The following is a 144,179-nucleotide window of genomic DNA, read 5'->3' as shown; positions in this document are numbered from 1 at the left end:
CACATAATTCATGTTAGGAAACAATTCCTGCAAGTTTAGACAAAGTTCCTGGTGAAGATAGATAGAATGTCATTAGACAAAAAAAAATTAAGTAATTTTTTCTGAACTTTTGACACATCCAAATGCAATTTTGAATATTAATTTTAGACTAGCTTGTCATAGGGTTTTTTGGCTTCCTAAGTATTGACACTAAGCTAAATAAAATATGATATGCAACATCTTGTCTATGAAACCTTGTGCTCAACACCTCTCTTAAATTGACTATGACTTGTAAATCAGAATTTATTGGAAAGGAAAATTATTCCAATGCATATGATGAAAAAAAAGCACAGCAAGTTACTTCCCACAGGTAAACAAAATAATTTAAAATGTTTCTAAAATTTAAGGGAAAAGAGACAATTTTTTACAGTCATATAGGAAAAGTATTCATTCTCACAGCAATGATGGACACAGAACAACCTCCTGTCCTTACCTGAGGTTCCCCTGCCAAGTTCTAGCACATGCTAATTAGCAATTAATCACTTGGATTGTGCAAGAGCAATTTGCAGACAGTCAGAAGTATTGATTCTTATCCATTGTTTTTAAAAATGGCTTCTGTGCTCTGATGTTTTATAGTCAAGGCTTTGTAGCCATGAACATTTGTCATTCCACTGCCTCTCTGCACATACTCATCACTCTAATTGCCAAAAGACTAATCAATCTGAACGGCAAAACAACCTCTTCCATTTCTATTAGAAAATCCATCCTATGAACTGAAGTTTCAGAAATGGCCAGTTATCTTATTCTACACCGAGTTTTGACTAATGTTTATATGGAAAATGGCATTGAGTCATAATGCTGAAAATTCAGTGAAAGTTTTATCCAAGGCAATTTCTGCCTTATCCAACTCAAAAATCAGAAAATTATTGTAGAGACTGAGAGAAATTAAATTCAAAATTGGGTTTTGGGTAACAATGGTATAGAGCAGGAAAGCATCTTTCTGAGGACAGAGGAACATCAGCTCCAAGAACACTTCCAACACCTTTGACATCCATCTCCTGGAACTAACCCAGTGCAGGGATTACCAAACCTTTTCCTGTGGTGCTTGGCAATGAATCATGGCCCTGCCCGGGCAGCAGTGAAGCTCAGCCATGAAGAGACTGGCAGGCACTACCTGATGAGCCTCAACACAAATGTCACATATTCACTCCCTTTTCAGGAGAAGTTTAGTTCAGGTATTTGCAGCCCCCCAGGGAGTGCCAAGTGCCCAATTCCAGCACCAGGAATGTCCCACTGCCGAACACCTTTCAGAATTTCTTGGAAGGGTGTTAGGAAGCATTCAAAAACACTTGTGCCTTACTTCTCCACACATTGCCAGAAATAACTCAGGTTTCTTTAACAGCATGAGAGTGATAGTTCACTCAAGATCTTCAGAAAAATTGCTATCAGCAGAAACTGCAGTCACAAAGTCACAACAATTTAGAAATAATTTCAATTATATTTCTCAAGGCTATAGGGTTTATTTTGTGATGTTATCCTAATAACCTTTAAAGAAATGACACATTTGAAAAAAATAAAAAGAAATGGCTTGAGGAGAGGAACAGTGGCCACAGATTTATGTAATATTTATGGATCTAGTTCTCAAAATAGAAGAACTGGAAAAATTAATACATTCACTGCCTGAGGTTTTTCATCAGTAATAAGACAGGTTTAATAATACAGTAATAATACAGGTTTAATAATACTAGCCCAACACGACACTAAAAATCAATTCCTGTTTGCAACAATTTTTTTGGCAGCTTTGGATGAATATCTCCTTTAAACGCAAAAGTATTCTACAGCTTTAAACTCCTGGCAAAGCTTGGCAGGGACAAGAGCAGTATCTTTGGAAACATTTCCTGTGATCCTCAGTTTAAGCAGAGTTAGGTCTGAATACCAGCTGTCTGTTCCATACACAGACACAAAAAAGGAGGTAAAGCCACGTTCCACAATTCCATTTTGGCCTCAAATTCTCCTTGAATTACTGACTGCAATCCATTACCTGAACACATTTGTGGTCTAGCTCTAAGTGTTCACGTTGCTACCAGCAGGATGCCCAGAGCCATCATTCAAAACAGCAGAGCACTGTTTACAAATAAAAGCTGAGGATGCTGCAATTACATTTGCCTCAAAAGGGTCTGAGGGAGGAAAAATCACTTAACAAGGATACAGAACTCAGCAATGAGGAATGCTGACAAAATTGACAATATTACTTTGGGCAACAAAAAGAGGTTCATCATCTTTCAGCATGTCTAAGGCTTGAAGCACATGGAGAGAAAGGCAGAAATATTTCATAACTGTTTTAAACATGCATTTACCTTCAGCTGGAAATGGCGAGAGGAACTGAAACAGCCACTCCTTCCAGTAACGGATATTTTTGCTATCTAATGTACATCAGTGTAAATGATAGCTATAGTCAATAAAATGCTGAAGCATAAAAGAATTCAGGCATGGAAATGGAAAGTTTTGCCTCTATCAAAGACATTGGGGAGTCTCACCTGAAAATAAATGTGTATCTACATAGAGGGGGATGTCCTGCCAAAATATGACTTATATTTCTTGAGCATCATTTCAAGTCTAACCTTAAACAATAACAGAATAATAATATAACAGAATAATAATAATATAACAGAAATTCAAAAGTCTTCAGTTCCAGGGTCTTCTCATTTCCTTAATACTTGACTTAATACTGTGACTATCAGACCACGGTCTTATATTCATTTGTCTAGAGAAAAATGCATCGTTTGTTTCAATACTGTCAGCATGGTGCTTTAACAGTTTGGACATCTGTCTTCCCTGGGTATCTTATGCATTCTGTAATTTTTTTTAAAAAGTTGGATTATTTCACTGTTCTTAATGATCCTCTAAAGGAGTTAAAGTGCAGTAGTATTATTATTGTCCTCATATCCCTTAAAACCACAAATCTGTAGCATTGGGGTTTTTTGAAAGCATTGTTTTTACTACCTAATAGCAAAAAGAAACTTTGTCCTTTCTTGTAGAGGGAGAAGAGCTGTGTTACTTTTGTAATTCAGGAAATTAAGTGAATTCTTCTTTCTTCATCATTTGTAGAGGCTACAGAAGTGTCAAAAATTAACTTCAAGGTCACAGCCTGCAGCGACACTGTTAGCTCAGCTGACATGAGGAGATGTTCCCATTCAGAGGAACAGCAATTTCACCTCTGGATTGTCTCTCTCATATCAGCATCAGATGTCTTAACCTCTCTTTGCCTCAATTTTCTCACTTATAAAGCTGTGGCAAATGACACTGATGGCTGCCAATTCTTAACTGTTCAGAACACCTTGTCAATTGTGCAGAGCAAAAGTATATTTTTAGATCACAGGCATCACAGAAGTCCCAGCACATCCAAAGGCACCAGGGGTAAAATCCTTTTGATTTCAATGGGAATTGTTCATGCTTGATGAAATAAGGATGATGCACAAAAGCTTCTGGTCTGTTGGAGCTGACGGTGACTCTGTATCTGCTCAAATTTCACCTAGAGATGAAATAACTTCTATTTTGGTGAAGTATTTTAACCTTGATAAGAATGTGCTGGGTCTAATATTAAGTGGAAACCATTTCACAAATAGAACTATTAACAGAGTTCATACTTAAAACCATTCTCCAATGTTGAAATTCTCTTAAACTGCAGTAGGAAAAACCCAAATATTTTGTGTTAACATAAAGTTAATTTAGTGTTGACTGATATGCAAAAATTGTTCCACATGCTTGATTTTTATTTATTGTTCCCTAAACATCTGCTGTTGTCTTCAGCTATGAGGTCCACCTTTGGCCCCTGTGCGTGTGCAAGTCACCTGGCATAAATAAAGAGGTCACTGCTTGGATTCTCCAGGGGTGTTTGATTTTAAATTTCTTTGGCTAAACTCTTATGATTATAGTGGTTGTCACAGTAATTCTGTGACTGAATAGAAACAGAATGGTTTGTGTGGGAAGGGACCTTAAAGCCCTTCTCATTACAACCCCCCTGCCATGGTCGGGGATGCCTTCCACTAGACCAGATTGCTCAAAGCCTGAAAAATTATTAAGTCTTGTTTTCCTGACTTTAAACAGCTCAAATCCAAGGACTTCCATGGCTACTGTTAATTTTACATGTAATTTACCACAATGTGTATTTAGATTTCAGCATATTAAGTAGCCTTTCTGAATGCAAATGTTCCAACCTCAAGGTCTTGTAGGTAGAAGCCAAGAAAATATGACCTTTAAGGCAAACAAAAGAACCTAAGTTCCTCAACAGCTAAACAAACTCTTAAACAGAAAGCTTCGTGGAAGCTGAAAGTGAATATAAAGTTTCTTTTAAATTAAAGTCAACACCAAGAACTCGCTCAGAAGTGAAAATAAAATTCAGCAAGTGCAACAATTTCCTATAGATTCCTAACTTGGCAAGGAGTTTAACGTTAAAAAGGAAAAAGAATGAAGGGAACATATCTTTGTGCCTAAATTTCCACTGAGTAAATAAGCAAATGATTTATTGAGCTCTGCCTTCTTCTTAGATCCTGGAGTATCTATGAGCAATGTTTGATCTCTGTGAAGAAATCCATTTGAAATAGCCGAAAATATGGAGAAAGGGAGAAATGGTGATTGTAGGACAACCAGAATGCTGGAAGAAATATGGTCATACTGTTGGCACTGCGTGTGTCATTTATGTGATGAGTATGAATAACTGGGAAAGAGATTTTGAAATTAAAGAGTTAGGTAAGCTCAGAGGAACAAGGCTTAATTCCCAGACCATTCCAGCACTTCAGCTTCTCTGTTGCCAACAGTTGCCATCATGTTTTTCTGAGCCTTTCACAAAATGCATGAATACAACCTCGTGAAATAGAGTTATGGTTTGTGACATATAAGTGCAGCACTACAAGCCAGTAAAGAATGACAATTTGATTTATGGTAGCTAACTTCAGAAATATTGATTTTCGTATTGGGAAACACATATCAAATCTTATGCACTTCATTTTTTATGATTCATATGTACCCCAAAATGCCCAAATTAATCTTAGACATTGTTATTCCAACATCCCGTAAGAAGAATGCATCCTGCACAAGATTGGTTATTGCATAGCAAGCATTGCAAAGAACTTGCTGTATCTCCCTAAGAAAAGGAGGGGAAGAGAAGTGGCTTTGGTTAACATAGACTAAACCAAATTAAACATATTTAAGAAATTTGGTATTAATCTAAGATTTAAAACTATTATGATTGCTCCAATTGCAGTCAAATAGGTGTAGGTGAAAGCAGAGATATTTTAGTTTATGAAAAATAAAGCATTATGTATTTGTGATGATACAAAACAGTCCTCTACACACTGCACATTCTCCCTGTTTCTCCTGAGCAGTGTCAGTCAGACCCTGTTTGAACATGCTGGGCTCCTGCAGAGCTGATCTCATCAGGAGTGAGCGATCTGCAGAAAGCCTCTCCTGGGCAAGGCTCCTGCTCTGCTGCCTCCGAGGGGCTCAGCCTGGCTCCCCCATCCCTGTCTGAGCTGGCAGTGCTGTCCCTGCCCCGAAAGGAGGAGTTCTGCAAAGTGGCTGAGAATGAAGCAGAACAGGAACCTGACCCTATTTCCCCAATTCCCTTGGGGTGCGCTGGGACCTTATTAGAGACGGGGAGAACGTGCTGTGTTCTCCTTGGCCCTGGACCTACCGATTAGCATTTCTATTCTACTCTTAACAGGCTCCTGCAAAATCTTTTCTGTTTCAGCAAAACAGCATATCCATCATAAAACCCTATCAGGTGTTATTTTAATTAACTCTCTTCTTGAGACTACAATTTCACCAAACACAGACATGCATTTCTCCCAGTCCTAGCAAAATTAGTAAATAAGGTGAATATATATAACAATAAGGAGTGCAAGACCCCAGTCCCATTTAATCCAAAAGAACTCCAATTTATATGCCTCCAACAATTACATCTCCTTATAAAGCTGTTATATTTGCAATGCTGAAACAAAGCAAAATATAGTTTATATTTCAATAATTAATCTTCTGAGTAGTATATTTTTTTAAATGGTCAACTTACACCAGGATAATCTTCATATTAGATCAAACAGGTTATTTAGTTAGAGTGGGGTTTTAAGCAATCCTGATCTGTTCCTCATATACATTTTTATGCAGTATTCTTAAAATATATTTTTTGCATCATACACATTTCTGAAGCATTCTCTATAAGTCACCTTCTTTCTAGAAAAATAATTTTGGAGAGGTAACTTTTGGAGAGGTCAGCAAATTAGGATTTGCAATAATTCTTAGCACAAATTTCAAGACTAACTAACTAAAACCATGATTATTCATGTAGTCTGAAAGGGGTTGCTAAGATGCATATTTTTACTTCTGTGTAGCACTGCAGACTTTTACAGAAATCAATTTAAACACCACCAAAGCTGTGCTGCATCTCTGGCTGAATCAGGAGATCAGGAAAATACTAATACTCTACTAAACTGCCTTCCACTCCTTAAAAGGTCGAGGTTAATAGTGCTTCCCACAGCTGCTTGTGCAGTGCCACCACTCACTTCAGCTCCTCTGCGAGACAGGGATCACTCAGTCTGTCAGAATCTTGTGCAAAACTGAAATTCATCATCTTCCTGATACCTCAATTTGCACATTCAGCTGAGTAACAAGTTGTGTTGTACTGAAAATACATTTTATACACAACTTTAATATCAAAAGATGCTGTGGAGATAATGCTGACAGCAATGTCCTGTTGTTACTTTATTAAGCAAAACAGGAGGTGGAAACATGGTTCCTTATGGCACGATCAGCATTTGGATAATTCTGTAATTATCCCAAGACTCATTTTTTTTTTCTTTGCCCTGCAAAGAAAAAACATGCAGCTCCCAGACAGGGAAGATGAAGTAGAGCTGCAAATTGCAGTGCACAGTTCTGGAAGTACACGTCTTACTGTCCTTATGTTGCTTTTACAAAAAATAAAAGAATCAAAAAGTAAAAGCATTAGTGGCATGAATGAGGAAGGGTTGTCAGTACTGCCCAAAGTATTTCTATCACACAAAATTTGTGTGGTCTTATATCTACATTTCCTCAGATGTACTGTGCTAGGAAAGTGGATAGTTCCCTCCTAAGGAAACAATTATCCCCTAACACGCTTAAATAAAGTTAGCTTTCTAAAGTTATTCTCTGAAATAGCTGATATTATCCTGTCAGCATCAAGATAAATGGGTCTAATCTTATCCAATACACTGATTCTTTTGTTCCTATTAATTTCCATCTAGCCAAGCTACAAGGTTACAGAAAATCTATATTTGGATACTTTTCAATATTGATTGGGAATTATTCTGAAATGTATAATAGAATGGGAAATCAGTAGCGAAATCGTAAGCTTATCTTTATCTTGGGACATCACTATTAAGGTAGGTGATTTTCAAGTTCTTGTCTGCTGTATTTTCCAAGACCTGATGCATATGGTAATTGAATTAATTATTCTGGATTCCTGGTGTTACCAGCAGGTACATGGTAATGCCTGCTCAGCCAGTGATCAGATTATAAACCCAGAACTGTTATTACATTTAGACAAGAAACATCCAACTTTTTCTGACTTTATCAGATCAGCCTCTAGTATCACAAATAGAAGAATAACTTGGCTCAGAGAGAGATCAGCATGGAGTTGTGACAGGGGAGGTTTAGGCTGGATATTGGGAAAACGTTCTTTCCCCAGAGGGGGATTACCTGTTCAATTGTCTAGTGAATTACCTCTGGACACTGCCTAATATCTTACACTTTTTTTTTAGTGTGATACCCCAAACTGCACACAGGACTTGAGGTGAGGCTGTATGTCCTGGAACACACCACAGATTTTTAATGACTGTCCTCTGGTCAGCTGCCGCATCTCTAGAAGATATGTTGTTTATATGAAGAACTTACTAACAAAGAGAGGAAACATCTGGCCTTTATTTAGCTACTACAAAGGCAGCATTCCATATGAAAAGTACAATCAAGCTGCTTTATTTATTTCAGATTACGAAGAGAAACAATTGCATAATGCAGCAATCCAGGGGAGGCAAAGCCATCCCACTGCTGCGGGGACAAACATGCCTCTGCCTGGGCTCAGTGGAGCAGAGCCACCTGAGCTGGTTGTGGCAAGTTATCTCCAGGGCCAGGAGCACCAGGGCTGCCTCAGCGTGCTGCTCTGAATAATTACACTTCCAGGGAAGCAGCACTAATTGCCTTGGCTCGAGCCCGGGTGGATTTTTGTTCCAGGGCTCAGGGTACGAGCTCCTCGTGGCACTGCAGGGTGCTGGGCAGGCTTTGTACTTGCTTGATTATCTGTACCATGGCATTCCTAGATAAGCACATCCTACCTGAGGACTTCTAGAAATACCACAGAGCTAAGGGTGCTGAGAATGTCTGCATACTACTTGTGGAGTAGGAAAATATGTATTTACTATAGGTGTAGGTTTGAGTCTGTCAGCAGGTATAGTCAGCAGTATATCTTCTCTATCACTGACTATAATTCATATGAAATATAAACTATAACTTTCATTATAGAACTTATCAAAACTAAAATAAATCACTTCAAAACATTTTTGCCTTCCAGCATGGTTTTGATGAACACACTTTGTCCTGGAAGGCAAATAAAATGACATAAAAATCTATACACCAGAGAATTTCTATATAAGGTTAATTTTTTTTTTTTCCACACTGAGACATTAAGTCTAGGTTTTCAATTGATTTCATCCTGTTATTGAACATAAAAGTATTTCAGCTTTGGAGACTAATCTAAAAATTTTAAGTATTTAGAGCCGTGCTTTACATTTTGATTGGCAGAACACCCTACATTTAGCAAATACTGACAAGAAGCACTTTGGCTCAGGAAGTCAAACAGTAACTGAATATCAGTTTTAAAGAGCACCCCTCAAACACATTTACCCCAGCTCTGTAACATGACTGGAATTATCTCTGAAATTTCAGTGTCTTAAAGAAATCTGCATTACAAATACAGAAATGGGAGGACTACATTCTCTGACACCTGTGCTGATCTTTGTGTGGAAAATGCCATTACTGACTTGAGGAATGAAGCAGATCTTTTGAATTTTGTTAGAGGTTAAAGCCATTCAACAAGTCCACTGATGGTCTTGCTTTGGGAAGCATCAGATTGAGAATGCAATAACACAAAGTCAACAATGGCAAAGCTACCCATAACAGAGAAAAAATAAACTTCTCATGGGAAAGCAGGTTAGCCTTTCACAAAGTTTTAGACTTTCAGAGACTGAACACTAATCAATCTGATTTAAGAAAAAAAAGTTTTTTAAAAGAGAAAAGAGAACTCCATTTCTTTCCCTGCCTTTTTTTTTTGCACCTCTCATACTTCTCTGCTCTCCTATCTTCTCTTTTTGCAGACTTCAACTTTTGCTCAGCAGTTACACCTACACAGTGTTATTATAAAATACTTAAAACCATCATAGTTTCTGTCGCCCACAGTAAATAGTTTCTGACACTATTTAATGAAGGATAACAATAGGGAACAAGAATCTTAAAAATTAAGCATTTACTTTAAACATTAATCAATTAAGTTCTCCTCTGAATTTTTAACACTTACACCAACTTTATAAAAACTGAAAATTAACAAGGAAAAACTTTTAGTTTGAAAAATATATATCCCTTAAGCAGGAGAAAGAAACTGGGAGCAGGACATTAGGGACACCCCACATTACAAATATTTCAGATCACATATATAGAAGAAAAAAACACCAAGTGATTTTTCCTATCATCAGGTAAACATGATCTCTGATACCAATCTTGGTAAAGAATTAGAAGTTTCAGCTCATTTGAGAAAAATGCCTCAGTGACACTGAAAATTGTAGCACCAAGTATTTCTGTCCATCTGTGAGCCCATCCCTGTTTCCATGAGGCAGCAGGAGCCCAAACTGGGCCATTTCTGGCCTGAGTCAGAGCCCAGCAGCTGAAGAAGTGACAGTCACCATTACTTACAGCCACATGGGAGTAGGAGACTTCTTCATTGCTAGTTTCACTTGTCTGAACCATAAAAACCTCATTATCCTGAAAGCTGCACTTTTATGTTATCCTGTAGGCAAAGTCAATACCAGGAGAATTCTCACACACACACTATACTGATTAATATTTGATCTATCATAATTGTAATCAGCAAAAATTCTTTTCTTCTGTGAATCGTAAACCCTCATTTGCATTGCTTTTCACCACCTTCTCAGTAAGAGAGAAATGACATTTTAATAGAATTTTATACTCACTGAATTAAAATGTCGAAGGTAATATTTAATGAGGCATAATCCTGCTAGTCACACTCCCTTGATCTTAATTATAATCTCAGATTTTTTTTTTTTAATGACTATCACTTTATTAGATACTTTTCTGAAGGCTGGGGTATACCAGGACCAGAAAGTAAACAAACAAGCAAAGAAACCCATACATGTCCTGCTCCTAGGCTTGGGGACTGCAAGTCTAGAAATGAGTAAGCAGCTTTCACCAATTTTAATGTACTGAGAGAAGTACTACTGTCATCCTATTTGGGAATAAATCTGAAAGTTTTGACACCAGCAGTCAAGTCACCAAACTTCCCTTCTTTCTTAATACTTATTAAATTTTTTGGCCACTGGGATAGTCTTCAGAGACAGATACCTCATTTTTATGAGAGTAGCTCTACATGCAGCTGGAAGATGAAAACCCTGGGATGTACTTCGCAGTTCACTTCACCCCAGCTGCTGAATTTTTCATTTCAAGCAATTAAGAAAAAAGATGATAAGTGGAATGTTGTTTAAGATTTAAAAAATCAGAAGACAACTTACAAATTGCTTCACACATGTAACACAAGTCTTGGAATTAGAAGTGAAGTATAATGTTCAAATAGATTTCTCAAACATTTGGAATTTATTTCAGCTCAGAAATCAAGCCACATTACTAAGGACCATTCAAGGCAGTTAGACAGAAATGTGTAGTTCTAACAAATCATAGAATTTTTTAAAAAATTAAATATCCTATTTTTCTACTATATAGACATACTCCAAGAGTCTTTCAAAGCAATATATGCAATACTGAAATGGTTTTACACTGCATGTCACTTCAGCTTAAAAGGATAAAAATTTATTTCCTTAATCTCTTAATGCAGGCTTGTGTATTTCTTTTTTTTTAACCCAAATTAATTTCAGCAAATTATGTGATTATAGCTATTTCCAAATCCTTTTCTGAACCAACAGATGTTCTTAAAACACGGAAAACAACAAGAGACAGCAGGTGAAAGAAAAAGAATGGTATTCTGAAGAAGGTAGGGATTCTGAAAGAACCATTTTCAGAAGCCCAAGCCTGCAGACCAGACAACACAAGAGGCAATTCAGAGCATCTGTCAAATTACAAAAAGAAATGAGATAGCTGACAGTTAAAAAAAAAAAAAAAAAGACAAACATAAACCGAAAAATCACCAGTGTTTTAAATTTAAAAATAGCTGAGGAAGACTCTTTAAAAATGCCAAAAATCTTACTTGCAATATAATTTTGAGAAGACAATGGCTCTGTCAAAGAACAATAGAAAAAAAACACAGAGATTTTCAGTCTGGCAACCAACTGAAAGCCTAAGAAACAATATTCACTTTCTGAAAAATACTAACAGGAGGCTGGGGGAGAGCCAGAGGAGCATGACACTCTTGTCTCTGGTTTTCCCTCTGCCTGAATGACATGTTCATTGCTGCTATTGCATGGGCTACGGACTGGATTGAAGCCTTAATCCCCACAGCCATTCACATTTTATGGGCTTTGCCCGTGGACTGCTGCTTTTCCCATGTATCCCAAGGCTTTTGTGCTCTCTGGTACATCTTCACCAGGATACCAACTGAACAGCAGCAGCAGCTCTGTCACATCAATTAGAAAGAGCTCCCCTGCCCCAGAGTGCAGCTTCCAGCATTCAGGGCTTTGAAAAGTTTTCAATAGATAATTTTCCTCTTTCTTTGCCTCAGAAGAAGTAAGGAAATGATGGAGAAGTTGATATGCAATAATCATTTGCCTATTGAACCCACGCTTTTCCCCTTTGAGAATGAGAACTGTGTTATGTTTAAATCAGTACACTGAGATTACTGTTAGATATACATGCGTGATTCAAAAACCATTGAAAAATACTAATATGCCCTGGTTATTATGAAAATACTCTATAATTATGCACACATTTAGTTACATTGGTTCAGATGGAGAACTGAAACTTGTTCTCAGATCTCTCTGAAGTTCATTTTCTGCAGCTTGTACGTGATGAACGTTTATCCATTTTTAACCAAGCATCAACTAGTGCAATTATTTTTGCATGCTTATTAATCATATAGAATAATGAAATAATTTATTCCTAAGCAGATCATGAAAAATGAGGTGTTTATACTGATGTTCTCTGTTAAAGAGCAGCAGCTGTCACAGTATTTGAAGTTGTTATTAGTGCTGACCCTTATGCAATATATACATATTGCCTGTCACAGGCTCAATTATGGTATTTGGGGGATTTATCTGTTCAGGAGAGATGGGACAGTAAATAACATTTTTTTTTCCCCAGGTCTATATATTTAGCAGCTAGAGTATTACGGCACCAATGATTGCTACCTCAGGACTATGCACTATGGAATATCGAGATTTTCACCTATTTAAAAAAAGAAGGAAGCATTAATATGTAATGGGCAATCAATTGAGGTAGTTAAGAACAAAAAGTGACTTCTAAACAGTAGCCATGTCTATTATCTGCACTGGTTTAGTGTCACTGCCTTTGCTTTTCAATGCTCTTGTCATCCAGAGTAAATGGAGCTTGATGGCAACTATTAGTCTATTTGTTCACACTTTCTGTGGTTTGGTACCTTTCTGCTTGAAAATGTTGTTGTGTAAAAAGGTGACATTCATCAGCTACAAGGTTAATTGGTTCAAATCATATGTTGATGAAAGTATCAGTGTAGTGCTACTGACTTAAAATATAACAGCATAAGAGGTGTCTGGGTCATCCACCTCTGCAATCACAGTCCTTAATGTAAATGACATTGCACCCAGGCAGTGCTTGACCATACATCACACACTAAGGACCAAAACCCTCAAAATATGTTATGTGCTTCAGAAATGGGGAAAGGAAGAGATATTGCCAGTGTCTTGTTTTTCTTAAAGCTGAGTATCTCAAAAGGAGTTTGTACGTTCACATTGTAATCCTCTATCCACTGTCTCTAACCAGAAAGCAAAGTTAGTACCAAATTATGAACTACCTAAATAGAAAAGACAATTATTAAGTGAAATATTTGGCCTCTCCAAAGAGGATTTACAAACATTACAGAGTTTCTATCCCATGTAGTGATCTAATGGATGCCCAAATGCTGAGAAGTCAATGATATAATTTAGTAGAATATGTAAAATTTGAGTCTTTAAGAGCCACAGGGATGTGTAGGACTCAGGGAAGTTTTACATTAAATAAGGTAAAACAGATCATTATAAATAGCCAAATTCCTGTAGAGCCAGTAACAAAGTGGCAGTAATCAAAGGAAAACTGGGGAAAGCCTTTCTGTCAGCAGTTATGCAGTGTTACCCATGTGCTCTATTTTTAATTAGTTAAAAATACTTACAGCCTGGTTTACATGCACATGAGGATTTAAAATACTGTTAGCAGAGGTTTCCTACTGTCTTTGGTATGTTCCCACATAATTCAATCTAATTTATTTAATAAGTTGGATTTTTAAAGCTCTGCTTACTGAGTTACAAATTGATCATGGCATTTCACATGTTTGTGATAAGTTTGAGATACTGTTCTTCTCTTCCCACACAGCTTTTTAATAAAATGCTGCCAGTTTGATGACCTTCCCTTCTTCAAGGTTAATGGTTTGCTACCCACAAATTACTTTTCATGATACAACTTGGGTTATGAACTCCAAAATAGTCTTCTGTTGGCTCTCCCTTCAATTTGTTTTATGCTCAGAGAAAAGCAGATTTCACAATAGCAAAAAGGGCCACAGAAATGAAAAGAGATAATGCTGGCTTTAGAAACTTGCCTTTTTGTTCTATAAGAAGACACAAAATTACTGCAGCAGGGTGATACTGGGAAACAAGTGCTGTCATGTTATGTAGAAAACCTAAAAGCCTCTGAGATTGCAATTTGCCACTGCCCTGACTCCTTTTTCTTGCATACAGAGCCTCTTGGCTAAAGATATTTCAGAGATAATAATTAGTGACATTGCATAATTGTAAAGGTTTACAAAGATGTTAATAGTCAGACAATTTATAATTTGCAGGCTTTGTTATCTTTATGGAACATCTGTTATTTAAGAGCCAACTGCGTAATAAACCATGTCCTAGCATTTCCTAATCCTGTCACAGTTTAAGAAGCTAAAAAGAGATTAAATTAAATTTGATCTTGGGAGGTAGCAGAAATCTTTGCATCCCATGGAGGGCAGTAAAGCAGAAGGTGTTCAGTACCACCTGGCAGTTTTAAGATCCTTCACTAATATATCACATAATCCTTTACCAGCTGGCCCTTCCCACCCTTTAAACTTTGAGAGGGAATTCTGTAGACACCAATGACAAGATTCCAGTAGCACATAATAACTCAATATCCAGGAAATACACATTTGCTTTCAAGGTCTGGGGGCCATTTGAGTATGTGCACTGTTGAAAAATGTAACTCTGCCACTTCAACTGCAATTTCAGTCATAAAAATAGGTGTAAGAGTCTTTTCTTCTGTCTGTTTTTTTTTTTCTAGAGATCATTTACTTTACATGAAGCCATTTATAAAGGAATATAAAATCATGCAGTAATGAAACAGAGCTTTCTTGGTGTGTTTGTGGTACCCTTGCTCACAGAGTATTGCAAACTGATTAATTTCTTCAATTTTGAATAAAGCATCTATTCAATTTCTTTTATTTTGAAGACTTTTTGAATGAAAACTGGCAGCATCCTGCAGAATTACAACCTGAAATGACTCTTCCACTTTATGAACAAGATAACAGAGGCCAGATTTTTGCTTAAAATTAAGTAATAGCAGTTCTATAATTGCCATTCAGAAGCTACTGAAATTATGTCAACTTATTCTAACAGGCAGTAAGCCCAACCTTTTTTTTTTTTCTTGTTGTTGGAAAAGGGTTGAATTTTTTTTATCTCTTTCACAAATACACTCTCCATACATCTCTCTCACATTTAATTACTTCAGCAGTTCATTAGACTGTGCATCAGAGCACTATGTTAAATTTACTTTTAGTTTCATTCTAAAAAGGGAGCTAGTCAACAGCTATGAAGTACTGCTTCTTTGTCTACAGAAACCATTATTAAAATCTTTACTTACAGCCACTTGTGCAATGCCCTCAAGCTATTTAAGTCCAATGTTATTCAACACTTAGAAATACTTTTAAATTTATACCCTTTTAAAGGAAAAAAACCCCATATTTTATGAGTTTCCAGGGGGTTACTAGTCCTCTCTCTTAACATTCTTTTTCTTATTTACATTTAATTTCCTTTTTTTACTAATGCACTGTGATTGTACCTTTAAAACAACAAAATCACACTCCACCCCACCCCCACACGTTATTTGGAAGAAAATGCTAACTGTAGCATCTTAACTCCAGTAAATAAGAACTCAGCTCCTGTAACATTTTGCTGAAGTATTTGATTTACTTTGTGCAAGTTTTGTTTTCACGATTACTTAAGCTACTTCCAGAACAAAATCCAGGGTTCCTCTAGCACTGGCCTGGAATATTGGTCTGGTTTTCGACTTGGAAAAGTCCAAGACCACTGGGAGCACATCAAGGTTAGAGCAAAACATTGACAAAATCAGCAAAGGTTTGAGTAACAGCACCAGAGCAAACAAATTTCCCCAAAGTGGCACTCAGCTTGCAAAGAAGCAAAGTTAGAAACATCTTTGAGTGACTCTACATCTTGAAAAACTCGCCTTGTTGAGAGGTCTCGGGCTGGGCACTCAGTTCCTAATGCAAAACTGTAAAGCATTCAGGTTTTATAACATGGTTCAGGGCATGATAGTTTCAAGCTATCCTGCTTAAGTAAAACATGCACGGAATTCAGCAAAATTTCCAGAAGTGATAAATCTGATAGTGGTACCCTAAAATATCAGCTTAGAAGCATCAGTGACCTATTATGAAATAAATGGTGTTAAAAGATACAAAGCTTTTAGAACTGGGTGCTGCAGCACTGCCATCAGAGGAAATCAGTCAAACTATCAATCCTTTTAGCACTATGCAAAATTTATTTTAGTTAAAACCCTAAGCCTTTCATTATCTAAATTAAAAGTATACTGTGTTTGTTGAATTTGGAGATTAGCTTGCTGTTACATACTGTAGTCTTACTTTGATGTCTCAGGATTAATATTCATGAGGTTTCAGACTATTAACTACACATGTACAACATCTAACAAGAAATGTATCTCACAGAGTTCAATTATTGTACAATGCTGTTAGTTCTGATTTTATCTTTCATTTTTCTGTGGATTCCCATGGAGTTTTCATAAAACCCATGTTTTAAGGTTTATTGTATCAGTGGATCTAGCTAAAACTTGGACTTTCAAAACCAAAGGACATCGTTCAATTTCTTTCTCATTTTTACTAGTTTTATATGAGTGAAAACTTTCAACTTCAGTTGCCTGAAACATCTGAACTTTGAGCAGAATTGGAAACCAGCAGAAAATGTTCACTCCTCAATCAGTTCAGCCTAGAAAGTGGCAGGGCACTTTGCACACCATTGGTCAGCACTGACTCCTGTCCCTTTCCAAGGTCTCACAGACACAAAACCTTTGTAAGCTCTGGGCCCCACAAGTCAGAAACACAAAAACTCTCAGCTGCTACATTTTTGGAATTCCAGATAAGACTCAAACCCAAAAGCCATGGAACACTTGTGTGGTCATTACCCCACAGGGGCTGCTGTGCAGGAGCACTTCTCACCTAATAACCCTTTGTCAGGAGGCTGCTAAAAAGTTTCCACTTTTCCCTCAGTGCAGGAGAGAAGGCCATAAACTACACAGCAATAGCAACGAAAAGCAATAACAAAAAGAAATGTCAGAATTTGAATTGCAAACTATACATGAGCCTTGACTGCTAAAACTAAATCCAAATTTGAACACTAAAGGTTTGAAGTTGCTCTGCTGGGGATAGAGGTTGCTTCTGCTCATCCCTTTAACAATCTACTGGGCATTCCACGTAGACTATGGCAGCAACTCTCAAAGTTCACAAGATTCAGGTGAAATATTTATTATTTCAATAGAGAATATATATCAAATTGCTGCCTATGTAATAGAGATTTAATTTTCTGATAGGGTTGTTGTACAGTAATACAACTTTCTAAAACATAATTTCTAATTACATTAGACTAATTTCTCCTGAAAACAAAAGATATTTCAAACCCTACTGTAGAAGTCCTAATTCCCACTTAAATATCTGGATTTAGAAAAGTTCAGAATTAATATTTTTACATTATTTACAGCAAGCAAACCTGCAACAATACAGAACAGCTGCAATATGTATTGAGAACACTGAAACCCAGTAGCATCATCTTCAATTAAATAAAATTTAAATCATCAGCCTCTTAGTTTGCAGCTTGCCCCATTAACCATGGGGAGAGTTACAAGTTTCTTCTTGTAACTTCTTCTTACCAGCTGACTTAGGGAAAGTGAATTCTCTGATGCAGTAGATTTATTTGCTTTATAAGGAACTGAAGTCTAAATTCTTGAAGTCAAACACTTAGCAAGAGGCTTTATAAGGGCTTAGACTAATGCATATACCACACTTAAAATGAGATTTTACCTTAATGGTGATTAATGGCTGATTTTCCTGTCTGACAATAGAAAGAGTAGCTGGCATAGTATTTTGGACTTACACACTTGGAATCCTTAAAACTGTTTCAGTTCTATCTTTCATTAAGTTTCAGGGTATACAGGAGCACTACTGAAAAGAACATTGACAAGTGACTGGTCACTGCCATCAGGTACTGAATGTTTTAGAAGGACAAAGTGAGTTTCTTCATAGATTATCCCAGTTGGCTGCTCCGGGGGATGCAGTCTAATTTTCAAGTATTTGCATTTATACAATCAGCAGACTGCTGTGTATTTGGTGTGAGGTGACAAACAGGTTTGTGGTTCAGACATCCCACTCCCTCCTTTTGATGGATGACAACTTGTAGGCCTCTCAAAATATCTCTTCATCAGGAAAATAACAGTTTTGCATTTCTCTCTCTTTTACTCAGTAAATTTCTTAGTACCCTACAACAACTCAAAAGAAATCCAACATGGATATTAACACAGAGAAAAGAATAAACAAAGACAAAATCCAATCAGGTTTGAATTAGTTTATGCAAAGTCCTTTCCTGCATCTTCCTACATTTGCATTTTAGATGAAATATGTTTTCATTTCATTATAAAGACTGCAAAACAAATCTAAATCCCCTGTCCATATTAGAGAATTTGAACAGCATGTTGTAAGAAGCTTAGCTCTATGGACTTAGTTACATTTCTTTTGAAAAGCTGGAGGCAAGTTACCACAAACAAAGGTTTATACCTGAACCAAAAATTGGTCTGTGTGAATAATTTAGCTATCCTTTGTTAAATTCCTAACTAGAGCTCATATTCCTCTTTAACTCTGTACATTTCTAAGAATCACTCAAACCCAGGTGATGTGCAGGTTCTTCCTGCACCTTTGTTCTTCCACCCAGCTGCTTTCTTGGTACCTTCTACCACATAAAGGATATGTTCAGAAAAGCGAGTGCTAATTTTGTTATAGGAAAGCATGCAGTACATGTTTAACATGCCAATCAATGCCCTGTCTGTGGGAAGGGTTCACTGCACTCATACCTGTTCCCTTTAGTAGTTCAGTAATCTTGACAAATTCTCATCAGGCAGAAATCTTATATTTCACAAAGTTACCAGAGTTCTTTGGCTGTGCACCATAAGGAAATCTATGCCCCTAGTCACTGAGCAGCAGTGACACCACCTTGGATAAGCAGCACCTCAATTACACTAGCAAACATCTCCACTGAGAAAAAGATTTCCTATAAAAGATACGTATATTACTTTTTATCTGTTAGAAAACAAATGAAGAAAAATGCATCTCATTAGCAGAAAGCACAGCCGTAGGTAGCTCTCACCCTTAGCTATCTGTTAAGAGCCGAAGCTGTCTGTGAAGTTGGTGTGCATCCTCCTCTGTTCAACGAGCAGCCCCATTGCACATCTCAGTATCCTTAAAACAAACTTAAATCTGTGATGCCTAATATATGTTCAGGAAAAAAGAAATCACGATGAATAGTGGTGGCTGCTGCTATGGCGAAGGTGAGGAAGTGGAAGCTGTTAATTCCAGATTATAACTCAGACACTCTGGGTTGTAGACAAACAGAAGGAAATAATTTTGCTCCTGCAGAGAAGCAGTAAAACCTTCTCAGTGAGCATGAGGCCTGCATGACTTTAAGTCATTTGCAAGGAGGTGCAGAGCTCTGCTTCACTCAAGGGTGTGTAATGGGACAAGGCACCGTGACACTGAGACACCCACACACAAACCAGGGGCCAGGGTCAGTGCTGCAGTGATCATGCACTGTTGTATAACTTGAACATAAAGACAACTGGGACTTGGGAGACATAAAACCCATGCAGAAAAAGCCCATACCAGAAGAACTCAGAGTTCATGGCTAAAACAGCAAAGTGTTCCAGGTCAGAACACAGCTGACCTTCTGATCAAGCCATTTGTCAATTCCTGATCCAGAACTAGAAGTATTGACTTTCTACATGAGCACAAGCAATGTAGAGTTGACCCAAATATATTCCTTCATGTATTATTAACGTTTGACAGCAAATTATAAGCTTCATTTGGTTTCTTATGGACCTGAATGCTCCTCAGTTTTCACCCTCATCTGACCTCTCCTAAATTCACTTTTTAAATCTGAATTTGAAATTACAGTCTCTATTTTGGCAAATGAAAAAGTTACTTTCTAACTTTGGTAGAAGAAGGAAGTAGTTTGTTCATTTCAGTAATAAAACTGAACAAACTTGTCTCCAGTAGGATTCCTATGAGTAATTATATTCCCTACATCTCTAATTTTTCCAAGTCTCTAGTAACCTCACAGTCACTACACCAATTTATAGGTTAAATCATCTCTAAACTTTGTGATTTCCTACTTGGATTTAGGGCACATGATGTGACCTCAGTATTTAATTTATGCCTCTCAGTTGCTGAGCCATCTTTCTACTTCAGCTCTGGCTTTTACTTTTAGCCAATAAATCTGGCTAAATTCAGTTGAAATGTGGGAAGCCAAGCCACGTTACCCTCTGGGACAGCACAGGCCTTTCTGCCCACATTTCCTTGACGCTGTGTTTTTGAAGTGCATAGGAACTGCAGATGCTCAGTGAATAAGCAATAATTTGTTGTTCATTTTCAAAAGAATATAAAATACTGTTCTTTTATGCCCACTTCTAACATAATTTTTAATGACACCAAGTACTAAAGTATTTCAAAGGATGCTCGCTGCAGCAGATATTCCTGTTGCCCACATCGCTATATAATTTTGCAGTAATTTACTACAGAAATCTCCCTTTGTTCAGGCAGTGAGCTATTGCTGAAACACCAAAAGGATACAAACAGAAAATAATGTGCATTCCATTGAAGGCATAAACAGGAAGTTTCCCTCACTTCCAGACTCAGAATTGACAGTAAGAAGCACAAAGATAAAAGAGACATAAAGATAGGCCGTGTGTTTACAAAGTAATTCTTTTACAAGTACTGACAGTTTTGGTGTTTCTCCCAAGCACTAGTGTTCTGTATTTACTGTTGCATTTCATTTTATGGATTTTTCCCCACATTGAGTTCAAACAGAATAAACAGAAGTTTGAGTTATAGCATGTAACATGGTCAGAAAGGGACTTTATAGAATTGGATCAATTCTTGTTTCTTATCCACCTGGATTCATAAAACACTCATATTGACTCTGCTACTTTAATCGTTGTGTTTGGTTGCTCAGGTTTCACAATCTATTAGAAGCTAAAAGAAGGGCTTTTTATGAGAAAAATAGAAGTCACAGGACTTTCACAGTGCTGATCTCTCTTCTTCATGTTTTTTTTTCTAAAGAATTTTTAGGAAGTTTCCAATCTCCTATTTTTCCCTATGTACACACATTAAATAAAACCCTTCACAGTAATTCAAAAAGCCCTATGATTTCACAGTCAGCAAAGTCAATGGAAATGCACGTCTCCATGTAGCGCCATAACAAAATAATCATATTTCCAATCAAAGCATGGAAAAAATGGACAAATCAGATGTGAGACAAGTAAAATGGAAAGGAAGTGAAAAAGTGAAAGGGTGGAAGGAATCCTACTCTAGATAGCTCCAAAGGGTTTCTTGTAAGACTTTCCCCTGAGTGACATAACAAAGGAACTGTTGGTAGAAACTGATGCAGTGTTGTCTTCTAGAGGGAACAGACAGACATGGCAACTGACTATTCTGGAGCAGGAAAGGAATATTTTCAAGATATTTCTAAGGAACTAATTATTCCTTAAATATTAGTATTAGATATTAGGAAATGCCATTAAATATATACCTGTATCCCTTAGATTCTTAGAATAATTTAGTAACTCTCTGCAGTCTCTATTTTTCATAGGAACTTTAAGCAACAGTGGCTTGAAACACAGGTGAAGAGATGTAATTTCTCCCTTCTCTTGTTACTTGCAGGCCAAAACTAAGCTGCTTGGATTACTTCCAGTCTGGCTCTCAATATGTATGAAGGAAGAAACAATGGTGCCTGTGATTTAATAAAAGTGATATTTGTAATGGAAAGCTGTGACCCTTCTGTAATTCATCTAAATTAGATCTGCACAGTAAAAAGGAAAATTTTTTCCTTCTTAGCCCTTCCATCCTGGCTGAGAACATCATGGTTCCAAGTGAGATACTGAGATAAGCCCAATATCTATAGTCTGAGCATCACTGAACACAAAGATGTAACTGGAATTCTGACTTCATTCTCCATGTCACACTCAGCAAACATTCCAATAGAAGTGGGATGAGCTCCTAACTCTGAAGGGAACTTGTATATAATGTGTCTACCAGCAGAATAAATAAACCAGTCAACAAAGCCTCAGGAACTGGGCACATAAATCATGTGGCCTTTTAAGATTACAGAAACTTTGTTGTGATATTTTCATGCCCCCAAAAATATTTAAAATTACAATAGCAATTGCAATGCACATTGAATCAAAGAATAAAAAATCCAGTTTCTGAGAAGCAAAAAAAAGGAAATTTCTCTTATGGGTCAAGAGCAGTGTGACTAACATTTTGAGACTTCTACAGTACTCTTCTATGTGTCAAGTAAACTAAAAATTATATGACCCTATTACTGGATTTTACAATAAAAAGACTATTGATCAAAGGGGATTTAGCTAAGGAAATCTGAGCTTCCCAAGAAAACCCCACCAAAAACAAACAAACAAAAAGCCCCAAAAACCCCCAGAAAGCAGCAGAAGATAATTTCACACCATTAAAAAGTAAAAAAATGAAGTTACAAATACCTTCTGCTCTGGAAATTTTAAATGGTCTTGAGACCAAAACAGGACCCTCACGTGAATAGGATGCATCAGAAAGATGGTATGTGTTACCTGAATATAGCTTTAGTGATGCAAATTGCTGCTTAATAATGCTACTAATAATTTAACTACTAACCTATGCCTTCATTGGCAGCCTGGGAATTGTATTGCCTTTTAATTTCCTGCTGTGCCTTAATTTCTTGTCTCCTAAAATAGTAGGAATTTATATGGCAAAGAATATGTGAATCTGTGCCCTTCCTTGCTCAAGCTGCTGGCACTTCATGGAAAGGTTCCACTGTGAATTGTGGCCTGGGACTGTGTTTAAAACACACAAACAACCTGGGCTGAGTTATAGGATAACAAACCCATTTTCTTCAAGCAAATTATTCTTCTTTCATTCTCATGGGGTGTTGATGTTGACTCAGAAGGATTTTTCAAAAGATATCCAGGTCAATCCAATGATTTATTTAATTCAGTTCATGTGTTATGGCTCTGAAAAGATGACTTTCATAATCGTTTTAAAATTACCACCTTCATATAAAAGTACTAAAAACCTGACTAGAAAACAGCGCAGTTATACTTCATTTGGAACCATTCTATTGAAAATATTGGTAAATTTCATCCCCAGAATACTGAATACAATAAAAAGTATAAACATGGTATTTTAAGTTTTTCCTGCAATTTCTACAGAAATACACTACACCTTCCAAAAGCACTCTGGTTTACACCTCTCAGATTCTCAGGGATTTAAACACTCTAGCCCTTGTCACAGATAGATCTCATTAACTGCTGGTGAAAAAGTGTCTCTTCTTGATTCATCAGCTCCTGAGTATTTCTAGACAAGCAGAATCCCACAATTTTCTAATATATTTAAGAACCTTCTTATTCCTTTATCATCATTTTGTGTTTTGCACAATGTCTCACTAGAGTAGTAAGTATTAAATATTACATTTTCTGTTCAGACCAATATTAAGATTCATAGTTTTTTTTACTCTAATTCTGATTGCCTTCACCTCCAACAAATTAGTAACTTAATAGTAAACTCACACAACCATAGCCATGAAAATTAAAGGAAACATTGTATTATTTTGTGTCCTCGCACAGTTACTTAGGCTGTCACTACATTAAATGAAGGGAACTTTCATCAATTGGCTCAAGAAATGTGTCAATATTTATATTGAAATAACCACAAAATATAAAAAAAGGTTTATGAGTTCTCGCTGAACACAGGAGCCAGAATATTTTGATTTACAACCCATTTCCTTTGATACTTGTAAGATTGAGGAAAGGAAGATATCTAAACCCAAATGGAAATAAGCTGCATGCGCACTCAAGCCTGGAGTTGTATCTATTATTTTCACAGCTAGTTTCAATAAATGGCAACGTGCTCCTCACGCATCTCAACAGCCAGCACCAGCTCCTGCACGTAAAACTGGGGCTCTTGGCCAAGAACCAGAACACTGCTGGATGACAGAAATGTTTTTAATAAAACAGCACCCACAAGCAAATTAACTTCCTCAATATTTGTGTATCAATGAAGCCACACAGACTGAAAAGAAAATTATACTTGCTGTAATTCCACATGCCAACTCAGCACAGGAACTAAGGGAGGAGAGAGGCCAAAGCTAAGGTCACATATTCCTGCTCATAGAAAGCCAATCCTGCCCAAACTGATAATCAGCCCTTCAAGGGGGAAGGTGCCGCTCTCCCGTGGCCCGGGAATGTCTGGTCACTCCCACGGGGCCTCGCCCAGGTGAGGGTGTGTGCTTGCCCAGGTGAGGGTGTGTGTTCGCCCAGGTGAGGGTGTGTGTTCGCCCAGGTGAGGGTGTGTGTGCCCACCCAGGTGAGGGTGTGTGTGCCCACCCAGGTGAGGGTGTGTGTTCACCCAGGTGAGGGTGTGTGTGCCCACCCAGGTGAGGGTGGGTGTGCCCACCCAGGTGAGGGTGTGTGTTCACCAGGTGAGGGTGTGTGTTCACCCAGGTGAGGGTGTGTGCCCACCCAGGTGAGGGTGGGTGTTCACCCAGGTGAGGGTGTGTGTTCGCCCAGGTGAGGGTGGGTGTGCCCACCCAGGTGAGGGTGTGTGCCCACCCAGGTGAGGGTGTGTGCTTGCCCAGGTGAGGGTGTGTGTTCACCCAGGTGAGGGTGTGTGCTTGCCCAGGTGAGGGTGGGTGTGCCCACCCAGGTGAGGGTGTGTGTTCGCCCAGGTGAGGGTGGGTGTGCCCACCCAGGTGAGGGTGTGTGTTCGCCCAGGTGAGGGTGGGTGTGCCCACCCAGGTGAGGTGTTCTCTGCTGCTGCTGGGGGTCTTTGAGAAAGGTGGGGAGAGAAGGAAGCAACGCCTTCCATAGGGCACTCTGGAAAGAACCAGTGCTAAACCTCTCCACTGCCATCCTGCCTAGCACCCTGCTCACCTGACAGCAAACCTGTGCTCTGAGTCCCAGAGAGCCCCCAAAACTGCCAGCAGTACAGACTGCACACCCAGAGCAGTTTTTCCCCACAAAAGCTCCATGGTTATTTGCAAGCACTGTAGGATATTGTGGATCACAGTAAGTGACAAGAGTGATTTCTTGGAATTTGTTCAGGGAAAGGCTGAGGCCATGCATTCTAAAAATCAATAACGTTTGGAGCACCAGTAAGACATAATATGCTGCAATATGTGCAATCCACACATTATTGCACTTGATTAAAAGTGTGACTCCTCTTTTCTGGGAAGTCTTCTTGCTTACATCATTTGTATTATCACACCAGGCATTCAGACACTTCTGATGTTTTGGCTTTTGTTGAGACTTTGTTTTTAAATTGTTTTGGGGTTGTTCTTTTTCTGACAGACTTTCTCTCCCCCAAATAGAAATCCTGAAATGAGTATCAAGCACAAAATGCAGCTTAATCTGCTGAGTCATGACAAAGGAAATTTACTAAATAGATAAAAGCACCCTTCACACAATAATATACTGATGAAGGTGGTAAATAAATACACAGTGCAATTTGCTGGTTTCCTCTGTGTGCAATATATGAGACCATAACTGCTTTGCTAAACTAACTGTGTCCTCCTAGAAAGATTTCCAATATCAATTACAGCACTGACTGCATTGCTACTAAATAGAGTTCCCTGTTGTGTTTCCTTGATTATATGTAAATATTTCTTAAATTTGACATGTTTCAAGCTCCATTTAAAATTTAGTACAATAGGATATTGTGTCAAAATCGTGCAAGGTAGAACATGACTACAAGGGCCAACAGTCTAACATTTATACCTTTTAGTTTGAAATGAAGGGAAAATAATTTATTCTAGATAATGTCATTTAACAAAAATTAAGATATTTTGGGTTTATGCAATAGAAATTATGCTATTCTTCTAAACTATTAAAAAAAATCTGAAGTTTAGCTCATGTGAGTCCCTGAAGCCTCAGAAATTATTCCAACAATAACTTAAGAACTTTAAAGTGTGACGTATAACAAGATGTTTTCTCATTACTCAATAAATTAAGCTGTTCAGTTGACAGGAATTTCATATGTAAACTAATGATACATGGAGGAATATATTAATAATAATACCCTGAAGTTATAAACTGCTTACCTCAAAATTTCTGGATTATTTTAAAGGTGCAAAACTCTCATCTTGATATATTTTATTGCATTAGAATTCTGTCATTATCATCTTTTCTAAGTGCTGAGAGTCTCCAGAGAAATGCTAGGAGAGTACTAGAGAATACTGGAACAATGGTTACCGGCGCACAATTGACATGGTTCTGCTTAACATACTAAAAAAAGAAATAAGCAGCTTCAATTAATGCAATATTTCTTTCATGTCTATGAAAATATGCTTTTAATCTATCTACCTACCTACCTATTTCCTCTAAACTTAATGGTAAATTGCATGATATTTTATTTTCTCTTTATTCAGATTTCTCTGCTAATATGAAAATATCTCACAATTTTATTACTTCCTCAAAATAAGAAAGCTAGAGGGAAAGAAAAAACATTCATTTTCCCCACAACTTCAAGGGTTTGGAAGATAAGGATGCGCTGAACTTAAACTTTAATACATCCTTTAAAATTTTGCACCTTATGCCACAGGAAATATAACTCAGTTTTAATGCAGCATAGTGTCATTGTCAGCCATCTAAAGATGCTAAGTAAGCAGAAAACATCTCAGGCTTCGGGGAAATTCTTGATGTTAATATAAGAAAATCCAAAATGAAATTCACCTTTCATTGAGGTGAATACTACAAAAATGCTAAAAATAGTTTATGGACACTGATGGTCTTCTTAATGAACACTGACATTTTTGTAAATCCTTTTAGATATGTTAAGACCATACTCAAACAAAGGAAATAAAATTGTAACTCTACAATATTTGCCAGTCATCCCACCCATGTTTTCCAGTGTAACATCTAGGTTGTATTTTATACAATTAGCCAACTTATTTTCTAATCCAATGGGAGAAAACTTTTATATAAATGTTGAATGGGGTAACAAAATTCTGAATTAAACTTCATCTTCCTGATTAAATGCTTTCATTTTGAAATGCTCAAGTTTTACTGAGACAGAAATATGATGGGCGATACAGTCCAGGTTTGGGTCTTTTAAGGAGTATTTTTAAATTCTTCAACGGGTCAGAAAATAAATTATAAATACACACATGAGTCTGTCTGTGAACATGTACTTAAGAAAAACCCAGAGAATAATTCTTGTTTAATCCAAAACAGAAAGACGACTGAAAACAATCTCATTGCACTTATTCCTCAGCTGCTGAGCTTCATGACAGAATTGCTAAAAGCCAGGGAATTCAGTCTGCCCACTGACTCAGAGGTTTGGGATTAGGAAACTACAGCATCAGCAGTAGGACAAAAGATCTGCTTGGTGTGGACACAGATCATTCAGGACACAAAGGGCAAGCCAGGACCAGCTGCTGCCAAGGAGCAAAAACCACTCCTTAGTCCTGCAGAGCCTTCAAAGCCTCAGACAGATGCCCAAGTGCCCCAGCAGCAGGCACACAGCTCCGAGCCAGGCACAGGAAGGGCGAGGGCAGCCTGGCTCTGGCAATGCCACATGCACCAAGCAGAGGATTTCTCTTCCCCACTTCCATTTCTAGGGCTAGGGCATTTGCAGGTGTGACGGGGAAGGTACACTACTATCACCTTACCATAATTTGACTCTTCCACTTTCCCCTCAATAAAAATTCCACTTCCCATATAACACTTGGTCATCTTGGTTTATAAACTAGGAAATGTAATAGTCAAAGCAAAAATTAATGAACATTCTCCCATTGAATACTCCCTGTAATCTTTAGATGTTTAAAATTAGCTTAAAAGAATGCCGTAGTCTAACTGTGCCTCAATTCCTCATTACTAAAATAGAGCAATTTGTTTTATATCTCATTCCCAGATCTCACAAAGTTTCTATAAGGACATTTGAGTGCAAACTTTTAAACTATTGGAGAAATGAGCAATAGGCCACATAACGTGATCACAAGTGATCCACCAAAATGGATCAAAGATAAGCTTTTCCTTGTGGTAGAATTTTCAAACAAGCTCTTTGTTGTCATTGTACACTTAACCATCTACTGGGATATTCAAGACTTTAAGCCTTAGAGAAAGTCAGGGTGTGCAAATAGTAACAACAACTAAAGCCAGTCCTGCAGGATCAGGACATAACTGCAATGCCATCAGGTGGTGGCACAGGAGATAAAGGTTGGGTCATGTCAGTGAGTGTATCTGCATAAGTTAATAATGCACTAGGGACAAGTAAATGAGTCTTTGTCACACTCAGTTTTGGAAAATTGCAGTCTCTTTTGGGTAGGAGAAAAGCAGTAGGGAAGGGGCACAAAATACTCTTTCTACTTTTACTATCTGTCAGTTTCATTCAACATTTTAATGAATTAATTCTGTCTTAGACACAGAAGAACTTTATACTAACAATCAATGGCAGAAAATACAGTTTTCTCAAACTCTCCTGTACAAAAAAAAAAACCCAACCCTGACAGGCCAGCAGTGAATCAGAGTTACATTAACCACAGAAACACAAGGTCTCATTACCAGGTTCTTTTTACATTCTACACTCATGCTCCCAAATGGATCCATTGCTCATCGAGCAAGCAGTGGCACAGAACTCGAACATCAGGGCATGTAAATCCCTGACCATGGGCTGTGATAAAGTTATCACTCTTATTTACTAAGAAGGAAGTTAAGGAACTTTGAGGAATAATTTTACCTCAGAATTCTGGTAGTATTAATGACCCAAAAGCAATGCAGTTGGGAAACAGGGCCATTTAGATAATAATGATAATGGCACAACAGCAGATTAAATACTCTGGGACCCAGCCAAACCACCAAAAAAAAAAGGATAATAAATATATTCACATCCCAAACAGCAAGCAGTACCTTTCTCAAACCCATGCATACAAGATCCAGCACTGCCCATCCAAAACCTGATCACTAGCCCCAGCTAGAGCCCTGTTACAAAGAGAAGATTCATTCTCAAAAAAAACCCCCAAACAACCCAAAGACCCAAAAAATCCACAACCAGACCCAAACTAGCAATAAAACCAACCAACCAACAAAAACTAACCCTAAAAAAAGCACACCAAAACAAACAAAAAACCCAAACAAACAAAAACCCACAAAACAAACATCAAACAAACAAAGCCCCACAAACAAACAAAAACCCCAAAAAAACCAAACAAAACCCCAACCAAAACAAACAAAAAAACCCCAACCAAAACAAACAAAAACCTGCTTGAAATCAACCCCTTTTAATACCAAGATCTCTTGGACATCCAAGGATCACTAAGATGAAGCTGAGGACTAGACCACAGCTTTGTTTTACTTGACCCTTTGCTCTCTGAGATTTCTCTTGCTGGCTCTTCTACTCATCTGTACCCTGTAAATTAATCTGATGTTCTGGTTGAATTTTCATTAGCCTTGACAAGAATATTCCTTATTGTTGGCATTTGAGTCAGGCAGTGTTTATCACTCTCTTTATGTCCTTCTGGAATTATTTCTTTCTTTGGACATTCAAAATACATGGTGCCTCCTGTTTGACACACTTAAAGGTTGAAAATCTTCCTTTAGTATTAATCTTGGGTCAGCAAGAAATGAAGGAAATTGCATGTTAAAAGTGATATGCATCTCACTGCTATAAATAGAAGAAACTGAAATAGCAAATAAAGCTAACAAGAAGTGACAGTGTAGGATATTTCTGTGTCTAAACAAACAGATGGCTTCTGTACAGGAGTATCTATTGATGCTTCTCAAAAAATATTGGGAATTTATTAGGCAAAGAAATTAGGGAGATTTCAAAACCAACAGAAAATGACATGTCATTGTTCAAAAGAGCAGAGTTTTCTTGAGTGAAAAGAAGCAGCTGTTTTTTTTTTATGGAAGGGATGGTATGCAGTAGGATTTCCTTATACACTGAATATTGTAGCTGTCTTATCTGGCTTTATGTAGCTTGTACATCTGTTTTCTGGTAGACACATGGACTTGCATCTTGCAGCAGACAGCTAACTGACAGTAGAGCTGTGCTGTTTCCTGATTGTAGATATTCTCACAAAAATGACACTGAGATGAGAGAAGTACATGTTTTTACAGACTAAAATTGTTACCTTGACCACTTTCTTCCATAATTATAATTTATCATTGCTTTCTCACAGCACTCTGGTAAGAAGGATGACAGCAAATGAAAGAAGAAGTCTAAGACACCCACAAAAGTTTCCTTGGTTGTCCTCTATATCTAGCAGTTCCTCTCTGTCTTCTGACATGTACAGTAGAGAAAAAAAACCAAAGAAATGAACTCATCAGAAACAGCATCACACACCTGGAGCCTCAAATGAAGACGCTGTATATTCCATTCCTACAAGTACCAATCTTTAACACATCACTTACGCTACAGCTGCTGCCCAAATATTTCAGCTCTGCCCTCCCTGCACTTCTGCAGGTATCACAAGCACCATGAAGGTATCACTGAGGTGGAAGAGGACGCTTTTCTCAGCCAGGCAGTTGCTGCTCCCAGCCCTGCAGTGCAGATGCTGACAGGTTTTGACAGAAGGGATAAGTAGCAGCCAAAGCCCGGTCAGAGCAGGGAGCTCCAGCACAGGAGAGATATCTCCAAGGCAGTCTTTCCACACCCCCTGCCAGGCAACAATTAGCAAGATAGAATAGAGAATTCAAGATCCAGGTATGGCTAGTAAATTATTCCAAGTCTGGATTAAAACCCCTCACATATACATAAGCACACAAAACTGGGATTTCCAAGCTTTGTTTTAGTTAGCTGTACAGAAATGGTTAGACTTTCAAGATAAGCTAAATGCCTTTATGACAAAACAAAGGCACTGAACAGTCTATCTGGCCTATTGCAATCCTAGATACAGCATCTGCTGGAAAATTTAAAAAAAAAATCTAGAGCCAAATACTTTGCTGCTAAGGAAACTAGTGTTGCTTAATAGATATCACTGGCATACATTAATTCAGACTGTCTGAGAATTAGGTCTCTAATTTTATTATTTCCATCACCTTTATGCTTTCAATTCTCTACCAATTTTAATTAATTTGTCTCCTCTAGGCTCACTGGCTCAAAGTTCTTTGAATAAAAAATGGGAATAGGAACACAAAGAGGAAGCAGATTTTTTTTTCTCCACGCTCAGCCAGCTTTAACAATTTCAGCTAAAGGAGTCTTTCAGGGTACTGAGTATTCTCAATATAGTTATGTGTTTGGGTTTATTATCTGGATTCTGTAGTGTATTATGTTTCATATGGGTGTTCTGATGCCTTATCTCAAACCTTGCATTAACCAAATTTTGTTTTCTCTCAACAAACAGAGTAGGAGGAAAAACCCTCAAAGAATAAGTGCCAATCTGACAGAAACTGTGCAGAAATCTGTCTGAAATCCCATAAAAAAGAAAGGACTGTACAACTGTCCTCTGCAGAACAGAGTGCTCATTCTTTATGGCATCTTACACCATTCATACTGCCTCAACAGTCTTCACTTCAGCTCTGACCTAGGTTCTTACTCAGGAAACCTCTGACTCCTCTGCCCCTCAGGCACAAAAACCTCTTAACTGAACACAGAGTGCATAATCTGAGTGGTCTGGGGATGGAAATGAAAACCTAAGTGCTGCTTTCATTCCAGGGCATAGTTTAGAGGGGTTTTCTCAGTGTAAGTCCTCATCATGTGCCTTCCCTATAATTTGTCACATCTTCAGAGGCCAAACAAATTATCCCATAATCCAGTGGGAAAGGATCAAAGCTGATACTTTCTGCCTTATTGCATTTGCTTCCAGTAGTCAAGGAGGTGATATTTGTCTTATCTGTGATAAGAGTACAGAGCAAATGATCACGCAATAACTCCGTACAGCTTTGAAGCAGGGATAATCACAGCAGAGCTAAGTTAACTGGATGCTGATTTCTTGTCCAAGGAAGATTTTTTGAACAGTGAGTATTAGGAAGCTCTGCTTCCCACATGGACCATCAGAGCAGCAGGACAACACCCTGGAGCAGTGCTGAAAACTCTTTTCTATATTCGTAGTTCTGCTGCTCAAGTTTTAAACTGTGCAGGCTGTGTAAGAAAAGCTCCCTAATTCACCTTTGTGTGGTGAAAATTTGGGAGATTTTGATAAAATTAAATTTTGAGGTATTGCTAATCAGTGGAGCAAAACTTGTGCTGACAATATACATTTGTGTTACCAAGATGATGGCAGAAGAGTTGCTGACACTCAGATTCCCTGGTGTAGCTCAATTGAACTGTTAAAATATAGACATATCAAATTTATTTTATACATTTTAGAATATCACTTGCATGTTGTACCATGTTATAGGCAGAAAGTAGAGCCACAATTCTAAATTCATTCAGCTCCTTTGTTACCTGTGCAGGGGTTTAGTCAGAGAAGCAGAAAACAAGAAGAATAGTGGAAGCACTGTAATGGTCCTGCCTTACAGCTGCGATGCCATTTATGGTAAATCCTAAACAAACAAGATGAAATTACTGTCAGCAGCTCAGATCTCTAGCTGTTAAATTTCTCCCTCTTCACAGATCAGAATTTGGGAAAATTCTGGACCATGAAAGATTTAACAATCAAGGCAGGAGGACCAAAGTAATTCTAAAGCCATTTTTATATGCTTCACTCAGTGATAAAACCAGCTTTCTCTATGTTTCTTTCTAGTTCTATAATATGCATTTTCTTTTCTATCCTTTCAGTATTCAGCTGTGTTAGAAAACAAGAAAACAAGCCCCAGGACATTACAAGGACACGCAACACTACTGTAATGGTGTGCTACAATTTTAATTGCAGGCAGTTCTTATTTGGAGCATTTTCTCCCATTTGGAAAAAAGTACTGCAGTAAGGAACAGGCCTGGGGATCTCATCAATTATAGAGAATTCTTATTCCCAGGGAGCACTGATTGCACAGTCAGGCTTTGCTCCAGGTACCAGGGCAAAGTGGAAATGTAACATTTTCACACTAGGGATGTGTATCAATGTAAACAAAGGCATAACATAAGCATGCACTACTGAAAATCATAGATGTAAGCATTCAGGCCTCTCACCTTTTAATTTGTTAAAAAGGTAATTAGCAAAGACTATTGTGAGATAAAGGCAATTTATTTTATGGATAATTGCATGCATTTCCAGTATAAGTAGATTTAGAATGGTTCGCAAAAGTATTAAAGCCATTCATCTCATTAGCTTGTTTCCTGACTATTCAAGGTTTCTCTTCCCACTCAGTAGTCTCAGCTTTGCCAAATGATATCCAATGGAAATTTGTACCCATACTTTGGGCACCATGGCATAGCAGTTACAAAATATAAATTCTCTAAAACTGCATATCACATTGTCCTGCATGAGATGTTTTTGTAAAGCAGTAGCACAGTGCATTAACTCAGCCATGCGTTGCAATGGCAACGTCCTCTATCACTTAACAGGAAAACATAACATAAAACAAGATGCCTTCTTTAAAGTTTGTGCCATTTCAAAAAGTCTGAACTTATTGCAATACCAAAGCAGTGCTGGTAACACCCTAATGTTCAGCTTTTGCTGAACAGTGCTTGCTCAGCAAGAAGGGCTCCTCTACTTCTCACTCTGCCCCCCACCAAACGGGTTGAGAGGTAGAATAAAATGGGAGGGACACAACCAGGCAGATAACCCAAAATAACTAAAGAAATATTCCATAGCCTGGAACATCCATGGTGCTCAGTAACAGAATGGAAAGCAAGGAATTTTAGAAGGGTTGGCCTGTCTTTTCCTCAGGAACTGGTTGAGCACTGTTCTACCTGTAGGAGGGGGAGAATGATTGCCTTTTCATCATTTATTTCAATGCCTTCTTACCTCTTTTTCCACTTATCCTTCACTTATTAAACAGTTTTTTGGTGGTTTTATCACCCCAAACATTCCTTACTTCTACTTTTCCTTTCCTCCTCTCCTGGACCATAGGCAGGGTAGGGAAGTAAGTGAGGGAGCAGCTCTGTGGTACTTGAGTACCCACCATGGTTAACCCACTACAATAAGCACTGAAAATAAATAATTAATATATGACTGATGCAAAGGGCTGAAACAGGTACATTTGGTATGAACTCCAAGTGTCTAATCACAGAAAAAGACCACAGAAATGGCTTCCAAAAAGCCATAAGTGAAGAAAATACATGGCAAGAGTACAATGAAAATTGAAATGAAAAATGTGCTCTCTGATGTATTTGGGAGGCAGCTTGTCAGCGTGGTGCTATGATAATTAATAAATAATACTACATTACATTTTTGCTGTGCCCTTCAGTGACAGACCAAGGTGTTTTGTCAGGTGAAACACAGCAGAAGCAAAACAGTGCTGGTACATCAATGCTTTTTCAATGCGAATGCAAAAATACCCCAGTAGAACTGACCTAAGTAAAAACTATTTGAAATAAAGGCAAGTCATTATCATGGGAAATAAACAGAATCTGCTCTTCACAACTTCAAGTTAGAATTAAAAAACAGTCAAGGGGAAAAAGGCTTGTAGAAGTCAGTAGCATTAACAGCCAAGATCAGAGGTGATCAAAGTAGGAAGCAAATGAATGTTTATGCAGTTATGCATGTAAAGTTGTAATGAACTAATTTAAAACAGCAGCTTTCATGCTCCAAGTATTTCCTAAGGAATAGATTTAGTCCATATTAAATACAAACACAAGGGCTCAGAGTCAGGCACTAGTGTAGCAGAGAGTGAAAAAAGAGGTTGGAACCATAAAATATAACATGTCCACTCTCATTAGCATTTAACTGTTACAGAATATACCCTGGAGTTGGAGTTTAGAGTCCAAGATCAGCTCAAGGGGTTTACTGATGCTGCCCATGGTTTTCTCTGGAACTCTTGATTTCACTTGAAAAAAAGATTGTATTATTTTAATATATTATATATATTATATTATAATTCACTTAAGGCCTGTACTTGTAACTTGTCAACAAATGCTGAAGGCACAAATGGTATAAACAAAGCCTGAATTTACCAAACTTCATCGAGTGACACACACTACACTTGTTCAGCTTTCAGACACATAAGATGACTTCATCAATACAGCCCATCCATTAATGCAGCTATTAATGCTGCTATTCCAGCAGAATTTTGTAATATAAGGTAGATACAACTCTTCAGGTAATATCAAAATCCTCAGAAATATAAACCAACTGCCAGATGAAAAGAAGTCAAGTTGATTTTTAGAGGGATAACAGTCTGTAATTGGTCATTTGTTGGAGACCTGGAGCTGTGTGCCATGAGTGCATTGTGGACTGACTGCAGAGGGAAGGAACATTCAGTGCAGGGCTCTGGCACTCAAGGCAGGATGGACAAGTCTTTAATTCGGTCTATTTACTCATCTAATATTCATCTATTTTATCTGATCACTTTTGGTTAGTGCTGCAGTTTTCACTTTGTACTTTGACTAGAGAACTCTGATGAATGCAAATGGGATGAAAAATTGAATTATGAAGGTCACAAGAACAAAAAATAAATTTCAATAACTCAAGCCATTTGAGAAGTCATAGCAGTCCAGTAACATTCCCATTAATTGGAAAAGAGGAAATGTAAAAAGGGAAAATTGGAATACCCACAGAACTACAGCTGCACTGCTGGAGAGCTGACACCCATTAGTATAAGAGGGGTAGCTGCTAATCCTTAACCACTGCTGAGATGACAGAGATACTCCTCTGCTGCTGGTGAAACAAACACACTGACAGGTCTTTTATCAACACTTTGAGTTTGTCTTGTTTCCTTGGGATTTGAAAAGTGTAGAATTTGTCATTCTGCCTGTCCTATTACATTATCACATGAGTGTTATCACCCAACAATTACACACAGGGCTGAGCAACTTTGTTTCCTCAGTATTTGATATGTGAAGTACTTCTTCCACTATTTGACATGTAAAATTTGAAAATCAAAGCAGCCTAATGTATTAGTAGTATAAGTACACAAATTAAAATATCCCACACTCAGGTTGGATTCATTCCACCCATCTGAGAAATTAAGGCAGTCACTTCCATCCTCCACAGTCAGAGGACAACTCAGTGCATCAAAGAAAAGGTTTGATATGTGTTTCCAAGTGCAAATGTCACACTACAAACAGTACTACAATGTAATTTTACATCACAATTATGCTCCCTTCAGATCAAATATTCACTGAAAAAAAACCTAAACAAACAAACAAAAAAAAAAACCAAAAAAAAAAACAACAAAAAACATATGCTCCATTAAGTTAATGAAAGAAGTCTGATAAAACATTGATAAAATATCAAGATTGCAATTTGAATTTCAGGAAAATTTGCAGACCTGAGCTTTCAGCTCTTGCTCAAAATGAAACAGGTACGAAAGTTTTGTGGTGCATCCATCAGAGTGCAGGAGTGCAAAGCAAAGGGTCTAAATGCTGCTCCTACCTGAGCTGTCAAGCCGCTGGTTGATCTTAGGAAAGCCACTACTCCTTTCTCTCTCTTCCAGCTATCCAAACTTCAGCTGGAATTATATTTCCTGAAGTTTACCTACAGGGTGTAATGTAAAAAACATTGTAATAACAGTAAAGACTCCTTAGGTACGCTCCTAACTATGTTAATGTGCCTAAATCAACTTTGCATACTGATTACAATTCTAGAAAACATCTGCTGCCTCCACTCACTCCTAACTTTCCTCTTTCAGCATTTCCTGCAGGTTTATGGCTTATCTTTTATGCATATTGATCATGGTTTCAGCAGTTTCAAGTTAGTTATTTTTGACATCAACAAGGTTCTGAAATCAATACACACTGAAATCTGAGCATGAAAGCCAAAGGAAATTAAGCCAATGAAGCATAGAACAGAATGATACTGTTTACTCATTTTAAGTTAGTCATGAATGTCCATTACAGGTGTAAAATATCAGAAAACTTTCAGAACCAAAATTGCTTCCTTAGAGCAACAGGCTTACTGCTTCCATTGTCCTGAGAGATGAAAAAAACCATCCTAACATAATGTAATGGCAAAAAAGCATCTTCATTTTACAGAAATGGAGGCCATGACTGGATAGAAAATGAGTTCTTCTTCTGAACTGCAACTTCTGAAATTTAATTTTTGAAGGAGCTTCAGTTAAAAGAGGAGCCACAGTTTTCAATTCAAGGAAAATATTTGCATTCATTTTTTAATTTTTTAAATTAAGGAGAAATTAAAAAATATATTATTACTAAAGAAATCCTTATAATTTTGTAATAGCTAACTGATACGTTGGCACAGATTTTTTTTTATTTTTAAATGAGTATTTCTCGTTCATGCCAAAGGCACATACAATGGCACTGGAGTGGGAAGGCCAAGGGTGCTGAGGTTTGGGAAATATCCAGCCACACAGCAACTTCACAGACATGAATCAGAACTTTAGGAATCTTTTTACAATTTTCAGTCATGGCATCAGCATCTCTCATCAACAGATTTACCAATTTTCCACTCCTCAGTAGGAATATTTTTTGTCAGTTCTCTCTCTCGTATAAATTATTGCTAATAATTAAAATGAAATTCATCAGATGTGTGAGTTCATTAACTCCGTTAATGAGAAAGAACATTTTGGACCTTATTATTAGACTGTCATCAGTATCTGTTAGACAGCTAAATTAATAAAGTGATTATATTCAAATAACTGAGGCATTTGCATTTTATTTTTAACATTATATGTCTCTCTAGCTTGCTCTGAGACTGGGTAAAATTTGCTGGCCATGCAGGAGTGCAGTCGGGGTGGATTTCAGTGCACTGGATGCCTGGACCTCAGAAGTACTTAGGGGTTGAAATAGCTGTGGTCTAGGTAAGGGTTACTGGAGCCTCAAGGAACGATTCAAGCAAGCAGGAACAGTATAGACATCCCTTGAAAATAAAGATATTGTGGTCCCTTTACTGCTAGAAAGTAAAAAACCTGAAAGAAAACTGTAGAGAAGAGACATTTTTTTATCCTTGAAAGCATCAAGATAAAGCAAGACACAGCAATAATTCTTTCCTGCACTGCACTCTTGGAATACCACCGACATTTTGTGCAAAATATCCACTGGCTAAAAGCAATACACAGAGTGGAACCAGAGCTCCAGATGTCTCCAGTTCTTGTGAAAAGCCATGGGTATTTTGCAATGACCTCATCATCCATCTTTCTCAGAAAGATCCTCCAGCTATGCAGGGGCCCTTCAGTGCTTTGCTAGAACATTGATGCAGTCAAGGCACACAGAAGACACAGCCTCAGCTCAAAGAGAAATGCTGCTATTCTGAAAATCATATGTCAGATGGGGGAAAAATGGTACCAGTTAAAAGTGGTGTATAGATCATATTAGCTCAAAAAATCTACATCTGATTTTTAGTAACGCGCCTGCTTTATACGTATCCCTCAAGCTGAAATTTCAGAACGGAATTTTTTGCTCCCAAATGTTATTCAAGACAATACAAGCACCTTTTTTACTTCCACCTCCTCCTTCCACTAAAGAAAAAAAGGTCATGACTTCTCTTCCTCATGTTTCTTAAGTCACAAGCTTCAAAACAGCAAATAATAATGAAAAATAAAACAGACATATCCAGTGTGGCTCCTGCATGAACCAAAATAGATTTTAAATTTCATAATCTTTAAAGCCAAACAAGGTAAACTGCTGGTTTTTTACAAGACTGTTAGATTTACCAAAGCCACGTGGAAAGAAACTACTAGAGTGAGATCAGTTGCTCAATGGAGAAGTAGATAGAAGGAAAGTGGAGGATTTTTTTTCAATTCAATTAAGCCATGGTTCTGTCTCAGAACTCTGTCTCCATGGTGTCTTCCAGAAAAGTGCAACTGATGAGGAATTTAAAGCACTGCTTCAACTTCTGAGCCTGCTCCAGTTACAGAACTCAGATATTTTCAAAGAGAAATTTAGCTGAAAAAAATAACATAGCACCTGTACAACTGCTTCAATATTTACGCCACAGCTTATTTCTTTCTTCGGGGCTGCACTCAGCTGCACAACTGAACACTGCAGCAGTTACATTCAGATTCATCCCAGCGATAATGAGTGAACTAAGTGATGTATTCAGACCTGTCATTCGGAAGTGGTGTTGGATATTTTGGCTTGAACCAATGCTGTCGATCACTGTAAGGACGCAGAGGCTTCACAAGAGCTCTCTGTTGCTGGAGTGGTGGAGGAACTCCCACTGAGCCCCCCAGTGGTTCCCCTGCCAAGGTCTCTCATGAGAATATCCATCCTATCCTGTGACTATCCATCCCACTTCCTGTTCCACTGTTCATTTAATCACAGTAACAAAACTACAGCTGATGCATGTGGCAAGCTCAGAGCCCAAACAGCCTTTTACTGGTGGAGCTGAGAGAGGAGGGATGGTGCAAGCAGTGTTATAAATCCAAAAAATCCAATGCGTGTCCCTGCAGCAAACACTACCAAAACAACTTTGAATCCAGTTTGATGGCAGCTAAACAAAGTCCAAACCAAAGAGCAGCTCCTCAAGGATTCCAAATGTGGTACCAATGCAGAGCTGGGAATCACACACCACAGGCAGGCAAGGAAGTTCTTGAGCAGAACATTGCAATTTGCCATTCTGGAATACTCTAACATAATGTTAGCCACAAGACAAGTTCACTTTAAACATTATCTGGCTCCTCACAGAACAGTCACATAGCTAGCCAATAATCCAATTCAAATATCTACTAGCAATCCATACAACACATTCTTCTCTACTCACTGCAGCAAATCTCATCAGTGACCGACCCACTTATACACAGTAGAAAAGGAAAGGAATGTGTGTGTTGCTCTATTTATTTTTCCTCTCACCAGGAGATGCTATTTAAATCATTCATCCAATTACACGTGGTAATCAGAACTAACACAAAATTGTATGTACAGCATTACATCTTTAGTTTTCTGTGGGAAGAACACCAATAGTACAAGAGACTCAAATTTCCAAACACAAACATAATACTGTAACTGATATAATTAAGTGGAACAATTCTTTTTTCCATAGAAGTGTGGCAGACATTTCTGGACAAAGAGGTGATATCTTCCATAACAGCTTTTTTGAAGTAGGAACTGCATTTGCATTTAATATCAAACCAGGGTTTTATGAATGACTGTAATTCGAAGTGAGAAGTCATTCAGATTCTGTACATACAATTAACTACCTTTTATTGAAAAGCTGTTAACGCTAATGATATATCTATCTTTAATAACTCAGTGAGGAATATTAAGGATAGGCTGAGATCCTCCAACCTAACTAAAATTATGGCATAAGAAACCTGTTCTGATTTAAAGTAATATTATATTTCACAAAGCTTTTAATGGGAATGTTTAATTTATGGCTTAAAATAACTACAGTTCTTCAGTTTAAAATGCTACTTTTTGTTATAGCTGTGATATACTACATGTTCATATCTCCCTCTGCACATCAGCTGGTTTCATTTTAGAGTTCTAGCAAGCCTTACACAGGGCTGGTTACTGAGTTACATGCCTACCTCCCAGCTTGATGCTGCCATTCCTCTTCAGCAGGTGAGAATGATCTAAATTTTTACCAGAGCTTCTAAAGCATCAGAGACAGTTACTTCAATCCCCTGCCCTCAATATCCTTGGTCAGGATATTTTATGAACACATAAGTGAGGTGCTACTGGTTCAAGTCCAACTATGAAAATAGTGAATGTGACTCCCTTTGAAAATACAAGGTATCTCCAGACCTTTTATTTCTAAAAGGTAGCTTTTCCTATTAGAAATATTCAATATAATAAAGAAAACACGGCAAACTAAAAATTAGCAGAGAATTTGGGCTAAGTTCTATACATTGTGCTAGAAAAAAAAGAGGTGGTAATATGAAAATGTGAAAACACTTCATTTTCAGGTTTTTGGGTTTTTTGATATTTCATTTCAAACCCGTCAAAAACTCTACAGTCTTTTCCTGAGAAGGGAATATCCATGCATGCACCTCCTCTGCAGGTTCTGCAGGATAGTACACTTCCAAATGCAAGACACAAAGGGAAAAGTTCTCAGTGGGGGAAACGAGGGCAGCTATTGGATCTTTTTGCCTTCAAACCCCACAGTTCCATTCATTAGAGGTTAAATTCCAGTTCGTATAAACAGCAAATTACAAAGACCACCAGGAGTGGCTTTCCACTCCTGATGTTCTGTACTAGCAAATCCAGGGGCTATACTGCTTCATGTGGAGCTATCTCTGCAGGCATGTGATTTTAATTCCTGAAGCTCTTCCTGACAGAGAAGCTCCCCTGACAGAGGGAAGTTCAAGGGACAGAGTTACAGAGAAGAGCAAAGTCAGGCAGGAGTGAACTGAACTGTGTCTGCACTGGACTCCAGCTTCTTTGAGGACTGCCGTATTTCCTCTTCCAAAGTGATTGAGATGATTCCGTTTCTAAAGAACTGCTACAATGCTTTTTAAACACAATTTTTCTAGGCAAAAATAATGATGTCTTTGGCCTACATTCTAACAGGAAATAACAGAGTAACTTGCATTGGAAATTTCACAGATAATAAAAACCTCAGAGACAGTATGCTTTGTGTTTCTTTGTTGTGTGAAACCATTTGACACAAGAACTCTTGAGGATTTTGCTGTCTCTAGTCTTTTGACACTTTCCTTCAATATCAGTCATCAATATAGGGAAAAAATAGTATATCCTAATTTTTACACTGATTTAAAATAGAAGGAAATTTTGACCAACTGAACATCAGCAGAAATTAAGATACAGTAAAAAACAACCATAATATTTCAGACAGATCAAAAACAATTACCTCTAAAAAAGCTTAGATGGATTATAAATACCCATTACAGCAGGCAGGAGATTTAACACTGAATAAAGGGAAAATGCTGAACCCTCCTTTTTGGGCTCTGAACAGTATTCCAGAAGTGCAAAATAAAGAATTAAATAATCTTCAAAAAAGCATAGGGATTGCATTGCTTTACAGGAAATAGTCAACAATTATCTATTTGCATTATGAGCCATTAACTGGGCAGCAGACTTGTAGGTTCAGAAATGCGTTAATGGAACAGCTGTCAGATAAAAGGGTGGCTGCAGAAATATGTATTCTGCCATTTGTAACACTGATGTCTCTGTGAGCATCTGTCTGCAGATCAGTCTGATCCAAAGGCCACCGAAGAGCACAGTAATCTTCTCAGTGACTTATGTGGTGCTGCCACAGGCTGTAGACAAATTTAAATCAAGACTGGGAACCTCTAGATAGATGCTGCCAAATCCTGTTAAAATAGATTTAATTAGGCTTAATAACCTGCATTTGTCCTTAATTTGTTAGATGAGTTGTGCTGCCCCAGAGATCACCATGGTGGGCTAATACTGTGGTCTTAAAGTAGCTTTCTCCTCTGCTTAATGATATGCCATAATCCTTCACTAAGATCATTGTCATACCTGTACATCAAGGACATAATGGTTACATATTATTAGACAAAGTCTTCTTTAATGCTAGATTTGGCAAAAGGGGCTTTTGTGCTTAAGTAAAGAGTTTCAGACAAATATTCCATCAATGGATTCTTGACATTGAACTTTGCATAAAAATGTTTGTCATTTGTTTGCAGTTTCTTTAAATTTCTCTGATTATTATGCAGTATGCAAATGGCAATTTAAAAAGCATTTGAGGTGTTTCATGGGCTATTAAATACGAAGAAACAATGCTTTAATTGTCACCATATTTGTATTATGCATTAACCTAATAAATTCTCATCTCCAGTTTTAATATTTTACCTCCATATTTTACCTTGTTGGCATCCTTTCCCTGCCCAGTGCTGCACCAGGGTTCAGTACCACTGCATGGTGAGACTCAGTCAGTCCAGCAATGTGGGAAAAAACTTAGGCTCCACTAGAGAAATTAGCAGCACTCTGCCCAGATACAGGCACAGTCCTGTTCTACCATGCCTAGCTGCTTTTACAATTTTGTAACTATTCCGGCAGCAGTAGCAATTATTATAATGATACATCATTATAATAATGAGTCCAAAGAGAGCTTGTGACTGACAGAAAAACTCGACAGAAGGGATGGGAGAAAATGTTCACTGCATCAGTACAAGTTTCTGTTTAAAGTCACTAAAAACTAATCAAGCTGAAATTATATTGGTAAAAGCAAGACTCACACTGAAACTGATTTTGTTTTTTTATTTGGTCCTTCCACTGATAAAAGAAATCCTTCCAACCAATCCTTGTTACAGCTTCAGAAGAGGTGGCCATGTTAACAAACTCACTCTAGTCAGCTCCATACTTCCATATTTTACATACAGCAACAGTCTTATCTTCCAGACTAAAAAGATTCATGCTAATAAGCGTGCACTGATACAGTATATTGTAATAGATCCAAACACCAACAGGTCTAATGCAGATGCCAAATGCAAATAAAGACTCCTGTGAAAGCCACAAAAAAAGTAAATGCTTTAAAAGTAGCTATCAACGGTAGGAAATACTTAGATAATAAGGAAGCTAGATTAGGACTTTAAACATTCCAAAGAGATAATTTGCTTTCTATGTATTAAAATCCTATTACATAGGAAATTAACAGAAAAGTACTGAGAATTCTAAGTCTCACAAACAAAGCACTGCAGTGCATACAAATTAGTACTAAATTAAGAGGAACTGCTGGGCAATCTGACAAAAGAATGTGGTGAGGTTTTTTGAGGCACAGTGTACTGAAACAATCAAGTGAAAGAGTGGCCCAAAGGACAGGAAAGGACAGAAGTTCTCTCCCTGGAGGAGAGAAAGGAAAGCAAGGTCTCAACACACAGAGCAGTGTTCACTCACTGGCTGAGCCGAAGTCAGATTTATGGGGCTAGTCTTCCTTTCTGGAGCAAATTGTCATCTCACAACTACAGATAAGGCAACCTTTATTATCCCTTAGTTTTCTCAGTGGTTCTCAGAGTAAGGCCTCTGCAATACATCCATTCCCCTGATTTCAAAGATTCCAGAACAGCCTTAGGATCAGTCTGTCCCTGGGGGAATAAATGAGAAGCACATGGGGAACAGAATTTAACGGCAACATGAAACTGGGTGCTCTAATTCCTTTTTTTGATCTGATACAATGACTAAAGCAAGCAGTGTCAAACAAGAGAACAGAGAACTCAAACTGCAACAGGCAAACCATGGGAAAGAGAGGACTCAAACAAGGTGCACTAGTGTTTCCAGATTTTAAACAGTACAAACCAAAAGGACCTGAATACCTGGCTCTTCAAAAGTCTAGGCAGAGAGCTGATTATTATACTTATAATAATACTACCAAGAAACCAAAATCTGTCTTGCACATGACAACTGAACTTGGAAAATACATGCCAAAAAACCAAGGAAAGCATCATTATAAATATACTAATCTCCCAATACAAGATGAAGAAAAGAGGGAACAGGACATGGTGCTTCATTAAGAAACTTTTCTTTGAAAGCTGTGCTTAAAAGACATGGGACACAAAGTAAAAAAAGGACGAACCAATAGTTTAAGAAATATGTTTCAATTAGAGATATGACTGTTCAAAAGTATGTAGATCCAGCTTCAATTTCAGGAACACATATATATATAGGTAGATAGATAGAATATATCATTTGGTGAGACCAGGGTTACCATGAGAGGAACAAAAAGGTAAGATTGGGCAATTTCTTTGGGGAGTTTTCCTTCTTAGAATCTCAGGTAGAGCAGGAAGAAGAACTAGTTTTAAAAAAAAAAAAAGCAACTGAACTTTCTGGATAACCAAAATAAAAATAAGTATCTTTAGTCTGACAAGTATTCAGGAATGTTGTGACATCAGCAATGGCCCATGAGAGGAACTGCAAGTTTCAGGTTCTATTTCCCTATGACAGTGCTGAACCACCCCTCAGCAGTAACAGGCTGCTGAAAACATCTGTAGAGAATAGTTTTCAGTTTCCAACAGAACTATATATGCTGCCTTCTGAAAGCCTCCATACTATTCCTTTGTCTTGGAACACATAAGGATTCTGGAAAACATCAGGTTAGAATTTGACTCAGTCTCTTCTCGGGAGCTGAGGCTCCCAGTTACCTCTTCAAGCATTTTTCTTTGAAATCAAATGACAGGGAAAATCTGTCTCATAAGATCTCTTCTGAGAGGTTTGATAACACAGGGAAGCTTGTTCCATGCAGGGTCTCAGCTTCAGCATTTACCTGTTTCAGCTGTTCAGATTAATGTTTTCAGAGTTTTACTTTAGAATCCAACACAACAGCTTTCCATCAGTGTGTGGGGTATTTAACTCGGGTTATAGTGTGATTTTATAGTAGCTTGAACAGTCACTAATTATAATTAGATGGCAAAGGCACTAATTATAATTAGATGGCTTTTTCAGGCAATCATTGCACATAACTGTGCACAGAATGTTCAGCCCAACAGAGTCCTTATTTCAGACAGGATGCCTTCTGTAAGAGCCACATCCACATTTTCTGGGCTACAGCTACAGCAACACAGAGCAACCAATTACCTGGGCTGTGTACAGCAAAAAAACCAACCAGCATAAAGTAATGTAAAGCCAAGCTGAGAAAATACAGATCTAAGTTTAGCAAGAGATGGAAGCCTTGTGTGGAGGTGTGGGTTTTTAAACAACCACGGATTAAGTTGAAATGCTTGCCCTACATGGTTTAGAGAAAAAGGAAGAAGATAAAAATATAAAAGCACTAGGGCTTCAGTAGGTTCAAAGCTCTTAGATATTCCTTACATCAGACTTTTTGTATTAAACTATGAACACAGCATTTCTTGCTTTGATTGCCTTAAATATAATAAAAAGAATAATTGCCACTTGAAGATTTCCAGTAATTCTCATTCCAGTGTAATTAGATGAAATGATTACAATCTCTTCTAATGCATTGCAGCTCTTCCCTAGCACCAAGGAACAGTGATACAAGTTATTTGCATAATTATCTCAGTTAAATGAGGAACACAGCTTAACACAAGAGTTGCCATTGCTTCCACTGGAGCTCCTCAAACCTGCATAACACCACAGTGCTGTGCAATGACTTTGTAAACTGTTTATGTCACTCCATGATCCATAGCATTTATTCTATTAAACACAGTCTTTTCAACCAACTCATCCACAGGCTGGCTGCCCCCAGGTTTTTTGAGGGAAACATCCGCTTTACACCCCAAAGACAAAGTTGTGTCTCAGTATTAACTACTTGTAGGCTTCCTGACTCATCCATCAAGTTTCAGGCACAAGCAGAAAAGATTCAGCTTCTGATAATTTCCTGAATCAAGAGTGGATTCTCTGCACTAAATGTATCATAAATATTTAATGTATGTTAGCATTTGGAGTTAATAAGAATACTCCTAGGAATCCCACTAAAATTTTTGTAATACAGTTCTCATTTATCAACATATATGAACATTTAGATTCCAATTTCTTGGACCATAGTCTGAAATAACAGCCACTTCCATGTTGGTTTAGCCTTTACAAATGAAAGAAGTTGATGATCCACCACCTTCTCCATTTTTTCCTACATTGTGTAAGAGCAGCTGATGAAAACTAGCAGGTTAGACAGCTAGAGAAATGCTCTATCTAGCAAAGCATCACAAGACATTTATGGTTCAGGAAGATTGTGATGAATACATCATATTACATCAATTCAAAATAAACCTCTGCTGTCTTACGTCACTCACTCAGCTTATTCATCATAATTTCTCACTATTTCAAGTTATTCCAGCTTTTTATTCAAAAGCTCTGCTTTTGAGAGAAGTTTCTCTGTAGCCTACCTTAGTCAGGAAATTTCATAAATCCTGCTGACCTTGCTCTTTAGTCATTATCTTGTTTTAAGTACAATAACTTATTCACTGTATTTCTGTATTTTTTACAGATCTGCTATCTATTTCCAATTTCTCAGATATTAGAAAGCATTCAGCAATTTTTGTGCAATGCTCTTTTAACTGTATGTGCTCTTCCAAGCAGCTGGCTACTGATATTCATTCACACAGTAAATCAAAAAGCAAATTTATTTTCAGAAAGACAATATAAATGAACTAGTCAGCACAATACTAAGTTTTAATATAAAAGTTTTAAAGATTTAACAGATACTTAATTGGAACCATTGCTCAATCCCAAAGTGCTTTTGGCAAATGTGGATATCAGCCTGGAAAATTCAAGCCTGGTCCTTTACATGGCTCCATCTGTACCCTTAGCTCAGAGCATGAGGGAGACTAGGAAGCATTTGTGGATATACAAGCTCACGCCACACACATCCTTGGGCTAGCAGGGATGAGCTGGCTCTGCCACAGGACTGAGCTGGAAGCCACATGTACATCCTCTGGGGACAGCGCTCAGCCTGGCAGCAGCTGCTCTTCTCCAGCTTTGACTTGTCCAGGCTCAGCTCAGCCCCGGCTGTGGCCCCGCAGTGTTTTGGGAAGCCTGGGGGCAGGGGGAGCTCACTCCCGGCTGCAAAGGACATCGCACACGTCTAATGTACAAAGGACAAGGATCAGGATGCAGCTCACGATTTCTATCAGTCTTTCACTCCCTCCTCATTGTACCCTGCAGGTTTCTAAAGGCTGAAAGTTCATGAAGGAATAGAAATGTTTAAAGCTAAGGAGAAAGCCCAGAACAAGGATCCTGCCATCCCTCCCGTGTTTACCCTTGGTCAGCTCTGTTCAAACACGAGCCATGGGACTCAACACAACTACTGTATGAAGTGCAATAGGCTGAGCTCTCCAGATGACACAAATGATCTAATTACTGCCAGGAGGAGGAGCGGCAGAACTGGCAGAGACTGTGACATAGCTTGTTTTGGAAGAACAGATTGGATTTTCCCACTAGGCTTACAAAGGGTCAGACTGTTTTCCGAGAACATGGTGTGCCAGCATTCCTAGGATAAATGCAAGTATTGTCTGTGAGCACTCCCAACAGAATCTGTAGAGCACCTTTTATTGACAGTGAAGCAAAACAAAACCCCACAGTGATCCACGTTCCTAACACTGAGTTACTAGTTTTAACAGGAACAAAGACACCCTTTCCAGGCAGCACTGGGAATCTGTGAGACTGAACAAAACACTTCAGGAGAGTAACTTACATCAAGAAGTGGGTGTTTTTAACACTCTGAACTTCCAGGAAAAAAAAGTCAGTGTGATTTGAGGCACTTTTTTCATAAACTTTTCAACCCTTCCTCAAAGCAACTTGTAACACTTGGAAAAAAGGGCTTTTTTGCATGTCATCATGACAATCAAACCTATTTTCACAATTTGAGAAGGGGAAAAGTGAAAGAAATATCACAGTGTTTCACTTGTTGTAGCAAAAAATGTGGACAGCCACAATATTTTGCCTCCCTTTCCAAAATGGACTAGAACTATTCAGTGATGAGTATCTTTATGAGTTGTCTGTGCACTTGAAATTCTTTAAATTCTGACAGGCTAGCAGAGAGTGCTCACCCAAGCTAACATCAATGAATCTAGACTTTATTCCTATGCCTATGACAGGTCACTGTCCCAGGAAGGATATTGGACCAGACAAACATATAGATGACTTTGCATTCATAAAACCCAAAGTAAAATGGAACTGGCACCTCCTTTTCTTCCACTACAAAAAGCACTAAGGAAAACTAAATCCTCCAGGTTTTGCTTATATTTACATATGTATAGTGAAAGAAATTTAATTAAGTCAGCTGAAGTATAAAAAGCAAAGAAGTCTGTTGTCCTTCTTGCTACTGCAGCTTTTTTCAGCAAGAGGTCAAAATACCTCCTAACAAGAAAGCACTTCACATAAGTACTGTGTCTGGTTTATTGTCTGAACCAGACTTCTTGTTGTGCATGTAATTTTTACTGTATTTAAAAACACACTTTAATGTTCTGACTGGTGCTAGCACTGTTCTGGGAAAAGTTCCTAACATAGCTATCACTTAAGATAAGCAACCAAATCTTATGACTAGGCCAATCAACATTTCTTTTTTCTTTTTTTTTTTTTTTCATTTCTATCATTAAATGTGGTACTCCTTCCCATTCTCCCAAAGAAGCTTTCCTAGAGCTGCTTCAGGGTGTTCCTTTATCAGCTGCTTCATGTGTGATGAAATAATCAAGCTTTCTATGAGATTACCTTTATTTGAATTTTAGTGCACTCATCAACTTGATTAGGGAATAGGGATCCAAATTCTCTATAGGACACTACACTCACTGGAAAACACTGTATTTGACTGCTGTAATCCAAGATTTAAATACTGTATTCAGAATCAGTCAATGAGCAAATCTTTTGTCCCCATAGAGTCCTTACATCCATGCTGTGTGCAAAACAAGCATTTATATTCTTCAGACTTCGTCACTAAACCAGCCAACCCCATCTTTTAGAGCTCACACTTCATAGTTCACTATTAAGTTCACACTTAATAATTTAAACCCATTACTTAAGAGAATACTGTGTTTCCAAATACTGAGACTCTCAGGAAAATTGGGCAAAAATGCTACTCAGACATTTATTGCTCTAAATTTTGCTGCATTTAGTAAATCAGCAGTGAGCAGAGCAGGTAAGGGCTCTTTGCATTGTCATTTTCATTGCCAAACTAATTCCACAAGTAGCCGTCCTTGCATCTGTTGGCTTTAGGAGTTGATATACAACATGGGTGTAAAAACCACCTACTTGCAAAAAATTTATACGAAGTCTTAGTTACAAATGCAAAATAGCATTGTATAACTATTTTACTAAAAGTATATACTCAGAAGAAAGACAGGAAAAAAAGTTGGGCACTGAGGTTGTGATTTGCTGAAGTTTAAGGCAGAATGTCAGGGAGCAAGAGATGTTTAGAATAAGGAAAGTTATCTAGGCCTTTCAATTCACACACTGATGTGTTCAGGATTCAGCATCAGATTTTATCTTGGCTGCAGAATTTCCAAAAATGTATTATACACATTATTATATTATGATGGAGGGACTGGACATCCATTATCATTTTTCTCAAAATCTTTCTCATTATTTTTCTGGCATTTTTTGGTGATATTTCTAAGAATTGCACTACCAGCTGCTGTTGCTTCAGGCTGAACAGAGGATTTGCACATACCCACAGCCAAGCAGCTTGGAAGACACAGGAGGAATATGATTCTATCGTGTATTTGTAGGCAAGCAATTCTTAGAAAAGATACCCTCAGTTATGTCTCATTCCTTCCTTAATAGGTACACCATTATTACAAATTACAGCTCTTACAATGTGTGAGACCCAGCTAGTGCACCATAATTACAAATGAAAGCTAATGATTCTTCTAATCTTTGGCTTTTTTGTATGGTATCATCCTATTTAAGATCATAAGAAAAGTAATAACATCATGAATAAGAGGTACAGCTACATCCATCATTTTAAGAGAGGCCTCTTTTCCTCTTCTGTCTTACTGAAGGCAAGTGATAAAATGAAAGATAAAATGAGAGAAAAAACTAAGTCTCATTTAGTATCTTGAGATAGCCAAGACTTGCCAAGCCTTGAGGAACAGAGGAAACACTGTCAGGTAACAAAGCCCTAAGGTTTTTCTGATATCGTCACTGCAGGCAGCAGCAGAGCTGCAGAGCTCTGAATCACAGCCATTTGTGGGGCCAAAGGCTGAAGTGCCCAGGATGCCACAGGAACGACCCAAATAACAGTCATTACCCAGCCAAGGGGGCCTCACCCTCAGCACTTGAATTTGGTCAAGTGCTTATGATGTTTAAAACTTTTAAGCCACTGATAAAGCCAGCCCAAAATTACAGTTTCCAAAACTCAACCCATATAGCAACCCAAAACAGAGATTAAAATCCAAGCCTACCTTATAGGGAAGGACCCTTTTAAATACCCCTTTCCTTCAACTCCTGCCACATATCATCCCTTGTGTCTATCCCAGGATGAGATGACTCTCACATTCGGGTCCATCACTGACACCTCACAAGGAACAAGTGCCAGTGCCTGACAATTTCACTGTTCTTTAGATGCCTTTTGATAGCACGCAGTACAATCTCCTCTGTAATTTTTCCAGGCACTGAGGTTAGACTAAGAGATCTTTGTTTCCTAGATTTTTCCTCATACTCTTCTTCTAAATCAGAATATCATTGGCCACCTTCCAGCCAACAGGAACCTCCGGAAACTCCAAAGGCCTTTGGTAGATGGTGAAAAAGGGTCCTGCCATGACATCCATTAGGTCCTGCACTGCTCTGGGATGTGCTCCATCAGGCTCCATAGACTTGTGGATATTGAGCTAGTCCCTTACAATTTCAATGTCCAGAAACAGAAAACCTTGCACTCAAAATCCTCTGACTCATGGGACCTGGCAGCCCAATCCTACGTACATTCCTAAAGACAGCCAAAACAAGAATTGAAAGCCTCCTCTTTTTCTTCATCCTCAGGTGTGTGTGGCTCTAGGTATGACAGATGCCAGGCATGCAGGCCTAACAGCTGTACCAACTGCCCACTCCTCACACATCTTTTTTTACACATTGGAATTATTATGAAGTACAACATTGTGAAAAGAAAATCTGACAGACATCACACCTTTACTCATGCCATAATCATAGACCATCACAATGCAGGAAATTACTCACAGTCATGTAAAATAGCCCCACTAGGGATAACTGAAATGGTAATTTCATTTGATTAACTTTTATGTCCTCTTTAAGAGTTACAATTTCAAGATCAATCAAGACTAGATACATCCAGCAGGATATTTCAATAGATTTTTGATCATGCTTTTCAAGTTTCCTGTTACTTTCATATTCAAAAGAGACCACCTCAGTTCTGTAGACAATGTGATGTATCTTAAGACTTCAGCTTTGCTCCATGTATCTTTATGCTCACAAGCTGAAACTCTACTAATTAAAAATTCTTTATTCAGTCTGTGTAGCAAATGAGACACCCAAAAGCTCTCAAGATTTAGCTGTAATGTAGGACCAGCAAACATTTTCCAGCACTGATTGCCTTCTAAAACCACAAGTCCTTCTCCCTTCCTCCCACTGCCCAGACACAGATTCATCCCCTCATTTCCATGGCAGAGAAATGTGGTAAAACAGACCAACACAAACTTGGGGTAGACTCCATTAGACAGCCTCAGTCTGCATGACAACTGCACTGACTGAAAATGCTTCATAAAAAACAATCATGAGCTCAGCATAAACATTAAAAAAACTCAAAGTTGTGTTGTCTGATTTGCCAGTGACAATCCATTTTATTTATTGGAATGAATCTCCCCATGCACCAAAATTGAAATATTCACATAGGAAATAATTTGAAAACATTATTAAAATTGTTAAAATAATGGCAATAGATAATGTGGTCTGGGCCTAATCCCTTCAACCATTTAAACCCTCAATTGATTGAAGCTTTTGGGACCAAGGAATTTAAAAGGATATTTAAAAATTGGTAAGAGAAATGTAGACAAGATTTTAGAAAAGAAAATACCATAGTGAATAATGCATGGGAATATTTGCTGCATTCTGTTTATTTAGTATAATAGTACATATGAGTTTACAATCTCACTTCTCTGGCCGACTCATTTAGCTTCTGAGGTCTGACTAATCATCACTAAAATCTCTTGGTACTGTTTAAGGGAATCTCTACTAAGTAGAACATTTGTTAACACTGTCCCCAGTAAGCTGCAGCCATTACTGCTCACTCACATTAAGCTACAGCCATTCCCTGGCAGATATCCTAGTAAAATAGCCATCCCAACTCATTACATTCCCCATTAAAGGAATAAATAATGTATTCCTATTGAAATTAGATCAAAATATTGAAAGATTCATAAAATTCCTCCCATCTCATTTGGGAAAGAGGAGATGGACATTATCATAAGCACTTTACTTATTGCGAGACTTTTGCTAGCAGCACATCAGTGTCACAGCTGAATTATGATATTCGAGAAATGCCAACCTTCATAACTACAAAACTGACGACAATTTCAATAAACTGGAAGGACAAATGAAGGATGAAAGGAATATGTCATTGGCTTTCCATTTCTTTTCCCCTCCTTCTCTGCCAGTAGCTGCCTGTTTGCATTTCAAGATCTGTTAAAGTCTGGTTAGCAGCTTGTCTTTAACGGTATTTTAGTGGTCTTCAAATCCGTTTTACAGTCAGATCTCTAATACATAAGATCTACATAAATCAGCTGTTTGGGTGGCAGTGGCCATGGTGGCTCAGGCAGCAGCACACACAGTTTCTAATGTATGATTAGGCGCCTGGCACGGGCTCATCAGACACAGCCCTGCAGTTGAACCATCAGTGCTCTAATCTGGCACAGTGCAGTACTCCCTGCTCCCTCAGCGGCAAGCAGGATGCAGGAGCAAGCACTAGTAACCAGGAAGGCTGGAACACCTTGGCAGAGCATGCCCTGGTCAAAGCCACAGGAAAACAATTGCTTTGGACTGTGCTCCTCCAACACTCACATAATTTGTTTTCTGAAACATGTGCCATTGCATTGGGCACTTGGAAGCAATAATCAGATTATAAAAATTTACAAGTGACCATGAATTTTCAGAAGGATCTTTCCATTAGGATTAATTGTAAGCAGTGTAATAGTCATAAAGCAGCCCCAGAGAGAAAATCATCTCTGTAATTAATTGTGCCATTTGACTAATAATGTATATTTCCATTAACAAAACTGAATGAAAACAGAATTTATTTTCAGCTTTGATGTAAACACAGCTTATTATCTTGATTAATCCTTCTCCGTGCTTTGTTTTCTGGAAGACCTTTTTCTCAAATAAAGTCACGCACAAATAGTACTTTTACCTTTATAGCCTGAGCTATGATGTAGGATCCAAGACCGGATACAGGAACGTACTCATGTTACTAATACTAAAATCACCTTGGAAGTAGAGCCGTGTTAGTGAAGTGGCTGCGTCAGCCCTGGGGCTCAGTACTAAGAGCACCCGTTTGAGGTGAATGGCCTGGATGCTCTGGTCCGTGCCTTACCTGGAGGGAAGCGCTCCCTGCCCCGGGGCAGCCCCGGGCACTCCGGGATTCACCATTCCCTCCTGATCTCGAAAACACCATTATCCTCACAGAATTTTCCGGGCTACCTGCTTAAAAATTTTCCCAAGTGTCATATATTCTGAGATTCCGAGTACTCTGTGCTCTTCCTTCACCTCCCTGTAGGGTGCCCGTGCCCAGGCAGTGGCTGCGGCTGCTGGGGCCGCTCAGCTGGGCAGGGCGTCTCGGGCAGGGCACTGCAGAGCGGGCCAAACCCCGCAGAACACCTCAGTCAGCCCTGAACTGATCATTGGGCTGAAATACTTCCCTCTGGTGGCAGAGTCTATTTCAGCCTATGCAAATAAGTGCTTTTTCAAATTCTTCTAATTGCAAATCCAAAATAGACGTTTAATTAATCGTAGAAAAGCCAATACCGTCCAAAATGCAATCTGATCATGGTCTCAGTCCGTTTGTCCTCAACACAGTACAGTGCACATGAACATAAAAATCTTAAAAGTACAGAAGATAAAATCCAAATGGATTAGGACCAAAGCCTACATTGCTTTCCTAAATCAAATCTTGAATCAAATAGCACACTGTTTAATTAAAGAACTTCATTTACATTCCCACCTTTCACTGCATTTACAGCACATTGCTTAATTATATTCTCTAATCATGACAAGAGACATAAAATCTCACTCACTACTTCTGCTCCTTAATTTGCAAAAAAAAAAAACACCTTTACAGTTTGCATAAATATTCACTGAAAAATAACTGAAACACTGGAGATGCAAGAATATCCTTTGTGTATTTTCTGAACACACACTTTTCAAATTGGAATTTTTCTAAATTCCTTCCAGATTCATTATGAAAACAGAACACCATAGTAGGAAGTACAGTAGCACAGTTTGGATGAGGAACAGATAATCCATACTATAAAAGGTAAATTTGGGATTATTGAAGTAAGCTTCACAAGTCTGCAGCTGAAGTACCACAGTGTCACAGTGGTGAACAGGCTGAATATATATTCTTTACCTTACACAGCATTTAAAGATATTGCAAACTACTCACTAATTTAAAACAAATTTTGTTTCCAGCAACTTGCCTTAAAATAAGCCAGTGCTTGTTCAGCAGTAACAATGTTCTCCTTTTAGAAACTGCACAGAGCAGCAATTCCATCATTAAACTGAATCATAAATGAATTACCTCCATTTTTTTGACTGCACAACTTTGCTTTGATTGTTATTGTAAAGGTTCTATCATCATTTAAATATGCAGCTTTAACAAATAAGTTTTCTTGAGCTCTGTTAATCTCCTTGCCCTTTCAAGTTTTTAAAGCCAGCCTGAAGAAGTTGTGGGCATTTGCTGAGCAGATGAGAATCCCTCTGCAGGGAGGATCCACCAAGGATGAGAATCCCTCTGCAGGTAGTTCTCCCCACCAAGGATGACTTCATACTGCTTCAGGCCAGAATTCCCTTTACTTACTTTTATTTTGTATGTATTCCATCTCTTTATCCCTAGAGGTGACCCAAAGGACTTCACACAATCAAATGTATGGAAATCACAATCCATTTAATCCCTTCTTGAATTTTTTCCGACTGGTGCAGAGGAAAACAAGGGCACAAACACCCAAGGGTCTGCACTTCTAGTAAAAGCACTTCTAAAACGCTGTCTGCTCTGATCTGAGTAGCTGGCTGGGTGGTTTCTCACTCACTGCACTACAAAGCAAATTTGTTTGAATACATCTATTGTGGAGGCTGCCTGCTCTCCACTGGCTTGTCTCTGAGGCACCACCTTTTATTCTCATTAGTGAAGGGACGCCATCGGGAATTATTTAATCTCAGACATTAGTCTTGAAAACTGTTTGTTTTGAGGGCATTTGGTTTAATATACATAACAAAAGCCGTAGACTGTCTTGGAAGGAGAAACAAATTCTCATGTAGTTTTGTCAAACATAACAAATAAGCATCTCTGAATCCTTTACTTCATTACAATTTCAGATGCAAATAAAGATAGAAATCTAAAATTTATACTCCTTAGGCTTTTCTTCCATCTCATAACCAGGGGAGAGAATTAATTTAAGACCAATTAAGATTGTTGTCAGTAAGATTTAAACCAACAATGCATGGAAATGCATTGTGAAAGTGTTGAATGAGAGCATAATTTCCCAAACACTACTAGCAATCAGAATTTAAATATCTTTTCACCCATAGTCATAGTCTTCAAAGCAGCTCATGAAGTATTATTTTGACCTTTGTGTTACAGATGAGGCAATTAAGGCAGAGAGAAAAAACCTCAGAAGCTTCTTGAAAGTTATGCTTTGAAATTTTTATCAGGAACAAAAAATTGCATCTTTTTCTGGTGAAAAGTTGAAATCAGAACCCTTTGCATTACAGAGGTGCAGACAAAATGGCCCAACAAGTAGAATGTAACAGAATGGAAATGGAAATTACTATAGATATCTTAAACTACCTCTAGCTCAGCCTCTGACTAGAAACCTTGGTAAATGCATGGACCTAAATTGACTCTCATTGCTTATATATGCATTTACATTTCTGTGTATACAGCTTCCAGAGCATTCTACAGGTGACTGATAACAATTCTGAAGCTATTATTTACAACCTTCTTCAAATCTATAGAGTCACAGATATGCAGTGGCACAGTGTCTTTAAAACTAATTTAATACTATTCATGCAGTAGAGAGTAGAGCCAGGGAACACTGAGGTTTCCTTGCATTTAAGGAATTTTCTGGAATTTAGACTGTAATATTTTCAAGTTTTGCTTTCCTCAATAGATTCCTTTGTAGAATTCTTAAGGTAAGCTTATCTGAGCTCCCATAACCCTTTAACTCTACAATACATTGTTGTCAAGGAGCATTGCTTTTCCTGAACAGCTTCACAACCAGCAGTGACAGCAAAGATGTCATGTATGCCTTACATAACATAAAATAGCTTTTTTCCTCTTCATTTATGAATTTAGTGCAGGTCCAGGACATCAGCTTTATTTCAATTCACTTACTCTCTCAAACAGAATTGATAACAAAGCTGATTTTCCATGGGGAAAAAAAACTAAGGACTTTATATTTCACCTTGACATTTTTCGATCTCCTACAATAATTAGCTCCACTGTCTCAGCTGTGAGAGTTAACTGCTTCAACTCACCCTCCTGACTTCATGCCTACCCTGGCGAGCAGCACTGTAGAAGGGCATGGCATGGTTGTAACTGTCCCTCTGACAAGTCCTGGTAAAGGGAAGGAAAAGGGGAGAAGGGTTGTCATACCAGTGACACCTGCTACAAACTTCTGACTTAACTCCACCGTTGCCTTCCTCTCTGATCATTTCTGACTTGCACTAAGTGCTGTCTGCCAACCTTTCACCCTAAAGAAAACAGGCTTTAGGAAGCAGGGGCCATCACTCGCATTGGAGTGGTGCTTGGAGACCTCCTCAGGCATCAACGACTGTAAAAGGAATGCTGTATATGTAAGAAATAAAACTTAGACCAGAAAAAAGGAAGGGGATGGAAAACAGATATGCATTTTAAAGCTGGAAAACTGTCCCTGCAACATTAAATCGTTTGCCCAAGGTCAGTACTTGAGACTGGTGAACTGAAAACTTGACTACTTGTGCTCCTAGGCTAGCCATTAAGCACTGTAAAAAGCCATTCTTTCACTATTTTTGGAGAACTATTCCTAATATGTACTTGACTAGGCACATGTGAAGTAAAAGAATAACATATGTGCAGTGAATAAATACAGCTCCATTATGAGATGCCAGAAATGATGGCTCAGATATTCAGCAAATTTAATAATGATGTGTCAGAATCAGAGTCAGTCAGAAAATTAATCTTTGAAGTTTAAAGTAATAACAACAGGCAAGCTCTGCTCCTCTCCCCAGGCAATATCCAGGTATCTTGGGATATCAAGGACCACTAAATAGAAAGACAGCTATGGGAATTACCACAGAGCTATATTTATGGGACCAGTGATATTTCAATAACTTTACCTGTAAATATGAGATGGGTCCCTTCTTCATTGTAGGAAAATGGATGAGCAAAAGCATCTCACCACAACTCTAAATGATTTGGACAGCATGAAGTCACCTCCTTTGAAATGTAGCACTAAAGCAGAAATTCGTTTTATCATATTTAAATGTGCTCAGGTAATCATCATAATTGCACCTGAGCATCACACACACCCCAACAGGTATACCTGGAGCAAAACAAAGATCACGCACCTCGTATTGTAGAAAGGGTTAAAGACAACCGAAATATACTCTCACTGCAAGACTGAGCTAGATTTCATTTATTTAATCCTCATTCTCACCCTATTTCTGTCACGTACAAGAAAATGAGTAGTTCAAAAGAGGAAATCAGTAAGTCCCCTTCCCACCACCATAATTTTTTACGGGGTAGTTCAACTATAACAAGATGTCAGATTCTAAAGGGTTATCAGTTACACTGATACAGATCCAACTCGAACTCCTGAACTTCATCTGACTGTCAGGAAAGTGAGCTCTCATTTAACAGAGTCTTTAGCTCAAGCATTTCTACAAGATTTGTGGAGGGTGGGATGTTGCTTGAATTGAACTGAAAATTGAACCAACATCTAATTACAAAGTACTGTATCAAAACTGTCACGTTGTTCTTACACATCATTGCGTTACTTATGGCCTTCTAAAGAGCAAACTCCATGCCAAAGGACATTCCTGTGACAGGTGAAATCACAGGGGACAGAAAACAATCCAGAGAACAGACATGACTACAGCTATAGAACAACTCTTTGCTTAGCTCAATGATCAGCTCGTCAGTCAGCTTCTAGGTTCCCAGATTTTTAGAGAAAATGTAATCTGGCAATATAAAATTAATTTTTTTTGAGCCAGCTATGAAAAGCATACTGAGCTTTCATTGAAGATTCCTATTCCCTACCTTGTTGCAATGTCCATCAAAAATGTCTACAAATACAAATCTTAAAAATACTCTATCTAGTAAATGAGTCATTCAAAAAATCATTTCTTCTAGAACATAACTAGAAACTTTAAATGTAAACAATTCATTCAAAATGCCTTTAATTGCTTGAAAACATTTCATAAAAACATCTATTGATTTAAAACTTGACTCTAAGTAACCGCTTTCTGCCAAAATAAATGTCAAAGCTTCCACAAATTAATTGAAAATGCAAAATTCGGAATTTTATCATCTGTGTCCTCATAGACACTTTATTCACAGAGAATATTCATCACTGACTGGCAATACATAAGCAGGGAAGCCCTTGTTATTCCAGTTAGTTATGTCCTACATTCAATACAAAATGCAGATTTTTTTTTAAATTATAGTTAACTAATTAGCAGTCTCTTAAATTCTGTGACATTAACGTTTTCCTTGTTCCTGTTAAAATGAACAGAAATTTGGTGTAAGTAAGAAGAGAAGCAGCATTAAAGAAACATTGCATTGCTGAAAGAGAAACAATCAGAACAATGGACACAGGCCCACTTATTAATAGATACCACCAGACAGAACACGAGCTAGAACTCACAGCCAGAGACTGTAATTACAGAAATACTGCTGGCACATTTTAAGTGTAGTAGCTGCCAGAGAGATTGCTCACCAAAAGTCCAAAATACAGAAGAAAATCCATTCCTGGATGCTTTCTCTCTCTCTCCTATCATATTCTGTGTCTAATCTAAGATTCTTAGGAGATTAGAGGTTTCAGAGCTGTCTTCTGGGGTGGCTAAATGCAATAAATATCCTTCAGAGTACAACTTGGTATTTCTGTCACAGGATTTAGTGCAGCTGGCTTTGCAGCCAAGGTATATTTTTCAGACATTTATTTGTTCTCTTCTCATCAACATTAAAAGATTGAGAGTGGTTAAATAGAACAAAGGAAAAACAGCCAGAAAATTTGTATGATTTAATTAAAGAAAGAAATCAAAGGGATGATAGCCAACAAATGAAAATTTACTAGCTCTGGAAGTGATTCCCTGTGGAAGGTAATAAAATACCTGGCACTTGGGTTCCTAGTGAAATGAATCATTTCTTCACTACACAACTCTTCCACAAACATCTGAATAAAATCACTTCTTCTAACAGCTGCAACTGGATCTTATTTTAAGATGAATAATATTTCTCTAATATTTATCTCATCTTTCTATTGATACATGAAACCTGTCTAGTCTCTGTCTGCCAAAATTCTGGCTTCAATTTCCTCTTGATTTTCCGAGTCACTGATTACAGGGAAAACCCTGGATTTTTATGCTCTCTAGGGTGGAGCAGGCTGGGCTACTCTTGCTAATCCTCACCCAGGAAGCATTTATAATTTCATGATATTCAATCTTAGTTCTTAATTGACTTAGATGAAAGAAAAAGGTAAAGATTAATGTTACTTAAATTAGGCCATGGAAGCAATATTAGTTGTTTTTTAAAAAATAATGTTATCCACAATAAAAATTGCATTTTTTTTTTTTTCGTTCACATCAAATAGGAGTCTGATCCAAGCCACTTTTTTCTCTTAAGGTTTCACATTTTATTAATTAATGCATGTACAATGAGATTTACATGCCCGTAAGTCAGGGAAGTTATGCTATAAAAAATGTTCCAAGCAAAGCCAAAAGACAGAACCAAAGCTGTTGACAAGAAACCAACATAACAAACAGAAATCAATGAGAAAGGTTTTATTTCAGTTATTCCTGACAAATGCCATTTGCACATAAAATTGAAAGCGAATGCCTGAAAAAAAATAGATATTTCCTTGCCAAGTGCTTAACAGATATTTGGTGAGAATTAAGCTTAGATTGCATTTCTGATATTAGAGAAACTGATTTTTAAAAAGCTTTTGCTACATTATGAAAGGATCTTACTATGTTCTTCCCCCCTGAGCTCTCATGCATTTGTTGCTTATTTCTGTTATTCCATTAAATTTTTTCTAATTATTATCTCCATGCAGGGGTACGCATTGGAGATATCAAGTCAGCTGTTGGCAACCCAAGTTTTCAGTAAAAAATAAAAAGCTATATAGACACTTAGGTAAGTGTGCAGCTGGGGAACCCAAAATCACCTGAAGAGAAGTTTCTCTATTAATTAGAAGTTCATTTAAAAATGGGAAGGCCACCTATGTGGTACTGGTGCATTGCTTTTCCATGATACCACGCTTCTAAAACAAATGTATGTTTTAAAAAATTCAAGTCTTTGCATGAGCAGAATAGTTCACACCACTTGCCTTGGACAAGCACATAACTAACTACAGCGAAAGCACACAAGCTTTTCCAAAATTGTCTAATGCAAATAAAATAAAGGAAAAAGATCATACTTACCATAATGAAAACCAAGTTCCAACTGTAATAAAAAGCAGAATATCTTCAATTCCACTCTGCACAAATTATCTGTCTTATCCTTCTCTACACCTGTTAAGTTTTGTTTAGGCTTTGGAGTTTTACTTTCCTTTCAAAAGCATACAATACTCTGGTTTCTGATTTTTTTTTTTTTTTTTTTTTTTTTGCGACTTCTGTTACTAAAAATCATGTAAATAACAAAGCAAAAATATCCAGGAACAAAGGACTCCTGGAGAAAGCCTTAGAGCCCACCTTTTTAAACCAGCACCATTTGGGTTCCAGACCACAACTGGTGGTGTTGGATCATCACAGTGCCTTCTGCTGTTTGTAAGTGAAGGTGTTTTAATACATCAATTAAGTGAAAAGAAACAGAAAAGCAATCTAATTGGATTAGACAAATCATATAGCATTAGTTACATACTCTTTATCAAACCAACTGAAAAGGTGTTAGTAGATCCACATAGATAATTTTATTATTTTTGACTGCTTTTTCTCTGTTTGTTAATGCAGAAACTAGTGGTTACCACTGGAGTTATCTTTTATTAGCTCTGGATGAAATGTAAGTTAAATCTCAAGATCAAATGGCTGTTGCAGGAAAACAATTTATTTCCTTCCATTCCTGTCTTGGATTTTCAAAACTTGAAGTAAAAAGAAAAAAAAAATTCTGAACTTAATTTCCTCCTGTTCCATTCTGTTAACAGTGTTCCATTCAGAACAGCTGATCTCAAAACTTCTTGGGCTACTTGATGCACACAAATCCTTTGGAATACTGATATTGTAAATAAATACATGAAAGCTGCTTTGCTTCCACTTCTTCAATGACTTCTCTTCTTCCCTTTGAAAATGTTAACTTTAATCTTCACAAACAAATCTGTTGTTTCTAACCTCAGATGCACTGAGGTCACCTTATGCTGAATTTGAGCAATGTCAGGTCACTTGCTTTGTACATGCCCATGAATCAATGAGCTAAGAGTTTAAAAATTTGCAATGCATCACACTAGATAGCTGCAAGTGTTCTTCCTTATCTGTAAGAATTATTTTCTGGGAAAATAAAGCCCCAAACAAAAATTGGAATATGAGGAATATTTAAATGGGTACCTGAAACAAGGCATCAATACCTGTATGAAGATCTTTAAACCACAGCTGTGTTTTCTGAAGTGCAGCAAAAACTGACAGCTGCAAATAACCTATTAAACCACTCCAATATGCACTTCAGTGAAACACTGAGAAAGTGAATTCTACAGCATCTTACAGACATTACCAAAGCCTGAAATTGTTTTGTTTGGCTGATGAAGGCAGCTGTGCAATACAAACACAAAGGTAGAAGCAGCATGTGGACCTGCATTACAGCTCATTTAATCTTCATCTCCTGAAGTTGGGTCCCAGTCCTAGGATAATACAGCTCGTGATGACAGGGGGGTGTGTGAACACCCAGTCTGTGACCAAAGTCATCCAAAGAAGAGTTTATTCCTCATTATTGCTTTTTGATGAACATAAAAATGAGGAAGGGGGGAAATTAGCTGCTTGACTATTTCTAATTTAAAATTAGACACTGAACAAGTCTCTAAAAAGGTTTGATTACACCATTTGATTCATTGACAACATGCTTCCAGACATTTTTATACATTTTATGGTTATTTTAGAATCCTGGTACTTTACAATTTTCTGCTACAAAAGTTTCCCAATTAAAAAAGAAAAAAATACAGTTCACTCACAATGTAACAATTTTAAGTGAATGTACAATTTAAATGTTATTGTTTCTTCCAAAATGGGTCTCTCTGGAATATATAACAGTTGTGATTTTTCAGGGGAGTAAGAAGAATATACATAACATGGTATTTGTAGCTAACAAATGATAGGACTCTCTGTTTTACATACACAAACCGAGAAGGTTGCAGCAGAATTATGGGCAGTATTTTTAAAAGAATGTTCACAATTAGAACCTTCTTCTGACATTAAATATTTCTCCTAGTAAAGAGCTGTGACAACTATTTATCACAACCTGCATGGTTTGCATATTAATGTTGCAATCACCAGAAATGCAGGTTGTGTCTCAGCAAGGAGGGAATTTGGAGCTCAGGCACAGAACTTCAGTGTCAGACAGCAATTTTTACATGGGGAATTGTGCTGACTTCACCAAGAGCACCAAGGCAGCAGCTCCCATTGCATTCTGCAAGGGACAACAGCGGCCACGTGCCAGACCTCCAGAAGGAAGTGATGCTCCTGGTGAGTTCCTGGGGTTTATCAGCATGGCACCTGGCAGTTCAGAGAACTTTTCTGTACAGCAAGAGTTTCCACAGAGTGTGTGTATGTGTAAATACACACCCCCCCACAGCCATCCTTTGGAGGGAGGGCATCACAGAGCCCTGAGATCCACTCCCGGCTGCAATCAAACTGCATAACTGCACCAGCTTCTCTGACAAACACCACCGGGACTTTGGAAAGTCAAGGCAATAAGACATAGTTCCTACCCTACACTTTGTAAAGGCACTTTCCCGTGACACTGTGCAGCAAACAGACCCATGATATTCATATTCCAGAGACTTATTTGCATGGATTTCTTGCTTTCTGTTTTTCTGCCCTTTCAAATATTACTTAGAAATTATAAGCACAGGCTGACTGTCTGAAACAGATGGCAAAAGTCAGAGATTTTCTATTCTCTCAGGAAGACACAGGTGAGGCATCAAATTAAAAACTCCACCAAGAGATAAATACTGTCACTGAAAGGATTCATAAATACGTTATTTAAAAGACCAAGATGTCATTGACATAGCAATACTGTGGGTCATATGCAGATCTTTTCTTTAAAAAAAATAGTACACCCACACTCAATTTCACATTGGTATCATAGAAAATGCCTGGTTTGTCTTTCTAGGGGAAATCAGACTTGCACTAAGCAAGTCTGATTTGAGCAAGCCTATGCTCAAGTACTCTATGGCAATGCATTAAAATCCATTTAAATAAGAATGTTACTTGATGTTTCAAAATTCATGAAGGAACACTTGGTTCTTCAATTTTTCCTTTCTTCTTCCCATCCTTTCTCCCTGTGCAGAGTAGGGAGGCAAATAACCCTGCTCTGGGGTATTAATGTATTGCCACATGTTAGGGCAGTGATCAGAGCAGAGGGCACGTCATAGTAGTGCTGGATTTTAGCCATTACAAGTAGTTTTCCCTCAGTTTAAATGAGAAGATTCATGTCCTCATACCATTGTCCTGGTATAAAATCCTGAATATAAGCAAACAAAAGATAAAGACACAAAGTGCAATCAAAACTCAGCAGTTTGAAGCAGCCAGTCTGCCTTATTTTCCATTGCAATTTATTTTATTGCCTTTTGTACTAAGACTAAACCATAGCATCGTTCAGCTGAGAGGGTGAATCTGGAATCTGTTCTGCTCTCAGTGTTGTCCCCAGTGCACTGCAATTACAGAAACACCTGTTTTGAATAATTTCTCTACACGCTACTGTAAAAATTCAGTGCCCAACAGACCAAAATTCCACCTCAGTCTGCAATATAAATAATGTATGTATAAGGCACTCAGATTTGTACAGGTCTGTGGACTTCTCCCCTGTGTCCACAGTTACCATATCCTTTGTGGAACAAATTAAAAGGGAAAATGAGATTTGCTAAACTTTTTTCTGACATTGTATGCAATAAGCATTCTTAAAAAGAGATAGATTTGGAGGCTGGCCAAACCGTATCTGTTCCAGAGATCAGCCTGGAACTGTCTTCTTGGAACATGATTGCTCTCATTCCGGACCGAAAGTATCTCAGTCTATCACCTACCATAACTTGATGGCACTAGCACCAGTTTTCCAAGTATTTCTGAAAAATAAAATGTGTTTTAATATTTCTTCACTACCTTCTTATTTTTGTGGAATTCATTTCTCTGAACACATTTTATCCAAAGCTCATTTTGTGCCTCTCCTATGTGTGATTTTTATTTGCAGAACATTGTCAGCAAAATATATTCATATGTTAACAATTTAACACTTACGCATACACCGAGTACAACAAAGATTTTTAAATGCACCTACAGCAAACCCAACATGAAGTGTTTGCCAAACTCTTCCAAACTGGCTATTCAGAAAGTCAGCCTGCACACTTACAAGTTTTGAAATCCTGAATGATGTGAAAGCAATTCAGACGAGCCTTGTCATGTCACTACAATGACCTGAATACAGGGTTATTTCCTGTTGGGGCTGTCAGCAACTTCAAGAAATGTCCTAATCTGCATAGGCAGCTATTCCACCTGTAGCTTCTACCAGGCTTGGGTCTACAAACCTCAGGGTGCCCATCACTACAAAAAATTACTTTCCAGTCACCATGAAGTTCTTCAGCTCCTTCAGAAGTATTTTCACACTTCTGAGGTGACAAAAATATATATCATACACACACCATAACCTAGAGATTGGATCACAGGGTACTGGACCAAGACTAGAAGCTATTAACAAAAGAAATGGAAAAGTTTAGTCATGTTACTCCCCTCTCACCTTACCTATAAGAATCTGCTCCATGGTCAGGAAAACTTCCTCTTAACTCTTGGCGTGTCCACAGACAATATTCACAGAGAATATGTGAAGTAATGCCCAGAAATGGCAGCCTTGCAAGTACTGCTTGGCTGAGCTTATGAATTTACCTCTTCAGGAACACCCACTAATCTGCAAACACAAACTCTTGTGTCCTCTAGAAGGAGAGCACTAATAGGAGGCAACAAATCCCACCTTCCAGATTTGACAGGAAGACCAACAGTTTCATAGCCAGAGTAAATCCCTGGTGATTTACATGGGAGCAGAAATATATCTGTGCAAAGTGATTGCAGTGTTTTACTTACACAAATATTTTCCATTTTAGAAATTTTTATTAAAAGAAAAGATTGCCACTTCCTGGTCCAGCTTCATCTAAACAGTGTTCCTTGCTGCACTGTGTAAACTAAAGATCTCTTAGTATTTTTATAAAACAATCATTTGTCCAAGCCTTATTGTGTTGCTGCTGGAAGTCAAAGAATTGGTATATTTCTTGTTTCCTGCCCATATGAATGCTAGATCTCCTCTGGTTCAGATGCTCTGCATACATATTATTCCTAATCCTGACAACATGTTGCTTTGACTTTTCCAAGAACCAGGATAATGCAGCAAAATTATTCTTTTCAAAAGGAACAGAAACCATAGATTTGAGAAAATTTATTTCCAAAGTGCACACAAAAGTAACAAAATCTTCCTAGAATAAATCCCACCTTAAGTAAAACCATCACAAGCATCACAAAGAAAGATGCAAGAAACACTAAAAAACAAAGTCATGGAAAATATTTTTTAAATCTTTTCTTATATTCCCCTTTTGGTTGTTGCTTAGCTCATTACATGAGTCTTTGTAAAACCAAAAACTCTCTGCCTAAAGGAGTGGGATATTTAACTTAATGTGAACCAACTTCTGTTAAATATGTCACTTGGGAGAAAGTTGAGCATATTTATTATACAGATGCAAAAAATTTCCTATTTTTTGTCTTACAGATTTACCTCCTATGTGCATGCAAAAGAAGAAATATAGTTTATCTTATTTTTACGGTTATTCATTGCCACCTTCACCATTGCTATTACTCTTTTTAATTACCAAATAAATTGATTTGTTCTGATAATCTAAAGTTAAAAGAATTCAATGTTCTCCAGAATTTTCTCACATTTAATTATTTTTTACTACATTTAAATGTTTTACTTCTACTATAATTCCTTGAGGAGCCCCTTTTTCCTCTGAGCTGGTGAGAGAACAAGCCCACAATTTGCAGTGCCTTATATAATAGCTCCTACTGGAGAAATACATCTGGGGCCAAATTCTTAGCTGTTGTGATTTCATGGATTAAAAATTACTCTAAGCATTTGGTTTTCTAAAAGATGGGACTGAGCACAGAGAGGTGAAAGAAAACTGACATTAGTGTGTAAGCTGACATTTAGCTTGGGTGGAAGTTAATGAGCTCCATCCTGTCAAAACCTGAAATTGCCTGTGAGCTTTCCGAGAAGATGCTGCAACAAATGAATATGAATAATTTTGAAGGAAAAAAAAAAAAAAAAAAAAAAGAAATTTACTCCAACTGCTTCTAAGATGAGTGGTAGGGAGGATACAAATACATCAGGCCTGGTATATGTAATATGTAAGCAAAGCAAGAAGTGTGGCTGTTACAGGTGCCACAGGAGCTGATGCGATGGAAGACTGGACCATCTCTTTGACATGTGCTCATTCATGTGGTAACACATCTATTTCCAGTCGAGGAAACGAGCCACAGCATCAAGGCAAAAATGTCAGAGACCACAGACTCTGTTTGAACACCTCCATGCAATTCAGAGACAACTCTGTGCTGCACGGGAAGTACCAGGTTTTCTATTATATTTGATCTTGGGTGACAAATGCACCTGGGTAAAAATGCTTTCTGAAAATTAATGGACAAGAGACACAATTTTTATAGTAATATCATTAAAGAGAATGATTGCAGCCCAAGTCCTCCTCCATCTCTTTAGCAACACTTTGAAAGAGCCATGCAATTCTGAGAGCCTCATTATTCAGAGTAGCAGTGTGGTCAGAAAGGTCTTTAATGCCCTAAAGAACTGAATGGCCTGGAATGCCCCAGTGGGAAAGCTGTTGATGCTTGAACTTTTGCACCCAAGCTTTTTTCACTCACTGTTATATGAACCCTTGTGAAAGACTGATCTCATAAATACTGGTTTCTGTGCAGTATTAATAAGAGATTCTGTGTTCTGACAGGACTGTAAGTATGGGATTGACAACTATGCTTTTGAAAGAGGTCCCCAGAAATGAAATTACAGCATTCAACAGTTTTGTACATAAATTTAGTGTGACATAAATTAAAATATAAATTTAGCAGTGACTTTGGCATGTCTACACAATAAATCTGTTTTAACCCCATGGAAGAACCACCCAGAGGAGAGTCATACCTCACAGAGGATCTCCAAAGACCACAGGCTGCCACAGAGCTGTTGTTAACCTAACCATTGGCAAAGGGAAGTTTCCCAGATGCAACATATACATAGCTTGTGCTGAGCCATACAGTGCTGACACCTCTTTAGAAATTATGTCTCTAAAGCCCAACTTCTCACTCAACAGAAGCCTTCTGGTTGTAAAAGAATGGGAAGATGCTTTTAGGAGAGGAGCAACACTCTGTCACAATCTTCTCAGCCTCAAAAAGGCACATGCTGGAAACTGACAGGTCCCTTTCTTTTTCCTTGGATGGAGAAGACATTTGTCTCATTCTATTCCCTTTTCAGTATTGTTGCTTTTAAAGTGACAAATTAATAAATAAACAACATCTGGTTGCAGAGCAGCCATCTGGGAAAACCTTGGAAATGAAGTGTAGAAGGGCTCCCAGAGAATGCTCAAGAGGCAGAGAATGGAAAATAACTTGCAGATGCACTCACCAGAGCCAGGGGCTCCAGCTTCCCCACTATGGGCATGGCAAGAAGCCAGCCCCCACCTGGACTGGCAGCCATCCTTCCCCGGTGCTGACAGAGAAACAGAGCACAGCATGGACGTGTCTCCAGGAGTTGACTGCTAAAAACGTGCAGGGATTCTGTCCCCCTGCTCTCTGTCTCTTATTTTTGAATACACCTCTGCTTTAAACACACATTAAAGATATTTATACCACAGATTTGAATAGCAATGCATTATGTGGTTTGTTAGACTGGAAGTGCAGTTCCATGGTCAAGTTGATTTAATGCTTATCTTTCCTTTTCCTTCCCAACTTACAAGCTTGCATTCCCTCCCTCTTGTGCTGGCACCAGCTTAGCTTGCTGGGCTCTGCAGCCATCTTAATCAGGAAGTTGATTTAGCTGAGTATTAATAATTCTTTGCTTTGGGGCCAGAGCAGTTTCCTGAACTTGCTGATTACTTGGCTGCACAAAAACTAGTCCTGGGAGGAGGGAGAGGACCAGCTTGTGGTGCAGGCTCACTGCACACTCCTCAGCAGGACCGCAGACCTCAATTATCCAGACTTCTTTGTAAAGAACATGCATAAGTGTGACATTCATAGCAAAAGCCTTTTGAACCTCCCTCCCTTTTTGACGCTATGCTTAAGGCCTGAGTGATGTGTTCAAATTGCAACATGATTTTTTTGGTTGCCTTTGCTTCAATCTCTATCACAACCAAATTAAATTGATAATTAAGTATGGAGTAGGAGAGAGTGAACCTTAGCACACAAAGGATCAGAACAATTACTTAAATAAATTTCTTTTTCAATCGTGGTCTATCTGGTTATTTTATTAGATCATCAATTTGCAAGTATTTTTACAAAAATGGGGGTGGATTTAACATTTTGCACTGTACTTTCTTCTAAAGTCAAACATTTCACAGATTTTGTTAATCTTATTTTTCAAAAATCACTCAACTATGTATCATTTGGAAAGTAATAAGGTAAGTCCTGTGCAGGCAATAACTCCTGAAAGATAAGACTAAATTTCAAGAGAAGGAACAGGTAGGTTTTGCAGTGGGATATAGCTATCCTACACTATTTGTCTGAACAGGTTTGTAATATTTTACAGCTTATGCAGGAATCGAGAAAAGAAAAGAATATCCTTAGTCTCACTTGGAGACGATATCAATTTCCCACAAAGCTGACAGCAACAAGTAGTTTCTATGACTTTTTGTTCATGTACCAAAGGCTCAGCATTATGGCCTGATGGAAAACCAGAACAGGCTATCCTGAGTCCATAGGAAGAGAAATTTATTGCTGCCAGTTTTGATTCCATGTTTTTCCCTTGTTCATCAAGTTGTGCACTCTATGCACATTAGATATGTATAATGCATATCTAACATATTATATCTAATTATAAAATATATATAGGCACAACAAAAAGAATATGAATTTCACTTCTTTGTCCACCTGACTGCATTGTAGATCAAAATGCTGCCAATGACCTTCTTCAGCATAACTGAAATTCATTACTATGTACACAGGGTTCTGAGGGTCTGAGGTTCACACTTAAAAGGTGACTCCTCCTTTGATGCCTGAGGTTAAACAGCTTGGGAAAAAACTTGATCTCCAGGTTCCAAGGCATTCGGAGTTCCACTTGTTTATCACAACTAAGTGACCAGATTTTCAAGTTTACCAGGGCAAATGGTGAGAAGGGGATAATGGAATTTGGATCAAAGCCTATGAGTTTAACCATGGAGTTTTAGGGCAGGGCTGTTCAGGGGGAGCAGTGTAAATACCACTGAGAATTTGTGAAATGGTATATTGGGCACTTCGTGGAAGGTACATTCTGGAAGGGATTCGGAGCCTTCTCATTATATATAGATTTGGTCATTATGAGACATTCTAGAGAGGTTTTTTACCTTGGCAATGTGAAACTTGTATAAAAATATATCAGGCATTGATCATTTAGGAAATTCCTGTGGCATATAAGTTTCCACTGTGTTTCAGATCAGTTCAACTGAGGATTGTTGCAAAACTAGAAATCTAGCTAATGGCAAACAAGGTTTATGCAGAAAGAGATTGCTCTACTTCCCTGGAAAGCTTTTTGTGAGGGTGGCAGTGCAGAGGTATCTTCATGTCATCAGTTTTAAGTGTCTAAAGTTGACACTACTGAGGAAGTTTGCTTCTACCCAAGTACATTAGTCATCTCCTGGATATTCAAGACTTGTTTGCCCCTTGAGCACACTTGAGGGAAATATGACTGATGGCAATAAAACTACTTGCAGGAATGTGTTATTGCCAGCAGACAATAACAGAGTTACCTATCTCCCCACAGGCATTTCCCATATATCTCAAGATGTTTGTTATGAGCAACTGATTTCTCTGGAGGAGCCTAAATTATTTCTGTGCTCCTGGCAGATGTTGTGCCATACCTAGAAAACTCATTTTGACTCACACACTGATAGGCATCATTTTACAGTCACAGAATGGTGGTCAGAAGAGATCCCTGGAGATCTTCCCCTGCAAATCCACTGCTCAAAGCAGGGTTAAGCAAAGTGGACCATTGTCCAGCCTGTGGCAGGGGTCACTTCCTCTTTGATCTTAGGTTTTAGCTCATTGCTCTGCTTCTCCAGACACAATCTCTGTCTAGAAATCTTTATGGCAAGACAGCTTCACAATTTCCCATTGCTGGTCCAGCATCAGGTTATGCATTTGCCCAATATAGAGTAAGTGTGAAGAAAGACCTGAATATGCACAGAGGTGGAGAATGTGAGAAAATATTAAAGCTTTAATAAGTGAGCCATTTTGGAGACCTGTCCTGACAATATGCAGGAGAAGATGCCCAGTGGGATCGCCTCTGAAAAACTGATTTGTTGATCATTGGAGGGCTAACCAGAGCACCATAAAACCTTTTCTCCTTCCACAGGAATTATGTGCTGTTCAGGCAGGGTTGTCTGCACACCACTGGTTTTACATTCCTCACTCAAGCTGACTGCGTCAATTCCCACTGAACAAATTTCTGCCGTGTCACTCTTTCTCCCTCTGACCTGATACTAAGAGATTTCACCATTTCAATAGAGAAACAAATTTATGGAATTAAGATTGGAACAAGAGGCCACACATTAGCCCACATCCAGCAGCAGAACTGACGTGCATTTATTACACTGTGATGCCTGGACCAGGTCAGATCAGAGGCCACTTTTTCAGATCAGAGCCTGGGATTTTGTCTCCAGCAGCAAATGCCTAAGGAATTCTGTGAGAACAAGGCACATATCCTGTGATACAGCCCTCAGTGATCTGTAGCTCAGGCAGTTTCCAGCCCAGAAGTGGTATCTTCAATTTGAGCAGCCTCAGTTGAACTCTTCCCATATTTTTTTCCTCATTCATTGATTACACTTCACAATTCCTTTATAACTTCTAGACAGCTGCCGAAGGTGCCCAGACTATTGCATGAACTACCTAAATATCCTCTGGGATGGGTAGTCTGATTTAACAGGTTAGTAAATGAAGTACAACCAGGAAGAGAGCTTGAATATCAGAAATATAGTCAGCTGAAAATCCTACTGTTCACAAACCAAACAAAATAAAACTAGAAAAAACTCCAAGCCACAACCAACACAGAGTGGGCAGAATTCAGGTTTCAGCTTCCTTCGCACATGTGCTGAGGCTGACAGGGAGTTAGATGCTGCTCAAAGTTACCAGCTAATCACAAGCCTGTTCATGAGAAACAAACCTATTTTTAAACTCACAAGTATAATTTCAAACCAAGCACAACCCTTGCTAGTGGGAGACTTTTGGATCCTTGGTGGATGTTGCCCATATATCTATAGTTGAACAATCATGCTCTTACTAAGAAGAGGTTCTGTACCTCTAGTCCTGTTGAATATGTCTCACACTGGCATTTAATTGTATTTGAGCACTTGAAATTGATATGCCGTATTTATGGTTAAAGTGCTGACAGCCTTCATAAACAGTGTATTAACATTAATTTCTGAACTTACTTCTAGATTAGTTAAGCTGCATCGATGAATTTGACACTAATGGTAGCAGATCTATGAAATACATGTGTTGAATATTTTTAAATGTTGATATAATATCTGGAAATTAAAGAAAATTAGTTAAACTGTGACTGTGTACAGACGTAGACCATATCCTGTATATTTTTAACTCATTTTCCACTAATTAGAACAGAGGGTATGCTAAGTTAGGCATATAATTAAGCAATAAAACCCTAGTGATTCAGTATGCACTACTGGTATTTTGCTAATTAACAACTCCATGAAATCCAATAGTAGCTCTCTTATCATTTGAATCAATGAAGTATTGATCTTACAACAATATGGACAAATCTGAAGAAGTAACTGTCACCAACTGTACTCTCATAACCTCATTTAAAATAGAATCTAATCATTGTAAGAGAATGTAAGAGAAAGCAAGCTTTTATGTATGGCATTTCAACTGTGTATAGCAGTGTATAAGTCAGTCACATTACAATTAAGTGACTCAAAAGTGGCATAAAAACAGACAACCTGCAAAAGCAAAAAAGAAAGAATAATAAATTTATTCTTGTTGGAATCCTTACTTTCAAAGAGTACATAGATTTAAAAGGCCTATTATATCAACCAGATTCTCACCTTACCAAGAAAAATTATTATATAATATGCAGGATTAAGTCTAGTGAGTATGAGTGCTTACTTTTCTTTATGGATCCAGATTATCTTTTAGTACTATGCAGAACTGAGTTTCCTGGTGGCTGTATATGTATAAAAGCTGTCCAGGAAAATGCCAATTTTTTTCAGAAAATCAGAAAAGCTCCAAACCTCTCCTATCCCTCAGGAAAATGGATGGTGAGCATGACAAGTTTTCCTGTATTTATTTTTGCTACTGGAATAATTATAGAGTGTACTGTCATTGATAAATACAGGTCAGATGTCTGTCAGGATGAAGTTGATGCATTTGCTTTTGAACAATAATTTAGTTTCAGTTAACAAAGCCAGTAATATTTAAATGATGCCTTTTTTGCTACATAAAGTGATGCAGAAGTCTAATGCATGATTTGTTTCTTATAATGGTTGTGGAATTTTTCATTTATGAGTGATTCAGTGGACAACGCCAGATTTAAATATCTGGCAAAGATTTCTTCTTATAAAGAACTACACACTTATAAACCCTGAGCAGAGTAGGCCAAAGTTGACCATTAATTTTTCGCTTCAGTTTCAAAGTCATTGGTCATTAAATATTAATCTGCACCCCAGAGGAACCAGAGTGCATGGCCTTAGGCATTGAAGCAGAAGAAGAGTTCCTTGATTTTTTTCAAGGCCTGAGACCCCTTTCAGGGGTTGGTAGGGAAGTAAGCAAAGTCTCTGTTGTCCTGTCCTGCCAGCCTTGGCACTGTGTCCAGCACAAAACCGTGGCTTTGCTGCGACACACGGCTGTGGAGTCTTCAGAGGAGCGATGCTGAGTGATGCAAGTGCAGCACATCCATGTTGGATTGCAAACCTGCAAACCCAGACGAAACTTGTTCCACGGAAATCCTTTGCACCTTCCACACTTCCACAAGACCAGTTCCTTCCTCCTGCCTCAATTTAATTTTAAATCTCTGCTTTTGCATTCTGCCTGGGCAGCCCAGGTCCAGCCTTCATCTTTCTATCCACACAACTTCAATCCGTCTCATATACTTCTACCTAGGGAATTTTGACAACTCTCTTATAAGTCTCTTCAACTAAAGGAATCCCTACAGATGCCAAATGGATTATTTGGACATGCCATCTATCCCTCCAAGACAAGCAAAATATTTTTTTTTATTATTATTTTATTGGTTTTCTTTTTTTCCCAGGGCACAGTCTCTAGTTTCCTAGCAGGGCATTCCCACCATGCACTGCTCCATATTCTAGAAAATTATCTCCATCCCATTCCTGGGCTGTACAACTTGCTTTTAACAATCACTGCAAGGAATTTTACCAGAACAGAAACAGCAGGAAAAAAATTCCTCTCAAGGAAGGAAAAACCATTATTGTTTTCCAGGAATGTTAAAATAATTGTTCTCACATCTTTATGAAAAAGGGTAGTAGGACTTATTTCCAGTGGGATGTCTGTATCTCTGACTGGTCCTATTCCTTGAGCCAAACCTCAGAAGATGAAAAATGAACGCCTGTGTCTGGAAGAGCCACATTCAGGGGGGTAAAACCCAAATTACTCATTAGGGGAAAGGCAGCGGAGAACAGATGTCCTGTACTGCAGTACATTCTCTTTGTTCCTTCGTGAATACCTTAAGGTAAACAGAGACCAGAACCAGTTTTGGGGTTTGATCTTGCAGTATAAAACAAACCCAGCAGAACTACTGTTGCTTTTTTAGGGGAAAGGTCAAACACATGTACAAAGTGTCTGAAACTGCTGGAGCTGTAAAACTGGGAGTGATGCCCAGTTCATAAAGTTCACAGATGGACTGTACCACAAAGAGGAATTTCCCCATTAATGACTGAAAGATCACCTTATGTCCAAAACAAAAGGGTAGTTTTCTCTTAATATGCATAAGGGCATAACGGTGTAAATTTCATACACCCAGAGAGAGATGTAATTCACACTGCTATTTCATAACCATATCAAAGCCCACCAGAGCCAGCCACATGCATAGTGATGAAGAAAACAGCCCAGCAAAGATGGTGAGCTGAATTACAAAGCACTGTATTCCTGCACTGAATGGAAGATGACATGCTAAAAACTAAAAGGGAATTCAGCTACTATGGTCCATTTATTCCTCCATGCTTCTGAGACTGCAAACTAGCTGGCTGTGTGCAGCATCCACCCACTTAGTCATAGATCACAAACAAATAAGAGCCAGCACAACCCTAACTGATGAGCAGACCAGCAACTGGAAGATTAAATGCTCCACAGCTTGTTACTGGCTGTGTAAATGACCCACTCCTTCAAATCATTGTTTATGAGGCATTTTAAAGACCTTTAGGATAATTACTATATTTGGTTCCAGAATCAACATAGCCTGTTGCTAATGAATTATTTGTATTAGGAACTAGATCCTGTATACTTCAAACTGCTGCAAGAGAAAATAAGTTATAATGCACCTAAAGATTACGAGGAAAAACATTTCAGTGGCCATATGTTGAGCTTCGACTGTGAAAACCCCAGCAATGATGTTACAAATTTTACATTGGTTAAATTACCCAAAGAGAGGAGCATCATGAAGTTACATTTTCTCTTTCTTCTCCCTAAATCCAAAGGGAATCCTAAAAATAGCAAAAGATGTTCCAGGAAATTTTTTAAAGATGACAATTGCAGCCCTGTTAAAGAGAACATCTCACTCTGGCCAAGGACAGTTAATTCTGAGGCCACATCTGAAAATCAGGAAGAGCTGGAACAAAAACAACCATAATTATATTAAAAGTGCCTCATTAATGTAGTGTTAAGCATCAGAATATTGTAAGGAGGGGAGGGTGCAAGAATTAATAGTTTTATTGTAAAAATAAATTGCTCTGTCGTCCTTCTTTTTCTATCTAAAGCATCCACTCATAATTGAGGCAGCTAAATGTAGCCTTTGTTAGATGAAAATGTGGCCAGGCTGTTTGCACTCTTTTATCTGATGCCTTAATGCAGTAAAGCTTGCATTATAAAAATGAACATTGCAAAGGAATATTAAGTTGAAAGAATTTACGAATGATCATGTTACTTTTTTAGCAAAGTACTTTTTAAATGAGTTCAATCAGTGCTACTGTTTCTTTTGGTTTTGCTAGAATACATATATTTATATATTACATATAAAATCACAATAATGGGATTTTCATGTACAGAATATATTTAATTTATCACTGGTACACAATGAAATTGATCATTTGTGCTGCAACACGTGACTGATTTTCTAATGACTGGCATAAGAGAAAGGTAAAAGGATAGTATATTCCTCCTCAGCAATCTTGTTTATGTGTTGTAGACACATTTATGGTAAGTTACTGTAAAGGTGTTTACACTTTCCTAAAGGTGAAAAATATAAGTATTGTACATGATAAAGGCTTAGTTATTTTTCTACACTGGTAGACATACAAGGGGGAAATATTTGCAGAATGATTTGGAGGACTGGAGAAGGGATTGGTCCTTCCTGACATACAAAATCTGTTTCTTCTCCCAAGTGTTGTCCAAGAAACATTTTTGGGTAACCCTCCATTTTTTCCTTGCTATACCACAAGTTTTTCCTTGCTCTTCTACGCAGAACAAATGAAACAAGGCTCCTCTTTAAGACAACTCACTTAACAACTGGTGTGAGCTGTATGTTCCATTCAGTGTCCTATTATTTGTAAATTGTAAATAAAAAATTATCCAGCACAGTCACCCACTACAGAATCTGAAAGACAAAGCTGTGATTTAGACACCAAACCTGACAAACTTCCAGAATGGTTAGACAGAACTACACCATGCAACGGGGGACAACATGGTCTCTGCACATTTCAGGACTGGAAGTGTTTATTCCACCAGAAAAGAATTTTAAATAGGGGGTTTCTCACATCAGTGTTAGAAATATGGAACTGATCCTCATGGAATACAGTTGCTATTCCAAAGTTATAAGAAACCTGTTGGCAACTTGAGACTTTTTCTCCTGAGCTGTGTTCTGGTGCTCTAAGCTTTGAGCTGTCTTCTCTATGCCCAATGTTTGCAGGTAAATCCTTTCATCAATACAAGATCACAATGAACCCTTCACTTTCAATTTCCTACATACCTTTACACATTTCTAACTTTCTTGTTCAGCTCAGGTTGTTTCTGTTTCATCTTCACCACCAGAGAAAGCTGAAGATAGAAATCACAGAGAGGTGGAGGAACAGAACCTTGGTGTCAATTTTCAGGAGTTTAGTCCAGCCCAGATACCAAACACTTAGGAGCTGCTCCATGTCTTGCAGAGACACAGCTTTGAGTCCTTTGGCTCTGCCCATACGTTGTTATTTTTGGACTTGTTCCCACCTGGCTGCTGCGGTGTCATAACAATGCAGTCTCTAAAGGCTCTCTCTCTTCAATCACTGCCCTGACACAATGGCACTCACAAGAAAAGAAGCATTTTTAATCATCTTTTGATTCTGAGCTGTCTTTTTCATTGTTAATAATGTTGCCTATTTCTGTGTGTCTAGGGGAAAAGAAAATTATATATATGCATATATACCAACAGTCATGTGGAAAACTGCCCATACAAGTCACACTTCTTATTTGTCACTGACAAGAATATTAGCTGGCTAATTTTCAGCTTTATCAAAACTCTAAATTACAACTGCCATGACTTCATTGATTTTCAAAGCAAAATTTTTCCCCCAGAGGCTTGGTTTTCATTCAACAAAACATGAACATTCATGTATTACACAAACAAATCTAATGATTGATATCTTCCTATTGTCACCTTGCAGTTGGAGGTCTGTAGTTTACTCCTTCCTATTTGAATAATGATTAACATAATAATTAGATTTTTTTACATAAAGCCATGATCTTCCCAAAGGAACTGCAGATATTCTGTTGAATATAAACTATTCAATTCTCCTTTAAACAAAGGGCAGAGTTTGCAATTAGCTGTAATGGACCAGCTGATTTGTTGGACAATTTAGAAGAGCACCTAGTTATTCAAGTTCTCCTTAATATCCTTTCTCCTGACAAAGTCTTGGGTACAAAAGGCTAATTTTTCCCACTTCATCATTTTATCTATTAAAAGATTTTATATCTGCATACAGCATTTTTTCTTCCTATATTCTTAAATAAACAAATGTCTAGTGCCATCACTAAATAAAAGCATCAGACTCCAGACTCTTCAAAGAAGATTTTCTAAGTATTTACATCATGTGATCGCTCAGTCTTTGAAAATACTTTTAAAAAATGCATAATGATGCAGGGAATTGTAGAGAAAGTATTAGCAGAACCAAGCCAGATTGCAGCAGAGCAATGTGACTACCTCCCTGCACAGCTCTCAACAAAGAGAGGTTTTAGATAGGTCAGTGAAGCCTTCTGGAAATCCAGGATTTCAGAGAGATTATGAAAATCCTCCCAAGATAGATTTTAGGGGATAAGAGCAGACACCACCTCCCCAAAGTCTCATCATTTGCAGTGATGTAATCTTTATGGAGGATTTGGAACTATCTTGTTTGACATCATCTGTCTTGTTTGACAGACATGGTGAATGTTGAACACCTAAAACAAAAGCAATGGGAAAAAAGTTTTCAAGGATTTATCACTAGTGCAGTTTTGAAGATTTGGTAAATTCAGAGACCTCTATGTTGATCTGGCTCTTCCTAGAAAATAATCAATACCTAGTATCCCTTTCTTTTTTTTTTTTTTTTTTGTTTAAGATTATTCACAATTAATTGATGTTTCAAGACTTAAAGAAGAAAAACTGGTACACTTGGAATAAAATGCACAGAAAATCCTTGTACTGCAAAGCAAAAAAAGGAACACGGACTCACATTCTGGGAAGAGCATGAATTGGAAGAAGATCTCCTTTTGGAGACAGTGAATTTAGTGCTTTATCACTAAATTTCTTGACCACCTTAAGAAATACTGGTTATCTCCCCATCAGTGTAGCACATCAGTACAGCACAGTCAGCACAGTCTGGACTGCAGAATAAATCATATTTCTAACAAAACCACTGGTGTCCCAAAGAGGTCAATAGCAAAGAACACTTAGGTCTTTCACTTCTTCACTGTCCACATCTCTGAAAATAATTTATTGGCTGGCAAATAGCTTAGAGTTTGCACAAATGAATGGCCAAACTGAGAGAAGTCAATTAATTTCCTCTGTATTTAAGATATGAATGAAGATATGGCTTCACCATTTTGAAATACTCATCAAGATAACATAAGAAATAGAAACCAATACAACCTTAGTGGGGAAGTTCTAATAGTTGTCCTTTTCCAGCACAACACCAAAAAGCAGAGGAAAATGGCAGAACAAAATTCAGCAAAGCTACTAAGCTCATCTGAATTTGTACTGCAGCTAATAACACTTTCCTAGCTTACTTTCAAGTTATAAGGAGTTACCTTGAACATTTGGTCAAAGGAGTACTTTAGAGGACAACTTTGGTGGAAATTAATTAATCTGAATCTTGCTCCTGGGTAGCTATTAATTACTTATGGTAATTAGAAAGGACTGGCTGCTGCAGTTGCCCTGTGATGGCTCAAAACATGTCTAACTAATCATTCCAGTGTTAGTAACTGTTTCTCTCTTTCCCAGCCTCATGGAATCAGAGCAAAAGAAGCCAAAGCTGAAGGACAGGGAAGCATAGGGGCAAGAAGACAAAAAATTGGAAAGTCTGGCAGATGAAGGAGGGATTAAAGATTTGCAGAGACTCATATTTAGTCTGTTGGTGTTGCTGTAGCTCTTAATGTGAGAAAACAGAAGACATAGATAATTTAAGTGACTTTTAAAGAGATGGAATTAATCTTCCCAGGCTCCCTTTGAATGGGGTGGATTCAGCACGGAACCTCATCAAGGTTGGTGGCAGCATCATATCCCCTGGAACAAAATGCCTCACCATGGGGCATAAGAAATATTCTTGCAGCAGAAAACAAGCACCATCTACAAAATGTTTTACTAGCTGACAGGTTTTCTTCACATGGAAACCGAAATAAAACCAGTTATAAAAGTACCCTAAAGAAATGTGGTTGATATTGTTGGAAACACAGGAAGGAGGTTAAGATTGAAAAAACCTGCAGTTCACCCAGGCAAATCATGTAAAATGTAAAATTCAATGGCAGAGATGCAGGGAAACCTGTACCAGTGAAAGAAATGCAAAAGCATAAAAAGACAGAAAATTAGGTACAACATTCTGTTATACAGAAATGGAAAACACTGAAAGAATTTAGGGCCACAGAAAGGGATTTCAATCACAGTTCCCTCTCTCTCCAGCCTGCTATAAGCCTTCAGTTTCATTATCATCATTACTATCTTTCATTACCACACAAGTGGAGAAAGACTGTAAGTAAATTGAAAATAGTGCTGATGGGCTAAAAGACTTATCTAATTGAAAGTAAACATCAAAGAGAACAAAAAGTTGTTTATTTAAAGCACAAAGCAAAATGGATCAGTTAAAGCACAGAAAGTACAGGGTGAATGAAATGGAACTTACCACCTTCACTGTGTCTATTCCCCTCAAGAATTTGTAGAAACATTTATCTGGGATACCACAGATCTTCACTGCTCCCTTGATGGACACAGGGAATCAGACATGCTTCACTCGGTGGGCTGTGCCAAGCTTTACTACAATGTGGTCCTGGACAGAAGGCAAAAGTGCTGCTGGGCAGCATTCATGGAAAAATATACCACTTCAAATGAGGGTGAGAATGGCACTGTATTTTCCCTGGAGCTATAGGCCATTTGGAAAGTGTACAAAGCACTGATTGGTGTTCCTGTACCTGCTCCTCTTCACTGCTCCACAAAGTCAAACAGATGGTATTTAAATTGATGTTTGTTTTTTTTTTTAACGTGAATAGAAGTTGTTCTGTCATTTTCTGGTTAATGTTCAGGGATTTTGTTTTAAAGGGATTAGGAGCTTAGATTTGATGTAGTTTTCACTTGAAACTAAATCCCATCTCTATGTATGATTAAGTTATTTAATAACTTCTGCACAGGATCCAGTTTCCTTTGCTTTGCTCTAAAATACCCCCAGCTCTATACTGATTTACAAACATTTGTTCAACTTCCTGCCCTGCCATTTATTATGCTCACATTTTGATTAAAAAATAATTAAGTTTTAATATCAGATATATTTGTGCTGTGTGTCATCTCTTATGTCTTAAAAATCCTGTGCCCGCCAGTGTATCTTTGGAATCCGTTCTCTTAAACTCAGCTTCAGTGAGTTGGGGAATCTGAAGCTTTAGTGATTTCCTAGCAGCTCAGTCTTCAGGGTCTTCTACTGGGCTGAAGCCTGTGAGTTTGACTAATTCTCTTCTACACCAGAGACTTCTGACTAGAAAGAGCTGTCATTAAAACATCCCAGATGTGGAGCGGGGATTCTCTTGAAGAAGTTCCAGGCCAAATTTGGCTCTCCTGCTTTGTTAGCAGTTTTGTGGTATACCTTTCCACCCATAAATCTTCAAGGAATAATTAGCAAAGAAAAAGAAGATCCACAAGGGCAAAAAAGCTGCTGTTTTCAGAGCACAGAGGTTAAGAAAGAGAGATACCCTCTTGCCAGGGCTCCAGGAAAATACAACACACACTAATGGAGCCTGCAGCAGTTGGATTACAGGTAAGACTTCAAAATAAAACCTCTTAAACAAAACCTCTAACAAGCACATGTCTTTAATGTGAGATAGGAAGTAACCAGCTTTTTATCCTTTCTTCTGGGACTAGACTACTGAGAGCCATGAACAAGCTTTCTTCACTGTGAAATTAAATGGGTTTCTATGTGGAATAAATCATTAATGTAACAGAAAGGAAAATAATTATTCCCCAATTAATCTAAATTAGAAGCCTGGAGGTATTTTCTGGAATTTAAAAAACAGCTCCTAACCTTCAACAACCAATCCAGTTTACCCTGATTTTGAAAACACCTCCTTGCCTTTGGCGATTGATTTTACATAGACTGACAATGTCCCTCTTGCTCATGCAGAAGTAATTAGCATTTGTTTTCATGATGAGGATAGAGCAGCACAACATCCCTTCTATCACTCCACTATTGACATTGCTTTTTGAAAGATCAGAAGCAGCTGAATGCAGAAAAAGCCTCCAGAGAAGTGGCTACACTGACTTTCATTCCAGGGTCCACAGTCAAAGTGAATCAAATGTCTGAGATGTGCACAGTTCTCTGTGTCAGGCTGAGGGTGAATGTGGGAAGTTCTCCTGCATATGCAGTTGTCCAAAATCCCCTCCTCTCTCCTTGGGGTGCTTTACATTGTTTTGACATAGAATCCACAGTAAAAACAAGAGCTGGTCATTCACACTGTAACATAAAAATAAACCTCTGATACAGTGACACCTGCTGTATAGTCCCCAGCTGGCTGCCTTCCCACTTGCACGCCTTGGTGACATGTCCCCAGAGCTGGCCAGGAGGTCAGGGAAGAGGGTCAAGTCACCAACCAGAATTCCTGATGTGCTCTATCTAGACCACGACAGTCTGGATCTTTTGTGCACACTTGGTACCCAAGGCAAAGGGTGGGCTTTGCCCTCCCGTTCATTCTCCTACTTTCTATCCATTGTTGTCGTCAGCAGAGATACCCCCTTACAGAGAAGGCACTAAAACAGAGAGACAGCAGGACTTGCCAGTAAAATGAAGCGTTTTTAGCTGAAGAGTTAGAGAGCAAAACACAGAAGATCAGTAGACTGCTAACTCTGTGCATTAAAGAGAGTCTTATAGATGTATTTTAACATTATCCCTCTTCCCTCCCCAAAATGGGAAATTCCATTAGCAGCATAATTAGCCCTCCTTTAAGTAGCTAATTACACCTAACTCAGCCATAATATCTAATTACTGGTTTATTCACTCTAAGTGGTTTATAACATGAGAAATTACTGAAATGAAATTAGATCAAAGGGTAATATAAAAGTATTTGCCTTTCAAACTGCCTTTGAAGGCAGAGGTAAAGCTGGAAGGGGGCTGAGGTGGTGGAAGAGAAACTGCAGCTTGAAGGTGAAGCTACATTTCCACAGTGGTCAATATCTGTTCCCTTCAGAGCCTTTCTTCATCCGTGTCCATGTGGGGATTTGTGCTCTGCACTGCGAAAGAACAGGCCAGACCAAAGATGTGAGAGCATTTGTTACAGCTTCATCATGTGCCAAGGGATGGATGTAATTACTCTCACTGCCTTTGGAAGATCATGAGAGGAAGCCTGAAGCAAAAAGCTGCAGGAGAATTGTAGAGAGCTACACTAAGCCAACCCTGCAAGTTCTAAGGGCCACTGTGGTGTTACTATAATAAAAATATATTACTTAAAATGTCTGTACAATGGGTGAGAAACAAGATTTACCTCATTATCTCACAGCAAAATAATGTGAGGTTTTTGATTATTATTTAAAATTTTCCCTATAAATTAAAAATGCAGCAACTAACACTCCCAGTATGGGAACTGATGTTGAGATAAGGGTGGAAATGATGTTATGCCAGGAGATGGGTGGGGTGGAGGGGCTTTCACTAGACACTAGTCTAAAAATCTAAGGAGCACTGAAATGATAGGAGAAAAAAGCATTCCCGAGAATGCTCTGCCTCCTTTCTCACATTCTTTTCATTTGCAGTCATAAACAGCAACAAGTTTTCCTTTTTATGCTTACCAAAGTTGCATAAAAGGCATGTCAGTAGCAAGGAAGTACTTCAGAGCGGGATGCAACATTCATTCATGTCGCCAAATTCTATGAGAATTCTGTGGTCAAATCAAGACTGATAACATCATGAAGGCAATAACTTATGCAAGCAGTATCTCTTTTGTTCATGAAACAGGGAGGCATTGCACAATAGTTTAAGAACATTTTGCCCATCTCACTTCTGTCACAGCGTACAATATCCTTGCCCTTCATCGCTCTGTCCTTTCAGAGATGCATCAGTGCAAACGTAGTTTCAGTGACTGGTAGGCAACAGGTGAGTTGAACTTCATGCATGACAGAATCAAATTAGCAGAGACAAGTAATAAATATGCAGATAGTTTGTCTTCCATTTCCTATTGACTGTACAGCTAATTATGGATTCTGCAACTACTGTGGCATATGCTAACCAAGCATCCCATCCCTCGCTAGTGTTATGCTCCATTACAGAAAGTTAAGGATGGTTTGTGTTTCCGAACCACATAAATTAATAGCTGAAAGCTGGTGTGATTCAAGATCCCCTTCCACAGTCTCTTACTTGCATTTGTTAAAATCAGACATCCTGCTTCCTGAGATAGACTAAACTCATTTGAAAGGCAGCCTCATCTTGTGGCTAGTTATTAACATTACCAATATGATTCAACTACAATGATTGAAGAAAAATGTTTCTCTTTTGTGTGTTCATGGTTTCTGGGAACTCTATACATTACTAATACACAAGCAATGAGAAAGTACAAAACCCAGGAAGCTGATGGACAAGATGGACATTTTACTGGGAAGCTTCTGAATGCAGGACTGAAAGGGGCAAAGACAACATCAAAAACTGGAAATTTTTTTCTCAATTGTCTTCCAGGATAAAACCATTGAACTGATCCAAGTCAATTATATCTCAGCCTCTGGGAGAGGCTGAGGTGAGGAGATGGACATGTGTTTCTCTTTTGACCTTCTCAACAAAAAAAAAGGTGAGTGTATTAAGCACCCATACAAAACATCACTTATTCTTTTTATAGTGCTTCCCATGTGTCTCATTTTTTGTGTGAAAGCAGATTAGCTGCTCTCTCACAAATCTTTATCTCTCCTGTGCTCTGACCTATTGTTTGATGTGACTTGCAATAAACATCTTGTTATACTCGAGCACAGACTTTTGGGGACAGGGAAAGAAACCACACACCATTGCTGCCTAATGTCCAAAACAAGGTCAAAACATTCAAGACTTCTCATATTTTCATGATTCTGTCATATTTTCTGGCTTTTCCTAGATGTGACCACCAAATCCTCCTTGGATCAATCATGACTATTTCATTAATTCCTTACATTTAAGCATAAAGCCAAATCCACAGATATTTTGCCAAGCAATGTACACACCACTGTATTAGAGACACTAATACTTCAACACACTCTTTCTATTAAATTTTAATAGAAATAGCTCATTGCATATGCAAACATCTTTTATGTGTGTAAGAAAGGTGGGACAAGGAATACCAAAATATATACATATTTTTGCCTAATTGTTTACTCTAGTTCTGCCTGCACAATTTTCCCACAGTTGCATGGATAGATGCCGTTTCCTTCATGTCACAGAACAAACAGGTTGCTTGCTGCCAAGCTTTATTTATTAGCTGAAACACAGATATTTGATAATTGTCACTAGAGAAAGCAAATGGGACTTTTGAAGACGCCTAAGGGAATTGAAGTCCATCATCCAGTGAATTTCAGATGGAGTTGGGCTTCTAATCCTTTAGTACTTTAAGAAAAAAAAGAAAAGCGAAAGAAAGTGAACATTTCAATAAATGGATTAAGCACATGAAGAAAACTTGCCATCACTTGCATTTATGCAGTCATTGGCTGGTACAGTGTGCTGTGGTTGAACAAATGAATGCAAACAAAAGAGGAACTAATTTAAACAGAGCAGTCACAAGATTCTGCATTATTTAGGTTCTGCTCATTTTCAGTAAGGGAATTACTGAAATACAAAATAGTTTTCACTCATTGGGAGTTCACGGGAGCATTTTTCTACTTCACATATCATGAAGGACACTAACAGTCTCCTCTCTTTGTGCATAGTTTATTTCAAACCGATGAGTCATTAGACAACATAGAAGCAGCAACAACTCTGATGTTAATGTCTCTGTCACTCCATGTATTAGTTGGCATTCCTCTGGGTGCTGGTGTCCCTAGGAAAATGACAATGCATTGAGTTCCAGGCCCCTACAGCGCACACAGACCCTCTCTTCACTGGGTTTGAAGAGAGCTCTGTCTATCACAAATTGTTAGAGTACTGATTGAATAAGCAAATCCTCACTGCTCTACACTCAATGAAAATCCATATCCAAGCAAAGATGCAGTTCATGGTATTGCACAGTAAAGCCTCTTAGGAAGAGGAAACCATTGCTTCTCTTTCTAGATCGTATATATGAGACCTTTAGGACAAGCAGACAACTTTTGCTGTGTTCACACCAAATGTCCCACAATGTAATTTGAACTGATATTTAAACCTCTAATCTTGGCTATAATGCAAGCAGCAACCCACTATGATCACTCCCACTAAAAGAAACCTTCTTCTGTGTGATGCCAACAACCAGCTCTGCTTCCTGCAGTGCCATAGGGTCAGAGCTTTCTCTCTCTTTTCTTGCAGAAATCAGCACTAAAAAATTATTTAGACACTTTAGCCAAGGACCATGTCCAAGTTAGGTAGAGTTATACTCTGTGTGATCTTAAACAAACCACCTCATGCTCTCACACCTCTGTGCCTTAGTTTCCAAATACAATGTTGAGATAAAACCCATTCCAGTTGAGAGGAACATGGCGCAAATTAACATGGTGCAAAATACAGCAAAAGCTTCTAATATACTGCTAGGTTTCTTTAGAAATACAACTTAATCAAAACCCTGATCATTAGACATTAGAGCACATCCCAGGATTCTGCAAGATAATTTCATTCCACAAAATATTTCTTCAGTGCATGTAAGAAAGAAGCACAGCAGACATATGGACAGAGAATCACCAGAGAGGAAAAAATTTGCTGTTGCAACATACAGCCCCATGTGAAGAGCAATCAGCAATTTGGGGACCCTATTATGGGCTCCTCACTGACAGAAGAAGCTGCAAAATGTTCCAGGAACTTGTGAGGGAGCAGCAGCCTGTTCATGATTCATTTGGCTGGCATAAGATAAGCAAAGTGGCTGATGGCCTGACCTTTCTTCACAGAAAGCTGACAGACATTGCCTCTTCACTTGAAACAATTCCTTGGAAAGGCAGAAGTGATGGTGCATCTTTAACTAGATACTGCTTCTTATCAAGGAGCTGCACCTTTTACTCTAATAATGATTTCAAAAACAAAGGACACACTACTCCAGTACTGAGAACAGAGAGCTCTTAAGGTGTCTACATTCACTCTTTCCCCCATTGATAAATGTGGAGTGCCTCTGTTCCTAAGGAGCAGGAATTTGATCTTACCCTTCTAGTGCTGCTAATAACTCCTCGCTTGACCCAAGCCCTAAACTCCACCCTGCAATACCTTATAAAAACCCCATGACCCTGCCTTTGTCCTGTCTTTCATCTCTGTCCCGCCCCACCTCCCCAGGGGCAATAAATGGATTTTTGAGCTTTCTGAAATGAAGATCCAGCTCGTTTGTTCCCATGCCTGGCACTGGCAGCTGCACCCTCCTTGGACACGAGGAACCAAATTGCAACGCACTGTAGCAAGAACTCCTGCTTCCTCAAGGTATCCTCATCACATGTTGACAACCAAATGAGAACAGGAACACAAGAACTCCTTCCTGTGTCAGACCTTATTTATCATGCCTCTCATGTCAAACTGGTCTCCAAAACTCAGGTTTAAAAAGTTGATGAGGCTTTTTGGCCCCAGGCAGATCAAAAAGCTCTCATGGAAGAGCAGACACATTTGGTAGCCCTCCAGATGCACAGAGGAATTGTCAAGTATGTTTTCAGGATAACACACCGTTTGTCCAAGGCAGTTAGAATGTTACCAAAGACTGATCTTTCTACTGCATTTTGGAATACTTGTCTTGGTATTTGAACAAACTGTTGACAAAAAAAAAAAAAAACAAAACAAAACGGGTGTGATACTGAGTTATTCATTTCTGAAATCTGCTGTATATCTGTGACGTGGTTCCTCAGATATTTTTATCCTACCAGTGCAGTGTCAAACCACTTCTAACCATCAAATGCAAAATAACTGCTCACAGCTTCTGCTTCTACTGTGTTTGATATTAGAAAGCAGAAGACAACTTGTGTTCTTGGTACTTTTGCAGAAATTTGTACATGGCTGTTCCAATGAAATTTTGGATTTGGAACTGCTTTATGGTCAGGTAGGTACTTCACAGATGGGTTAAAACCAGATAGTTTGTACTGACCTCTTTCATTACCAGAGCATGTCCCTGTATTTCCTGTAGAGGGGGGCACTTCTGTAGGGGAGGAAGCCAACAGGGGTGTTAGTAAAGTACAAAAGCCAAGCATTAGGAAATGCCAGAGACAATCCTATTTGTCCAACCTCAGTTAAACCATCCTGTACAAATGCATTATGGCAGTGCCATGAGGTGTGGGACTACATACCAGTTATCACCAGGACCACTGCCTCTTTCACACACAGACTGGCAGCACCAGACAGTTTTACTGACAGGGAATCTTTGTTTTATTGCTGAGAATTTTGTCCTTCCTCCTGCATCATAGGTAAATCCTAGTTTGGAAACAAAATTCTCTTTCCTTGACAGCTTTTCAGTAGCACTTCTTACAGGATTTTTATGAGTCTACAGTGCTGACAGGGGGTAAGAGGTAGTGCTATTCCCATTTCACAGACAGGAAATGCCAGCACAGAGGAAATGATAAATAGAAGAAAATATGAGTAATTTAACATACAGGGAGGTTTCGGTACATGATTATTCACATAGGACTAAACTATACACAAAGAGTAGGACATCACATTTAAGTTCCTGCAATTTACAGAGGTGTTCTTCAAACGACTTCCCATTAAATGCTTCAAAAATGCAAGTTTCTGACAGAAAACCGTGTCTGGTTTCCCACAGGAAATGAAACATGTACAATTGTGCCATCTGCCTATTCACCTGCTGTTAATATTCCTTCTACCTCAGTTCTAAGTCTGTTGTCTGATTTCAAACAAAACTGGTGAAGGAAAAATCTTCTAAGTGAGTGCCTCTAGGTCTACCAAAACCTGGCAGCTAACAGAGAGTAAGACCCAAACAACAGCTTCCACTGAGGGAAAGGAAGCTATATTTCTGCCCCATCCCTGTCCTGCCAGGCAGTGCCAGACCCCCTGCTCCACACACACATCTTTCAACTGGCTGCTTGCTCAGGGATTTAGGGCACAAATGCATGGAATTAATAGCCGTGTTTCCCTTTAAGAAGTTGTGTTCTCATCTGGTGATACAAAACAGAGATGCAAAATGGAGTAAAATCATCTCCAAGATATGCAGTAATGAGCCCTTACCATGCAATGAAAGAGGTACCATTTTCAGCAGCTTAGAGGCATTTATGGCATAATAAATGTACTTTTATAAAAAATATAACGGTAAGTAGAGGAAGAATTGGCTGCTTTTAGCATAAAGCATTCCTAGACAGGGTGATCCAAGTGTTTGTGGCATAGAACATTAAAGAAAGACATATCCAAACAATAAATGGTAATGGTGTAGCAGTAAATTCACACCTATAGACAGCTTCACAGCTCTCCAGCAACTGCACAAAAGTGGAACATACAGAGGAACCAAGAAGATGCCAGTCACAAAATCAGGCACTTTCTGATAACTGCTTCTAGAAACATGCCCCCACTGCAATCCATTTGGCATTTCCCACCCGGGAGCTGCAAATGAAATGAGAAAACCCAGGCTGGTGTGTCTTACACGTGCCTCGTTCTCTCCCAGCACCATACACCTAGGATTAAAGGGACTGAGCCCAGCTCTTGGTTCAGCACATGCCAAATTACTGTGTGTGAATGCACTGTACCCCAGAGGAGCAGGAGCTCCCTGGGCCTGATCTTCTCATTTGGTGAAGTTGATGAATGTTATGCTTTTGATTACATTTATGCAAAAGTGAGCATAGAGGAGGAAAATCTGGACAAGTGAAGGCAAAGAAAGCAGTTGGAAAAATCTCGAATTGCAAAAAGCAAAGACACTTCAGAAGGATGGGTTTTGCTTTTCAACAGCTTCCTCAGGTGACACCTGCTTTCTGCTCTGCAGCTCTGCAAAATGCTGCTATGTCTGTGAATTCATCAGTGTGGCCTAAATCAAGAGAGGTGTCACTGTCAGATAAATCTAGTAAAATTTTAAAAATCAACTTTGTCCTTTCCTTCCTAATGTAGCATTCGGAACAGGAATTACCATAGCATTGAACTCTCTCTTCTGCAGTGAGTACTTCCATAGACTTCAATTTTGACAGGTAAAGATATATTTCAGCAGCAGGTACGCATCTGGATAGTAATCTGAAATAACATAAAAACTATTACAACACTTCTGAATATACTAATGCACTCATTATCTAATGTTCTGCTGCTTTATACCTCACCATAATAGTTGAGAAATAATGGAGAAAATCTTTGTCTATATTATGAACAATGAAGTACTGAGATGAAGAAAAATGCTCCATATGTCCTTGACTCATAGATCAGATGGACTTAATAAAAACTGAAATTAGGCGGTTATCAATAATTTGAGGATGTGATCTTCTTAGTTTCATTTTCCAAGCTGTTCAGCTTGTTGACTCTTCCCTTCTCCCCTTCGGCTTCCCCTTCTCGTTAGGAGGTTGAGGTTCTGGCCAAGCCCTTGAAGAATTTGTTGCTCTGAAACAAAGGAAACTATGTCATAATCGTCTTCTGAAAAGGTATTTCCTGCAGCCACTTTTGAATATTATGTGAAGCTGAGCATTTTAAGACATTAATTTAATTGCTAGTACCCATTAATTTAATTGCTAGTACCCATTTTAATTAGCAAGAGTTATGTTCCTACCACAATGAGCAATTGCATAGAATAACAGTGGAAAATTTCAAGAGGATTTTTCCATTTTGTTGAAAGTACTGAAGATATATGGTGTCTTCAAGAGCTGCACACTTAACCCAGGGCTGTGACAACAAATTACAGCATAGTATCAACCCAAATGCCCCATCACAACCCCCTGCTTATTTCCTGTACAGCAACACCGAGTCCTCTGGGAAAGAAACTTCATCTGCAATGCCATTAGTGACACAGATTTAATCTCAAATGCAACGTATAGGACTAAATTTACAGTAATACAGTCACATCTGTGACTTCTCTGTAGTTTTCCCATGTTAATATTAGGCTTAGCAGAATGATAAAGGATCAAGGAAAAAAAAAAAAAAGAGAGAAAAGAGAAAGGTATAAGAAATTGTGGTGAGAATGAAAGCAATTAATCACTGGATATATGCAGTGTATAAGCAGTAGCAGCAGGTACTTCAAAATGAACAGCACAGAGCTGGATTTTCATGAGAGGATGCTCCTGCTGTTTCATACATCAAGGCTCTTTAATGTTAAATTTTATGTCTCACACATGCATGACACAGCCTGATCTTCACCACTTTCCAGCTCTCTTCGGAAATCCTAAAGGTGGATTTGAATAGACTGCATAGGCCCTGGGAATATCCAGTCCTAGGCTCTAAGGGAGCTGATCCCTCAGGCCTGCTCTCAGACCTTTTTTCAAGGACTTTTAAAAGTTTTCTGGAGGTCAGAGGACAGGGACATGGGCTACACAGGCCAGATGGACAAACTGCAGAGAGTTAATTTTATTGTCCTTTGCCCATAGGCTGATGAAACATGCCAAAATTGGAAAATCTCTGCTCAAGTCAGTGGACCAACATTCAGAGAGCTGCCATCCAACTACAATCCAATTTTTCATGCCTTCAGTAGTCAGCCAAATGGGCCTGGGGGGGAGGATTTTACCCTTTCACTGCAGGAAGAATGCTATAGTTACTTTGAGAGTAAAAAGAACTTGTCCTTTAGGTTACATAACCCATGTTCCTGCTGTCTCACATAACTATGGCGTATTAAATAATACATAATTGAATGAAAGCTGCAACACTAGGCTCAAAAATTTGCTGAAATAATTAATATCACCAGTCATTTTATTGATTTATACAGTCAGTATTCCAGACAGAGCCAACCACTGTAGGTTATTATCCTTAGGAATCAATGTATTCAGCTGCTGTGCACAAACAAAGGGAAAAGTCAAAGAATATAATTTGTAACATTTGCAGCTGAAAAAAAGGAGATGCTGAATGCATTGTGTGTACTGCTCAAGGAAAAGTCATGCTGAAAAATGAATGGAGAAAGAAAGAGAAGCAGACATGAAGGATTGCTTAGCACACAGCCCAAAGTATAATGTGATACTGACAACTTGAATATATTGTTATTTGCACAGTCCTTTTATTTTGCCTCTCTGGTATTACTCACAGTCCAAAGGTAGAGTTTCTGCTATGTATGACTGCGTAAATACATATAAAAACTCACATGCATGTACATACACAAAATAACTTTACAAGAATGGATATTGGGTGTCAGAGGACCTCAAAGTATGAAGTGATACAACTTCTATCTGTATGTAACTTTATCATGGTAACAAAATTACCAGCTAAGAATAAAGTAACAATTTGCATTATTATCCACTGTAATGGAAACTGTTATTTTTTACCTGCAAATACAGGGCAGACTTTAGCTTAAGCGGTAGGATGAATGCTAAACCAGAGCTAATGAATAATTCATGAATTTTACATAATGCAGTGGCTCATCGTGGGATTCATGTTTGAAGAATAACTTCTGCTGGTTAGATGCTGTTTAGATTCTGGACTAGTGACACCTTGGTGTGACCTGCCTGCAATGAGATAATGATGAAAGGGTTGGTTTGTTATCTGGAGGTTTTTTCACCATTAAAATTTTATTGAATTTTCATTACATAGACGTATCTACAGAAGACTGAAAAAAGCATATACACAAATTCAGCAAGTGTGTTCCACTCCCTGAGTTGATTGCAGAGCCAACAACTGCCTGGAGTAAACCAAGGACCTGTTCCCACCACATCCTGTGCAAAATGCAACACAGCAGGGTGAATACCACGCTTGGCATTAAGAAATCTGGGTCCATCCCAAGCTCTGCCAGCTGCCTAGGACATGACAGAAACAGGGATGTGATTTCCCTCCATGGCCTTGAGTGGAGAAAAGGAAAGGAAGGAAGACTTTAATGCTCACAGGACAGGGACTGAGTGTTGGTGGTGCTACAACTAGACCATATACATGTCTGATGTCCTCTCTGAGGCAGCTGAAACAAAGATACTTGGCGTTTACTAAGGGCTTTTCAGCTGCATAGTTCCAGCATTATGAGGGAGTTTTATATACAAATATAAAAGGAGCAGGAATCAGAGGGTTTAGTGAAACAGTATAGTCATTTTAGAGACAAAACCAGTTCATATATCTCAGAGAAAAAAATCCAAAATCATAGCTGATGTGGGCTGAAGGGTTGTACACTTCTTGATCCAAGTTGTTCCATGCTGAGCTGTTGTACTCAGTTTTAGTGCCTCTCCTTCCATTCCATCTGCTATTGAATAAAATATGATTCTAAAGGTTAAACAATAAAACAGTTGTTTTTGTTTTTTTTTTTTTTAATGGACTTTATCTATCAATGGGATATAGCAAGAACGCTACACAGAACTCTGCTTTCCATGCAGGTGAAGGTGCAGTTCAGTGTCCTGGCTCTAATTCCATACAGGCTCCCACTCTCTCTTTTCCCATGCCCAGAGAACAGCATATTTCCTACCTCTCTTCCACACCCACTATTTAAGGGGTCAGTGTTGAAGTGACTGGCTTTTTCATTTGAGGTGATTACACATAACAGAAGTACTTTCTTTCTAACCTCCTTGATGACCAAGAATATGCATATAATTCTTAGAGCTCCTGCATTTCTCTGATTTGAAAGAATTAGAAAAGAGATACACACAGCACAAAACTAATTTACACATACCTCACACCTCCGGAAATGCATTTATAACCATTTCTGGCTTTAATAAATTCTGCCTCCCTGTAGTTGTTACTTGCCAAGAGAACTTGATAAAAGCCAAAGTGTCAAAAGGAAGACAACTCACTGCCTGTGTCACTCCAACTGCTCCTAAAAATGAGGATAAATGAGAATTATTCTATTAAATTTAAAATTTATTTGTTACTCAGAGATTTAGTAAAAACCTCTGTTCCACTGAGGGCCATCCCAGACTGATTCTGCAGTGACCACTGAGAAGCCAGCTTGCACAGCCCAGAACAGCAGCATGCACAAACACTACTCTGACTCCCAAAACCATCACCACAGTGTTAGTAGGTGGGAATAGGGGGCTCATACAGGAGTCATACACCCAAAAGCAGCAGATTTTGTGCTATTGCTCTGAACCAGTTCTCCAGAATGCCTGTACCATCCACACAACCTTCAGACATGCAAGCACTAGAGAGTAACTCTACATGCAAGCACTGAGAGTAAGACTGAGTAAGCGGGACTAGAGGGTGGAAGCGTCTTCCCATTAAAACACCTGTTTAAACACCATTAGGAGGGTGCAACTGCTGTCCAGATAAACATCACAGCAGATGCAGACAGCACATGCACTGGTGCAAGCTGCTGCCTGGACTTATTCCAACATTATTTTCACTGTATATTGACTAAACCATGGTTAGACCAAGTACATCACATCTGTTGCTGCAGTTTGATCAGTGCTCTCTGAGGTCAGAGCTGTGACAATTCAAATCACAACAGGGACTAAGCATTTCTAGTTTAACCTGTTCCATTTGAGGAAAGTACTTAAACTACTACATGCATTTTTGCAAGTCTCTTAGTTTTGTAAAGAATCATGATTAACTGACGGTGTGTTTTTATTCAGCTGTGCTATCTAAGAATAGACAAGGAACAAGTGTAAAATGACTAATAAAAAAAAAAATCCCATTTAAATTTTCTATTGTTGCATTGCTGTCTCCAGTCACATGAGAGCCTGCAAGCAAACCTTTAGCCCAAGGAACCCTTTGCTTTCTAAGAAGCACATAATTTCTTGATTTGAATACAAGTTGGATGACTTAAAATATGATCTCCACATCTGAGCAAACAGCTGCTCTGTGGTGTTGCTCAAGCGATAGGGGAGAGAAGGGAAGATTACAGATGGATATGGATATGAGACAAAAAACATATTGTTTAGGTTCAGCAGTACTGAAATATACTTAGTGCTGTCATTTGAATGCAGTGCTCTTTTCCATTTGACCACAATGGCAAAATGGTAATTGCCTGGCTACAAATGTGGCCATTTAAAAAGGTATAGAAACTGACAGGCAGAATTCTCTCCAAAAGTCAGAGACAAACCTGTTTAAACTGTGCAGTCTACTGCTGAGTGTAACAAATCACTCAGACCACCCCACCAAGCAGTTAGACAATACCACTAAGTGAGTAGGAGACTCCTCTACTACGTGTAAAGCACTTTCCGGAACAGTTAACTCACTGGTTATCTGCCTGTTGTGCTAATAATGCTGTTTCCCATTGAATGGGATATTTGAGATGCCCATTAAAGATCTTAAATTACTTTAAAAAAATAGTAGATCTATCAAGTCAAGTACTCAATGAAAAGATTTAAATAGTTGTATGCATCAGCTCATACACTTAAGTTCATCATAATGTACAACTGTATTCTAACAAGATCTTAAATTTCTAATTAAGAATTATCTGCTATTTATCTGCCCACTTTTCCTTTGAATATAAGCAGCTGTGCTGGCTGCTACACTGCACTTTTATAGTACTGCTAGTAGAAGCTAAGCAGCTGTCAAGCTTTGCTTGACAGGTGACAGCAGTTTGATATCAAAGTCATCACCACCGTATTCTTAAAGTGCACAAAGTGTTTTGTAAATCCTTAGGAAGAAAGCAGGCTGGTACAGGGCACAAAGCCTGTGAAAGATTAACCACCTAGCAGCGATGAGGGCAGTGCTTTTTCCAAGTCTGTTCTACCCATTTGTAAGTTTGTGTAGGTGTCAGTGTACAGAGTGACAACATATCCCCATCTCTCCTCTTGGCATTAATACAGCAGCAATGAAACTTGTCTGTATATTTTATTCACAGGAATTCAGTTACAAATGCTGCAGCAAAGAAGTGGGGAGCTGTGAAGTTCAAGTGCCTTCATGAAATTTCAGGTTTGTTCCTATTTGTGTTAGTCTGTGACACTGTATGCCTGTTCAGTAGCTCTCTCTTCTGCAGTTAGTAATAGGCTTGGTACAAATCTAGCTAAATCAAGTTACTGTAAGACAGAGAATTTAATAGTTTAAAAAGTTGCTTAATTTCTGTCTATATTTTAAGATTTCACTGCCAGATTTTAACATTCTTGTGTCCTGAAGGCTGACAGGAACAACTTGTATTGATTTGCAGTATTCACCCTCCATATGACATCACTGACAGCTTCATTATAAGTGATAATCATTTTTTTTTCCATGTGGTTACCCTTAATGCAATTAAATACACTTTGTATTTTCAAGTCATTTATTTGGAAGGGATTATGATTGGATTATTATTACATCAAGGTTATTTAACCTAATATACAGTAGAAGTCAAAAAACAACCAATACACTTCTGAAAGAGAGGTCATCAACTGATACTATTTAGAAAGTATATTACTCAAATAACTTTTGTGAGATATTAAAGAGGTCTTTTATTTGCAATCCTATGCCATTTGAGTTATTCAGAGGTGTTTATAATACACCCACTTAGGACAACTCATTTTGTACTTGGAATCAGAATTCAGGTCCCACCTTATTCAATGAGAATTTTGCCATCAACTTTAATGAAATCAGAATTTTGTTCCTACTATATACAAGTCAGTTAGCTTCAAACAACTCCAAAATGCTGGCATGAATTATCACGGTCTTCTGCCCCTGTTCTAGAATTGCAAACACAATAATCAGGCTGGAGGTGTAACAGTAGCAACAGAGAGAGAGAGACTAGAATTGAGGAAGAGGGTCACAGCAGCACCACACCATGTAAACACTCTGTCACCCATGTTGTGGTGTAAATCTGCATGAGTTTCCAAATTAATCCATCTTCTCTAATTAAAGTAATTTAATATGTAACCCACAGGCATAGAACAATACTTTGTTGCAGGCAAACATACTGCTATAATCAGCATATTTTCAGGCAATTCATGCATAAGAAATGTCAGTGTTATATGAATGTATAATGTATACACAGAAACAGATTATACCTATTGCAAAACCTTTTCTCTAAGATACTATAAAATTCTGTACCTCAACTGGTACTTCAAATAATGAAATGTTTTCCTGATCCACTGCATAAAGCAATTACGCAAATTTCTGCTAGTCCTCTATTTCTATAATGCTTATGATTGAGACTTTGACATGATCATAATTCATCTGGCTGGAAGATCATACAAGAGGCACAAATAAAGCATCATTTTAAAGAAAAAAACCATAGCTAGTAAGCAATTCAATGTCCAATAATAGCTTCTTCCTCTGAAAAGATTCCACCAGCCAGCAAAGACTCTCAAGCTCCTGTTTCCAAGGAGTTGTGTGTGGCTGATGCAGACTCACACTAACTTCCTCAGTTAATTCTGTTTTCCACAGCTCAAGCATTTCAGGCTCTGCTGAAACCCTGCAAAGCCAGAGGTTCTGCAAGCAAGCCTGTGAAGCCAGTCTTGTTGAGCCATGGTCACCTCCAGAAGCCACTGTGCTGCACTGCTCAGCAGATGTACAGCACGGCACAGTCACAAACAGCAGTGATGGCACAAGTGGGTGACATCACCACATTTTGACCTCTGGTCCTGTGATTTAGTCGCAGGTCAGGCTATCCTTTTATTGACCATGCAAGTGTCTATAGACCTCCTTAGCAGTACAGACTAATGGAAGTGGGTATCTGTGCTTGCATTTGTGGCTACAGAGGTTATTACTTTGTTCATCAGAGGAGCCTTGTAAATGCAGTCCTACAAGTCACTGATGTGTGCTTTATTTTAAGTAAGCTCACAGTAATGCCACACGCATGTGTGGCAAGAATGAAGGAACCTAGAGTGAGTAGATTAGCTTTTAAATGTATTTATTTGGTTATCCTAAAACTAGACAATTAAAAAAGGAAATTAGCAGGTTCTCAATAGATTTGTATGCTTCACACCTGTTATTAGAAGCAGCATTACCTCAGTGGAGAACTTCCCTGCTCTTTGAAGTTCAAATGAAAAATCTCTCACAAGCTCTGGTATGTCTGCTCCTCCGCTGGTGCATTAGAAACAAAGTGCCAAAATGAACTGACAGCTTTTCATTTCTTTCCCCAATTAACAATCACAGCAGCTGCTTGGTGGAAGAATAATAAGCTTCCTTCCTATTTTTTATCTAATTTAAGCAAAATGTTATTCTGGTTTGATGCAAATTTCTGTGCTTTTTTTCCTTATAACACTACACTTGCTGCATTCAAGAGCTGGTTTTGTGTTCTTGTTTTAGCTGAGGCAGTACAGCAAATAGATAATTTGATACCTCAGTGCTGACACACAAATTAAATACTAGATGTCAAGAAACTTCCCCTTTTCTTGTGACCTTAGCTTTTCACTGCAAAAAGAGGATCAATGATCACAAAATGATAATTGATCACGAAATATTTTTTGTATTTTTATATAATTTAACCTTGACCAGAAGCCAAGTTTTATCACTCAGCTTCAGCTCACAGTTACATTAATTACATTAATTCCTGTGTTCTTTCTTCAGCAAATTCAGTGTTTGACACATTCTTAAACTTAGTAGTAATAATCAATGTAGCTCAAAATCTTCCTAGGATAAAACCTTTATGTGGACTTCACAGAGGGACAGCTAGCTTTAAGTAGTTAAAAAGTTGTGCCTGGGCTCAAAAGACCTAGACTAGGGCTTAAAATCTGTAGCTCCTCTCTGGTTTTACTACACACTTCATGCATTACTGAACATAATCATCTGACCAAGGAAGACAACAAATGTCCCCCTTGCCCTTGTTACACCCTGCCTGTTTTCTTTCTTTCCTACAAAGAAGGTAGGAGTTATCCAAAATAATACATTTGCCTTGTATTTTCATGATACAATCAGATTTCTCTGTAGAAGTCATCGGTACATTTTTACAAGGGCCTGATTTCCACAAGTTGTGCAGTATAAATGAGACAAACCTTAAAAGAAATTATATGCTTCAACTATTGGGAAATCTGGGGTTTGTAGATGTCCACAACACATTCTTAAGTGACTCAAATGATACATTATTCCTACGTGAAGAACAAAACAGGACAAACCAGAGATGCATGTGTCCATGAAGTAAGGCTGCTTCTATGTATCACTTAAATAGATGAGAAAAGTTGCCAGTAAGTGTGGCCAACTGTTCCTCTAATAAACAGTATTTCTCTCAACAGAAAGCACAGAAAGCCAGAACCACATGCCAATTTATAGAAATGTGCCATTCTTTCCTGTGCTGTCACCACTGAAGACAATAAAGAGTGGCTCAGAGCACAAAAACACATTTTTATAAAAATGAAACCACGGGTGTTGGCACAGCACCTTATCTGCTCTGTGTGAGTATGGAAGCATTTGGGTTGCCCCAGTGGACACCTTAATATCCTTTATTAAATTTACACTGTTGGCTTCTTGAGTACAGCTTTGAGAATGCAGCCCAATAAATTCACTGAACAGTGAATGGTGTTCAGTGATATATTTGGTGTGTTTGGATCCACGGACATGAAAGTCAAAACAAAGGTTGTGAGGAGGCAGCAGAGGTTACACCCTATTTCAAAGTGAGTTGTCTATATACTCTGAGTCAGCCTGAACACAACACCAGCAGAAGTTAACAGTTGAACAAATGCTCTGGATCACATATACACCTGTAAAAATTCCTTCTGTGTCTTCTGAATGCCTGCCATTCAATTACTGCCATGTGTAAAGGGAAAAGGAGTCTCTGGAACAGTACGATTCCTCTTCACCATTAATGGCTGATGGGGAAGCATCCTGTTTTGGAGACTGCATTAGTTTACACTAATGTGAAGCTGCAATGTTCCCATTGTCTTCAAGATGTTTTCACAGCAGGTTATTAGCCTGGTATCTGTGCTCACACTATTTCTGCGTGGCGTGCAATATGTACATTGCTCAGCCTCCCCAAAATGCTCATTGATTAGCTACTTCCTTACACACAATATTGTCTTGTGGCCCATCGCAATTTCCACTCACATTTTACTCAAATCTAATATGAAACATGCTTTCCATTCATAATTGTGCAGCTGCCTAACACCTCTCTGGCCCTCTTGGAGTTAGACACACTCCTTCCAGAGCCAGCTACACAGACGGTCTAATCAAATGGCTTAATGGGTAAGTATCACTCTTTGACTTAGTGCAATTATTTACATTTGACTAAAGCTTAACACGTTGCCAAAGTTAATCTTCCAAAAAGATACTTAAGCTTAGCTCAAAGGGCATAGAAATATAGATTTATTGCAGCAGTTTTTAGGTATGTTCAATCTTTCTAAACTGGCATATATCTTGCTTCAGTTTCTGTCTGCTGATCCTTACAAAAATACTATTTAGGACACAACGCTTCTTTTTCCACGAAAACACTACTTCATTGCAATTGAAACTTCTTTCAATATTTTTAATAAGTACATACACCAAAAATCAAAAAGCTCAGCCCATTTCATATTACACTTGCAATCCTGGCTGTTCATATTTCCAAACTATACTCCTGATCCAAACTGGGATTAGGCAAATATGTTTTTTGTTTTGCTTTACTTCTGTCAAACAACAAGTTTCCAACTGATGCCTAGCAGCATTCACAGCAACCCTGCAGCAAGTAATCTTGTGATTGCAATCCCCTATGGCAGACACTGCTGGAAATCTCAGGGAAACCTTCAATTTTGTATGCTTAAAGCTATCCAGAGACAGAGTAGTTGCAAAAGAACTACTGATTATTTCACTCTTTTTCAGTGACAAACACTCAGGGTGAGTAAGAGAACATTAGAAGTATTTTGAAGAGAGATATTTTGTCCTACAGATTCCCATGGAGAGAAGCAGGTAGATTACTGTAGACCACTGGACAGAGAGGGCCACTTTCAGCAGCATGGTAAGTGCAGAACACCAGCATTTGCATTCCAAGCTGTAAGCATCAGCTCCAGTGTGGGACATGGGAACCCCCTTATCACAGAATCACTGAACAGATCCCATTGGAAGGGACCAGCACCCCCAGATCCTGCTCTGCAGAGCTGCTCTCCAGCAGGTCATCCCCAGCCTGTGCTGGTGCCTGGGGTCGTTCCTCCCCTGATGCAGGACCATGCATCTGCCTTTGTAGAATTCCAGACTGCTCCTCTCTGCCCATCATTCTGACCTGTTGAGATCCATCTGAAGGGCTGCCCAACACCCAGGGGTATTGGCCACTCCTCCCACTTCTGTCCAAAAGCTCTGTATTGTAGGTTTGTGCATAATGACCACCACTCTCATTGCCAGCTGACGGTAGAAAGAAGACTTTCAGAGAGACAAGGAAGAATAATTTTCACATATTACTTTTAAAAGGAACTGCTCCTCAACAACAGAAGCATTTTACATTATATTGTCAGGAGAGAGGTTCTGCCTTTTTAGCAAAGGCTTTTTTATTGCTCAAACATGAAGAAGCATTTAATTACAGGACATTACTAAAATAACATGTTAAGGATGAAATACAGTTCTATTCATCCAAAATCAAAAGAGGCCATGTCAGGCTAATAAGCTACTTCTTCCTAGTTGGGAACTTTTATCTGGTGTTTTAAAAATTTTAAGCTGAAATTTGACTCTACAAATGTATACTTTGAAGCATAATAATGAAAACATTCACTATACAAATGTTAATGTTTGAAAACACAGGTGAAAAAAAAATCAAAGAATGAAGTAACTAATTATAGGGACACATGTTTGTATGGGACCTACCCAAATAGCTAACAGAGCTATGCAGAGAGACACAGGATCCTTTAAATGAACAATAAAATGATGCAATTTAAGTTCATTTCCTGGTATTTTCTGTGTATTTCTTGGGTTGATTTTTGTTTGTTTGGGGGAAGGGTGTCTGTTTTGGGAAGTTTTTGTTTGATTGGCTGTTTTATTTAACTTTTGATGCAATCCCAAGAGCTGCGTGGTCCAGGCTTGGGGATGTTGGATCAAACCAATGCTTTTTTTGACCACTTAAGCATCAATGATCAGCCAACAGTCAAGGTAAGTTAAATTAACCCTCTAAGTTAGCAGCTTTTTCCACCTCTGAAAAAGGTTTTGGACATTTCTAGGTATCTAAGGTCTGGTGAAGAGGGTATAAAGAGCCTACCTAGCCCAGAAATCAAACAGGCTGCTCAAAACTCCACCAAAGCAGAAAAACAATGGCAAACTCTTAATACTTAACCTTGTGACACAGGAAAAGTGCTTCTTTAATGGCTTTCCTCCTCCTGGAGTAAAAGTTACCAACAAATTTTAGAAAGGCGAATGGCTTCTGCTTTAGGGATTTATTTTTTTAACAGATAAAAAGAAATCTAAGCGGTAACCGATTGCATGGTACAGAGAAACCTCTGCTAGAAGTAATTTCTTTATGCTCAAGGCTACAATGTTACCCTTCGCACAAAACTGTGTCTGTTATTAAACCTGAAAAACTTTCATGTAGGAAACAAAGAAAGGCTGGGGGAGGAACCCTAATGTTTAATTTTGGCTATGGCTTTTGCCTTTCTTCTGAGATGAAAAACAAAATGTATCTGGAGTCTTCTTCTATTGAAGCTGACAAAACACTTTTCAGACCTTGGCTTTTGGCAAAGGCAGCTGAGGGGAACAATTTAGACATAGCATGGAAAGGTGTCCAAAAAATGAGAATAGGTTGAATAGTCTCCTTAAATGGTAGAGTTTAATAAACAATTTTAGCCTCTTTAACCAAGGTCAAAATGAAGAAATATTGACTTCTTCAGTAAACAGTCCCATATAAAGTAGTACTAAATTACAGCAATGTTACTGAACAAAATGGTTTAAAAGGAACAAAAATCTTACACAGCTTCCAACTTTTCAGGAAAAACAGCCAAGTTTTCCTCCCCTCAATGCAGGGGATTAAAGCGATCATGCTAGAATACAAATAGAAATAATCTTAGGATTTCTATGTTAAGCAGAAGCAAAACTAAGTATTTGTTTCTGATGGGAAATGTCAAATATGGAAGTTTAAACTTTTTTTTTTTTTCCTAATTACTGAGCAGATTCACAGTGAATTTTAAAAAGGACACATTGCATTGTGCTAATTACAGGGAAATTTTGAGAGGCACTTTAGAGACTCAAGCTTACAGATTGGTTTTCAAATTCCATATGCTTTTCCCTCTTCCCAAATATCTGAGTTCTGCCCTTCTTTTCTTTGAAAAGAGGAGTGAAAAGGTATTTTTTAATTCAGCTTGAGTGCTGACAAGCCATTTGCCAAAATGGTATAAATGAAACCTCAGCTTGCTGCCCAGACCAGCAGAACACATCTCCCCTGTGCTTGGCATAACATTTGATGCACTCTTTTGGTATGCTGTAAATTCCTTTATATTGATTAAACATGATCAAAATGGCACTTTTTTTTTCAAACTTCAAAACTAGAGAATAAATGTTATTATCCATTTTCAGCTAAACGGAAAACTGATACTAAATGACTACACTTCCATTAAGATAGAGGAAAATGGACTGTTATCAGCCTAGGAAAGAACAGTTTCTCTGTGTTTCCCTACCTAGAGCAAACTGAAAAGAAATACAGTGAGTGGTATAGAGATTAATTTTGATAAATTTTCCTCATCACACCTCCCCTCTCTTTAACACAGTCAGAACAGCTGGGACTAATCAAGGGTCTGAATGAAATAACATAGTCATTCTATGACATAAAGACTTTACAAGTCTATAGTAAGCTCAGTGTATTTTTTTCTTACTCATAGATATTAAAACTGCTTGTATTGTTAAATGTGGTAAAAAAGCATGCCATGTGCTATGATCAGCACCACGTTTTCTTCTCAGTGTTGGTGTAGAGTAAAAAAAAGGTTAAAAAGTTTAATTTTTTACTCATGCTGGGAAAAAAGGAAGGGATGGGTGTTTTTTTTATTCCAATGCAAATTCATAACGCACTACAACAAACTTGTTTAAATACATTGAAAATCTGTTTGCAGTCACTTATGTTTCTCGTCCTTCCCTCAGGTACAAAATAATCTGAAAAGCACTGTGGTGCACTTGTCCTGTTATTTCAGAAACCTCTCTGAATCCCTCTTTTGATGACAGGCTAATGACATGTGAACAAACAGCCAAGAACATCACATGCTGCAATATACAGAAAGATGCTGCCCCAGCCCTCATTTCATTTTGTCCCTTTTCTCAAGAACAGACACACGATTCCCCTTTTCCATTTCTTTGTTGTTTTCAAGCTACCAAATTATCAACAAATTTATTTTTAAAGGATTATCCCCTTCCATTCATAATAATTCAGTGGGAAGATTATCAACACCTGGTGCTTTATTGTTCCTGGGTGTTCTGGTTGCCTCTTTGTTCTTCTAGAAATCACTCAGCTGTCTGGAAAATGCCTTACTGGATAAAATACTCCCTCCATCTTTCTGTAATTATACTATTTTAACTAAGTCTTCCATTTTTGTCCTTTATCTGACTTACACACTCTTCGTGTCCTTGTCTCAAATGCTGATATCCCAGGAAAATGGTCTGAAGTTATCTTATAATGCTGCCACTTCTACTGCACAGAGCCCTTTTTGTGCTGTACTATCTTCCTGCTGAATCATTTGCATTACCAGAGGACTTAGGGAAGTCACAAAATCATCACCACACATTGCTTTCTTATACTCCCCATCAGAAACTTTTTGTTTTGTTCATTTTATGTTTCTCTCCTACTCTTTTTTTTTTTTACTCCAAGTGTTTTCCAGCTGATATCAAGTTGTTCCACAATGATCAAGTGCTTTCCCACCTGTACACTTGGTATCCTCCAGTAAGTTCACTTGGTAGGATGTATTTCTAAATGCTCATACAAACTTTTCCACCTCTCTTCTGGTGCTCCTGCATTTTTTCCCCCGCTGTTTTACACATTTTAGCCCTTTCTGTACAATGATGCCAAGTTTTTCACACATTCCACCAGCTCTGCCAGCATTTATGGGCACTCAAACTAAGGATATGGAATAATTCCCACTGTGAATCACAAAACGTCATGTGCTTCCTTACAGAATTTTACTATAAAATATACAAAACAACGCGTTTCTTCAGATTTCTTGAAGAGTGATGAAAGTAATAACCGCGAAGTACACAACTTTGAAAATTTCAGCCCAGGTCACACAATTTTAGCAAAAAATATCTCTAGTTTATAAACTTTATTCAAAAAATTTTACTCCATGTCCCAAGTCCTCCCTTTCCTCTTTCAAAGCAACACTGGACGTGGCACTCGGTGCCCTGGTCTGCTTGATAACGTGGTGTTCGGTCATAGATTGGACTCGATGGTATCAGATCTCTTTTCCCAACCGCATGGATTCTGTGATTCCCACCCTGCCTCCCAGGCTTTCCCCTAGAGTTTCACGGGCGCAGCCTAAGGTTGATCCCCGCTTTGTGCCGCACCTCCTCGCACTGCCTGGAGGCCCCTCAGCCCCCCCTGGGGCTCCAAAGCAGCGTGGCGGACACCGGGACACGCGGGCCCACGTTCCGGCTTTGTCCCTAAGCTCCTCGGGTCCGTTCGGGCCGCGCCAGCCTCGGCCCTCGCGCCGCTCCCCGCCCCGCCCCGGGCGGCCCTCAGAGCGTCACGTTCGTCACGGCCGCACCCATGGCTCCACCGCCCCGCCGGGCCTCGGCCGTTGTCACCGACCGCGTAGTGTCCTCGCCGGTACCGCGGAGTCACGTTATCCTCGGAGTTAACATTCGGGCTGCCGGAACTTGACTCGAATCTGCGGTCGCCAAAAGCCAGCCCGTCCCTGTCCCTGCGCCGCCAGCGGAACCGGAAGCCGCGCCATTTTGTTTCGGGTGATGGCAGCTGTGGTGTTTTGCGGCCGGGGGGTTTAGCGCGGGCCTGGCCGTGCGGGGACTCGCTGCTCGGACAGTCGGTGTTCCTGCGAGTTGCCTCCGCCTCGCTGCGCTCCCCGGTGATGTACGGAGGGCTTGGAGGGTCTCGACGGACTGCAGAAGAAGCAGGCCCGCCGCCCCTAATGTTGTTGTCAGGCGGGGGAACGGTGCCCGGGCCCCCCGGAGGAGGTGGAGGTGGAGGCGGGAGTAGCCGTGTGGAGCTGCTGGTGTTCGGCTATGCCTGCAAGCTGTTTCGGGATGATGAGAAGGCTCAGTACCAGGAGCAGGGGCGACACCTTATTCCTTGGATGGGAGACCCCAAGATCATGATCGATAGGTCGGTGTAATACAACCCCCAGACTGTGCTGCGAGATCTCCTGTGATAGCCTCTTTCTGTTCCCCCCCCCCTTGTGCTGTGGGCAGTGAGGGCGGGGGTTGAGCAGACGGCTTGCTCTGGCAGGCGCGTCGGGATCTTCCGTGACGAGGCTGGAGGCAGCTCCTCCCGGCACAGCGCTCCGAGGGTGCTCTGGCAGCGCTGCAGGGCCCCCCCGGCTGCGGGAACTTGGGGTTTCCCGCTCTGGCAGCGCTGTGAGGTTCCTCTCCTCCTGGCAAGTCAGCGTGTGATGGGTCTTTCTGCTCTACTTGTTAAGGCAGGGGCGGCAGGGTGGAGAGTGGGAATGATCTGTTCCTTTTCAGTGCAAACCACAAACATCCTCTTTTTTCACTTGGAATCCAAGGGAGCCTGATTGTGGGAGTATTTATTAAGCACATTGTATGTTCTGTAGGTGAGAACAGGGCAGTGTGGGGAATGCAAAGGTGCTTATCCACCTTAAAGGAAATGGGGATTTCCTGTTTCTCCTAAATAATCTGGCTGCAGGCTGTTGATGGGACACCCCAAAAGCAGTTCTTGGTCTCTTTTCTTTTCCTGATGCCATAATTTACTGTATTAGACAGAATGGATTTGATTTTGGGTGCTTGCTCTTGAAATTTTATGTTAGGGCTGGCTTCTTTTGGTTGTTCTGCCACAGGTCCAGGTTTGTGGCCACAGAGAGTAATAGAGTCTGCTTTGATGTTCCTTCTGGTCTCTTGAGTTGCTTCAGCACTGCAGGGTGGGATTTGGAAATAAATTTATTCAGAAAGGGTTACCTGAATATTTTGTTGGACAAAATGAAGATGCGAGATCAGGTTGGTTATATTTGAGTGGAGCACTGAAAGAATAATTTAAGAGTGTGGCTGACCCTGAAAACCTCAGTGGGAAGGATGGAAGGATTTTGGTTTGAAAAGAGTCACATAACATACTATAGATATTTGTTCCCTCAGTTTCATCACTGCTTTGGTGCTAGACAGGATTTTCTTACTTTGACTTAAAAGCTGTATTTGTCTTGGAAAAATGTCAGTAAGGGAAGGTCTTTTGATTGCCTTCCATAGGACTGGAGAAAAAAGAAATACCCTTGCACTGTTTTGGTGCTTACACCATTAATGATCACTGAAATAAATTTGTGAAATTGGAGTAGACCCAAAGGCAGGACAAAACAGCCATAAATATTTATAGCTAGCTGTGTTTCATTTCTCACTTACATAGCAATGGAAATGTTGTGTTGCACACTTCTAATTAAAATAATTTCTGTGATTGATCTCATTCATAGGTAGAGGCTGTTTTTGGAGTGCTCTGCAGCAGAGCCCCATTCACAGGTGTTACAGAAATTGTAGGGAGCAAACACTAAGTATGTGCATGCCTGTACACACATACTGAAATACCAAATAACGTACATTTGTGAGTTAAGGCAGCTTGCAATTGCTAATCTTATAAGCTCCTTTGGAAGCTTAGATTCCTTTTATCTCCAGCAGCAGGAAGTCTTCATTTTCATCATTTTGACAAAAGCACATTGCTGTGAAAATACTTGGGTTCAACTTTGCTTGTGGACAGAGCTTGATTAACCAGACCTATGTTTCATTTGCTTTTTGCTATAAGAATATTTACTTTCTTTGTTTTTGGTCTAGCAAGTTGGCACAAGTCAAGAGTTGTGTGTGGGAAGACACGTCAGCGGAGTCAAGCTTATTGTCACTTTACTTTCCAATCAGTTTCTCTTACTGATGCATAAACATTATCCCAATGCAGTGCTTTTCCTGCAAATAAAGTGATTTCTTAGTAGAAAGGAACTGTACATCTTTGATCTTTGCCAATTTTTGCGGTGAACCTCCTTAAATTGCATGTTTATGTTACTGTTCCTATGTATGTGTGTCTCTCTATCACATAACCCAGAACTTATTTCCTCAGCCAAATGGCTAGGGGCCGAGCCTAGCCATGATTTTACCTCCAATGGACGCAAGTTTCTATGGTGAAGATTTCTCCTGAGAGTTCGGGACTAGCAGAAAGAAGCGAGGAAATTTCGACCGTTTGGTTCTTACGGATAGGTATTTATGTACTCGGGTTTGTGTGAATGTAAGCTATTTGACTTTCCAGAAAAACATATTTTGCAAGTGGCATTGATTGGTTGGTTGAAGCACGTACGGTAAGAGCTGTTAAGGAAATGGATCCCACTTAAACTATTAAAGGATACCTTTGCCTTTAATTGTAATAATTTATTAGTTTCTTTGAGAGGAATTTAGACTATTAAACAAATTTTCGATAGTTGGTGACAAATGATTAGCAAAATTAATTGTAACTTCTAAAAGGGAGTATGCATTAACATATAAGTTGTTTTTGTTTTTTTTTTTTTCATTTTTATTGGGTAAGTATTTAAGTAGTCACATAAACCCAAGCCCTAAGTTCTTTGCATTGACCAGCTGTTTCATCCTGCAGGTATGATGGGCGCGGTCACCTGCATGACCTTTCTGAATATGATGCTGAGTATTCCACCTGGAACAGAGATTATCAATTGTCTGAAGAGGAGGCTAGAATAGAAGCCCTCTGTGATGAAGAGAGGTATTTAGCCTTGCATACGGACTTGCTTGAGGAGGAGGCAAGGCAAGGTATTGCTCAAGGAATAACATGGTTATTAAAAAAAATCAGGTTTAAATAAATTATTATGAAACTAAATTTACTCCTAATTTTATACTCTCTTTTTCTGATGTTATCTTGACAGTACCCAGTGGATTCGAAAAGCAGGAGTCTTTGCGTATGTGAGAGGACCTCAGGATAGTTTAACTGTAGATCCACACAGAAATTGCCCAGATTCTGAGGGCAGACTGGGATTCCAGACTCCCCAAAATAAACACATTCTGCTTCATTTTTAGTGTTGTTTAAAGGAAATTCTGTGCTTTTATATGCATAATTGCATTAGAATGTCTTAATCCACAGCCTGTGTCTCTTCGAGAAGAAATAAATGGTCAGCATGTGTACATGCTGTGCTTTTCTGTTCAGTTTTTAATGAAAGCTAAAATGATCAGGAGAAAACTTCTTATTTTAAACGAAAGTAAGAAATATTACTTCTTCTTTTTTAATAAATTAGCTTCTGAATATGTTGTAATGTTGGTAATCGCATTTTTGTTCAAGAGGAGGAATATAAAAGACTCAGTGAAGCTTTGGCAGAGGATGGTACCTATAATGCAGTGGGATTCCGTTATGGAAGTGATTATTATGACCCTTCAGAACCCACTGAAGAGGAGGAGCATCAGCCTGCAAGACAAAGAGGTAAGGGGTTAAAATAACAAGGGTTAATTGTGAGGGAGGACCATAGCATTTCTGTCTTGCAGTTGAGGGTTTAAAATACATGTGCAGTTAAAAATTCTGAAAGCATTTCATCAAAGTCTTTATGGGACTCTGTTACTGAGTTTTTGCAGACTTTGTTCTTGATGAGCTTAAAAATGTTTTCCTGCTATAGCACAGTCAATACTGCAGTAGTCAGGGAATTTAATTCTGCTGTCGTGCAGATTCTTAATCAGAAAAAAAAAATATTCCTTACATTGGCTGTCCGCTAACACTGTGTTTTTCAGTCAAGATGAAAAATACCATTTTAAGCATAAAATAGTAATTAATAAGAATGTATATTTTTAAGTTTAGATTTTGTCATCTTAATTGCTATAAATGAGTCTGTCTTCAGCTTAGTGTGCCCTGCTCCATTACCTCAAAAATACAGAATTCAGTTGTCATATTCTCATCTATAATTCCAGTAACTTCATATTTTTATTATACATTCTTAGAAGGTTTCAAATGTTGTTGAACTATGTCTTAGTAAAGTGAGGATCATTTAATTAACAATTGGGTTGACTAACTGCATGTTGATGGGTTACTGTGGTATGAAATGTGCTTTTCTTCCCCCAAGTTGTTGTGGTGCAATGCAAGATCATTTTAGGTGCTAAAGCTTATTTAGTGTTTTTTGCTGTGTTTGAGAGATTGTGTACTTTTGTACTGAAGCAGAATTGATTGTCTTTTCTGGGGTTTAATTCATTTGTTTAAGACCCTATAACCAAATACTGTTAGCTGAAACTGCTGCCAAAAGAAGCAGTCTATTCTTCTTGTCTGCTGCTCTTTCCTTCTTTCTTTGCTGCTGAAATTTCTCTCTACCTTTGTGGAGTTAAACTATTTGAGTCCATTACAAAAAAAATAAAACAAAAATGAACCCACCAGAAAGTTAACAAAACAAGTGAATTCCCTTTGTTGCATGGTTTGTCCTCAGTAATCACTGCGAGATCTCATTCATTACGAGAATGAGATCAGCTCCCGTGGTCAGGTGTTCCTGCACTTGTTCTAATCTGTCAGGGGAAAAGGGGAATACAATTTCTCTTAAGGCTAGTAGAATAGATAATAATATAAGTTACTTTAAAAAATAAACTTTTTACTTCAATTATTATAAAAGGCTGTAAAGCAAAGTATTTTCAGAAGAACATTTCTGCTATAGTAAATAATGGAATGTAATACAAATTATTCTTTTTAACCATATTTCAATGTTTTCTGTATAAATGCTGTTCATATAGCTGCATTTGATAAATTCCTTGATTGCACATCCTTTTAGAAAATACTTTATTTCTATTTGTTTAAACATTTGTGTACTTTGTTTTTTTTTTTTTTTTTTTTTTCCTAAATACTTTGTCCTGGCATTTCTTGCAGAAACAGCTCAGACAGAAAATACAGAGGAAAACGAGGAACCTTTTGTTGCTCCTCCAGGACTGAATGTACCTTCTGATGTGGAACTGGTATGTATACATGTAATGCAGCCTACACTTCTGCCAGCTTTTGAGCAGTTGATGGTGTTCTGTTTGGTGGTTGGTTTAGTTTTTTTTTTTTTTCAATTAACTTTTAGTGTGGTACATTTTAAATTATTCTAATATAGTAACTTAATTTCAAATGTTCTGCCTTGAACTCTTGAGTTCCATGAACACCCTTGAATCTTCTTTTTCATGCTGAAATGATTGCTGTGCTTATGCTAAGTGCATTTGGTATCACTTGTGATATTATTTTAGCTAATGTAGAGAAGAGACAGTTGTTCCTGGAATGGATACTTGCTGAGATGTAAGGTTCAACATTCCAAACATAAAGGACCATTAAACCAAAAGTTTGCTTCTGTTCAAGAATTCTTTTCTAGAATCTTTTTAATTGTGTCCCAGTCTGAAGGGGATAGGAACTGATCAAGTGTTAATGCTGTATATAAAACTAGCATATTCAAGGAGAAAAGCGGTAATTTATTTCTAGCAAAGTCTGAAATACCTTGAAAGTATTAGTACATAGAAGCTCCTTCCTTCATGTGATACTGCTAGAATTTGCTAAGTGTTCTGTAGACTTAATTGGACTTGTGTATTGTTCTTGAAGGGAGCTGAACAGACACCTACTTGAGTACAGGTCTAACTATAAGGGTTTTCAGTGTATTTCAAGTTTCATAAAAGATGCTGGAAAATCAGGTAATATTCTTTCTTGTATAACTGTGGTCATGAAAGTGTTAATTTAGATGTGGGCTCAGCTTGGTATTCTCACCTTGATAACCTTGCCCAGTAAAGATTCAGAGTACACCATTAGAATAAGTAATAGTGAGCACAGAATATTTGTGTAACTGTTTTTCTTCTTCATTAGCTTTTATTTGAAGAACCTTGAGTTTTCAGAAAAAGCTTCTTATTTTGCATTTTGGTACTGTTTCTAAAACCTACCTGCTGGTGAAATAGTGTTGGTTTAGATAGCTGCTTGGCTTGAGTTTTTCCTGAAATTTAGGGTATATTTCCTATGTACGTTGCATAGTGCAGTGTGGGGCTTACTGAAGTAATTTCTCAGTCAGCTGTTGGACTCCAGTATATTCACATAAATAGAAAGCAAATATAGGTGCATTTGGTTTTGTTTAAAAAAAAAAAATAAACCAAACAAACATCAAAATGTCTAGACAGCAGCTCTGAAAACAATGTATACTTAACCTTGGATTGGGAATTGTGAGAATTTTTTTTGTAACCCTTGATTTGTTGTTGCTGTTCTATTCAAGTCATTCAGCTTTACCATGGAAGATACTTATTCTGATTAAGAAATTTGAGAACCAGCTTGCTAGACTGGGAGACTTTGCTCCCAGTCTGCAAGGTGCAGTTCAATAAAGACAGATATTTTATATCTCCTGTAATACAGATCAATGCAAAGTGGAAGTATTTGATGAAGACAATTCAGGCAGCAAAAAAAAAAAACCAAACAGAACTATGGAATGTTCAGTGTATGGCAGCTCCAATTGCAGCAGTAATGCCATTTTGGAACTTAGAATAGAGGAACTGTGAGAAGCAGGCCAAAGGTCTTCCACTGCTTCAAACTGATTATGGGCAAAGATGACTGTTCTTTACTAGAGCACTTTTAAGAAGTCTGTGGATGCTCTTGAAGTGGGCTGTTAGATGAAATTTTCGCCTAATAACTTTTGAGGAGAGATAGAAACAGAAGAACTTGATACATGATGTGAAACTGATAATGCAGAAAATGTTATCAGTTGTTAAGAACCTTATTGCCTCTCATTAAAATAATCTTTGCTGGGGTTTTAAAAGGACAAATAAAACTTGAAACAACTAGTTATTTTCCATATTGAACATGTCCTGGTAAAAGATCCAATTGGCAGAAAACAGCTTTTAAAATTGGGTGTTTGATAGTATTCAGATTTTTTTCCTTACGTGGAGCACGTTGTCTTGAGTGCTTCCAATCTTCTGAGAAACATTTTTTGAGGTTTTCAACATAGCTGTCTATCTGTGCAGTAAAAATGCAGAGCTAAACCAAATCATTGTGACGCTTCAGTCTTCATAGGCACACAGATTGTTTTTTTACAGTTTACTGAGTACAAGCCAAAACAGCTGAGTATGAATTTAAAAGCAGTGAATAATATTCATTCATTCTTTAACTGTACTTTTGTTCTCTTCACATCTTGGGTTTGATATCATCCTGCTCCCTAGGGAATTTTGGAGTGAAAAAGCATGGTTGCTGCTGAACTTTATTTCATCTTTTGCTTTATTGCTGAAGAGTTCAGTGACTCTTCAAGGGAATGGACATGGGAATTGTAGTTTGTATATTGGTCTTGAGAGGCAACATGTTCTTCCCAAGCAAATGTAAAGTAGGAAACTTCTGGTTAAGGAACACTATTTGCGCATTCAGAGATAATAGAATTTAGGACAGCTTTTGGGAAGGTAACCATACATGTTGAGTCTTAGAGCACCTTGAGATACTGTAACACCAAGGTCACCCAGGATCTGTTGCCCTCTTCATTTGGTGTTCAGTGCAGAAACAGCTGTGCTGGTAGAAGAAGAGGATCTTGCAAAAGGAATGGAATGAGCAGCTGAGGAAGTTTGGGACTGTTTTGGTTATTTTTTAGGGCTGATGTACTTTCACTAGTTTTAAGTGATTATGAAACTTAAGTTGCTAAAGAAAGCCAAGGACTACTACAGACTAGTGTTCTTTCTGATTCCCTTTGGAGTTCTAACACACTGTACAAGCTGCTTATGAAAATACAAATATGTGTTATTTTACTCCCACAGCCACCGACAGCAAAAATGCATGCAATCATTGAGCGAACTGCAAACTTTGTGTGCAAGCAGGGAGCCCAGTTTGAGATCATGCTGAAAGCCAAGCAAGCACGCAACTCCCAGTTTGACTTTCTGCGGTTTGATCACTACCTCAATCCCTACTACAAGTTCATCCAGAAGGCCATGAAAGAAGGACGCTATGCGGCTCCTTCAGAAAGTAAAGCTGATGAGAAAAAACGTGAGTTGTTCCTTGGCAAATGCTGGCTTCGGGATGGGAATAAGTGAAACAGGTGCTGGTTGTTTTGTTAAAATAGCCACATTTTTCTGGAATTCCACTGCAGCTGAGATTGATGTGATGATTCAAAATTTTGCTTAAATTGGAGCTTTAAAAGAAAAAATATTGTTTGTGGAAACTTTCAGCTACAGGAGCTGCTGTGATGTAGAACTTTTAGAAACAGTCATATAGTTCAAGTCCAACAGAAGGTTGGTCTGTCTGTTCAGTGTTTTATTGATGTTGGGCAATATCTTGGCTCCATGCTTTTGTGACTAAGCTGATCTATATGAATGATGCTTTCCTAAGAATTCATGCTTGTCCTGTATCATCATTGTCCCCCAAAGCAAAATCATAGCAAACCCAAATCAAATTCAGGCATTGCTTTTATTTAGACTTGAGAGTCAAATCTGAGGAAGATGATGATGATGATGACGACGATGATGGAAATTATCTTCATCCAAGTCTTTTTGCATCTAAAAAATGCAGTAGGCTTGAAGAGCTCATGAAGGTACTTTACACTATTAAAATTACCTTTTTATCTTGTTAAACACCTGATTTAAGGACACAAAAATTCTAATATGCAGGTGCTCAGGTCTTTTATTGACAAAGGTCTGGGGTTCTTTTCAGACTGTAATTTAAGTCTGTTTTGGTGGACTTCTGAGTTACCTTTTCTCTAGTGCACAAATGGTTATTTTTCCATTTCCAAGGAATTGTATTTCTGTTTCTGCTGCCCTCTGGTATTGAGGGCACTACTCAAGGATTTATCCTTATATATATATATTTATCCTTATATATATATATATATATATATATATATTTATCTTTATATAGAACCTGTGTTGAAGCAAAGAGATTAAGGTATTTAATGCCTTCTGTATATAAGCTGAGAGAGAAATCTTTTTCTTCTTAGGTTTTAGTAGATGAAATGTTGACATGAAATAACAGTTCCAGCAAATAATATTTCACCAGAATTTACTACTCATTAAATGTAAATTTTGCTAGATGTGCAAGTTGTTTTTCTTTTCTGAGACTGGGCAGTGATGGAATTATGGGAGTGACGGACAGTTGTACGTATTTGAGGCTTTCAGAGGAATGATAATTCCATGCCGTCTGATATTTAGACAAGGCAGGTTCTGTGCCTTATCGCAGACATGGCAGTCATTGGCTAACAGTAATAGCCACTTTTTTTCTGTCATTAATTTCTGTTTACATGAAAGTGGTTTTTGTCTTGTTTTTCACTTATTTTCAAATACATTGATTCTGATGTGAGATCTACAAAAACAGTGTTTGCACATAATTATTGATGTCTATTAACATAGATAAATTTGCTTTCCCCAATATGTTGATGATACTGTTCTTAAAATATGTACTTCCGATTTTAATATTTTTTTCTATCTTCAAAATATTTTCAGCCTTTGAAGGTAGTAGACCCTGATCATCCCCTTGCAGCCCTGGTGCGCAAAGCACAATCAGATAATAATTCATCTACGCCACAGTCAACAGACGGGGCAGCTGTGCAGACATCACAGGCAGAATATTCCTCTGATTGTAAGTGCTTTGTGAGGAGGCAGCTGGCGGTGTGTTTTGATGAGTTGTATGTGGATGCTGATGGGAAGAGAGTATGTTGGCTTCATGCTTCATCCTGTGTATTTGTTCTTTTGCAATCTCCTGAATCTTTGAAGGTCCATTCTGAGTATCTGTTGAATTGCAGCTTAGGAAAACCAGGAGTGGGGTGTGGGGGGTGGGCAGGCAGGAGGCCAAGTAAGTCTCCAGTCTGTGAGAATGGTTAGCACAATACCCTTATTATATTATTTTGTTCCTGCAGATTTTGTAAATTCTGATACTTAAAAAGATAAAGTCAAGCTTAAATGAGTTTATATGCCTCTTAATTCTTTTCAGCTTTCAAAATTCTGAAAGTCCTTGATTCCTTAAACATAGAAATGCAACTTAGCCTTTCATTTATGGGACTGACAGTGTAACACTACTGAGATATAAGAAAATTTGTACTGAAGCCTTCACTACAGTAGGGTTTCATGTTATTATACATTCGTAAGTAATGAGTAGTGTGGTGCTGATTGAGTTCTTGGTTTTTCAGTAACGTTGCTACTGATCAGTCATCACTATAATAATCTGAGTTGATTTTTATGCATTATAGATTCAGAACCCCCAAAGGATTACAGGTGTTGTCAGTGTAATATGTGGGGAGAAATATGCATGGAAGTAATGTAAAACTTGTACCATCAGGGAATCTTAATAAAATCGAAGTAAGGTTTCTGTGAAGAAATTGAAAATCACTGGTTATTTCAAGAAAGACTAAAATCGGAATAAGTATCTTCACAGAACAGGGCTAGTCAGTTTTTTGATTACTTTCGTGTCAGGTTTGGACCTGAACGTATGTGATAGAAACCGGCAGATTATAATGTAGTACCAAAACAAGGTCAGTTTGCAACTCCTCTCCCTGCTTTTAAAACTTGACAGAACTTTATTCTGTTCTTGTTATAGACAATTTATTCTTTGAAGAAAGTAAATACCACCACATCGGAATGTTTATGAAACTTTTAAGAGAATAATTCATTGAAATTTAATGCATTCATTAAACCTTGCTTCCAGAAATACAAACTCTTACTGTAATCAATTTGAAGTATTTTACATTAATATTTTCTATCTATACATAGTTTTTCTGCAGAAAACACTTGCATTTATATTGTGGATACTTCTTGTAAATCTATTGAGCTAATTAGAACATTATAAAATAACTGTCCTTAAAGGAAGATAGAAATGCATAATAAGCCTTTGCACTCTCAAGAAATATTTAGAATCCGAGAAGCCTTTAGTGTAGAAAACATGTTCAAATGCATGGTTCATTATGTTGCTGTTGATTTGCAAAACCTGTCTACTTTTTGAGGTTTAAGTGGGTGTGTGTCTATATATAGTATTATAGGGGTTTAATATGTATATAGTGATTCTAGTGGTTTAGTTTGTTAATGCTAATTTTGAATATATGCACATTTCTTTCTTAATGAAAACATTGTTTTAACAGAGTTAATTTGCCAGACATGAATTTGATTAGGAAGTGTGATTTCGTACTAGCCCTTTTTAAATATGCCTGCTCTAGTTTACTTCTTTATTCACATCTATGACCTTCAGTACATTTGCATTCTGTTCCTTAATCTACGTATTTCTATACTCATCCTAAATCTGTTAATATGAGCCTTTCCTTTTTTGCTTTGGGTGGTTTTTTTTGGGGGTTTTTTTTTTGGGTTTGGGTTTTTTGTTGTTGTTGTTTTTGGGGGTTTTTTGGTTTTTTTTTTGTTTGTTTGTTTTTTTGGTGTTTTTTTTTGGTTTGTTTTTTTTTTTTCTTTAGTTTGGTTTGGTATTTTTGGTTTGGTTTGGTTTTTTTTGGGTTTTTTTACACAAGAAATGAGATGCCAGATTTCCTAGTGTGTTGTGTGAATCTGGATTCTCAATGTGTTTGTATTGATACAATAATGTATTGCGTTGGGTGGTTTTCATCTAATTAGAAGGTTATTCTTAAATGTGTCTTTGTAGCAACTGTGGCAGCCATGTATTATAGCTACTACATGCTCCCTGATGGAACCTATTGCCTGGCGCCTCCACCTCCGGGAATTGATGTCGCTGCCTACTACAACGCCCTGCCCTCCGGGGTGACTGTGTCCAGCACTACAGGCGTAGCCACGGTTCCTCCCCCTCCTGGTACCACACCCCCGCCTCCCCCAGACACAGCTGACAGCACCAGTGCATTGACTTCCACCACAACATCTACAAGGTACCTCAGGCAGATTGCCTTGTTGATTGGGGGAGTCTTGTTCCTGCTCTTCAGTATGGACTGTTTAGTAAGGGTTCTATTATTGAATCAACCTATTTTAATTGCATGATGAACACAGAGAGCAAACCCCTCTGTATTGTTTGTTTGGTTTTGGGGTTGTTGTTTTTTTTTTTTTACTGTTTTTTGTTGGTTTGGGGTTTTGTTTGTATTGTGTTTGTTTGTTTGGAGGGTTTCCTTTGGGTTTGTTTGGGTGTTCTTTTTTTTTTTTTTTTTTTTTTTTGTTAAAGCAAGAGTCTGAAAGATTTTTATGTTCTATTTTTAAAAACCATTTACTCTTGATGCTTTCAGCACAATTGCTCCGGTAGTTGCCATTATACCTCCACCTCCAGATATCCAACCTGTTATTGACAAGCTAGCTGAGTATGTTGCTAGGAATGGGATAAAATTTGAAACTAGTGTTCGTGCCAAGAATGACCTCAGGTAAGAGAAAATGTTATTTAAACTGCTATTTCAAAAGTCCAAGGTTTTAATTTTTTAGGATATTAAATTACAGGATATGCAGGTTTTGAGAAGAGAAGTACTATCGTTTGTTTGTTTAATTGAAATTTAGGGACCTATTTAATGGCAATGGGAAAACATAATGGCTCAACTTATCAAAACAACCAACCTGTCAAAAATGTCTCCAGTAAGCATGCTCTGAATTTGTATCCTCTGAAGTTTAGGCTTAAGTAAGAGCGCTTCCAAACATCAAATAACATTCCATTTGCTAGAGAAGACTACGTGATAAGGGATTGTATTAGCTATGTTCACGTGCATCTTCACATGCTCAGTTTTCTTTTAACAGGTTTGAATTCCTGCAACCATGGCACCAGTATAATGCATATTATGAATTTAAAAAACAGTTCTTCCTTCAAAAAGAGAGCGGTGACAACTGCCAGGTACATGTATTTTTATATATGCTTCTATTAAAAATGCAGTAAATGTGAGAAAAGGACTTACCAGTTGTGTTACCATGAGACATTTTAAAAGTGGAACACTGAATTAGGAAGAAATTGATCAGCAAAGGATGTGAATGCTTTTTTGTTTTTTAGTTTTGTACAGCATTAAAGTAAGGATCTGTGAGATGGTGTGATATTTAATTCTTGCTTTTTACTATATGCCACTCCACTGTGGCTGTAATATAAAATGACAACCTGAAAATCTTCTGGCTTTCTATACGAGGGAAAATATGCTTTGTGTAGGTTTAGAGCTTTGTAGGATTGTGATTAGTGTTCTGCTGTCAGAAAGGTTAGCTATGGCTTTTAACACCCATACCTTCCCATATGCCTCGTCCTTTGTACAGCGGTAGCCCAGAGGCTGGAGGAGCTTTCTGACGTGCCTTTTTCTGAGGGAGGTTTTGTTAGAGTCCAGTCATGATTGCAACAATACTGGAGCTTCAGAATCTCACAGCAGTTTCCTACTTGCTTTGCTTCTTTAGTCCATGTTTTTAGAAGGTGGTAGCCAGACTTGGCATCCATGTTTTTAACTATTCTCATGTTAGCTATTTAGATTGTTCTCTTACTGAAAAGAAAATTGCAAATAATATCAGAACTACATTATCTGATGTTAACTTTTCATGGGAAAGAGCTATTTTTTTTTTAGGCCCTATGTCATTTGTCATCTCAAGGCTTAGATTGGGGAGCCTTAAACTGAAGAAGGTAGGCCTGTGGGTAAACTCCTCGGAATTGCTTTGTGGAAAATGAAGAAATTCAATAATGGTTGCTGTTTGGAACACTTGTGTCTAATGTTTTGTTTTAATAGTGAAAAAATGTTTTGGAAGCACTATTTGTAAAGATAAAATGTGGTAAATGCGATCTTATTCAGCTGATAAATTACAATCAAAATTGTCCTGTGCCACAGTGCTGACTGTTGTTCTCGAAAGTGTTATTTGCAAACCAGTGGGTTGAATTCATAATACTTACATAATTAATAAGGAGTTGTTAACATGTAGTTGGGGGGAAATTGTACACTAACCAAAGCATAATAGTAAAGGATTCATTTTAAATGTTCAAATGAGTACGGCTTAAAAAGGAGCTGAAACCGGTTTAAGTCCCTTGAGGTCAAGCGTAGCAATGCATATTTTTATACTGCATGGCTTTGTAGAGAATGCCATTCTCTTCAGTTTCTTAAAGTAATGATTTTGATATTATCTTTATGCTCTAGTAATATATGTGTAGGCAACTAATGCAACTGATGCTTTTCCTTTTGGCCATCAAAATTAATAAGAAACTGTACTACTGACTTCAGTAAATACAGGGTGAAGTGCTTGATTTCATTGTGCTTTTCCCCTTCGAGGACTTTCAGAAATCAATTCTCTTGGTCGGGGAATGGCCGCAGGGAAGATCTGTTAAATGCCTCAAATTTTTTTTTTTTTTTGTATGCTTAACAACAGCCAGAGCAACCAAACTCTTAATTGACTATGTTAAATTACTTAATGTTATCACACGACTCCTGTGTAAATACTTTGAATGTTCTGTAATATCCTTCTTGAAATTTTTTGCCATGAGTTCAGAGATCATGCTGAGTGATTCATTCATGTAATGGTAGAACCAGTAATTCTTTACTTGAAAATCTGAGCTCATCTGTTGCAACAAAAAACATTGCTAGGCCCAGTGTTCTTCAGCAGAATGTTGGAACAAATCAAACATTATTCCTGTGAAACCTGATTCTGCAAAAAATTTACATACAGTTGTACAAGAGGAAAAAGTGTCATAAGCTTTCACCCTCTCCCTTGGAGTTGACTTTATGGATTTGGTTTGGGACCCTGGAAATCAAGACCCAAATAAATATAGAAAAGACGTACATGCTTATAGGGTCTAATTTTAAAAATAGAATTTTAAAGGAGTTTTTGGCAAAAGTGTATCAGCTGAAGAACATTTTCTTTGCTGTAAAATAACATGTTCTTACTGTAGGTCTGTAGGTTTTACAGCCTGTGGGTTTACATGAGGCAGAATTATGGTCATGAGTGCTGAGTGATATAAAATCAGCTGTTGTGTGATTAGCTGATAATGTGATTTTTCAAATTGCTGACAAAATTGCAGCTCCACAGACATTGTATTAATGATTTCATAAGTATCCTGTTAGTAATTCTGCTCATTTCTTTTAAAAAGGGAGTATCTTCTTCTGAAGATGTTCCAGCAGACACTGCCAGTGATACACCGAGTGAGACTCAATTTGCAGATGAACATGCACCTGAAGATGCATCTGAGCCAAGTGCTAAGGGAGTTTCAGGAACTAAAAAGGATGTTCCTCCTCCTAAAGCTGTCAGTGATGGTAAACTCGTGAAAGGTATGGTAATATGATTTATTGGGCATGAAAATATTTGATAACATATACATAAGGAAAGAAAAGAAGGCAGTGGAAAGTAGGGAAAAGAATTTCATTATGTGAAAAATACATTTTCACTGAAGGCATCAAAAAATGTCTGCAATAAGTAATTTGATTGCTTTCATATTTCTTTCTTATCAGACTATCAGGTATTTACAGTCTGACACAATAAATTGTTTTACTGCAGTTTTGTGCAAAGTTGAAGGCTTTCATCAGTGATGCCAATAAAAATTTTTTTTTTTTTTTGTAATTTTCAACTTGACAGTTACGAGTTTTGTGCAAGAGCAAAATATTTCATTCTGAAGAAAAGCAGTGGCCTTATTTGAAAGGATGCATGTGGAGGAAGTACTCTAGGCTTGTTGCTCATTCTTCCCATGTTGGATATTAGTTATGCTGGAAGAAAAGGCCCCTTTCATTTCTAAATGAAATGTTTTTACTCTTGCAGTCATGGCAGCAGAGGGACAGAAGGGGAAGATCTCTCTGGAAGCCACTCAAAGCGAGCTAACACCCTATAAGTGTCCTGAGTTGGAGAAATTATTGTTTATATCTGGGAGCTGATTTGTTGTCCTGTCAGGAGAAGATATGTGAAAAAATCTTATTTTCAGTAACACCTAAAAATGTGCATCTTTTAACTAGAACTGAAAGCCACTGAGAAAACAAAAAACCAACAGAAACAGCACTCTTTAACTGGACTTCCATGGATGGAAACTTCCTTCCTGCCACCTTAGTGGCTTTCTTAATTACTGATAATTTTATCTACTCCCTGTGGTTCCTTGGAATTCTCTCTTCCCGCTTCTCAGTGCGATCCCATTTCCTCCACAACGGGCAAACACTGGGCACTTTGCTGTGGCTGTTTGACTGTCCAGACTCTGCAGTTTCTTCTTGGAGCAGCCTGAGCAGCTTTCCTGGGGAAGGAACAATCTTCCCTGTCTTCAAAGATGCCTTATTAAGAGCTGCAATGTACACCAAGAAATACGCACTGTTTCTGTTGTTCCGCTATTAGTAAGTGGCAAACTGGAGCCCATACTTTAATAGTAGTAATCTGCTCAAATTTACATAATGGAATATAACCAATGAGTCATTTCGTGGCAATCTGATTCCTATAAACTTATTTTCATCTCCGTTAAAATGGTACAAATTCCACTGTATTATAACCTAAATTCAGAGTTTTGCCTCCAAGACAGACATAACATCCATACTAGATTTTTCTTCTGCCTCTGAGGAAATAAAATCCCATTTTAGGATTTGTTCTATCCCATGAAAAAGTTAGAAGTCACTGTTACTTCTTCTCTTGGAATTCTGGAGTTCTTTGTTTCTGAGCATATTTCTTTACCCCAGGATTACCAGAATCAAAGCTTATCTTTTATAAACCGTGGTATGTAATTTAATTACTGTGTTTAAGTTTCCCTAATTGCAGTCTCGTAGGACATACATGCGAAAGGCATCTTGAGGAACATAAGTATTGCAGCAGACCATATGGTACTAGGTAGTGAGAAATTCTATTCTTCCATTCTTTTTTGTTAGAAATGTCATTTTGAATAAATGGGTTGGAGATTAATGCTGTATGGTTTTTTTTCCATCTTTACACAGCAAATAAAGTTTCCAATGTTTGTTTAAAAACACAGAAAGAGGAAAAAAAGGATTATGTTGTCCTTTTCACCAAAATAATTAGTATAATAGGACGATGAGTTTTTTTGTGGTGTAGTCTGCAGGAGTAATGGGTAAAGTCAGGAAATTTAATCTGCCTTCTACTGTAGTCTAATGATGTGTGAAATCTTACCCATTCATTCACAGCATCCTTTGCTCCGATAAGCTTTGCAATCAAGGCCAAAGAAAACGACCTTCTTCCTTTGGAGAAAAACCGTGTTAAATTAGATGATGACAGTGATGAGGAGGAAGAGGAGGGAAAGGAAGGCCAAGAGGGTGCTAACAGTGCATCAAACCATACTCCAGCAATTGCCACTCCTTGTACTGCTCCTGAAGAGAAAAAACCTCAACTTACACAGGAGGAGTTGGAAGCTAAACAAGGTATTCCATGTAACACTGAAAACAAAATGGATTGAGTCCTTCACACAAACTGTGAAACTGCCATGTGTGACATTTCAGGTGTTTTGGATATTTTCTGTCATGTTAATAAGAGTCAGAATTCTGTTCCCACAATTTCCTCCTTATGTTTAAGAATGAAGTCTTCATTGGTTGCTCAGACATAATCAAACTTAGAGCAGACAGGGGTGGTTGAAGGCTTTGTCCTAATGCCTGATCTTTCTGAATTCTATTTTGGTTTTTCATTACAGCCTTCTAGTAAAGCACTGACTGTTTAGTTTCCAGATTGCATTAACAAAGCCCAGCAAAGACATACCTGTTTGTAATTTTCTTCAGCGAACAGTGAATTGCTACAAGCTATTTTTCATTTATATAGTGCTCTCATATAGACTCATATAGCTTTGTTAGTGTTTTGTTGCTCTTATAATGCAATGCCATTAAATCTTTGTATGGGCTTTTCCTGTTAATGTGTTAATGTGCATTAGGGCAGAAGGGCATGCTGTGTGAATTTGAATGAAACGATGTTTTAAAATCCAGTTTCGCCCATTCCTCCCCAAGGCTGTTTCACAGCAGAGTGTGCTTACTAAGGTGGATGTTCTGCCAGTATTCATCAGCTTAAAAACTCAGTATTTCTCACAACTATGAGTATGCCACAGGTATTTAGTTTTTAATTTTCAAACTGGTTGGTTTTTTGCTACTAAGTAGCAGTTGCTTTGTAAACTGCAGTAGCACAAAGTATGCTGTGGCATTACATATCTAAAGCAAATATGAAGTATTTTGTATGATAATAAAAATGAAGTGTAAAACACACTTAGAAAAAGCTGTGTGTTGAAAAACCTGTGAACAAAACAATCTGGTTGCTTTGCACATATGGAAAACACAAAAATGAAAGTTTAAGATGAAAAACATCACACAAAATAGCTGTTAGGTGCATAGTTAAATCAATTGGCTTATTCTCTTCATGTAATCACACACAACAAAATCTGCTGATTGTAGCAATGATGAAACAGTTTCTGAAAATTTCATGTTTAAATAGGGCTGGAAACTGTGAGGATAACATCAGTGGAAAGAGCAAACTGGAGAGTTTGGATTTAACACACTTTAAGACTTAAAAGAAAAAGCTTCTGAATTTACAGAGCTACTTTCTTTAGTATAGGTAGCTTTTATAAATAGAAAAGGACAAGTATCCTGAATAATCAGGATTGGATTTTCTTGTAATTTTAAGTTAGAAGTTTTTACTTCACCTGCACTGCTTTACATTAAGCAAATGATGTATCTGTTAATTGAGATGCTTGGAATTTCTTAATTTCAAGCTGGTGTTCTTATCTTGTCATTGAATGGCTATAGTGGAAAGGCTTGCAGGTGGCTGGAGGGGCTGTTTGCTCGTTTGTGATGGTGATGGGTGTTTGTTTTAAGGAAGCCTGAGTTGCCCAAGCATGACTCACTCTAAACTTAATGCTTAATTGTCTTTCTTAGCAAAGCAGAAGCTAGAGGATAGATTAGCAGCTGCAGCAAGGGAGAAGCTTGCACAGGCCTCCAAAGAATCAAAGGAGAAGCAGCTACAAGCAGAACGCAAAAGGAAAGCTGCCTTGTTTTTGCAGACCCTGAAAAACCCTCTGGCAGAGGCAGAAACTGAGAAGATTGAGGAGAATTCCTTCAGTAGTGAGGTAAGCAAGAAATAAATTTCTCTTTCCCATAAAGCTGGTAGAAAACTTACCTCTAGAATGTGACTCCAACGGTGTGTTATGAACTTGACTGAATAAGCAGAAGCTTTTCTAAATGGGAAGAAATTTGAATTTTAAACACCGTTAAGCTTTTTCTTACATATGTCTCGCATCTGTCATTAAAGAACTGGTAGAGAAGTAGGCTGCACAACTCCTAGGTTAGTTAGACAGGTACGGAAAGGAAAAGGAGCTTCCATGTTTTAACTACGTACTAGTGATCCAACTGTTGGAATGCTCACCTTGCCAAGAGTATTGGGATGGCTTACTTAAGTTGTGATACTTTCTTATTTGATGTGTATATTGATGGTTTTGCTGTGCATTACAAATACAAATATTGTTGGAAAGTAGAATCTCGGGTTCCTGGCTTTGGAATTACATTGCTTTCAGAAAAGCCAGTAAAATCGCTCTTGGTTGCACTAGTCAAGCAAAATGTAATCTCTGTATACTGATGGAAGATTTAAGATATTGATTGTGACAGATTGGCTACAAGAAAGAATGACATGGCTTTCCATTGTTTCATTTCCCTCAGAAAGAATTCAAGTACCTAGCAAGTAGTTCATTGCCCAGTTCTCGATTTTTCCAAGTAAATCATGGATTACCCCTCAAAACACTTTCAAGAAAACAGTTGAAAGAGGCATACTGCAGTTTAGGTGATCCATACCAGCAGAGAATAGCAGATAGGTGAATTAAGTGTGATCACATCCCAAAAGTGATCCTGTGTGGGTTTTTCATTGCTACTACTAACAAATTTTCCCTGACACAAGTGTTCAGTACTTCTCTTTTCACTTATGTATTGAAGAGTGAATGCAAAGAGACAATGACAACTCCCCACATTTGCAGTTCTGCTCTTTTCCCCAAGGGAATTTGTCAAGGATACGGATATTTCTAAGCTAAGGTTGCTTTGATATTTTTCTTTAAGAGAATGCCTGAAATAACCAGTGACGATGACTCTTTTTTAGAAGAGTAGATGAATGTTCTCGCTCACATCTGAACTTACTAAAGTTCTAAGCTGAACTTGCTAGTGAACTTCTCAACAAAAAACTACACCCTTTCCCACTTCTCAGTAAACTGATTTTCTAGAAACTTCTTTTTCTTCTTTCACAGAAGTACAGTTTCAGAGAAAGCATCTATTTTTTCTTACAAAAAAATTCCAGTGTATTTGAGAATTTTAAAGTAACCACTTTCACTGTTTCTTACCAGTAGAAATGGTTTGGAGGTGCTTTCATTATTAAAGATTATTAAACATTTCAGATGTATATTTAAATGTTTTCTGATATGACCTTGCTTTTTAAAAATAAAATTGGCTATTGTATTGGAAGTGCTTGTACTGTTTCAATGAACAGTCAAAAATGCCATAATGTCTTTGGAGGTAATATTCCTGCTAAATGTGGTTTGCTTAGTAATACACTTATGTAGATACATGTATACAGACTTTTGCAGATAAAAGCTTATTTTGAAACATAAATGTTTTTCAAGTTTGTTGTTCCATTTGCCGTGTTCAAAAAAACATCCATTTCCATTCATTCCAAATAATCTGTCTTTTACTCTCCTTGCCTGTTTTTCCTATTTGTAACAGCCCATTTGAGTCAAGAAATTGTATTGAAGAAAGATGAGTGAAATAATATTGCAGATTTGTTAACCTCTGTTCTATTTACCCTGAGAACCCAGTATGCTGCATTATGATGTCTAAATCAGCTTGTAAATAAATATGTAGCACTGGTTTGGTTTTTTTAAGCTTTTTCAGTAGTGTTTCAGACTTTCAGCCATGTTTCAGACTAAAGATGCATTTAAAAATACTGATTGCAAACATAAATGGAGATAACTACGTGGCTGTAATAAAAAGAAAGTATGTTAAAAAGTTTAGAGAGAAAGATATGTAAAATTTTGTAGCTTGGTCAATGGAACTAATTGGGGGTAATTAAATCAGAAAACAAAGAAAAAACTTAAATACTTGTACACTTCTAATACACCAAAACCAGCACTAAATGTATTTCATTTCTTGTTTTGGGGGTAGGAACATCCAATGAGGAGTCCAGGAAACAAAGACTGATATACACTGGTCAGCGTTAATGTAGTGACATGACTTTTGTAGCCCAAAATTTGTCTCAAAAATGGAGTAATGACTGAGTTGTATAATAAAGCGTGAAGAGGAGTTGAGAATATCTATGGGAGATGCATTATCTCCATTGCATTGCCCCAGCATAGTAAGTGTATTAAAAACCCAGTAATGCTATTTATGTGTACATACAGTGTACATTTGTGCTGAAAACCCGTTTATCACGATGTGCAGAAATACATTAAATGCACAAAGCTTTTGTGACCTGTCTCAGATTTTCCTGATATCTTGTATTTCTTGAAAGGATCACTGGTACTGAGTGTACATTACATCTTTGAATGAAATCGATTCTGCTAACTGCAGGTAAAAGACGCTACCATAGAACAGAGCACTTCTAAACTGTTTTGGCTTCAGCTGAATCTTAAAAATAGTCAGTTCTGTGTTTTCCATAGCTGAATTATTTCTTTTATATGGCTTCCTGTTTTTCTTTAAAGTGAAGTCAAGCAAGATAAACAAAAGACTGAAAAAGCTTGAGCAGCGAAGCAGTTCAGCTTTTCACACATGGCTCCCTACCATCCTTGCATGCATTAGAACAGTACAGTTATGCATAGTATTTCCTCAAACCAGTACTTGGAAAGCACGCAGCTTATCTCAGTTTGCAAAACCGATGAGCTTCCAGCAATGCTGCGGCCAGTGAAGTCTGCGCCCTTGTTCAAGACGTGGACAAACAGTAACAGGATGATGTTTCCCTTCTTGTGCTTACATGTATAACTCATACAGACTCTTGGTCTTGGTACACATAAACTTTGTATAGACTCTTTGGCACATCTGTCAGTGTCGTTGAGAAGTTGCCTTCATTCTGCAATGAATGTATGTTCCTTGTCCTGGAACAGCAAACTGCAGTTCTTCCATGCTGAGCTGAAATATGCCAGCTTATATGGAGTGCTTCACTGAACTGCCTTTTTTGCTTTAGAACAAATAAGGTGTTTCATGATCCGAAATGCAAATCTCATTCCAAAATTTAATTTAATTCAAATTTTAAGAAATAAGATTATATATCCTCGGTAGTGTGACTTGGCATGTTTTATTCTGCATGTTCAAATGTCATATTTTATTCTATGTCAGATATGTTTTAGTGTTGATAGTGCTTTGATAGCCATGTAAAAGCCAGTTGGTTATACCCAAACTGTTACCTGTATAAACCTTAGTATCTGATTTAAACAGAAGAGAAAGCCACAGTCATCATGTTGCAAAATCAGACTGGCACATGATTTGAAAGTGATGCTGTTTTAGCGGCTTGTCCCAAATGTCATCTGCTGTTTACGCCTCTGAATATATAGATTCGGTGGCACAAAGCAAGACTTTCCTTCTTTTGGCTCTTTTATCTTCCCCAGTTTTGAAGCCCTGTTTTATAATTTGTTTCTTTAGATGACTTGCCTGTACTTTTGTCCTGTATGTAACAATTATTTTTTTCTTGTGGAAAGTAGTCTTATTTACAAGTGAAATAGAAGTGTGCTGTGTTTTAAAAATGAGATGCTCTTCTAGTTTTGTCAAGCATAACAGGGTTATCAGCAGCTGTAGATAGTGTATGTCTTTCACACTGCTGTCGTTTATCCTACTTTTTTAGCAATAGACTGTAAATATTCCTGCATGCTTTTTTGGAATAATAATCATGTATAACATCATTTTATGTTTGTGTATTTTCTTTCTTAATTTTTGAGCAAAGTGTAATTGTATAATAAAAACCATCCCATAAGTATTTAAAGAAAAAAATTCTTTAGAATATTTTGGAGCCATTCACTTCTTTCTTTACTTTTTTTGCAGACTATAGGTATCTACATCTTCTGATTAGCATGGGCAGGGGGGGGTTGGGGTTGCTTGTAAATTTATCTGTACTTTTGAAAAAGCAAGATAAAGGAAAAACATAAATGTCACATACTAATGTGGCATTTAGGGGATAGATAACTTGCTCTCATTTGGAACTATTTTTATTGCAATAACCCTACTGCCAAAAACTACATGAGAGTTGTAATTCCTTATAGCATAAATACTTCAGTCATTATTAAACAGGGGAAAAAAGGTAAATATCAACAACTTCTGTTTTAATTAAGATAAGTGAGGAGGTAAGAATATTTATGTGTTGATTTTTAGTTTACAAAGTGCTCAAAATAAAAAGGCATATTGATCCACACAGCAAACAGATTCACAGCCAGTAATTTCTTTGCAGCTGGCCCTGTCAAAAGTTTCTCTTTTTTTGAAGACCTTACCATGGTCAGTGTACTGTTAATAGCTGTTTCTTAGTGCAGCAGTGTAACCCTGATAAAACTGTTGAGTCTTTGAGTTCCAGTAGAACAAATTCTGTAGGAGCTTATTCTATAGGAAATATTTTATCTCTCCAATTTATTATTTTGGGCCAATTTATGAATACTAGGACTGACAAACTTCTAAATAGAAGTAACAGCTTGCTTTGTTCCACAGATCAATGAATACAGAAATAATACACTTCCATTGCTGGTAGACAGCTGCTTATTAACTCTCAGTCAGGGAATACTTCACTATAAGCTTTGAGGAACCTGGAGTAAAAAAGATACAGTGGTAGAAAATAATCTGGAGTATTTTTGGATTTTAGTGAACTGAAAGAATTGTTGATTAACTCTTTACAGTTCTGACATTCTTCAATCTTTGCAGTTTTGATCTAACATAGATTCCAATTGCTGTAAAAGAAATATTATTGATAATATCCTTTGCTAGCTGATTTTGTTTGAGCCAGACACAGTGCTAGGGTTTTGTTCTGTTGCCATAAGCACATTCTGGTTAATTTCTAATTTTGACTTTATGTATTGATTAAGTAGTGTAAACCCAGAATAACTAATGTGTATTCTCGGCTTATGAATACTGCAAATATGCAAATGCACTGAAGTACTCATTCTGTTCTCATATGACTATAAGTTCTCCCTATTTACAGAGCTCTTTCCTAATCCATTCCTGCTAAACAAGAGTTGTCAAATCATGTTTTGGCATTACGTTCGCCAGATTTGCTTCAGTCATGCAAATAAAATGCTGAAGAACAGCTCTGCCAGAGAATTTGTCTGACAGTGTAGCATTTAGTAAAGGCCAAAAAACTAGTGCTGTTTAGTAGGCCAAAAAGACAGACAAAGAAGTGAGATTCACTGAATGCTATCGGAATGTTTGCAGTTTAACTTCTTAGCAGAGCTCTCAGACAATGTAAATCTCTCATCCCTTGAGATGTGTAATAAATTTCATCAGGTGACAGGTTTGTTTCCATGCTTTCCGAAACTGTTCTGCTGGCCTGCATATTGGTAGAGCCTGGTCAGCTAAAGCAGAATGCTTTACAAAAATCTCCCAGTTCTGTGCTGTGGTTTTTTTTGTTTGTTTGTTTGTTTTGTTGTTGTTGTTTTTGTTTGTTTGTTTTTTGTTTGTTTGTTTTTTGTTTGTTTGGTTTTGTTTGTTTTTTTTTTAATTGGTTTTATTCTTTTCTGCATTCATGCCTCCAATTTCAGTTCCCATTACCTTATTTTCAAAGACAGTTTATTTGTTTCCAAGTATTTATACACCTAGAAATTTTATTTGTGGCCTAGTAATTTGCTAACTAAGCTCTGTGTTCTGCTCTGGTGGTGAATCAAGTCATTTTGCTAGTGCTCTTTTTCTTAAAGGCAGCTGGATTTGCCACTGAGGAAAGTGGCCCATTTGTTTCAGGTCATTGTCATAAGGATGTGATGTCTGTTACCAGAGCGTCTGGGCACAGTGGTGGGTGGGTGAGTGACTTCTCCATGTGTGTTACCTGTTGTGTTTCACTGAAGAACATGCATATTTCATTAAGGGGTAGTTAAAGTCACTTCTGTGTGGCTCTCCAGATGTGATTCATCAGTAGCCTGAAGCAGCAATGTTCCAATCCACCAGGCAGCCAGCCTGCATCTTTGCTTGCCAGAGAGCTGGACAGCACTGTCATTCCTTAGTGTCAGCTTCCTGAAAGTCAAGGAGAGCCCAGTGTCAGCAGTGGATGCTTTTAGTGGAAACATAGTTGGGCTTAGCATTTTGTGGATCTTTGTTCAGGTGGCTGGGAAGATCTCTACATGTGAGCTAAAAGTAAATGTGTCTTTCATTTACTAACTTCCTTCTTGGCAGTGGTAGGAGAGCTTGTGTTTTATGTGGCCAAATGAACTTGAGCAGTGAAAACCATTGGGTTTTTCTCCTCTGTCATTTTCCCCTTAAAACTACTTTGCCTACAGCTTTTTCATTTGAAGCTACTAGAGGTGTCTACTTCAAGGCAGACTGGGCTATTCCATATTCAGTAGTGTTCAAAGCAAAGGCTCAGGTACTGTATCAAGAGGTGAATAATGTTGTCAAAGGAACGAAAGTCAGCTCTGGTGGCCTCTTAGGAAAGTGGAGATGAGGTGTCTGTGAGATGTCTGCAGTTACACATGGAGTTTGTGAAATTGGAAATAGGCCTCTGGTAAACCAGTCACTCAAATGATCATGCTGTAAAACATTTATAATCTTTGAAGCAAGCTACTTCAGTACTGCTTTGTTGCTGGTTTTGTAAATATTGTGATAGCACTTATCAGTTAAAGCATGAAAAAGTGTCATGTCTCTTAACTTGAAGCAGAGCTGACTTTTTGATTATTCAAATGTGATTGTTCAGTTTCTGCCTTTATGTATTCATGGTAGGAGAAGGGTAAAAAGAAAGAAAAAGATCACCTGTTTCTAATTTGGTTATTTCAGGTTTTAATGTATTACTTTTTATTCCAGTCATGGTAAGGTATCCTTGTATCAAATAGTGAAACTCAGATGAGGTGGAGGGGAAATTATGACAGGGAAACTGATTTCTCCAGTTGCCTTGAAATGGCACCTGGGGGAATGACAGGCTTTGAAATGAGGAGCATATCTATGGTGCCTGACTTGAATTGTTCTAAAGAAGGCATTGAGCAGAATTCTCTGAGGTTCAAGCTAATAATTTGTAAATGTTGGGGTATGATTTTGCTTGATTTCCTTCAGCTGGAATCACTCACTGAACATTAACTGTGCATGGACCTGTTCTTTCTTTGAGATTAATACATTTTGTGATCTTCTCAATCCTTTACATTTAAAGCATTTATTTTCAAAAGTTCAGACTAATTTCTATTAGCACTGGTTCATTTTGCGTTTGTTTTTTTTTTTTTTTTTTTTTTGAAGCTGTAATCCGGACAGCACAGTTCATGGAGGAAAGTGACACTAAAACTTAGCTTTGAATGGCAGTAGTTCCTGATTGTATTTCCAGGTTTATCCTGTTTAAGTAAAACATGTAAATAGATTAAAAGATACCTGATAGTACCCATTCTTTTAGAACACATTTCTTTTAAAAACTAAAGATGAAAACTTCAGAACTGTGTCCTGGTTAAGCTGACAGTCTTAGTATGCATATACCAACTTGCACGTGTATCTTTGGGGAACTGTACAGGCCTCCATTAAATTTTGCTGGATGCATGTGTTTGAAGATGTCAGCCTTACTTCTGCACACTTTACATAATCCCAATGCAGCACTAACTCCGGAAACTGATCACTGTTCTTTGTTAATCTTTGATTTCAGAGTGTCAGTAGTATACCATGTCCTGTGACTGCAGTCAGAACTTTACCCACCTTAGAAGTTAAACAAGCAGAAGGGCCTTCAAGCAGAAGCAGAGATCCTCCTAGGGATGAAGAGAAGGAAAAGAAAAGGAAAAAACACAAGAAAAGATCTCGGTCAAGATCTCGATCACCATTCAAGTATCATTCATCATCTAAGTCCAGGTCTAGATCACATTCAAAAGCAAAACACTCACTTCCCACTGCCTATAGGACTGTCAGGCACTCAAGGTGGGTTTGGAAACCAAACGTATTCTTTAGCATTCTGTGTGGGTTAACACGTAAAACATCTTTGCACTTCTTCCTTTACATAGGTGTTCTTATACCCATTGCAAAGGTCACAGTCACCTTGAAGGCAGTATGTGGCACGTACAGATCAAATGTGGCAGGTCTTTTGAAAATCCTTTTAGTGAAATGAATCATTAATTTCTAATTACATAGTCCAAAACTTTTACCAGTAAATGCTTTTTCCTGATCTTCTTTGAAATACCTGGTGATAATATGTAGGAATGTGATGATAGCAGGAAGAGAGCTTGCTAATAAATCTGTGGCTGTTACTGGAGCAAAGCAACTTAGACAATATTCAGATAAGAAATAGAGTACTAGGTGGTTGAGCAGCAGAGCTCAGAAGACAATAAAGCAGTTGAGTGACAAGTGAAAAAATATGATGGAGAGATATGGCAGGAATCCAAGAAGAGCGAAAACAGAGGTGAAAGAGAGAGATACTACAGAAGAATGTAGCCCAGTGCTGTTAACCCTATACTTAATCATTAATGAGATTAAATATACTACGCTAATTATATAAGCTATAAGATAATGTATATTGTGTTTTACTGATACTGTTAATCCCATCAAAGATATTTGGATCTAGGCACCTTCAAAGTTTACTGTTGTAAAATTTGTCATATCTGAATGCTCTACCGCAGTGAAGTTACTGTGGTCAGTAGGAAGGGCTTTGAGGGTACATTCTGTGGATCAGGGTACAGAACAGTGTAGCTACTTAGGTAGCTTGTAGTTCAAGCAAATTGCATATAAATACTGCCACAGCTGTGTAAGTATGTGATGCATGTGAAAAACCATACAGTACTTCCTCTTTGTGTCTCTGTCTACGGCACATGCCTGAAAAAAGCTGCTAGTCCCTGATGATAGTGTGCCAAAACTTCTTTTAGTTTGCTTGTGCTTTTTCGTTTATTGAAGTGTCTTAACTGCATTAGCAGGAGTGTTAACATGTTACAACTTACTGGTTTATACTTGATTTTTGAGTTTAAGAATAATACTTTGCTGCAGAAATCTCTGCTATTCAGAGATGCCAGGAATTAAATGAGCACAACTTGGACTGAAACCATCAGTCTGACTTGCTGCTTATTTGACAGCCTTTGACAGTAAGTTGTCATGACATGCTGTGTCTTAACCAAAAGTCATTAAGAATAGGTAATCTACAGGAGCTAATCTGTGTTTGCTGTCTTGAGTTTGCCTCCTGGCACAAATCAAATGACAAGCATATAACAGCATGAAAATCATGAATCACCACAACACTGATTAAATCTGGTTAGATATTTCCTTGATGCGCTGTTGAAGTCTAAAATCTCAGAAGTCCAATAAGCTTGATGCTGGCTGGCTGAATTTTAAAATTATGCAGAAAAAACAGCGCCAGATTTTGCACTGAAAACATTTTGCATATTTTAACTTCACAAAAGTTAGAGCTGAACAGGAAAGGCCTTATAGAAGAAATGGTGATGATCGAAGGTGTGCTTTATTGAAGGTGTTTGCTCTGCCTTAACATACTGTATTTGCAAAGTTAGAGCTCTTGCTCCTGAAACAGAAAAATTGTAGAATAATCAAGAGCAAGAGGCTGATTCATAACCCTGTCAGATACTGATGTGTTTTGATTCTCAAATGTTTAGGCAAAAATAGTACCTTGTCTTAGTAATTGCCAAAAAAGGCAAGTGTTGTTGCCTAGATAGAAGATATTACTGGATTTTGTCTTTGTTTTATTATTATTTATTTTTATTTTAGTGTTGTTTCAGATAAAATAATTTCCGTGCATTGTGTTGCTTCATTCAAAGCTCGGCATGTTTCATGTATCTTTGCTCATCACTTTGCCCTAGAACAGTATTCTTCAGCTTCCCCTAGAACAGGTTTTTTTTTTTCCCTAGCTTCTCCAAGCACTGGATATTACAGCTTTCAGCTGAATGAATAGTTACGTAAAGAGCCGTACTCTCCGGAATAAAGTGTAAACTGTTTCTGGATGGTAATGTGTTCATCTTGTATTAAGTGGATGGCACTTAGAGACAGTTGTTACTGTGTGGACAGTGATGCTAAATTACTTTGGAACAGCCCCATTTTGAGTATCTGTGTGGTACTTGAATGCCCCAGTCTAATGATGTATTGTTGACTTACTTTAATCTGTTCAAAATGTAGATGAAAAATCACCTTTACCATATAACTCTGTGATCGTATAACCTTGTGACAAGTTAATGGGGAATAAAATGTGAGAAGTGTAGGTAAACATCAAAATTTGCAATAACATTCTTTGCTCTTTATTCAAGGAATGTTCAGGATACTTTGTAAGCTCCTCCTTTTTGGTTTATCATCTTATTCTTTTTTTCCAAATTGCATATTGTGCTTAGAAATCACGCAAATGAACTTTGCAGTATACTTCTCTGTATACCATTTTACATCATTTGCTTGTCATTTATTTTTGCATCGTTAGAGGTTTAGAGGCTCTGCTGCGTTTAAGAGTAGTCTTTGGTGATAAGATATAATTTTGAAACTGTTGCATTTTTTATATTTTCTTTTGCATCTTCAGCAGTAATAAAGTTGAAAAATTCTGTTCCAATAACATGAAGTTGATTCAGAGCATGTTTTGCATATTCATTTCTCTGGTTAACAGCCAAACATGTTTTACAGAAACAAGTTTAAAAAATCATAGCTATATAGAGAACCCAGATAACACTGGCTTAATTGTGGCATGTGGTGTGCTAACAGCAATTCTCTGTATAAATGCTTGTTATTTTCTGGAACAAAATTAGTCCTGTAAAGCTCCTGGTATAATGCAATTTTAATTCTAGACTGACACAACAGATTAAGCAAGCCATGTACACAGTAAACAGTGTCCCACAGTTCTGTAAGGTACTGCAAAACAGACCTGTCATTCCCAGAGAGGTAATAAGTTATTACAAGTAAGTACTTGGTATCAAAAACGGGGCACATTTATTAAATCTGTCTTGGAGAAAATATTTTTGGTACCTTAGTAGTAAATGTAGTAATCACTCTTTTTGTTTCTCATGGACTTGAAAGCACTGCTAAAGAGCTGGGTCTGAGTTTTGAGTTGGGTCTGAGCTGTTTCTGACAGTAATGCTGGGTGTCAGACCTGGGGTGGGCAGTGGGCTCTTCCAGCTCACGTGTTTAACTGTAAAGAACAGTGATGTTCACCTCAATCTCTGTTTCCTACCCATAGATAAATCTACTGGTTTGTGAGTGTGAGAGGAGATGAAGGGAAGAAGAAGCACTTGTTACATACCACCAAATGATTTAGTGATTTGATTGGGTGAAATTTGGATGTTCATTTTGAACAAGAGATGGAAAGTCTAAGCTTCTTTTCAGTATTGCTGCTTTACTTTATACTGTTTAGTAATAGAGTACTATTAAGGCACATAATATATCCAGTTAAGGAATTATTAAGCAATAATTAGTTGTATATTTTATTAAGAGGTTACTTTGCAGTAAGTTTGGGTAGGGTGCACCTGTGTGGGAGTTTGTGCAAGACTTTTTGCCTCAGTATTAGGAATTCAGTAGACTTGGAAGTAGCTGTTTGTTAAAAAAGATTGTTCAGTGTTGGGGCTTTTTTTTCTCCTACAAAAGTGATTTTCTTATTGCTGAGGCAGTGTCTAGTCACATAATTTTAATTCCAGTTTTGTAATGAGACATGCCAAGCTTCATAATCCTTTGAACTTTTGGGACCCTTCTAAGCATAAGTCATAAAGGAATAGAGTGCCTTCTGGAATTACAGTCTAATGAAAGTTACAATTTACATATTGCAGTAAAACTGATTAGCTGTTGTGTAATTGTTTGACGCAAATGGCCAAAGTTCTTAATATTTGGTGATTGGAAGAATGCTGTAGAACCACAAATGCCAGTTCATAAAAATAAAGCTAATGTATTTTTCTTTCTGATTGTTTGGACTTTTTTTAGGCTGGTCCATACAGGCGTGTTTCACTAAGGTTCAGCTTTTGGTTAAGGGACTAAGCCTTTTCAGGATTCTAGTTAATACCAAAACTAGGACATTTTAGTCTGGATGTGAAGTGTGTGCCTCCATATCACAGACTCACAGCAACACTGAGCATGGAGCCGAGTCTGAGCAGCTCATCAGTGGCAGCAGCAACAGAGTGGAAAAATTACCAGGCAACTTGGGCAATGAAAAGATTTGACTGCTGGAGCTCTTTTGAGGGAAATCCTGGTAAAATGTCAAGGTGTCTGACTGAACCCAAGTTTTATAATCTGTTGGTTTTTTTCCTTTTTTTTTAATCCTTCTGAATGGCTTGGTAAAGATCAAATTTTATAAGTGTCAAAGCAGCTAATTTGCAACAGCTCTTTGCCATTGCGATAATTTCTTTTCAATTGGGCTTTTTTGTTGTAGGTGTAACAGAAATGGCTCAGGACTTTGTAGGTGTGTGTATATATTACCTATATTGTGTGAACCTGAAGATCTCTGATCTTAACTGGGCATGCTTTCTATTTTCCCTTCTTGATCTCCTTCTCACTTTTCTAGTAAAAATATTTCAAGTCAAAGTGCTAGTGCCAAACAACACTAATAATGGGTTATTGGTCACTTGCACTGGTGAAAATACTGGCTGTGCTAGGAATGTTCTGCAGCATCCAGGACATTTCCTGGACTTGTCAGTGTTAGACAGGCACTGCATCAAGAATGTGCATTTATCTCTGTGAGACATCAGTTCTAAAAGCACACCACTAATTTGAGAAGACAAGGTCAGGCCTGCCAATACCAGGCTTCGTGCAAATTGGATTTCTGCATACCGATGTTAGTAAACTGTGTTGCCACATAAGATGGCTGGACTAAAAGAAAATTTTCCCATCAAATAATACAGAAGTCGTTATAGCAGACAAGACCAACAAATAATTCCTTTTTTTAGGCCCCTATTGGGAGTGAAAAGCAATGGATAACTTCATCTCAAATGTCTTGGATAAGCAAGAAATTTTTATGTAGCTGCACCATGTTGGTATAAAATAGGTATTTGGTGAAGCACAATTCCACTGAAGTAAAAGTTTTGACATAAGTGACAAAAAGCAAACTTTTGAATGTTTCTTCTCTCCTCAGGTCACGATCAAGGTCACCCCGGAGAAGGGCTCACACACCAGAACGGCAGAGAGACGAGAGAAGCGTTCCCACAGCGTATCGCATCAGCAATAGTCCTGGGAACAGCAGGAAACGGCCCCGCTCCAAGTAAGGGCTCCTGATCCTAGACAGTGGGGTCTCGGCTTCCTAACAGCCTGATGTCGTGTAGACTCCTTAGCTAGAATTTAACCTTCGTATGTTCTGAAGATGTATTTTGATAGAAAAATACTTTTTTGGGAAAAAAAAGTTAATGGACGCACTTGTAATGTTCTTCCCTGTTCTTGCATATGTTTGAACAGCAGCTGTACAGTCAAATTGGTGGGTGTTAATACACCGCTTTTTGCTGGCCATGAGAATTCAGATTTCACTGTGAGTTTCGTATTTCCCTCTTGTTGGGTCATTTTCTCATGCTGTGATCGTGCAAGCTGTACGACCTCTGCACAGGTCATAGCATAACTATGATGTCAACTTTCTTGATGTCACATCATATCCGCATAAGGACAGCTCTGATTTAGCAAACGGTTACTCTGTAGTTACTTTACTGGCAGATTGGAATGTGAAGTATGAATCGGTGTCATTTTGAGAGCACCCTGCATACAGTCGCTCTTAAACTTGTAATCAAAACTGGCATTTAGTCTTCATCTTCTTTCTCTATATGTCTTGTGGAATAAGAAAGAAAGAGATCATTTTCAGCTTCATTTAAAAAATTCTGTTATTTCTTATGACAGCTTAACATCTCTTGATAGCCTGTAATTAATTAATGTGTGGTAAGTATAATTGAGAACTTCCTAAGTATACTTCAACTGATTTAGTTTTTAACATTCATCAAATGAAGATAATAGAGGCTCCTGTGGAATTCATGTGATTTTGGTTAAGTGGAAAATATGGAAGCTTAAAATACTTGTTTTCCTATAAACACACAATATAATAGTTTTTCACATCTCCATGCTGTTTTTAATGCTGTGTTGGTGTGTCTGCTGCTTGACCATTCAGCATTTTAAACTATAAAGTATTTTTGTTATTTTGCTACTCCAAGTTGTAAATTATAATGGTAATTGTGAAATAAACTACATTCCTCTGTGAATAATATTGCTTATGTAGGTCAAAATTTTAAACTTCTGTTAGTTCTCAAACAGGAAACAAGAAAGTGGCACAATAAGATATGGCAGTAAGTACAAAAGATGTAGACTGAAGAAGGAGTATTGTGGTTAAACATAGATAAGGATATTTTGCAGCTCTGATTGCAGAAATTAAAGCAGAAACTGTTTCAGCCCTGACATGTTAAATTTTCAAGTAAAAATGTGATGGACCGGTTTCCGTGTTCAATTATGGAACAGATTCTTCATCATTCAGCTGTTCTATTTGTTCATCATAATCTGAGATGAAAAACACTGAAAAAGCTTACAGTTAAATACTTTGCTTGCATGACAAATGTTACCCAAGATTTTCAAGATTCAAATATGAGATCTGTTCGCGGCTTGGTTACATGGTGATGTTCTAAGAAACTAAGCGATTAAAGTACATAGCTAGTCAAGGAATAATCGACTTTGTAGCTGATGGTTTTGTGTAGTCATAAAAATGTTAGAGTCTGTGGGATTTTTTGTCTGCCACTCAATGATTTTATATTCAAGAAAAGCATAAGGAGGTTTTGCAATTTTAAATCTTGAATGTTTTCTCTATATAAAAATATAATATATGTCTATATAAAAAATTGTGGGGTACATTCTAAGCTTCAGATGTACGCTGTTTATATGGAAATTCAATGCGTTATGGTATAGCACCTTTTAAAGTAGAAAATTCCCACGAAAAATCAAAGTAAAGGAATGAATAATGTGATGTTTGAAAGGTGGCTAAAAGTTTTAGTGTTTTAAGATGTTCTAGAAGCTTCAAGAACATTCTTCTGAATAGACTTCTAGGAATGCATGCTAGAGAGAAATGCTTACAGTAAGATACTGCCTACCTCTAATTAAGGCACTACTCTAGGTTATTCTAATTATAGTAATATCAATACTAGTATGTAAATCATACAGACATAAGTTCATAGCCAGGTAAAAAGATTTGATAGTTTCATCTTTAATATATTACTAATTTGATTCTCTTTGAGCTTAATATTGCCTATGAGGTGACTATCTATGTTCCCTTCTGTCAGTAATGAACACATTCCTTTGTTTCAGCTTTCATACTGACAAACATTTGTGGATCTAATTTCCAGGTCTCAAACAGTTTGCACTTAGGCACACTGTTAGGTCCAGATTAGTCTGAGTGCAATACAACATCTCATTTAAAATTTTGATCCTGGCGTTTGTTGCTTTGCAGATTGGATCACAAGAAAAGGGGCTTTTTTTTTGTTTGTTTTAAAAACAAACAAACAGTGGATTTGCCTTGTAGATATTTTACATAGCCATAATTCCATGTTTTGTTTATTTTATGAGCTAGGAAAATTGTAAGGGATATAAACCCTTACAGTTCTTATTGCATCCTTAGTGTCTGTTGTTGTTTGGGATGGAACTTCCCTCTAGCGAAATTGTTCTGCAAATCTCCAATGAAAGCTTTTTGTTGTCCTGTGTTCCAAGTGAGAACCTCAGGAGCCAGTAATTGCCTAATGTAACACATTAAAAAGAGCTTCTGAGAAAGTATTGTGTACAACCATAAACATGCAGCATTGGGTAAGACTAATGCTTGCTGAGAGCAAGAGAAACATCCTGTGGAAGAGGGTACCTAAGCTTTTAGAAGTGTGCAAAGTAACTTCAGCTTAGCTAGTGTAATATTGCTTTAAATATTCAATAAAATATTTTCTCCTCACAGAAGTCCCCATGAAAAGAAGAAGAAGCAGCGGTCTAGATCACGTACTAAATCCAGAGCTAGATCTCCTTCACCATCCATGTCACCAGGCAAACCATCCACACACAAAAATTCTGTACATTCAACTAGTGTCTCTCCTGTGGAGAGCAGGGAATCCAGCCAGGAACGCTCCAGGTACCGTGCTCTGTTACTGTCTTACTGCAGTGCTGCTGTCTCTGGACTGTCAGGGTGTCTGTGACCAGAGTCGTGGGGTGAGGAGCTCTGTATGTGTGCAGTGTGTGCTTCTCAAAAGTAAAAGTCACTGGGAGCACAGCACTACCTGCATCAGTCTGATGAACGTGTTGGATCTCTTTTGCTTTCTGGAGTAAATATCTCAACCTTACAGGAAAACTGGTGCAGAAAATTCTGCAACCTATTTCTAAGTTGGAAATTGGAAGCTTTCATGAAATGGGTTAACTCGGAAGTTGAACTTTAATAGAGTGGTTTGAATCGTAACGTGTGTCAAGATTCATGATTAAATTATTTCTAGAATATTTCTAGAACGGCCCTGGTAAAAATTCTCAGGCTGCTGTTCAGATTTGTCTGAGCAGTTGCACAAGTGATTTTTCCAACCCTGACTTATACATCCTCTAGTTGACTGAGAGAACTGTTGACTAACGTAGGAGAGACATGTACAATAAAACCCAAATCAAGATGGTGAGTGAAATGCATTTTCAAAACTTTTACTCTAAATTTCTGATTTTATTTTTTAGGGGAGTTTCTCAGGAAAAAGATGGTCAAATCTCTTCAGCAATTGTGTCGTCAGTGCAGAGTAAAATCACTCAGGTACAAACAGGCAAATTCAGAATATGTTGCCTAATTAAATATGTCCAACATATTGTTTTCTTACCACCGTGGGCAATTCTGAACTTGGCGTGTGATGTAGAGACATGTTCGCTGTCTTTCTTAATCTGTTCGCTTATGGGAACAACAGTTTTGTTGCTTCCCTAGGTGCTGTCCTTTCAATTTTAATCAAGCCTCTAAAGACCAAGCTAAATTCATTAGGCTGCAGTTGTATCCACTGTAAAGATGTCAAAGTCCATGTTTTGCTGCAATACTCCCTTTATCAACGCCCATTTTAGCATGTAGAGCTCTTAACAAGTTTCATGGAAGAAATATTTAACTTTTTTCAGTTGGATAAGCCAACTTTAAAGGAAAAATTGTCTTAATTATGCTTTGAAAAACTTACAGTAGAAAATAAGAGCTGCTTTTTATATTCTGATGGTTTTTCAGTGGATGAGTTATTCTTTCAAGAAAAAAAGATTGTTCAAAAATTTAGTTCTGCTATGGAAATCGTGGTAGTTGGAAATTAATACTAGTGGTCTAGTACCTTATATAAAAAATTTGATCCATTTCTTATGACAAACCTTAAACAAGATTATTCAGGAAAAATAGCAAGTATAGGCAGCAGAGAAAGAAAAAGGAGTGTTAATGTCACAGCACTTCTTACACTGCCAACAAATGCATGGGAATTCCTGGTATGAGAAATGAGATACAAACTACAGTGTGGTCTTCGAAGGAGAGTAAACATCCCGCCCTTCAAACACATATACCCTTCAAAGGTCATTGGTTTATGCATTTTTTGGGTTAACTGTTGCTTATGGCATAGCATTTCCTAGTTTAATATTAGACTGCTTGTTTGAAGTACAGCTGTAAGAGAAGGAATGATTACTGTATCGAAATACAGTTCTTGGTTGCTATTTGCAAAAAGTAAAAAGTAGTAATGAAACTTAGATGACTCTGCAAGACATTTCCCAATAAAGATGAGTTTAGCATCTCTTTATCATTAAAGGCTCCAAAAAATAGAATTTAACTAATTATTAGATTGTTGTGCTGCCATTGTCCTGGCTGACCCTAACCAAATCAGTATTCTTTCTCATTCAGATCCTTCCATCTGTAAAGCATAAGGAATAATGATGCTAAATTCCCCTCTGGTGTGTTTTGAGAAGTTTAGATGCAAAATGCTTCAAAAACACTAAGGACTTCATTTAGGTTGCATTTGTGAACAAATGTTTAAGTAACTCAGATTTGTTTGTGATACACAGTTTTTATTTTGTCATCATTTTTGCAACCCAGTTATTCAATGCTGTTTACATGAAATTTCATTTCTTTTTGTAATGCTGTTCCAATTGGATGCTCAGATAAGATGGAGAGTCGGTTTGGTTTCACAGTCACTCTCTCATATGAGAAAATGCCTCTGCTGTGTAAATTTTTGGTTCAGATTTACAAAGCAAGGAAAAAACTTTCTGTTTTAGAGCAATTGTTACAGTCTTTTCTTACCAGCTCTCTCTCCTTTTTCTCTTTTATTTTTTCCCATTTTAAACCTCCAGTGGTTAGTAGTTCTGTGTTCATTACAGGGTTTCTTTGAAGATATGGTCATAGTTTTTCCATTTCAATTGATGTGATTTCTGTGCTTTGTCGTATAGAAACTGCTTGAAATATTTATGCAGAGCACTTCATTGCATTTTGGTAAAACCAGAATTCGGTTGCTGTCATAGGAACTTTCTCCAAATTATTTGACTCATTTAGCCTAGGAGCTAAACATTTGATGGTCATGACTCCAAGTATCCCACGTGACCGGAATACACACTAACCCTTTCATGTGTATTTTTGCAGTCTTGTGTTTTAGCTCTATTCAAAGCTCAGGCATGTCTGATCATTTTCCTTTTATTTTCTACAGGATCTTATGGCCAAAGTGAGAGCAATGCTTGCAGCTTCCAAAAACATCCAAACCAGTGCCTCCTGAGACCTGTTGGAATTGACCAGGAAGAAATTGCGTGAAAAGAACAATTGGAACAGAACTGCCTCATCTCAAATGAGCTGAGCTTGGCTCACTTGGTTCACAACTCGCCTAATTTACCAGAACTCAACAAGCTAAAACCTATCTTTCTGTACAGAAGCATCTCCTTGAAATTTCATTAAATTTTTTCAGCTAGAATATCTTTGAAAAGTTTTTGGGTTTTGTAAATTGATTTTTTTGACAAATTCTTCAATAACATTTTATGATCAGCAGTCTGTATGTGTATATTTGTAAATACTATGTTTCTGTGAAAAGTATTACATAATAATAAAGAAGGAAACGTCTTTCATTAGCTAGAGTTTTTGTGGAATCCTTAATTGCTTGCAGTTGGGTTTTGTTACAAATTAATATTTTTTTGTTTATTATTTTCTGCTTTTTAATTTGACAACCATCTTGCCTGCTGACCACTTTAAGCTGAGAAATTCTGTCTATCTTTCTACATGCGCAGGATGATCTTAGAAAAATGCTTGTTTACTTGGATGTCAGTAGTAGATGGTTTTTGAACAAGGGATGTAATTTTCTATCCATGAGATAGAAAGATCTT

At 38.0% G+C, this 144,179-nt stretch overlaps 1 protein-coding gene and 2 long non-coding RNA genes across 7 annotated transcripts; 2 read left to right on the top strand and 1 right to left on the bottom strand.

Moving 5' to 3' along the window:
- Positions 1–85,921: 85,921 nt before the first annotated feature.
- On the bottom strand, positions 85,922–92,666 carry LOC128797422 (uncharacterized). The gene is made up of 5 exons (XR_008434121.1): positions 92,493–92,666; positions 90,357–90,630; positions 90,173–90,273; positions 88,196–88,246; positions 85,922–85,993 (listed from the first exon to the last, which is right to left on the bottom strand). It is a non-coding gene; the product is annotated as an uncharacterized LOC128797422 (long non-coding RNA).
- A 7,427-nt stretch (positions 92,667–100,093) lies between these two features.
- Positions 100,094–101,485, top strand: LOC128797423 (uncharacterized). The gene is made up of 3 exons (XR_008434122.1): positions 100,094–100,173; positions 100,853–100,921; positions 101,147–101,485. It is a non-coding gene; the product is annotated as an uncharacterized LOC128797423 (long non-coding RNA).
- A 4,370-nt stretch (positions 101,486–105,855) lies between these two features.
- SFSWAP (splicing factor SWAP) lies at positions 105,856–143,927 on the top strand. 5 transcript variants are annotated; one of them, XM_053959941.1, is made up of 19 exons: positions 105,856–106,195; positions 108,662–108,831; positions 109,355–109,492; positions 110,909–110,994; positions 113,779–114,004; positions 114,433–114,548; positions 115,453–115,588; positions 117,590–117,827; positions 118,176–118,307; positions 118,672–118,765; positions 120,977–121,154; positions 122,988–123,221; positions 124,713–124,903; positions 132,604–132,869; positions 136,964–137,110; positions 137,977–138,102; positions 140,800–140,970; positions 141,549–141,621; positions 143,516–143,927. In XM_053959941.1, the coding sequence occupies exons 1-19, from the start codon at positions 105,942–105,944 to the stop codon at positions 143,579–143,581; spliced, it is 3,042 nt and encodes a 1,013-aa protein (XP_053815916.1). In that variant the 5' UTR covers positions 105,856–105,941; the 3' UTR covers positions 143,582–143,927. The 5 variants fall into 5 exon arrangements, with proteins under 5 accessions (XP_053815916.1, XP_053815911.1, XP_053815914.1 ...); XM_053959936.1 differs by lacking the exon at positions 136,964–137,110; XM_053959939.1 differs by lacking the exon at positions 136,964–137,110 and having other exon boundaries at positions 106,103–108,273; positions 108,662–108,784.
- Positions 143,928–144,179: the final 252 nt, after the last annotated feature.

The sequence above is a fragment of the Vidua chalybeata genome, chromosome 18 (genome assembly GCF_026979565.1).
Source record: "Vidua chalybeata isolate OUT-0048 chromosome 18, bVidCha1 merged haplotype, whole genome shotgun sequence".
Classification (NCBI taxonomy): Eukaryota; Metazoa; Chordata; class Aves; order Passeriformes; family Viduidae; genus Vidua; species Vidua chalybeata.
Note: the sequence above shows the minus strand (reverse complement) of the source record. Positions and strands in the feature narration are given on the sequence as shown.

Coding starts and splice junctions, on each gene's coding strand:
- SFSWAP (XM_053959941.1), top strand. CDS start 105,942: ATGTACGGAGGGCTTGGAGGGTCTCGACGGACTGCAGAAGAAGCAGGC. Junction 106,196..108,661: donor CCCAAGATCATGATCGATAG/GTCGGTGTAATA, acceptor TTCATCCTGCAG/GTATGATGGGCGCGGTCACC. Junction 137,111..137,976: donor AATCCTGGTAAAATGTCAAG/GTGTCTGACTGA, acceptor TTCTCTCCTCAG/GTCACGATCAAGGTCACCCC.